Genomic DNA, 144179 nt, shown 5'->3' with positions numbered 1-144179 from the left:
GGCAGCCTCTCCAGGACACCTCCTGAAGTGAGGATGGGAGGAAGAACCTGGCTTCTCCCCTTCCCTCCCATGCTCAAGTTTTCTGCCTGTGCCTCCCATTGGCCAACCCTACACAGAAGCCAGACGGAAAAGGGGCCCCAGACATGTGGCTCCTTGCAATGTCGAGTAGGGAAGGGCAGAGGAGAACAAGAGCCGACAGGCAGGTACTGATGCTCCACTACAGTACAGCGCACACTTTTGTTCGTTCCAAGTGACTTACATGCTTACCACAACAGTAGTGTTTTGTCCATTTTCTCTGCTATTATACAGAATAAACTAGTTTGGAGACATAGACATCTCTTTAGATTAAAATAGAAGTAATCAAGCCTATGCCAGGTCCCAGTTAATGCAATCAAATTTTTACATATAGCATGTGTTGTTTCTTCAGCTCAGTTTCTCGTTCTCAAACTGTGGAAAAGACCAAACTTGAAAGCAACACTCCTCTTCATGCCCATTCCCAACCCCAAATTAGATCTAGGCAAAAGGGATAAGAGTTGGAAGATTTTGAAGATAGCATCAAGAACTGAGTTCCATTCTATTCATAATTTTGGCACAGGCTGACTTGCCAGGATGCTCCTTTTGCTTCAATTTCCATTTTCTCCTTTATATATCTGGGCAACTAAAACTTACTGTTTGATATAACTTGATATTTTCAAAATGTTAGCCATCCCTTTAAATGTTTCACCAGGCACTAAGTAATAATTAAGCATTAACCATTGGTCCAAATTTAGATGGCACATTTACATGTGTCTTTAATTATTTGTCATTTTGTGTCAGTACTTGAGACTACTCAAGAGACAGTGTAGACAAAGGCCATCCCAAAGGGCTTAACAAAGTGATTACAGGCTTATTAGAAAACACAGAAAGACAAGCCTCCCAGGTGTTGTCTCCCACTTGCAAATCATGCAGCAGAGAAAAAAAAACAAACAGGTTTGCTATGAGTGAAACAATTTCCCAAGTACATATACCTCAGACAGACACATACTCCTGTTTTCGTTTGGTAAAGTGATAAAAATAGTAGATTTCCATAAATGTTCTCAACTCCATATTGCTTTAAAACAACCTGGAAGGTCTTTACGTTATAACACTCTACCAAACCCATAGTGCATTCTGGTAAATGGTAAAAGCTTATGCAAGAAATAGTATTTTTTTTTTTTTTGGTAGGCATATTAGCCCACATTTGCCAAAACTTTATTTGTGCTAAAGATGATGACTTAATACCTCTGTTAAGTGTTGCATTTAAAAAAATAGTTTCTGGGAGCGGGGGAGGAGCAAGATGGCCAAATAGAAAGCTCCAGTGCTCATCCCTCCGTAAGAACACCTAATTCAACAACTATCCACGTGAGCAAGCACTTTCAGAAGAACCAAACATCAGGTGAGCGATCATACTACTGGGTTTTAACATTATATCAAAGAAAGAGGAACTGAGGAGGGCAGAAAAGACAACCTTGCCTTGCCTATGACACCCTCCCACCCCCTGCCAGCAGTGCTGCGCCAGCACGCTGAGTGGAGAGAGAATCTGTGTGCCTCGGAGAGGGACAGTGACGTGACAGTGGGGCTTTGCATTGAAACTCAGGGCTGCCCTCGCACAGGGGAACCCAACGCAGGGCAGGCGCTGCCCACAGAGGGAGCATATTGACCAGCCCAGCCAGAAGGAAATCCTCCACCCTGAAGCCCAAGTTCTTGCTAGCTCCACCACCAGCAGAAAAAGAGCAGCCTGGGGCCTGGACTAAATTTGTAAAGCAGTTGAGCCAGAATGACTACAGTGCTTGGGCAATTCCTGCAGCTGTGCTAGCTCAGATCCAGTGGACTTGGGTGCACATGACCCAGGGAGGCACCAGCAGCTGCGGCCAAACCAGTTCCTGTGTCACCCCTCCCCCAACTAGGAGCAGCACAGGTCAGGGAGAGTCTTCTTCCACTTGAGGAAAGGAAAGGGAAAAGCTCAGAGATTTGTTTTGTAACTTGGGTACCCGCTCAGCCACAGTAAAATAAAGTACCAAGCAGAGTCCTGTAGCCCCCCAGTCTAGGCCTTAGTTCCTGGATGGCATTTCTGGGCCTACCCCAAGTCAGAAGGAAACATGCTGCCTTGAAGGGAAAGACCAAGTCCTGGCATGATTCACCACCTGCTGACTAAAGAGCCCTTGGGCTTTGAAAAACACCACAGGTAGCCAGGCAGCAGCCAACATTGGCTTTGAGTGAGATTGGGCTGGCTTAAGGTGTGACCTGACACCGGTGGCCATGGCCACGAGGGAGTGCCCACATCACTCCTCCCCCAACTCCAGCAGCCCAGCACAGAGAATGACAGAAGAGAGTGAGAGACTTAGCCTGGTAATACAGGGAATTCTCTTATATCTCACCCAAACTCACCAAGACAGTGCCACCAGGAGTCAGTAAGAATAACAGCATTACTGCTCTTGGGGCGCTCCAGTGGTGATACAGCTGCAGTGAACAGAGACTTAGATCACAACACTTGAGTATCTGGAAAGCCTTCTCAAGAAGGACAGGTTCAAACAAGCCTAGACTGTGAAAATTAAAATAAATACTTAACTCTTCAATGCCCAGACATCAATGAACATCCATAAGCATCAACATCCAGAAAAACATCACCTCATGAAACGAACTAAAAAAGGTACCAGTGACCAATCCCACAGTGTTGGAGATAGGTGACCTTCCAGACAAATATACAAAATAGCTATCCTGAAGAAGCTCGATGAGTTTCAAGACAACACACAGAAGGAATTCGGAAGCCTATTGGAGTAATTTAACAGAGATTGAAAAAATAATTTAAAAAATCAAGCAGTAATTCTAGACCTTAAGAATTCAATTCACAAACTAAGAATTGCATTAGAGTCTCTCAATAGCAGAACTGACCAAACAGAAGAGAAAATGAGTGAACACAAAGATAAGCTATTTGAAAATACAGATTCAGAAGACAAAAAAGAAAAAAGAATAAGAATGAAGCACACCTACAAGATCCAGAAAATAGCCTCAAAAGAGCAAATCTAAGAGTTATGGGCCTTGAAGGGAAGGTACAGAGAGAGAGATTGGGGTAGAAACTTTATTCAAAGAAATAATAAAAGAGAACTTCCCAAACATATAGAAAGCTATCAATATTCAGGTACAAGATCACAGAACACCAGATTTAACCCAAACAAGGCCACCTTAAGGCATTTGATAATCAAGCTTCCAAAGGTCACTGATAAATAAAAGGTCCTAACAGAAGAAAAAAGAAAAAAATAATAACACATAGAAGAGCTCCAATACATCTGGGAGCAGACTTCTCAATGGAAACCTTATAGGCCAAGAAAGAGTGGCATGACATATTCAAAGGGCTGAAGGAAAAAACCTTAACCCTAGAATATTATATCCTGCAAAAATATCCTTCAAACATGAAGGAGAAATAAAGACTTTCCCAGACAAACAAAGGCTAAGGGAGTTCATCAACACCAGACCTGTCTTAACAAGAAATGTTAAAAAGGAGTTCTTCAATCTGAAGGAAAAGGACATCAGTGAAGAATAAGAAATCTTCTGAAGGTATACAACTCACTGGTAGTAGTAAGGACACAAATAGAGAATGCTCTATTGCTATAATTATGGTATATAAACCACTTATATCTGGAGTAGGAAGACTAAAAGACAAACCTATCAAAAATAACCTTTTGAAATATACATAGTATAAAAAGATATGGATGGAAACAACAAAAAGTTAAAAAAGGGAGGTCAATGAGATTAAAGGTAGAATTTCTGTTAGATTTCTTGTTTATTTGTTTGATTATAAACACAGTTGTCATATATTTAACACATTAACTGCCATGGGAGTTGTATTTAACTCATGCTAATTTTGGGCCCAGGGCCTGGCAAAGCATATGTAACTCACACATCTCTTCACCTTGGGAACTGCAAGAACTGTTTTTCAAGTTGCATATAACTCGTGCACAGAAAACAATAAAAAAATAAATTTTTCATTAAATTAGAAATGATTGTTTTGTTTTCAACGTTTTTATTCTATTTTTGTAATAAACGCCGTGGCCCCAAGGAAAAAAAAATTTTCTAGTGTGGTAATCAATGTGCTAAAATAATTGGTTACAAAATGTTTTTCGCAAGCCTCATAGTTATCCTGAATCAAAAAGCCTACAACAGGTACACAAAAAATGAAAAACAAGAAATTAAAACACACTACCAGAGAAAATCACTTAACAAAGGAAGACAAGAAGGAAGAAAGACAGAGGACCACAAAAAAACAGAAATCAAGTAACAACATGGCAGTAATAAGTCCTTGCCTATCAATAATAACATTGAATGTGAATGGACTAAACTCTCCAATCAAAAGACAGAGAGGCTGAATGGATTAAAAAACTGAGAGCCAACCATATGTTGTCTGTAAGAAATACACTTCACCTATAAAGACACGCATAGACTGAAAATAAAGTGATGGAAAAAGCATGCAAATGGAAACCAAAAAAGAGCAGGAGTAACTATACTTCTATCAGATAAAAGAGATTTCAAGATAAAAACTGTAAAAAGAGCTAAAGTTACCATGTAATGATAAAGGGGTCAATTCAGCACGAGGATATAACAATTCTAAATATATATGCACCCAACACTGGAGCACCCAGATATGTAAAACAAATTTTATCAGAGCTAAAGAGAGACACCCCAATACAATAATTACTGTGGACCTCAACACTCCATTTCCGGCATTGGGCAGATTATTCAGACAGAAAACCAACCAAGAAACATTGGACTTACTCTGTGCTATAGACCAAGCAGTCCTCCCACCTTCGCCTCCCAAAGTGCTAGGATTACAGGCATGAGCCACTGCACCCAGCCCCAAATTCAAATTTTAAATAGTCTCTTGAACTTTCAGATCAGCCTTGAGACATACCCAAAGTTCATCCAGTTCTATATTTGCTGAGATGAGAAATCAAATCCATGATCATAAAAGAAAATTCATTCTCACTGCCAATTTAGATGCGGGATGCAGTTCATTCTTAGTGATTAATGACTTTTGAGAATCAGAATTCAGACCATTATACTATAAAAATTTCTCTTGACAATCCAAATGAATTACTGACTTGACAAGAAATTTCAAAAAAATTAACAATTAAGCCAGTTGATTTTTTCCAACAAGTTAGAGGGGAACAATATGTCATTAGCTTCAACAGAATATGATTGATGACAATAACACAAGTGTATTAACAGACACTTTTTTTTTTTTTTTTTTTTGTTGAGACAGAGTCTCACTTTGTTGCCCAGGCTAGAGTGAGTGCCGTGGCGTCAGCTTAGCTCACAGCAACCTCAGACTCCTCGGCTTAAGCGATCCTACTGCCTCAGCCTCCCGAGTAGCTGGGACTACAGGCATGCGCCACTATGCCCGGCTAATTTTTTCTATATAGATTTTTAGTTGTCCATATAATGTCGTTCTATTTTTAGTAGAGACGGGGTCTCGCTCAGGCTGGTCTCGAACTCCTGACCTTGAGCAATCCACCCGCCTCGGCCTCCCAGAGTGCTAGGATTACAGGCGTGAGCCACCGCGCCCGGCCTTAACAGACACTTTTGATGAATTTTGGATTCTTCAGGTACTTTTCTCCCCTGCAGGCAATTTGTAAAATATATAACTGCTTTTCCTATAAATATCAAAATTGGGGATAAAATAAATATTTATTAATTTATCCTAGAATTTCTCAAGAAAAATATATTTTCTCTGATCTAGGTAATATGAGTGGTATGAGAAAACAAATTGGGGGAGTTATAGAGAGGGGAAAGAAAGTGCTAATTTAAAAAAAAAGGGGGGGGTATGTCCAAAGGACACAAAGATCAACCTCAAAGAGTCTCTAATGGTCAAAGCTGGAAGTTTTAAGCAGCAAAATAAATTATAATATTGAATTATAACCCAAAGCATTTTAAAATCCTGTGTTCATACAGGCATAAATAGATGAATAATTTGCCTTAACAAATAATTCCAAAGTGCGTATATATAAATATATACACACACATATACATACACACATACCACCCTACTCCAGGACAGAGAGCTTAATTCCCCTCCCCTTGAGTGTGGGCTGGACTTAGTCACTCAGTCCTAACAACTAGAGCAAGGAAAATTAATAACTTTACAATGGAAAATGTTACATTTACAATGGCAGACCAAGTGATCAAGGTTAACGCTTTCAGTGATATGTCATCGTGTGTACCCCACACACAATGAGAAGGGCACTAAGTGGTATTCTGTCACAAAACCCACAACCCCAGTCAAATCATGAGAAAAACATAAGACAGAGCCAAAGCGAGAGAAAGTTTACAAATTACCCAACAATTATACCTGAAAACTGTCAAGATTATAAAATGCAAGGAAAGATGAAGAAACTTGCAGTTTAGAGAAGACTAAGAAGACTGAACCACTAAATGTGTGTGGTATTCTGGATTGGATCCTAAAACAGAAAATAGAAATTACTGGGAAAACTGATGAAATTCAAATAAAATCAGTAGTTTAGTTAATGGTATTGTACCATTGCTAATTTCTTAAGTTTTGACAAATGAACCATGTATTAAAGATGTTAACATAGGGGAAGCTGGGCAAAAGTAAACAGGAACTCTGTAATATTCTTGCAACTTTTCCATAACTCTAAAATTATTCTAAAACTAAAAAAGGTTTACTACTCAGAGCTAAATGAAAAAACACAACACATAAAAACAGGTGGAATGCAGTAAAAGCAATCTTGATGGAAATTTAGTCACAAATACTTATATTGAAAAGGAGTAAAGGTTGAACGTATTAAGTATAAAACCTAAGAAGTTAGAAATAGCAAGATAGCAGGAAAATATAGTGGAAACAAAATGGAAAATATTTATACAGATACATTGGAAACAGTTAAAGTCAAAAATTGACAAGACTAAAAACTTGACAATAGACAAACTTTTGACAAAATTAAATGAGAAAAACAATTATGATGAAAAAGATGACATAACTAGAGATAAAGCAGAGATTTGAAAAGATAATATTATCAGCAACATTCTGCCAATGAATTTGAAAACAGTTTCTAGGAATCTTTCCTTAACTGACACACACACAAGATAGAAAGCTTAAAGAGTCTTATTAAAGAACCGGATACTAAAGAACCGAACTTAAAACCTTCACCCTCATGCGCACACAGGCAGAGAGACCACACTCAAGAGACCCAGATGGTTTTCCAGGCAAAGTGCATCAAACTTCAAGGACAATATAACTTAAAACTAGGCAAAAACAGTATAAGGACAAAAGGTAATCAACCTATTTCACTCAGGAAAATGGGTATAAAAATCTAGACAAAATGTGGTAAACCAAATCTAACAATGGCAAAACTGATAATATATCATGGCAGTGCTAATCATTCCTCCAAAAAGCAGACACCAAGATGGGATAAGATGTGCAAAAGATTTTAGTGAGGGAAATTCCCGAGAAGGATAAAGGGGAGGAAACAGAAGCCAGCAGAACTTTCCACCTGTGATGTTAAAGGAGAGTGGAAGGTGGAAATAGAGTGAGACTGCTACAGTTCTGAAAGAGTCTGGCAAGATCACTGAGGAGCCCTCGCATCAAAGTCACCCATTAGAGGAATCTCTCCTTAGCATCGCCACTGTGCTGACCACAGATGGGCTGAATAATCGGTTGAGCGTCAGCTGAGACCAGTTGCAGCCATGACACAAAGGCAGGGATGCGCCCAGAGGGCAGCACCCAGGGCTGTCAGTCACCCAAAGCCCTGCAGCAGGATATCTGAGCACCACAGTTACATGGCTGCCACAGTGACCAAGCTGGGTTTTCTCCAGGAATCCAAATGTTTGGTATCAGAAAGATTGATAAATGTGATTTATCACGTGTTGGACTCAAATCTTGTGCACCTGTTCAGATTCCCTTGCCTCAGATGCTTCCCTGACCTGTCATTGTGAGGACCTGATGACTCATTTGCCCTGAGAGTTCTATGCCTTCCTCCTCCGCCACCACTTCAGAGCTGAGCCACCCAGCCACATACCTGGAGTGTCTGGAACCAAGCGAAGCGCTGTACTGCAAGGCATGGGGCTTCGCATCCTAAGTTGCCATCAGAGGGACCATGATGACATTTGGATATATGAGACAGTTTACTTACTGTGGAGTAAATTTTAACGAATAGGAACCAGTAAATCTGGGCAGATGAATCCCTCACTCCTCCTTCCTTCCTCCTGTGGATGGCTTTGAGACACAGGTCTCTCTATAGCCCATTCAGAATAGTCCCTCATGCTGAGTGCATACAACTACCAAGAGAATTGCTGGGTCTCTTCTGAGCTACTCATGAGGCAGTAGCCAGCCTGGTAAGCCATCCTTTCACAAAGCTTCCTGTCTTTCCTTGCCTCACTCCCATTTCCCTTCTCTCTCACTGCCCTGGGTTCTTACCTCCCAAATAAAGCATCAGCATTTTAATTTTTGCTTCAGGTTCTGTTTTTTAGAAAACCCAGGCTAACAATATATTAAGCAGATTAGAGCTGAAAAACTGATCATTTGAATATATGCAGAAAAAATTAATATACAAAATAATTGTTTAAAAACCACGTTAAATGAGTAAAAGACTTTTAATATGAAAGAATATATTTGTAAAACCTACAACAAACATAGTTTTAAAGGGGGGAACATTAGAAATATTCCCCTTACAATCAATTATATGGCAAGGATGCACAATCAGCCAGGAAAGCCAGCTGGGCAGCAAATATAACAACCTATCGGGGTAATCAAGAATAGTTTACAAAGCTATAGGCAGGGTTAAGGGAAACTAACAAGAATGATGCTGTACCTTCAAGGCTGGCAACAGGAACAAACACCCTGTTACCCTGGACTGAAGGAGGAATTTACAGATCTAGAGAGACCAGGGGTCTGCAAGACAGGCCTATAGTAGACAGGTATAGCCAACCCTCAGACCAGGTAGATTTGTGTTGTGTTGACAAAACCTTGAAAGTTCTAATATATTTTCAAGGGGTTAACTAGTTCCCCCCCCCAAATTCCTGTCTACCTAGAACCTCAGAATGTGTCCTTATTTGAAAATAGGGTCTTTGTAGATGTAATTAAGGTAAAGATTGAGATAAGATCCTACTAGATTAGGTTGGGCCCGAAGTTCAATGAGAGACAGGAAAGGACACACAGACTTAGGGAAAAGTTGAGCCAGAGACTGGAGTGATGCTGCCACAGGCAAGGAACGCCAGGGGTCACCAGAAGCTAAAAGAAGCAAGGAAGGATCCTCCTCTAGAGGCTCAGGGAGGAGGGGGCCTCTGCTGACACCTTTATTTTGGACTTCAATCTTTCAGAACTGAAGGAATAGGTTTTTGTTGTTTTAAGCCAATATATTTGTGGTAGTTGGCTATAGGGACCCTAGGAAACTGATGTAACACCTAGATTAGGAGAGAAAATTTTTCTCTTTTCTTTCTTGATAAAGTAGTAGGGAAGAAATGGAAACAAACAATAGAGTTGACTCTACAGTGTAAGCAGAGATTACACAACTGTATCTTAAACTGGGAGAAATCATCCAAATCTCTGATGTATTCTCCCTTAGAAAACTACACCCCCCCCCCCAACTAAATGGTGTAAACACTGGAATGTGATATTTAGTAGATCCAAAACAAGAGTTCAGTCTAGTTATGTAACAAAAAGTGCATATGGCTTAATGTCCATCCCTGGCCGATGACTCAGGCTAAGAAAATAAGGATAGAACACAAAATACCTAGCCCCCTGTGAGTCCCTTGATGTGAGGTGGTGGCAGTGGTGGTTGGGATAATGGGTTATAGGTCTCAGTAAGGAAAAAAAAAAAAAAAAAAAATCAAGAGCCCATAACATACCTACCATGTCAGAGCAATTTGACTGAGCAAAATAAAGAAATGACACACTAAATATGCAATACATACTATAGCCCAAAAGGGGTGGGGTACAAGGATAGCATGCCAAAGACCAGAACATAAAATAAAGCAAAGCCCAGCTGGAATAAAATAGTTCAACGAACAGAAAGAAAACCTTCACTTATATTAGGTCTATACCCTCTAGAAAGTAATACCCAGAACATGTATGCAATAAAGCAAGTACTCAAAAACAAGCTAAACAAAATAATAAGGTGAAAAAGGGATTGTAGATCTAAGGAAACAAAACACAGACTAGAGTTCCTAGACAGAACTAACAACAATATAGAGCTAGCAAAGCACAGAGGAAATACCACCAAGAGACTACTACCTTAGTAGAGGAAGATTTGAGGTATCCTGATGAATTCAGATGAAAGAAGAGATGAAGGCACTTAGATGAGGTTAAGCTATAGAACACAAATGGAGTACAATTAGATGAGGTCAAACTACAGAATATAAATGATGCAATATAAGGATAATTGGTATTGGCCCCCGAAGTCAAGGATGCATCAAGTCAAGTTTATACATAAATAGAAGAAAATTTCCCTGAATTGAAGGCAAAATTGAATCCATGGATCAAAAAAAAAAAAATCCACATTTCAGGAAAAGTTAATACAAAATACTCAGGATCAAGACATATCCTGATTAAGCAGCTAAATCTCAAAAGGGGAAGAAGATATTTTCCTTTTTTGCCTAAACAAAGAGGTGGTGCAGGAATGGAGAAGAAAAAGGACCTTTGACTTCTAGAAAGGGCCTTTGACTTCTCCACAAAAGACAGAGTATGCTGGTTCCATGAGTTTCACTTTCCAGTTAGGGTGTGCTGTTTTCAGGAAGAAACCATCCAAGAATAGAAAGCAGCACTAGAAAAAAGTATTTCTATTAAATGCCCCCAAAGAATTCCTTTTCTCCTCTTCCTTCCTACCTCCTCTCGCTTGACTTCAGGACCCTGTTGCATAATCTCTGCTGTGAGTTAGACCTCCAAAAACATGTTAGGAAAAAACACTGCCCTAAAGAGCATCCATTTTTAGTCTTAGCAAAATCCCTTGTGGCAAGGAAATACTAAAGGAGTGGCTGCAACTTGAAATTGAATTGGGGGAAAAATAAAACCCTGAAAAACTAATTCAAAAAAAGCACTACTTTTTTGTACAGACCTGAACCGAACTGAAAGTCTTGGAATGTCAAAATCAAGGAATCCTCACCCGTAACCTGAACAAATCAAAGTACAATTAGCAGGGGAAAAAAGTTAGGAGAGATGTTAAATAGTCAATAACATAATGTCTGTCTCGACACACTTTCAGTAGAATAAAAGGGAAGTGAGTTGAACCTTGGGTAGTAAAATATTGACAGGTTTCTATTTATCCCGATACTTACCATTAAATATTTCAGACCTATTGACTAATTAACCCTCCTTATACAGAAAATGAAATGAGGGAGTCTCTCTTTCAAACTCATTTATATACCAAAGGTCAGACTGTTAAATCTTCATGTTAATATTCATTTCCCAAAGAGGAAAATCAGATTTATGTAATTAGTGAGAGTACATTCTTGTATGAATTAGATAGGGAATGTAAATAGCAACATAGAAATCAAATCTCATATTCTTACTTTCCTTATTTCCTAAACCTATAACACATCTCAATTTTCTTCTATTAGGTCATTAAATAGGAAATGTCCAATTTTGAATAAAAAGTTTAGCTTATTATATTTCAAACAAGAAGCAGTACAATCAATCAAAGTACGCACCTAAACTATCAACACACTTTTGCCAATAGCGAAGAAGCCTGGAGAGCGAGTGGCCATGAAATTGCAAAAGGCGTTTTCCACAGCTTGTTGAGAATGGAATATTTTTTCTTGCAAAAAGTGGTCCAAAGCCAAGAAGTGGTAGTCCACTGATGCAAGGTCTGGTGAAAATGGTGGATGACACAGAGTTTCTAAGTCCAGTCTCTGTTGAGCAGCATTATCTGTGCAACGTGTGGTTGAGTGTTGTCTTGCAAGAGGATTGGCCTGTCTCTGTTGACCAATCTTGGCTGCTTAATCACAAGCATCCTCATCATTTCATCCAACTGATTGCAATAGACATCCCCTGTAATTGACTGACCAGGTTTCATGAAGCTAGAGGTTAGCACCAGCACTGGATCACCAAATAGACACCATTAGCTTTTTTCAATGAATATTCGGTTTTGGACTGTGTTTCGGCACTTCATCTTTATCTAACCATTGTGCCAAATGCTTGTGATTGTCAAAAAGAATCCATTTTTCCTCACATGTAACAATACGATGTAGAAATGGTTTGCCTTTGTCATGACAGCAAAGAAAGACAAGCTTTGACATGATTTCTCTCCTGATGTTCATTTAATTCATGTGGTACCCATCTATCCAGCTTCTTTACCTTGCTGATTTGTTTCAAATGGCCCCATATTGTTGGAATAGTAATGTCAAACCTTGCTGCTAATTCGCACATAGGTTGAGATGGATTCGCTTCCACTATAGCTTTCAGCTCATCATTATCCACCTTGATTTCAGGTCACCCCTGTGGCTCATTTTCAAGATTAAAATCACCAGAGTGGAACTTCTCAAACTATCGACATACTGTGTGTTTATTAGCCACATCCTTCCCCAAAACTTTGTTGATATTTCAAGCTGTCTGAGCTACACTGGTTCCACGATGGAACTCATGTTCGAAAATAACATGAATTTTTGATTTATCCATGGTTACACAAAAATTGCCATAGAAAGAATTTGAAAGATAATCACAGCCAAACCACGTGTTTGAAAGAATGAGGATGTATCTTCACAATAAAAATAAAACAAGAAGTGTCAAAGTGAAATGTCAGAGACATCAACTGTCAAACTTAGTGCTTAAGGAAATGGGACATTTCGTACTTAATAACTGTTAGGCAAGTAGCCTTTGCCAGACACCTAGGGAGTTAAAGGAATGGAATGAAAAGGGAAGCTTGCATTCCTTTTCCCCCTGGTAGAGAGGAAGTTTATCCCTCCCTCTCTGTACTGATAAGGACGAGGTCAGAGCTGAAAGATGGATGTGACTGGGGCAGGGGTCTTAGGAGCTGGTTGTTTGAAAAATAATTTCTTACAAGCAGCTGTTCTGGCCCACTTACCTACTCCCCCGGAAAAACCCTCTATAAAACCCACCGCTCTCCCTTTCTTGGGGTGGACACTTTTTTTCAGCCTCCACCCACCAGATGCTCAAAATAAACAGCTACACATGAGGCTTCGTGTCTCTCTCAGCTCCGTACCTTACAATAACCTAATAAAATAAAAATACCAACACAATACTTGAGCTCAGTTGTGTGGCCTAAATTAGCTTTATCTTTCATAATGTACAAACAACACAGGCTACTGAGTTCATAGCAGACGCTCAGTAAAAGAGAATCACTCAGATTTAAAACAACTCGGTAGCACAAGAGAGACCACAGAAAGGATATAAGGTAGGAAGAAAGGAGAAGTGGGGATAAAGTGTACTGCTTGCTCCCGCGACGAGAGGCGGCAAGACGACCATGAGGCTGCTTGAGTTGAGATAGACATAGAACCCTTATGAGAAAAGATTATAAGAATTTGCCGAACAGATTAACTACTGTGGACCACCTTTAAAATTCCAAAAAGGGAAACAATGTAGTCTCTCAAATTAGCCTAAGGAAGAAAATTAGCCTAAGGATATAAGAGACAAGGACACCTGAAGTGATTGGGGGCAGGGTAAGGAAATACAGCCTATTTCAGGTTGTGGTGGGGGGAAAATATGGGGAAAGAACTTTGAGTTGAATAGGAGGCACCTTAATAAGAAAGACTGCAAGACGACAACTCTAGAAGAAAGCAAACGCCTTGAAAACAACAGACGTGTTTGGAATTCTCAGAAAAGAAAATGAACAAAAGTGGGAAAATAGAACCTAAGCATACTTGGTATTCAGTCATCTATTTCTGCCGTCACATCTCTGGAATTCACAGGCAAGACAAAAGGACAATAAAAAGAAGAGGTAAAAAGCTTTTCAAAGACAGCTTGCAGAACTGTGTCAGAGCATGCAACACCACGAGAATTAAAAATGTAATCTACAAAGCACACTTAGGATATACCATTGTTTTGCATATAAAATAAAAAGCTAAAATCAATGAGGAAAACTGGTTTGGAGGGCGTAGTTCTCTTCACATTTCATACTCAAATTTTAAAAAGACTACCCCCCCTAAGATCAGAAGACATAAGTTAGAAGTGATATTTGTGGACGTATAATCCTTTTCTTCCTTTCTCATGTGAAAGGAAATTCTCTTCTTTCATTTAATTGTAATGCTATGAAATATTTCAGCTGTGTTCGAAGAGAAACCTAAATATTTGATGTCATTAGTCATTTTTGATTACTCTCAATCTCAAGATTAAAGCACATTTAGATAAATATGATAGGATTATCAAAATAAAATGCTTGAGAACTTAGCATTCTGTTGCAAGCAATAATACCACCACCACCAAAGCAGCACTGGCTTAGACAACAAAGTAAATTTTCTAAGAAACATAACTTCTGTGAGCTGCAGGCCAGCTCGTTCCAGGACTCACGTCACCAGGTCCCTTGTCTGTCCTCTGCCTCCTGTGGGTTTGCTCCACATACAGTCTGGCTTTGCTTGTGGTAGTGAACGGGCTGCAGTTGTTTCAGGCCTATTCTGTACACCACAAAACCCAGAGGAAAAGGACAGGAGATTCACCAACACCTCTTGCTAAGAAGAGAAGCTTGTTTCCCAGAAATGCCAGCGAATCGCTCTTTGCAGGTCCTTGGTTCACCTGGGCTATATTTCTACCACACCCAACCCTCTGGCTTTTCCCCCGCCCTAGTCCTCTAACTGATTTCTTCCGAAAGCACTATTTCAATAAATCACTTGCACCTGAATTTTTCACTCATCAGCTGCTTGCAATGGAATCTACCATGTGACACAAAGGCAAGCATTGAAACCACATGGCAGGTTACTCTTGAACCCCTGGGCAGTTTCTTCCCACCCACCCTGCCTCCTGTGTCTGCGAAGCCTGGCACGTCCCACCGTGAACAGGATGGCTTCTTACACGTCTTCTCACACATGCTTTTTGCTGCTTCTCTCCAACACACCCAGACTCCCACTCCTGTTGCGCCTCTCAAACCTCTTCACTGCATCCTCTGAAAACATCGCTCCACAAAAACTGCCCTTTACCCACAACCTGCTGAGATTCCTGCTGCCTTCCAGCCTCCAATGGAACCTGATTCTTTCCCCAAAGCACTCTTTCCCCATTTCCTTTTTCTTCAAAAGAGTTGCTCATTTTCCCATCTTCCCTCCACACTGGAATCTGGAAATAAAGCTGGCAATCTCCACGTACAGCCGTGCTCTTTCCCTGCTTCTGTGTCTTTAGGGCTTCTATACCTCACCATGGGAATCTGACTTCTACCCAGGACTGTACCCAGTGAGTGTCAATTTAAGTATGTAAGCTGGATGGGCATATATGGATGGGTTAGAGTATTCTTCTTACCTTCATAGGTGTGAAGTATTTAAGAAATACCTGTGGCCTGGTCATCTCTCTGGGCTTTTCTATGCCTCTCCTTCCCCTGTTATCTATTAAGTCCTGATTAGCAAATATGAAACTCTGTGAGGAAAAAACCAAGAACTCCAAAACTAGTCACTTCTGCTCCACTCAGCTAGCATTTCCATAGATGAATTCCTGCCCTTATTGTCCGAAACTTTCGGTTCCACCCCTGAACTCTCAAACTCAGAACATCCTATCCCTATGGAACCTCTTATCATCCTAATAATTCCTCTCCTTTCCCTCCTTCCACCTCATGAACAGTCTTAACATTTCCCAATTCTGGCTCCATCAATCAGCCCCATTTTCACTTATGCTATTATATATATTAATAACATATTATTTCCCAGGTCTCTTACAAAAACAATTTAACTTTTTGAGCTATTTAAAAAAAAAAAAAAAAGACTAAACAGGTTTCTTTTCCTGGTTGTCAAGTTGATCTTGATAACTACAGAGGTGCTAGGTTAGCGTGCATGTAATCCAATTGGTAATATGATTTGTTAATTTGTAAATCTCTAAAAGGAATGTTTAGCAATTAATGTGATTACTTTATTAGAACTGATGTTTAGACCTTAGTATCGCATAGATAGAAATATCACCAAAGTCAGTCTTAGTAACATTGATTTTCTTATAGCTGACAGGACAGTGTAGTGATTACAGTTAAGGCAAACAGAAGATGGAACAGAAAGAGAAAGCAAAAGGTTTTTCTCTTCACAAGGTGTTCTCTGTGATGACACTAATCTAGGTTAAATTAGATAGAAAAGACCTCATTTCTCAAAGATGATGTCTAGGACAGAACCTGAGTGGCCTTGGAGAAGACATCTCACCTGAAACACAAGTATTAAAGTAAGAAAGCTGTGAGTGTACATTAGCCTAGCTCCAGTTTGTATCTTAATATCTTATTGCTTGGGGACCAGTAGTTTGAACTCTAAATGGCTGATAAGGAGTGATGTACGATTACAGACTGTAAGATTCCAAGATCAAGAGCTAGGGAAGCACAAGCTGTCCCCCCAACCCCCGCGTACTCATAATTTAAAAGTGAGCCTTTGAAGGGACATTTAACAGTTTTTAAAGAGAAAAATTCTGAAACTGAAGCTATTATAAGAAGCTGCATCTGCTAGCCACATCTTAGTCCCCAAAAGAGAGCGGTGCAACAGAGTACATTATCACAGAGACCTGCCAGAAATGAACACCCAGAGAAAAGAAAGCCTCCAAGGGTAAAGTCTATGCTCAAGAGAGAGAAATAAGCATGTTTTTGAAGATGGTGGGGGTAAAAGAGGCCCTAAAATATATACTGAAAACTTTGTGGGCTGAATTACAGGGAGTTTGAACACATAAACACCACAACTGAATACCAATGAGAGGTTAGAAAGATCATAATCTATTAGAAAGGAGAATGCGGAGTTTACAAAACCAGAATAGCAGGATTTTTAGAGTGCCTATGTTTATAGCCTGTTAAGTGGAATGGACTTGGACCCTTGCTTTCTTTTCTGTCAAAGTCAAGTCAGAGCCCTAGAATGTGAACATTTAATGGCCGTCTCAACTGCAGGAGGCTAAGGAGGATGGGTTTTTCCTGAGTTTGGTCTTCCCAGGACTTAAAGGAAGTGAGGAAGTAACTGGGCTCTTTGGTAGCCCCTGGGCTGCTACTATGTAGACTCTTAGAGAAGGGATACTCATTCCTACTAAGCAAGGGAAAGTTTTGCCTGTCTGAAGTAGAAAATCAATTACACAGATTCATTCAAAACCTCAAAGAAGAGGGTGCTGTTATGTAACAGTTCAGAACAAAATCTCCACTCCTAGGCAAGTTTCTGGGAATGTATTTGACAGCCTCAAGACACCTTTTTTAATGCCTTACTGTAATATGACATATACCTGGTTATGACCAGAGCAAGGAGGAACTGCCCAGCTTCCCTGGATAATGATCAAGCTGTGATCTCTTCTAAGTGACTGGAGGAGAACTAAATCCAGGAATTGGTGCCTTCCCCAGCTCAGGCCAATGGGTAGTGCATGCTGGTGGGCCACATGCTGACCGTGGGCACAGCCTTCATTCACAAACTTTACTTACTTCAAGAACCATCACATTTTAGGCCACTTAACATCAAGATACAGAAAAATATTTGTCTTTTACATATTTTATATTTTGAGATAATATTTATTAGACACTTCCTATGTACTAGGCACCTTGCTAAGCACTTTAAAACATTTCACTTAATCGCCACAGCAAACCTAGGAGCTCCTGTTACCCCATTTTACAAATTAGGAAACTATGGCTCAGAAAAAAGTACACAGTTGGTTAATGGTGGAGCAGGAATTCACACCAAGGACTATTTCGTTCTGAAGACTACGATCTTGACCACTACACTTTATTATGTCTTTTAATTAAAATAGGCTTACAAATGTGGGATATGGCACCAGTTTACTGTTCTGGACAGATGGTTTCCTCCAAGTTTGTAGGAAATGCGGAAACTCATGTTTGCATTGTCAGGTACCAGTAACACACAAAAAGTTTATGTTTTAGCATTTTTTTTTTTTCTATTGTCCGAAGTCCCAAACAGTAGAAGCCTAATGAGGATTAAATCTTAACTTTTTAAATACTTTTTTAGGCATTAAAAATTAGATAAACTTAATGATTCTCCCTTAGGCAATGGAAATATCTAGGAAACTTTTAAGTTTCTTGTTTTAGAATTCAAAGATTGCTTGATTCTTCTTTTAAAAAACCACTACTACAGTCCTTTGTGTTCTTTTCTACCACAGAGTGGGGCAAAGTGCATCTTTGGGGCAGCTAACAAACCTTTGTAGCATAATTAGATAAACAATTATTAGTAAGAATATACCCTCACAGATAAAAAGTCCCAGAATACTTTTCAAAACAAACATTTTTCATCCATTCTTCATGATCTTATCAGAATATTAGGACTTTTTCTCATTTTTTGCTAAGTTATTTTATTTAAAATATGTCAGCATGATCCTTCAAGACAACCTTTTACTAAGCATTTGTTTTGCACATATGCACTTTACCTAATTCGTGCACTAAATCAAGTTAAAAGAGCAGTCACAATTTTTTCCTAACAGAAAAATAAAATGTCAAGTAAAAACCATACATATTTGATTTATTCATGCCCACTTTTAAGTTCTAGGTATAAAAAATTTAGAAATCCTTACCTTATAAATCCATACCTTCTAGTCAAATGCTAAGGAGGCCATAGAGAAAACACTGAATTCAGACGTGAGAAGGAAGAATGATGACTATAGTGTGAGTTTCTCAGAGAGTAAAGTCTAAAGTATGTTTGATTATTTACCTATAACAGACCAAGGAAACACATGGTATCATCCTTCAAACTAAGCCCCACCCAGATCTGAGTCAGATTTTTAAAGTCCACAAATCAGAAGGTGCAGTTCCAGATAACACAATGGACCAGCGGAGCATTGACCTAAGCGGGTGGCGCACTTTGGTTTCCATGCTGTGGGTCATCCTTCACCGTCAGTGTGACACAGGTAACTTCCTTGGGTGGGACTGTCTGACCTTCATGTCCCCAGCAAACCTGTTTAGTTTGCTGCAGAGTGGTAAAGAAAATTGTGCAGCTGGTTGCAGTAGGTGCTGACAGTTCTTCAAGAAAGAAACATAACCCTACACAAAGTCATAGTTCATCCTCACCTGCAATTCTCATTGCAGTTCTGGTTGCTAGAACACCAAGCTTAACAAACTCAGCTTCCGAGAAAAGCCTTGTTTGTAAAGACTTCCCTGAACTCCACCGGAAGAGCTTAGCAGTCCCCCACCTTTATGCTGTCATATAGCTTAATCTCTCTCCCCCGCCCCCTGTGTCACATCCAGGCCAGCACACGCAGTAGTATTGCAGCTAAGGGAAAAGCCTTTATCCCCAACAACTAGCATTGTGACTACCACATACTAGCGCATAGTAGATGGTCCATATTTGCTTGTGGAATGCATGGGAATGAAAGTTACCAAGGGAACAAAAAAGTACTTTATGAGGACAATGAACAGGATTCTTCTGTCTGGATTGAAGGATGCCATCCACAAATCCCTTGATCATATGACCAGAGGGCCCTGTCTAGAGTTCAAGCTTTCATGCATTACTCACCACACGTACTTTAACCTCCTGCCACACCTAGGCACTCAGGGGAAACGGCAAAGTGCTTTGGGGAAATTCCTCCTCCCTTCTTCCCCATCTCTTCCTTGACATCCTCCTTCTGCTCAGGAGTGACCTGGATTGAGCCTTCTACTGCAAACTGGAGACCAACTCAGAAACCTCAGGGCCCCTCCAAGAATCCCCTAAGTCACCCATGCCATGCCAACCTTTATAATTATTTAATAAGATCTGTTGTGAAATAAGATCCAACTGGGACTTCCTTAAAAGATGCAGGCAATCCCAGCTTTTACCTCTGCATCCCCAGGGCCATGTGGTTTCTGGTACATCGTGGCCACTCTAAGGTGAGTTGAGGAAAGTATCAAAGATCCTAAAGCACACACATGTGGAGGACAGACTCTCATGGAATCTCAAAAGAGAAGAACAAGATATTTGAAGATATTTGAAGTTTTAGGATGAAATATCATGACATACAAAGATATATGTAGAGATTGTTCAAGCTGAAGGTAAAAATAGAACTAAGGTTTCTAGAACTATCAATGGCTGAGAGATAAGGGTTGTTCTGAGATTCATGTCGCAGCAAAAGTTACCATAAAATTGAGGCCACCATTAAAGACTAGATCAATGAGTTTTGAGTTATGTATCCCTCCCTTGCAATGTATTTGGCACTCCCACTCCAGGAAGGGGTACCTGAACGGAAGCAGGATGAACCATGAGGACCCCATGTTAGGAAAGCCTATAGGGTCACTGCTGCAGAGGTTCATTTGTTAGGCTTTGAGATCTGTTACTATTAATACTTCAATACTAGCTTGGCTTCTCCTCTGCAAACTTCCTCCATAATGTCTTCAAGTGGCTGGGAAGAGAGATGGTGTATGGTATATCATTAACCCTGATTATATCCATCATGTATACAGATCTACACTAAGGCTCACAGGAGAATTTAAAGTAATGTTGGCATTTAACACTTAATAAATTTGCAAAAGTTCTGCTGAAATTAAAGTATTAATATAACCATCATGTAAGTTGAGGATGGGAAAGAAGCTACTGGCTGAATCCTAAGAGATAAAATAGGGCTGAAATTAATAATCCAATTTGAGTCTTTGAATTGTCAAACCACTGTAGAAGAAAGTGAATTTGAATTCTAAAGCTGAAAGGTGGACGGACGGGACTGAAATGTAGAAGACCTTAAAGTGGTCTGAGAGGCAGACTGGCCATTATCATATATTAGGCATTGCTGAATCAGTTTAGTCAATATTTATTTCTAGCAAGAAACAGTCTCCTAGTATTCCAGCTAGTAGAACACTTGAGGTGTTAAATCCACATATTTATTTCCCAAGATGCTAAATGTGGTGCTTGTCATCATTTGTGCATGTCCTCCTTTCCTGGCCCATTGTTGCTGTGAAAGAAAATGAAGTAATTGAGGCCATGGCTTTAAAGTGGAGTTAGGCGATTGTGAGAGGATTGCACTCACACCTTCCTTCTAAAGGTCAAGCCAAAGCCTGCTCCAATAAACTTGGATAACAACTGAAGTCAGTATCCACTGGCCTTCAACATCTCTAACCTGGGAGTACCCTAATTAACTAACCGATCAGAGTGGGTTTGCAATTTAGGATTTCTGCCCAGCTAATGAGTTGCCTCCAAAAACAACTTTCTGTGGAAATCCCCTATAAAAAATATCTCCTGCCTTTGCCTTACAAAACACTATTCTGGGGCTGCCCTGACTTAGTGTATCTGAATTGCAATTCTTTATTTCTCAAATGAATACTATTTTCTTTGACCTCTGTGTCAATTTATTTTTATTTTTTTGGTTATCGTAGCTACAGAGTTGCCGTATCAGTGCAGGGGCTTCCTATGGCCTTCTACATGCATTGTGTGACCTATTCTTGGTTCTTTATTTTCCTGGTATCTCTACGTGTCTCAGGTCTAAAATAGCCTCAGCAACTGTAAGTTTTGCAGTGAGTTATCTTTTAAATTGCTTCAAAGTGCTTTTACAACTCTCTTAATGATCACTCTGGGGAAAAGGTAGGGTTGGTGATCCTCCTGCCTCTTTTAGGATGAGGAAACAGATGATGCTAAGAGTGAACGATGATGTACCCAGTGAATAATTGTCAAAGCTGGGCATGACACCAGACACCTGCCATGCCCCTCTCACACGCCCTCAGCCACAGTTTTGCCCTGCCATTGTTGAGTCAACCAGCTCTACACAGGTACCCTTCACAGCACCTCATCCCAGCTCCACTGTGTGTCTGTCTTGCTTGTTGTCCCAAGGATTCTCTGTTTCCTAGTGAGACTCCCAAAACAGAGAACATTAACACCCTCCAATGTTCATTTTAGCCTGTGGAGATTGAATGGCTCCTCTATTCTGTGTCTCCGTCCACAATGCTGAAGGGTCTTCTACAAGGTTCCTTAAAGTGTCCCCACCAGGACCAAGCCCCAGCTGCCCATAAGGACAGCCAGCTGAACAACACACCCTTGGACCAGCTCTCCCTCCTTTCTGTTTCACTGGTCTCAGGGCCCCCTCTTCTGTTCCCTGAGGTCACTTCCCAGAATAAAGTATTTGCACAAAAGACTTATCTCAGGCTCGACTTCTTGGGGGAAGCTCAGTTAAAACAGGCAGCAAACATATTTTTTCGATTTTCTGGTTCATTCTTCTTATTATCCCATTAATCACCAGACCTAAAATTCAATACTCATCTTTTTTCATTTCTAATCATAGATAAACAAAGGCTATAAAGGCTTTAAGATTTAATATTTGAATACAAAGTATAATCTCTTTATGGTCTGTATGTCTTGCATACATTAGGTGCTTAATAATAAGAAACTGTGGTTACGTTTAAGGTAGTGATTGTTTAAGAAGGATGTATATGTAAATGTGAAGAGAAACATACAAGTTGTCATTGTACAGATGGGAGAGCTTGAAGTAGCTATCTTTACACAATAATATTTCTAGGGTCTGTAAATCTTCCATGTCTATAAACCTTCCTGGCTGGCATCTCTTTACACTATGTTTTCTAATAACAAGTAAGATTTTTTATTCTTGCGGCTTCTTATTTTAGATATACTGATGGCTTATTTTAAGTAGCCTCACTAAGGGGAGAAAACAGAATGATGTCTTTAGAGCTTTGAGGTTTAAAATCACAATAATATCAATATTTGCCAGCTGTGATTATATATACATATTAATGGAAGTTTGCCCTCCAAGAATTTAATAAAGATGGAGCATGGCCATTCATATTTGTTTCTGGTACAATAAGGATATGGAGAAAAAAATAAATAAAACCTCTTAGATGAAGTGCCCTATTGCTATCAGCATACCAGTGTAAGATCAAGAAAAACCAACTGCTGAATATCAAACTATTCTTGATTTGGAAAGGACAAATCAAAATATAAATAATAGTCCAAAGGGGGCAATTCTATTCAGTTTGTGCAGACTATAAGATCAGGTGACCACACTGCAGGTGACCCAACAAATATCATTCTATAATAGTTGACAGACACCAGAAAAATAAATATTGCCATGAGTGTTTGTCACTAAAGATTGAAATGTAGTGTGTTTATACAAATATAAATAAATATGAGGAAAAGAAACAAAGACCCAGCTTCTGGATCTTAGCTATACTAACTGAAACGTTTAACACTGTAAAGCAACTGATTGAGTTTATTTCATGACTTTCCTAAAGAACGTATATACAATCTATACAGGGGAGCCAAGGAGTCCATTTCCCTCAAAGCATAAATTAGAGATACCTGTTTCAGCTACTATTCTATAACCTGACCACCAGAATTATCCATGATTAACTTGATGAAATTATTAAAGAACACTTTATATAACTGTCGTTTGTTTAAGCATATTTCAGTTGAAAAAATTATAAAGTGAAAGCTTTTTCCATAATTGCTTTTAATTAGGAAAAAATGTTTTAATTCCTCTCGAAGCTCTGTATAATTTATGCTTTAGTCACAAAGTGAAATACCTTTGTTTCTGTAAGCTTGTTTCTTGACTGCGTATTTCACTAGGACGTAAATTCTCACAGGCATATTATCTTGGCTTTCCTTAGTCTCCAATATTATCAAAATTTGATTGCTATTTACATGACCATCTTGGTAAAGACAAAATTATGAAAGTACTCTAATCAATTTGCTTAAAATCCTGTATGCTGACCAGGCAATAACCACTAGCAGTATATATTCAGAAAAGAGCCAGGAGTTCTTGGGAGACAGAAAAAACATGTCTGAAAAATAGTAGACACTACAAATGGCCATGGCTATTGGTCACATTTTAATGGTGCAGACAACCAACAGGATCCAACAGGACTAACAGCAGAAAAATCTCTCTTTGAAGCTCACGATAAGGCTAAGGCATCAACTAGTGGCAGACAAGGTGGACTTTATTGGATATGCATTATGAAGTCTTCATTTTGCAGGAAATTACATACTTGCTCTGGAAACAGGGCAATTATGTGAAATGTTAATGAATACTTTCAGACAAAAGAAGTGTCAAAATAGCAAAGTGGGATTGGATTTCATGAGGAGGTTAATTTCTAAAGTCAGCATATAAAGTAAAACACTCACAAAGTCAGAATTACCTCTGAAAATGCCTTATGAAAATCTCTGACCACATAAGAAATAGAACCATCTCAAGTCTAACAGAGTTTTTATTTTGTTTTGTTTTTTAAGCGTGGGAAAAATTACTGTTTCTTTAGTTCAGATTACTATTTTTTTCAATTGAAGATTCAATGTAGGTGGCTTGCATTTAAGGGCTATGTGGTACCAATGATGTTTATTGAAAAGCAGTATGTTCCTAATAGCTATAAAATGCTTGCACTCAGAATTATGCAGTATGACTTTTGGAAAGTCACAGAACACCATGCGGCATCAATTGCCTTTGAGACTGCTGAGGCCTTTTTACTTATAAATGAAAGCAATAGCACTTGAGGTCACTCCTTGCTCTAAGCTCTGGGTCTCCGAGATTGGGTCATTTCTATGTGCAAGAAAGCAGTCAAGAAGTGATGAACTTCAATAAAGAAAATCAGCAAACTCCATGGAATGCTACATTTTGACCTATCACTACTAAGACTCTAGGTCAGCCCATCAAACTCCTGAGTCTGAATTCATCATCTGGATTATTGTTAGCCTCAGAACTGAAGGTCCTCTGACACAGGACCAAGTGAAAAGTGTGGGTCAGTTTTGATCATCAGTTTTAGCAACAGACAGACTTGCATTTGAACCTCAAAATAACAGTTATAAGAAATAATACAAAGAGATCCCATGTACACAGTACTTACTTTCCCAGGAAGGTAACATCTTGAAAAACTATAGCACAATATTACAACGGGCATATAAGTTTGCTAGGGGTGCCGTAACAAAGTACCACATGGTGGATACAACAGAAACTTATTTCCTCACAATTCTGGAGGCTGTTAGTCCAAGATCAAGATGTCAGCAAGGTTGATTTCTTCTGAAGTGTCTCTCTTTGGTGCATAGATGGCTGTCTTCTCTGTGTGTCTTCACGGGGTCATCCCTCCGTACCTACCTGTCTGTGTCCAAATCATCTCTTTTTATAGGGAAAAAAGCAGTCATATGTGTTAGGGGTCCCCTCTAATTGACCTCATTTCAACTTAATTACCTCTTTAAAGACCCTATCTCCAAATATGGCTACTTTCTGAGATACTAGGAGTTAGGATTTCAACATACAAATTTTGAGGGGACACAATTTAGCCCATAACAACTAGGATGTTGACATTGATTTGATTAAGATAGAGAACATTCCCATCACCACAGGGATTCCTCATACTGACCTTTTTTTGCCACATCCACCTCTCTTCCCTCACTCCACTTAAACCCTGGCAATCACTAATCTGTTCTCCATCTTTATAATTTTATCATTTCAATAATGTCTTATAAATTGTATCATATAGCATATTACCTTTTGGGATTGGCTTTTTCAACTCAGCATAATTCTCTAGAGATTTACCCAAGTTGTTGCACGTATCAATAGTTCATTCCTTTGTTTTTTTGTTTAACCATTCACCCATTGAAGGACATCTGGGCTGTCTTCAGTTTTTGACTATTATAAATAAAGCTGCCATAAACATCCATGTACAGGATTCTGAGTGAGCATAAGTTTTCATTTCTGTGGGAGAAATGCCCAGGAGTGCAATTTCTGGGATGTTTAGTTTTTTAAGAAACTGCCAAACTGTTTCTCAGAATGTCTATACTATTTATATTCCCACCAGCAATATGAGTGATCTATTAGCAATACGAGTGATCCAGTTTCTCTAAGTGCTTACCTGCATCTGGTGTTGTCACTACTTATTTTAGCCATTTTGATAGCTGTGTAGTGATATCTCATTGTGGTTTTAATTTGCATTTCCCTGATGTCTCATAATGTCAAACATCTTCTCATGTGCTTATTTGCCATCTGTATATACACGTGGGTGAAATGTCTATGTCTTTTGCCCATTTTCTAATTGGATTCTCTTTTTAATGTTGAGTTTTGAGAGCACTTTATATATTCTAGATACTAGTCCTTTGTCAGATAGATGGTTTGCAAATATCTTCTCTGTAGTTCATCTTTTCATCCTCTTAACAGAGACTTTTGCAGAGGGAAAGTTTTACATTTATGAGATACCGGATCTTATTTTTACGTTGCATTTTGGCTGGCTTTCTTTTAACACAGCTCCAGCAGCGGAAGCAGGGATACCATTTCCTTACTACAGGGTGGAGGTGGAAGTCCAGGCGTTCCATATAGCCTCCGTTGATACCCTGTAGAGGGCAGGGTGCTTGTCACTGCCAGCGAGGAGGATGAAAGTCCAGGTTCCCTACTCAGCCAGCAGGAGGTCGTGGCACTTCCTCCACAGCCTCCCCGAGGTGGGGGTCAAAGCTCTCCACCACAGTTTTCCTGGGATGTTTGGCCGGAGTAGACAGGTTGCTGTGTAAAAGTTTTCTGTCTTGCTAGGTTTCCCCTGTCCTGGTCTTTTTGGTAGAGAGAAAGTTTTTGTTAGGGTCTTTTTCACTATGCCCAGTGGCATTTCCAGGTTGCCAGCCTCTTCCATTCCAACTTTGGGATACATGAGGCTAAAACAAAGCCCAGGGAATGTTCCATGCTGACACTCTTGGGTCTTAGGGTCCCTAGCCTGTTGGCCTTCTATGTTTCAGAGCCTTATGTTTGGTTTATACATAATGTCCAGGTTTTTTGTTGTATTAAATGGAAGGAAAGGGGATAGGTACTTCAACTTGATCTTCTTGGAAGTAGAAGTCCTTCTTTGTCACTTTATTGATTTTGGTGAGTTATCTAACCTTATACCACAGTTTCTTTGTCTGTGAGACAAGAAAAACATCTATCTCACAGGGTGGTACAGAAGATTAAACAAGAGCCTATGTAAGGTATTTACATAGGTGACTCAGGGTAGACACTGAAATATTGGATTGCTTCTCTTTGAAATGAAACTATGCTCCCGTTCTTCTGACCTTTCAAGTGTGTATTACAAAAGACTTCTGAATCTTCTAGTTCCAGGGAGACTCAATATCTGCCAGACCCTCATAACTTCTCAATACGATTAGGAATATTCCTGGCTTTCCCTTCTGAATTGGCGATTTTGCTCTGTAGAGGCAAATGTGATTTCCTTAGCAAAGCCTAGAACACAGTAGACATTCAAATGCCAGTTCCTACTATGCTACGGTGATTTTACAGTGAGTCTTTTTAGCTCAATCCTCAGCAACAAGGCCATTTCCTCAATAACAAAATGGGAATGACATCTGACACCTATCTCATAGGAATAAAGTGGCTACACATGCAAATGCTCACTTCTGAAAAATACCCTCACCTTTTACAAAATAAAAAAGAAGACACATGACTGCAATAACATCTATCATAACCACGGGGTCTTGCCCTGTCTTTATTCCCAGTTCCCCATTGTTCCACAGTAGGGTGGAGTAGAATTACAGTGAATTAGAGCTGGGGAGAGTTGCCAGCAGAGCCAGGACTATCTCGTATGGGAGTTACATCCACGGCAAGAGGAAACTCAGGACTCCATTGTCGTAGTCACAGATCAGGCTTTCCTTTACTATTAAAATAGCAACATAGGTACATTGCTAGCATAATGTAGACATATGGCGTTTTACTTCTATGTTAAGTTATTGGATGAGCGCTATGCATAAGCAAATCTAAACTACAGTATTTCAAAAGCATATCATTTATTGGGGGAAGAACACTACCTTTTAATTAATTTTAGTCCCCTGTAACAGTGGAGTACACAGTGATATGTTCTTTAAGTTACTGAATAATTTTTAGTCATTAATAATTATTAAATAGTTCAAAGCTTTAGAGTTGGAGACCATTGCAAGGTATACAACCATACCCCTGAGGTTAATTGGTTCAGCTTCTGGATTCAAGCAAGTCAAAGTAGTATTAAGGCATAGATTCTCTCAAGCATTTTGAGGAGCCCCACATATGGTGATCTGATTGCCTCACTGGTAGTTTTCCATAAACACAGTAAATAATTCTAGTCTGTTTAAAATATTTAGTTCCCTATAAACACAGTAAATGATTCTATCTAATTTTCACATACCCATTTTTCTTTATTTTTCTGAAAGTTCATATTTGTCAGAATCTCCTTATCTACTTTGGAAGGGAGTTGAATGATCAAGTTACTTAAGACCAGCCTATTTTACATGAATATCTTCCTCTGTGGGAATATATTTTGTTTCTGCGTGTTGTAGAAGGAACTCACATGCTCAGATATACAGGCTTGTCATCTCCAAATGAGTCATATACACCTTCATATTCTTTTCTCCTATTAATATTCATCTGCAGAGGCCAGGTTTACCCAAACTTTAGGTTATATTTCTTCAGCTACCAGGGAAGGTGAAGAATGTCTCAAGTCACATGGAAACTGTTTACTTCCCTGTATAACATATTTAAAAGGTCTCTTTGAGGACAGGGGTCATATTAATTCACCTTAGCTTCTATCTTAGTTCATTGCCTGGAAACTAATAAGCATTTAATGAACGAAAGGAATGTGAAAGGATTTTTTCTAAAAACACACACTCAAAAGGAGTTTCCTCAAACATTTATTTAAAGTGTTGCAACATGATGAGAGCTCGAGCTGAGTGTTCTGGAGGGAGCAAGACACTGAAGATCGGGGCCACAGTTTAGCAACCATTGCTGGGACAACTGGTAAGTGGAGGGGATAGCTGGGGCTAAGGTCTTGCAAGGGTAAGTGGAAAATTTTTCATCCTTCACCATCTTTCACAGAGAGAATAATGTAAATGGGGACCTTAGAAACACATGTTTCTACTTTCCCGTGAATGTATTGAATGCTGCATTCAAAATAGAGCCTGGAATTTTGACTCTAGGAGGGACCGAAAGGAACAGGAGATAGATGAATAGAAAGAAACAGGGAGGCTCTAGAAGTAGAACAGAGTATAAGTAAACCAGAAAGAGACGAACATTTTGTTAACATCAAGATTACATTTGGCTGGGCGCAGTGGCTCACGCCTGTAATCCTAGCACTCTGGGAGGCCGAGGAGGGAGGATCATTTGAGCTCAGGAGTTCGAGACCAGCCTGAGCAAGAGCGAGACTCCCTCTCTACTAAAAATAGAAAGAAATTATTTGTCCAACTAAAAATATATATAGAAAAAATTAACCGGCCATGGTGGCACATGCCTGTAGTCCCAGGTACTTGGGAGGCTGAGGCAGAAGGATTGCTTAAGCCCAGGAGTTTGAGGTTGCTGTGAGCTAGGCTGACGCCACGACACTCTAGCCCAGGCAACAGAGCGAGACTCTGCCTCAAAAAAAAAAAAAAAAGATTACATTAGACAGCAAAGGTAAACCTCAAGTTGGCTTGGCTCTGGGGGAATAAATCCAACAACAACAACAAAAATAAACCCCTTTGTGACAAACAGATTATTCTTCTGTCTTGGACCATGTTAACTTTTTTCTTTCTCCTCAACAGGAAACTTTTCTCACAAGAATATTTTTGAGTAAATTAGATTTTTATTGAAAATTGGCGTTATTTAAAGTACCCAGCTGCCAGAATACGCAATCTTACTTTCCAGTAAAAAACATTTGGAAAAAATTGAGGCTGCATGAAAAACATAACAGATAAAGAGTTATCAGTTATATTTCTAGGAATAGTGTAGATTAAAAATCCTAAGGAACCCCTCCCAACTGAATTTAAGAGAATGAATAGAAATATTAAAAACGTCTTTTCAAAAGTGTTAATAGACTGGTATAAACTTAAGGCATATGAAAAATTCCTCAAATTATTTAAAACCATGAATTCTGGGGTATAAGTAGGCCCCAAATCAGTCTCTCGACCTGTCTGTTTCTGCTGAACTCTGAAGATTTTTGAGGGGTGTGTGTGTATGTGTGTGTGTGTGTGTGAGCTAATATGAAGAAGAACAACTAAGTCCTATGGCCCATCTAGTTGGGGAACCTGATGGGAGATCCTGCATAAAATTTTGACTCTTTCAGAATATAAGAAAAAAAAATATGAACTCAGGGAAACATACCTTCTCAAACTTAGTTGTAGGTGAAGGGAAAAGAAAATAATTCTTTTCTGTGAATACATAATCATAAGCTAGTCTTCATACTTGCTGTCTAAAGTCAAGTAACCTGTGTGATCCAAGGAAATCCCAAACACAGATTTTAATTTGGAGTTGTCCTGGATTAGTCCTACTCCTGGCTACTGCAAAAAGAAAATATGAATCTTCTCTGAGGAACTTAACAGGTCCTGTGGGATACCCACAGATAAATCTCCATAGAAATTTGGCATCTCCACATACATACCAAATGAAAACATACTGTGAGTAGGAACCAGAAGTAGACACACAAAGATTTCAGATATCAGAATTATCAGTCAGAATAAAAAGCAAATATATTTAAAGAAATGACATTCTTGAAAACATGCTGGCAACAAGAGATTTTAAAGCGCAAGAACCAAGAGATTTAAAACACAATCAAATAGAATATGTAGAAAAGAACAATACATTCCATCAAATGTAAAATTCAGAGTATGTATTAAGCTGATTAATTTTATTTCTGTCCTGTCTAGACTGGAAGTTTAGTTTGAGGAAACTTCTAAAACACACAGAAGGATTTATACATAAATATAAACGAGAAGGCAAGAGACATAGAGAATGGAATTAAAAGCCTAACATAGGCCTACCTGGAGTTCCAAAAGGACTTGAGAGCCTAAGGAAGAGATAGTGCCTGATAATTATTTACAATTATTAAAATCCAAAACTCCTAAGAAGTCCAGGGCAATACAAATAAAATCACATATTAACACATCATAAATGTTGCAGAAAAATAGATTATAAAGGTAGTCAGAGAAGAAATGAAAGATAATCTGTAAAATAAAGGCAATTAGAATGATGACTGAACCCCTCAGAGAAGTATGGAAGGCAAAAAACAGTTAATGATGTATTTAAAGTAGGGAGAAAAGACAGCTTAGCAATCTATACCTAGAGATGTTCTCAAGAAAAATAGCATTAAAAACTGTTTTTACAACTGGAAGAACTTCACTATGTAAATTCTAATGCATGTTATTCAAATAGATGGGAAATGATTCTAGATAAAGGGGCTGAATCGTAAAAAGTAATGCCTAGCCTTAGTCGGTAGCCCATACCTCATTTGGTAGCATAATGGTTCAAAAGTGCATTGTTCAGATCGCCCTTTAACAGAGAACTCCTGTAATGAGGAGTGTAGTCTGTTGATAGCTTCTAACCATAGCACCTTTAGGATCTGCTGTGTTTGAGCCAAGGACAGCCCTTCCCAGACAGCTCCCAGCCAATGACTGAGAACAGCAGGAACCCTAAAGTATGGTTATTTCTGGCCAGTGCAAGTCTCCTATAGTAGGCAATCTTTGCTCGGGAGCTCTCTGTCAGGATAAAAGAGACTCTCAAAGCTGTACCTCAGTCTCATGCTCTTTGTATCCACTCTGCCTTCCTTCCCTGCAGTCTTTCCCGGGTGTCAGATCTGCATCATAGCCTGAAGGCCTTCCTATTCCTGCTTACTTTCCGCTTATGTTCCACAGGCTTTACCAACAATGAAACTCATGCATTTCTATCTCTGTCTTTGTGACTGCTTCCTGGAAGGCACAACCTAACACAATTGGTACCTGGATGGTCTGAGAAGACAGGTAGTGAGATGGGGTTTGGGAACTGGCTCATACACCAGCTGGTTGGTAAGAAGAACCCCATCCTAAGTGGTATGTGGGGCAAGCTTACTCCCTGGCACAAGATGGAGGCCCAACTGCTAAAAATTTCACTAGTTAGGACAAGAAAAATATCCCAATACCCTTGCCAGTGGGACAACTTAGACATTTAAAAGATAATAAGAGTAACAATACATATAAGGAAAGTAGAATTGTCTGGTTATTGCTAAGTTGCACTGATGAAATAAATAGAGAAGGGAAATAAGACACTATAGGATAGTTTAAAAGTTGAAAACTAACTGTGAGAACCAGAAAGTCTGTTTAGTAGCTTATAAAGAGGCCCTTAGGTTCTTCAGAGAAGGAGAACAGGCACAACTGAGGAACAAACTCCAAATTTCATTGTTAACGTTGGGCAGTTTCAAAGACTATTGAAAGCTCAGCCAAGACAGTGTCTGCACACCAAGGGCAAGGCCCTGTTTGGGGAAACATGACAGAAGGATGTCTGTATGGGTGTCCTTAAAGACTGTGGCTCTGTGGACACCCTGAACCAGAGCCTACAATAGTTGGCCCAGCGCTCGCTATTAAGGGCTAACTTTGACCTCATGTAAGAAGACACTTTAAAGAGCTCTTCATAAGGCATCAGGCAGCTACCTCAGGAAATGCCCCAATTTTGTCTCCTGGGTGGTAGGCTGATAACTGGGGTTAAATCACAGCATAAACCAGCCAAGGGTATGCCAGACTTAGTAAGAGAGGGTAGAAATTAAATCCCAAATCAACTACAAGAATTTTCTAGTTTGTCCTAGCAGGAACAAGGTATCCTGGTACTAGATTTTGAGGGGATTTGCTCAAGGTTGCTGGACTAGATAAACATGAGTTGTTTGACTTGACAGCACTTAATGGAACATGGCAAGGACCCTTGGGTTGGAGTGAACATGCTGAAAGGATGGTTCTTGGAAAGCTGGGTAAGTGCTGTACAAAGTAAAAGCACCTGAGTTGTTGAGACAGTGGAGAAAAGAATTAAAGATTCAGGGAAGTGGGCTTGCTGGAATAGATACATTATACGGGGCAGAATATCCACCACAGGATTATGTTCCACATGAGGATCCAGAAAATGCACCATTCAACACAGCAAGTGGGAACGTGCTGGAGAGAGGTGTACTGGAATCACTCAAAGTTCAGTGGTTGCTCTCCTCGTCAGGCCAGTGCTGAGAGTGGGAACGGTAGTCTCAGAGATTGCCTCATTCATAGAAATGGGGCTAATGAGAGATAAGAGGGACCATGTGGTGGTGCCACAATGCCAGAAACTAGAAAGCCAAAATTACCTAACAAGCAGCAAGGTTAGAGGGGCAGCCAAGGGGGCTTAGCCTGCAGGGAGTTGCAGTGTCTCTAGAGACAGAATAGACTAGCAGTTAATGAGGGTGCTGCTTAATACAATAAATAAAAACAAAAGAAGGCAAAAATGGAAAAGCAGGAGGCTAAAGGTAGTCATCTCATTTAAAAGTCACATGATTTTGCTTAGTTCCTGAACTGAGCTGTTTTAAGATCTAGAACTCATTGTTTAAAGAGGTGGAGGAAGGACTTTGCAAAAACAAGATAAATGTCCACTGTGGTGATTCTACCACTCCTTTCCCAAGAAGATCTATGGCCATTTACTTGAATATAGGGGAAAACGGAATATCCAGACATTTCAAGGACTTTTAGATATAGGTTCTTAGTTGACACTGATACCCACAGAACAAAATAGTTTCCACTGTTAGAATTGGGCATGCAAAGATCAGGTAATAAACAGATTCCACCCACTTACAGTATATCTATTTGGTCTAGATTGGTTCATTAACAGAAGTGGGGTTAATTGTGATAATAGAGACAAGGTGGTGGTACCTAAATGCCGGAAACTAGGGTGCAGTCACCACCCTCATTAATGCAAGTTAATGAGACCAGCAGCCATCCTTTCCTTAGTCCTCAAATGTGTAATTAGGATTGACATACTGGCAGTTGGCAAACTCTCATATAGGGTCTTAGTCCTATTGGTAGGAGCTATCACAGTGGGGAAAGGCTGAGTGGAAGTCTCTGAAATATCCCCAATATGAAGTGAAAATAAAACAATATCGCATTTCAGAAGGAATGGCAGAGAAGAGTACCATCCCTAAAGATCTAAAGCATACAAGTGTGGTGGTCCCTGTCATATCTCCATTTAATTTACTACTCTGGCCCTGGAGAAATTGAGTGACTCCTGGAGAATAACTACAGACCACTGCAAGCTCAACCAGCGAGCAGCCCCATCAGAGCCACTGTGCTGGATGTGGTAGCATTGCTAGAGCAGAGTAATAAGGCCTCGGGTATATGGTCTGCAACCATGGATTTCACAAATGTTTGCTTTTCTCTCCTTATAAAGAATGAGAATCAGAAACACTTGCATTCACATGGAACAGAGAAAATTCCTTTACTTTGCCTCAGAGACACATTAGCTCTCTGATCCTTTGTCATAATATAGTCCAAAGAGGTCTGGGCTGCCAACTAGTACTTATACCAGTTACAGCCCCACGACCAACTGCAATGACAGAGCTATACTTAGTGCCACCAACCTCCCACTTCTAAGTCCCCACTCAGGAAAAGAGGCCCATGGGAACCCTGAAGAAACTATTCCCTGAACTTGTATGGAGAAACAGGTCTGCATCATGCAATTGTGTCCTGTGGCAGCAATGTAGGTGTTACATTAGGGTCTCTCATAAAGAGAAAACCTGCCACAAGGAGTGCAGTCAGCCGACAACTTCCGAGGTCTGTGCTTTGGGAGATCTGCCACAATGTTACAGTCAAGAACACAATCTCCTTAGCCAGATTGTGCTCAGTCATTCTGAGGCTCAGTTGTTAGACCCTGGCCATTTGTCCCAACGTGGTGCCTCCTTAAACGGTGAATTTTACTTGGGGGCTCCCAGTTGGGTTGATCACATGGCTTTCTCTGAGAGGTAGCTCAGTTTGACATAAGAATTATGTCCTTAATTCTCTTTCCTTCTCTTCTTTTACAAGTGTCAGATTGCATCACAGTCCAAAGACTGCCCGACTTCTCCTCTCTCCCTCTCACTTTTATATTTCACGTGCATTGATTCCAATAAAGCTCTTGCACTTCTAACTTCTTCTTGACATATGTTTTCCCAGAGAACCTGAGCTGACATGTTTATCTACAAAGATGATGGTATTATATGTAGTACAATCAATCCCTCTTACTAACTGAAAGCATCCAACATTTTCTGTGGAGGCTAAACTAATTATGAAATATTATTTTCTCCTTGTCATATTCCTATCTACTGATCTAACATTCTTAATCCACCAACTTGATTACTTTTACCTACTAAAGGAGAATCTCATGGTTATTTTCCTATACCTTGAGAAGTGTACATTCCTGAACAGATCTTCTGGACAAGCCCATACCAAATTCTGACTTTTTTGTTTTTGATGAGTTTTATCTTTAAAATGAAAAGGAACAATACCAAGATGGACATACAATAACTACTCCAGACTCTTGTAGAACTCTATCCCTTACTGAAAGCAAGATCAGCTCGAGTGACTGACTTATGGTCCTATCAAAAGCATGTTAAATTGCTAATAAATGTAACAGTAAATATATTTTAATATATAGAAACTCATGTGTATATGGGTATACATACACACACTGATCACTGATATGCTTTTGGAACACTGTAGTTCATGACTTTGAAATGCTATAGAAACACAAAGACAAAGGTTTTCTATACAAGAAATTTGCTGTCATCAATATAGAGGCCAACAGTAAAAGAGATACTAATAGCACCATGCTAAACAGTCTGGTTTGACTAAAGTTCTAATGCTAAGACCCCTTATAGAACAGAAAGAAAAATCCACAGAGAAATTAAAAAATTCTACAAAAGAAGCATAAAATTAGACCCCCCAGTTCTAGAAAAAAATTAGAATCATCAGATTTTAAAATTTATGAAGAGAAGATCTGCCAAATCCCTGAAGGATGCTTGATGTCACCAGAGAACTTCAAATGGGTCTTGATAAAATCTTCCATGAAACAATGTATTACAATTGGGAAAAATTGGCTCTGATAGTCAACATTGATGTAGAAATTTTCTAGAATAAGAGAGGATATGCCCTTTCATGCCTCATTTGTAACTAACATAATTCTAAAAATACTGTACAGGTAATACAGAAACTATAAACAACAGGATTGGTTGGGCACCTCCAAATAAATTTTATAAAATTGTCTGCCACCAATAGGTTAAAGCCATAGCAATAACAGTGAGAAAGGGTGGAGGGAGGAGAGGAGGGAGAGAGAGAGAGAGAGAGAAAAGACATTTTACCAGGGCAATTATTCATGGTTTATGAAAGGCTTTGTCCTTTATTCAGAAACTTCACTGTCCTTATTAACCCCAAGTCCTCTGGGAAAATGAAAAGATTCTTAACAAAATTGGAAAGTTACAACCATTAGAGGCCTTAATGGTTGTGCAACTATTAAAGACATTCCCTAGAAAACCTGCAGGTCAACTGCCAACTCAAGATCTTGCTGAAGTCTATTAACTGACAGGTTAGCTGCTGACTTCAAGCAAACAACTAACTTCATGAAGTTCACTTCTGCCCAAAATCTGAACAAGATGTCCATAAATATTAATTGCCACACTCTCTATTACCCAAGGATTGGGCAAACAAGGGATAACTGGATAGTCTGGGGACCCACCAGGACAGAATGGTTCCCAGATGCAAATCCAATAGAACCCTTGAAAGAATTCCTGTATATTCCATGAAGAGAGATCATCTTAAGACAGCAACTCACCTCTGAGAAATGGTCTTTTTGAAGACTCCTAAGTCATCCCAAGAATATAATTTTGCTGGACATTAGACCAAGAGATAAAATTCAGGTGCTTTAAATCTAATTTTTACATGCTAAATAGTCAGGATAGAAATGGACAAGGGGACCTGGACTATCTCGGAATTAAAGGCAGCAAAAACCAGATTTGAGGGCAATCTGGCCGTGACATCTATCATTCCACTGATCACAAGGATTGATTCAGCTGATCTAGTGGCTAGGCAGGTATTCCCTTCCTCCCTCACTGCTCCATGTGTGTCCCTGCTGAAGCTGCAAGCTCAGTCGAAGAGGACGACCTTCCCCAATAGAGAAGGACTGTTCTTTCGTCAAGGGTATATGAGTAGCTGCACTCCCCTGCTAGAACCTCCAAACAAGCTCTCAAAGGCAGCAGAAACCATCATAAAGTTGGTATATACACTCTTGATAGCCATGCTCCATCTTTGGGGTTCCCATCTGTCCTGGCCCTGGGGATTCCATGAGGTCAAACCTGGTTTGACCTAACTCAAACAGCCTAACTCAAACCCTGTACAACTCTGCTCTGACATGTGTCTATCAGTAGAATGAAAAGCTACCAGGTAAAAACTTCAAAAAACCTTCAAAAGAAGAGGTGTGAAGACCAAAGGCACATGGAGTAGGACTTCTTAAAATCATAAGAAGCTTTTTCCCAGTGTTAGTATGCAAGAGCTGTAATTAAAAGAGTTTGACCACCGCAAAGGTCAGCATGATTGCTGGTATTAGTACTTCTTAAGCCAAAAAACTACAAGGTATTAAAAGAACCAAATAGCCCTTTATAGATATTAGCTCAAGATTTGAGGGCAACTTTGTCCTATAGATCCTTATATTAAGAATCACAAACAGCAAGTATAGGGGTTACTTTGAAATGTATTTTTATAATTGAACTTTTGACATGTTTTAAAAACTCGAATATTTCCAATAATCAGAATTAATTTTCCTGATTTTTTTCTCATAGCCTAGACAGTGTTAATTTTTTTTGCTAATCAAATGCACTTTGATAGTATCTTTCCATGGGTTTGGTGCTGTCAGGATTGGTTTGAAAAGTACCCCATTTTCAATGTCTAGAAAAGTAACTCAAAGAAATAAACTATTTTAAAAATGCATCTTGCCTCTCTTGTACAAAGTGATTAAAAGTAAGTGGGGATTCCGATATCACTTTATCTCTTATCAGAGGTTTGGATATTGAATGGGCAGTGTGCAAACTTACACTCAGAGTGACGACGGCAGAAAGATGTCGGTTTATAACCCCTAATATTCACTGGTGGTTGTTCAAATATCTTCATAAACCAGGTATAGATTTGAAAGTCAAATTGGAAAGAACACAATGAAAACTCTTTCTATAACTAATTTCATCTTAGCTCTGGGGTCTCACTCCTGCTCAGTAGCAGAAAAAGTGGTCCAAACCCATAATTATTTTCAGCCGAGTTCAAAATCATTTAATTGCATTCTTGTTTAAAAATCCTTTTTCAGGCTTCTTTCTCATCGTTTCTCTGGTTGCTAAGAAATGATGTCCACTCAGCTGTGGAGAGAAAGGGCACATCCGCATCTTTTCTAAGTGTCTCTGCATAGCTGCTGGTGCCTAGGGATTTGGTCTTTTAGCACAGACATTGGCCAAGAAGGACTCTATCACATGGCATGAGATTTTCCTGCAAATGCCCCTCACTTTCCTTGTGGTTTCCATCATCCATGGTCCTTTGAAGATTTGGTCAAATTCCATAATACCAGGGATTGGCAAACTATGACCCATAGCCAAAAACAGCCTAATTTTGTATGACCCAAGAACTAAGAAGGTTTTTACATTTTCCAAGGGCTGTAAAGAAGGGAAAGGAGAAGAGACAGAGACCACATGTAGCCTGAAAAGCCTCAAGTATTTACAATCTGATCCTTTAGAGGAAATGTTTGCCAACCCCTGCTCTACACACAGATCCCATGAGCTGGCCCACACATCCCTTTGATGCTGTCACTTCTTTCCATTTGCCAGTTCTATGGGGTTGGTATTATTGTACCCAATAGTCAAGTGTTCACCACCTGGGTTCACAGGGTACTTGAGTCTTCTTCATGCCAAGCTCATTGCTGTGGTTAATTAGGGATTGTTTTGGCCCTCTCTAGCCTATTCAGACTTCTTTACCATCCCCACTCACCTCCTGTGCCCTGGCATTGCTATGTGGGTTTGCGTCCTGTCACCTAACAAACTCCAAACATGAAACTGGCTCCAATCCTCTCAAGCCTTATGGAAATCTATTTCCCACCCCAATCCCCAGGTACAGGAGCATCATTCATTTCTCTTATTTTCTAAAATAGGTACTCAAATATATTAATGTCTAAAATTACTCAAGGATCCCTTGAAAGGACAAATCCATGAAGCTGGACCCTGAGCTGCCTTAATGCAATTTCTTGAAAATTTCTGATCATGCAAGTACATTTTTTTTTTTTATTTCATCTTGTTATGGGGGATACAGAATTGCAGGTTACATACGTTGCTCCTGTACCGCCTTTCCCCCCAAGTCAGAGATCCAGGCGTGTCTGTTCCCCAGGTCGTGCGCATTGCACCCATCATGTAGGTATATATCCCTCCCTTCCCCACCCCCCCTTCCCGAGTCAGCACCTTCAAGCGTTACCACTCCCCAAACGGTGCACAATGCACTCATTGTGTAGGCATACCCCCATCCCCTCCCCCACCCCCCACCTCAGTCTGATGTCCAATTGGTTTCGTTCCCAGATTTGTATTTAGGTGATGATCAGGGAAACCAATTTTCTGGTGAGTACATGTGATGCTTGTTTTTCCATTCTTGGGATACTTCACTTAATATAATGGGTTCCAACTCTCTCCAGGAGAACCATAGAGATGTCGTATCTTCATCATTCCTTATAGCTGAGTAATATTCCATGGTATACATATACCACAGCTTACTAATCCAATCATGTATTGATGGACATTTGGGTTGTTTCCACATCTTTGCTATTGTGAATTGTGCTGCTATAAACATTCGGGTACATGTGTCTTTGTTAAAGAATGACCTTTTTTCCTTTGGGTATATGCCCAGTAATGGGATTGCTGGATCAAATGGCAGGTCTACTTGAATCCGTTTAAGATACCTCCATAATGCTTTCCACAGGGGTTGCACTAGTTTGCAGGCCCACCAGCAGTGTATGAGTGTTCCTGTCTCTCCACATCCACGCCAACATGTGTTGTTTTGGGTTTTTTTGATAAAGGCCATTCTCACTGGGGTTAAGTGATATCTCATTGTGGTTTTGATTTGCATTTCTCTGATGATTAGGGATGTTGAGCATTTTTTCATATGTTTGTTAGCCATTCTTATATCTTCTTTCGAGAAGTTTCTATTCATGTCATTTGCCCACTTTTTGATAGGGTTGCTTGATTTTTTCTTGCTGATTTTCCTGAGTTCTAAATAGATTCTTGTTATCAGTCCTTTATCTGATGTGTAGTATGCAAAAATTTTTTCCCCTTCTGTAGGTGGTCTGTTTATTCTCTGGACTGTTTCTTTGGCTGTGCAGAAGCTTTTTAATTTAATCATGTCCCATTCATTTATTTTTGTTGCTGCTGTGATTGCCTTGGGGGTCTTCTTCATAAATTCTTTGCCTAGGCCAATGTCTGTAAGAGTCTTTCCTACATTTTCTTCTAGAATTCTGATTGTATCACGCCTACGGTTTAAGTCTGTTATCCACCGTGATTTGATTTTTGTGAGAGGTGAAAGCTGTGGGTCCTGTTTCAGTCTTCTACAAGTGGCTAACCAATTCTCCCAGCACCACTTATTGAATAGGGATTCTTGTCCCCAGAGTATATTCTTTCCTGCTTTGTCAAAAATTAGGTGACTATATGAGGATGGTTCTATATTTGGATTTTCTGTTGTGTTCCACTGGTCTGTGTCCCTGTACTTGTGCCAGTACCAGGCTGTTTTAAGAACCACGGCCTTGTAGTATAGTTTGAGGTCTGGCAAATTAATACCTCCCATTTTGTTTTTGTTGCTTAAAATTGCTTTTGCTATACGGGGTCTTCTCTGGTTCCATACAAAGTGTATAATTATTTTCTCTACATCTGTGAAAAATGATGTTGGTAATTTAATAGGGATTGCATTGAATCTGTAGATCACTTTGGGTAGTATAGACATTTTAACAATGTTGATTCTTCCGATCCACGAGCATGGTATATTTTTCCATCTATTTGCAAGTTCTGCTATTTCTTTTCTCAGTGTTTCATACTTTTCCTTATAGAGGTCCTTTACCTCTTTAGTTAGGTATATACCTAGATATTTTATTTTCTTTGTTGCTATTTTGAAGGGTATTGAGTCTTTAATTTGGTTTTCTGATTGACTGTTATTGGCATATATAAATGCCTCTGATTTGTGTATATTAATTTTATAGCCAGAGACTTTGCTATATTCGTTAATCAATTCTAGGAGTCTCATGGTTGAATCCTGGGGGTTTTCCAGATATAACATCATATCATCAGCAAAAAGTGAGAGTTTGATCTCTTCCTTCCCTATTTGGATTCCCTTGATTTTGCTCTCTTGCCTGATAGCTCTCGCAAGGACTTCCAATACTATGCTGAAAAGTAATGGGGACAGTGGGCAGCCCTGTCTGGTTCCAGTTCTAAGTGGGAGTGCTTTCAATTTTTCCCCATTCAGAATAATGTTGGCTGTGGGTCTGTCATATATGGCTCGTATCATTTTTAGGTAGGTTCTATCTACGCCTATTTTGTTAAGCGTTTTTATCATAAAAGAGTGTTGAATTTTGTCAAATGCTTTTTCTGCATCTAATGAGAGTATCATATGGTTTTTGTTTTTGCTTCTATTTATGTGGTGAATTACATTTATAGATTTACGTATGTTGAACCACCCCTGCATCTCTGGGATGAAGCCCACTTGGTCGTGGTGGGTTATTTTTTTGATAAGTACTTGGATTTGATTTGCTAGTATTTTATTGAAAATTTTTGCATCTATATTCATGAGAGAAATTGGTCTGTAGTTCTCTATTTTTGTTGCGTCCTTTCCTGGTTTTGGTATCAATGTTATATTGGCTTGGCAGAACGTGTTGGGGAGAATTCCATCCTTCTCAATATTGGAGAATAGTTTATGTAGGATGGGCACCAGTTCTTCTTTGTATGTATGGTAAAATTCAGGTGTGAACCCATCTGGACCAGGGCTTTTCTTTTTGGGAAGGTTTTTTATTGCTGTTTCAATTTCGGTTCTTGATATTGGTCTGTTCAGGTACTCTATTTCTTCCTGGTTGAGCCTGGGAAGACTACATGTTTCTAAAAATTTGTCCATTTCCTCCGCATTCTCCAGTTTGTGTGCATAAAGATTTTTGTAGAATTCATAGATGATATCTTGTATCTCTGTAGCATCGGTTGTGATTTCTCCTTTCATGTTCCTAATGGAGGTTATTAGAGATTTTACTTTTGTGCTCTTGGTTAGTCTAGCCAGAGGTGTGTCTATTTTGTTTATCTTTTCAAAGAACCAACTTTTTGTTTTATTAATTTCCCTTATAGTTTCTTTGTTGTCCTTTTCATTTAATTCTGATTTGATCTTAGTAATTTCTCGCCTTCTGCTGGGTTTGGGATCATTCTGTTCTTCTTTCTCCAGCTCTTTAAGTCTATTCGTTAGGTTGTCTATTTGCATGTTTTCTGTCTTTTGGATATAGGCATTTATGGATATGAATTTCCCTCTCAGGACTGCTTTAGCTGCGTCCCATAGATTTTGATAAGTTGTATCTACATTGTCATTTAATTCAAAGAAACTTTTGATTTCCATCTTGATTTCTTCCTTTATAGAATAATTATTCAGGAGAAAATTATTTAGCTTCCATGACTTTGAGTAAGAGTGAGGGTTTCTGTTTGTGATCATTGTTACTTTTATTCCGCTGTGATCTGAGAAGATGCATGGTATAATTTCTATTTTTTTGAATTTTTTAAGACATGCTTTATGTCCTAGGACATGGTCAATCTTAGAGAATGTCCCATGAGCTGATGAGAAAAATGTATATTCTGTGGACTTTGGGTGGAATGTCCTATAGATGTCAGCCATGCCCATTTGTTCTAGCATTCTATTTGGGTCCATTATGTCTTTGTTTATTTTCTGTTTAGATGATCTGTCCTGTACTGTCAGTGGGGTGTTAAGGTCTCCAGCTATTACAGTATTATTATCTATCATTTGGTTCAGATCTAGTACGTTTTGCTTTATGAATCTAGGTGCACCTAGGTTGGGTGCATATATATTGAGTATAGTCATGGCTTCTTGTTGAATTGTGCCCTTGACCAGTATGTAGTAGCCATCTTTGTCTTTTATTATTTTTGTTGGTTTGAAAGCTAAGTTATTGGAAATTAAGTTTGCCACACCAGCTTTCTTTTGGTTACCATTTGCTTGAAATACCGATTTCCATCCTTTTACTTTCAGTCTAAATGCATCTTTGCTCGTTAGGTGGGTTTCTTGAAGACAGCAGATACTTGGCTTGTGTTTGTTTATCCATTGGGACAGTCTATGTTTCTTGAGCGGGGAATTCAAGCCATTCACATTTATTGAGAAAACTGATAAGTGAGATGGTTTTTTGTTCAGCTTGTTGGGTAGAACTTCATTGTGATGTTTTCTCTACTGAGCCATTGTGGAATCTGGAATTTCATCTTTAGCTCTTGAGTAGTTTTACATTCGTGGATCTTTCTTGTGCTGATCCGTGTGTAATTCTCTTTTGAGTACTTCTTGGAGGGCTGGTCTTGTCTTGGTGAATTCCCTCAACCTTTGTTTATCTGAGAATGTCTTGATTTCTCCTTCGTATAGAAAACTTAGCTTAGCTGGGTACAAGATTCTAGGCTGGGCATTATTCTGTTTCAGAAGCGTGAAAATGGGGCCACAACCTCTTCTTGCTTGTAAGGTTTCAGCTGAGAAATCTGGCGTAATTCTGATGGGTTTTCCTTTGTAAGTTACTTGTTTCTTTCTCCTTACAGCTCGGAGAAGTGACTCTTTAGTGGATATTTTGGTCAGCCTGATGACTATGTGGCGTGGTGTTTTCCTATTTGCTATGAATCTCCCAGGGGTCCTTTGAGCTTCTTGAATCTGTATTTCTAGAGTATTGGCAAGGCATAGAAAATTTTCCTCGATTATGTCTTCAAATAGCTTGTCCAACCCTTGCTTATTATCTTCTTCACCCTCAGGAATGCCAATAACTCTCAAGTTAGGTTTCTTCACATAATCCCACATTTCTTGAAGACTCAGATCATTTCTCTTACTTTTTTGATCTATCTCTGTGATTGACTTATTTAGTTGGAAGGAGTTATCTTCAATTTCTGAGATTCTTTCCTCTGTTTGATCTACCCTGCTTTTGAGACTTTCCACAGTGTTTTGTAGCTCTCTGAGTGAATTCTTCATTTCTAGGAGTTCAGTTTGGTTTTTCTTCAATATTTCAATTTCTTTAGTGAATTTTTCCTCCAAATCCTGTATTTTTTTTTTGTGTTTTCCTTGTGGTGTTTATCCATTGATTCTTGTATATTATTCAGCTTGTTTAAGATCCATAATTGGAATTCTTCCTGTGACATGCTGGTGTTTTGAGTCTGGTTTGTGTCAAATGGTTGAGAGCTGGTATTTCTCTTTGGGGGTGAGCTTTCTGTTTGATTCTTTGTGCTTCCTGTGTTTTTTCGCTGGGCCCTCCCCATCTAGATTAATCGTTGGATCTTTTCTTATAGATTTAGTCTGGTTAACAGCACTCTTTGTGCTCTATTCTTAGGCTGTGGAGCAGTCTAGGTATATTGCTTCCTTTGGCAAGAGGGGAAGACTGTTGTGAATTGTTTAGAGATTTTTCTATTTCACTTGGGGGACTGCTTCTGATGGGTCCAATCCTAGAGGATTGGAGTGATCCAAGACTGCTTTGGTGAGTTAGGACACTGTGTTGTGGTCTTTCAGAAGGCAGGCAGGGTCCACACTAGTAGTAGACCGAAATTCTCTTTGTTTGTTTGTTTCCCTTTGGTTCTTCCTCTATAGGGGTGGTTTCTGTCTCTATCTGCAGGAAAGATACTAGCTATGGGGAGTGGACGGTGCCCTCGCTCGCTCAGCGCCCCAGTTGCTGCAGCTCCCATGGGCAAAAGTCTGCCTTGGCCCAATGTCCCCAGGGACCAGGCTCCACACTCTCACTTCTGGAGACGTAGTCAATGTTTAGACATGGGCGGGGTCCCTATATAAGGTCTGTGGACCAGGGGAGGGGGCCGTCCAGGGAGCCTCTTGGCACCCTATTGCTCCGCAGTGACTTGGCTGTGGGCCCCAAGATGGCGATTGTGCGCCCACAGATCGCCGGCATTGGGGGTGACTACTCAGGTTCCGGTATGTACCAGAGCCAGGGGCCTGGCCCGTTCCGAAGCTCACCGTGGCTTCCCAGTTAGAAGGCAAAAAGAGAGAAGAAATAAAGAAAAAGAAAAAAGAAAAGAAAAAAAAAGGAAGAGAAAAAAAAGAAAAGGAGAAGAAAAAGAAAGAGAAAAGAAAAGGAGAAGAGAAGAGGAAAAAAAAGGAAAAAGAGAAAAGAAAAAACAAAACCAAAAACAAAACAAAACAAAACCAAAAAAAAAAAAAACAAACAAACAAATAACACAAAAAGACCTAACCCAAAAACACCAAAAACACAAACACAAAAGAACAAAAACAGAGCTACACAGCACCACAGCACATCGCTAAAGGAAGGGATACACAAATCTGAAGTATATAGTTCAGCGGCTCAATGATTGTGTTTTTGCGCCTTAGCGCAGCTCCGCCCCTTCACGCCCGCTCCGTTGGGTCCCGAGCGGCGACTCAATGTTTTTTTTACGTCTTAGCGCAGCTCCGCCCCTTCACGCCGAGTGCAGCCCCGGCGGAGATGGTGCGGGCCCGGAGACCAGCGGAGGGCGCCGAGGAGAGAGAGCCGCTCGGCACCTTATGGATCCCGAGCGGTTCCGCCTTTGCTTTCAAGATGGCGCCCACAGCGCTCCGGGGTGGGAGGGGGACCGGCTCCCCGGCAGGCAGAGACCAGAGACCACCGCTGCCGCGTGGGTTGGCGGGCAAAGCCGCTGGGGGCCACCGGCTGAAGAACCACCAACAAAAGTAGCGCAGAGGTACAGCGCAATTCGCTGATCGAGGATCCTTCGTGCCCCTCCCCCCGACGCAGGTCCGTCCCTTCTCTCCAAGGGCTGTCTCAGCCGAGACTTCCCAGGTTCCAAGCTATTCTCCCGAAAAAACCTCCTGTCTGCAATGCCTCACGTCTCCCTCGGTGATTCTGCTCTGGCTTGCGGGGGGGGGGGTCTCCAAGCAATTGGGGGTGAAGGTCAGTGAGGAGCATAAGCCGCTTTCCCAAAAGACTGCCCCCGCCCCACCTGGGGGCGGGCGCAGCCGGCCCAGGCTCCGCTGGCTACTGTCTGTTCCGCGCCTTCCGCAGAGTTCCACGATCTTAATTTTCATTCACCTCAGACCTCACTTGCTCTGTTTGTCCCACGCTGATTCTCCGTGGATTCACACCGCTGTTCCTGTGTGGGAGCGGTCTTCTAGCGTTGTGGCAGGTCCAGATCCACAGCTTCCTCGCCGGAGCGCAGATCCAAGCAGTCACCACCACTCCGCCATCTTCTCGCAAGTACATTTTTGACAAAAGAAAGGTATTACCAAGTTACCCATTTATTCTTTATACCAATATGAAAGGGTCTAGCAAGAAGTCCAATCATATGAAGACTTTCCTCAGGATTGCTACAGTTGTAGCAAGGGGGAAGAGAGATATTCACTATATTAGTTTACTGATGATTTAGATTTTGATATTTATTCTGTATTTCAATATGTTTTATTTGGGCAACTGACTTAGAAATATTAGGCCTTTAGAGAAAATAAACCAGTTAATTGTCTTCTTCTAACTCAGTGGCACAGGGAAAGATAGTACAATAAACAGCAGGACCTCACAGTTACCTGCTACATTCATCACCCATCCCGGAGAGAAAAATGCCTGGATCATGCTACAAATAAGTACTTGGAACTGGGGTGTTCCCATAGCTAAAATCTCAAATTTTTTGCCATTGGCCTAGGTGTTATATGGCAAGAAAATAAATTGGAGGCTTGAAGAATAATAATCTATATTATAGAGTGATGAAACATTTGGTAAAACTGTCACTTGTGACACCTTAGAAGATAGATAATCTATATGTTTGCTACACTTGCATCTGTGAAGGAAAAGTTTGGAGTAGAGAACGTTAGTTACCATTGGCTATACTTTTTAACACACAAGAAATCAATTAACTCAGGAAAGAGGTGGCTGGTTTGCAAGCAAGAATGAAAGGGAACAGAGAGGTTGACTTGTCAGGTTTGGAGAGATACTACTTCTCATCCCCAGCTGTTAAAAGATAAAAATGAGAAAGCTTTTGAGCAACAAAGGCTATTAGAATTTAGTTTTACAGCAAGAACCAAATCAAAGGCATGACCAGATCCAGTTAAGGTTCTAGCACCCACTCTGTCCTTTCCGGAGGACAATATGGGTCAGTGAAAAGAGACAAAAGCTATGATTCTCCCACCAAAACCTTGTCAGCTTAAGATGGGAACTTCATTAATAGCCCAATGTTGAAAATAATTACATACGCGTCTATTGGCACATGCTGCTGCTTAGAATCAAACTGATGAGAACCCAATTACATTTGTAGTTGTAGTCCAAAGAACCACAAAACTAGACTGAAATTTGATGTCTATTTGAAACTTAAAATGATCCTTGAACCCTAAAGCACAGGCTGAGAAAGCTTCTCAACCCCTAAAGCGGACATATTCTCAACACTCTCCTCAGATATAGCCTAGGAAGATAATGAAGAGGAAAAAAACTCCCCAAGGATGAAGTTAAAAACACTGGGAAATAAAGGGTATGGGAAGTTCCATCCAGGAAGTAGAATTGAGCCCTAATTAGAAACATCCCCCAACCTTAGCATAAAAAGTCCCTCACAACATGTTCCCAGGGCAATTTTTGAATCGCTACATCCCGTAGACCTCAAGTGTCCCATTCTTTCCCATCTGAACAAGATTATTTATTGTAGTTATTTTTTCCTTATTCCACCAACGTACATTGGGTGTTTAAGAAACTAATAACTTGTCACCTTAGTCTATAGGTTTCCAGATAATGAAGAATCAGCCCTGGACCTGATGTAAAGAATTCTATTTATCACTCACAGATCCTGGGATTTGAATTGCCATGGTGACGGGAAGTGACTTTTGGGTTTTATCTTTTGAGAAAGGGTGAATCTGTAGGGAAAAAAAGTGACCTGCCTATTTGGTGGCCAGAAGGGCAGACATAAGTGCTTTTCGTTGACTATTTGTATCTCTCTGTTTGTTTAGAAAATGGCAAGATTGTACTTCCTGGCCCTTTTGGAAATGCATAAGGCCTCATGACCACTCCTGGCCAGTGAGTTGTGGGCAACATGGGTCACATCCAGGCCAACCATTTAATTGCTGGTGTTAAACCCTCCAGAATTCTCTCTTTTCCCTTTGCCTTAGCAACCAGCAATGCTTAACATGATGGCTGATATGTCAGTCCCTGAGTGACTGTGACAAGCAGAACCTCTCTGTTGATCCACAGTTGACATGTTCATTTCTCACTCTGGCTTGCAGCCTGTTTTAAGCCACAGAGATCTGGGGGATGTTTGGTACTGCAATATAATGCAATCAGTCTTGACTTGACACAGTAGAGGGACAGGACTTGGGCCTCACTTCTGACCAAGGGAGACAGCAAGGGGCAACATGATCTTATGAGTAATGTTTTTCAGAGCCACTGGAGCAAGGTACTGACACAGGCCGATAAGGCTGCAAAAGAACCAGAACTATGTGGATCCAGCTGCCTCCAAGCCAGAAAAGACCCCCATACTGAACTTATCCTGACTTTTCCTTCATTATAATCTCTTTTTAATGCTATAAATGACACCCAGGGATGGAAATTTAACATGCTAATGGGACATGCCACGCATGAAGAAGCCTGTAATAGAACTATGCAGGTGCAAGAAAATCTCCATGTATACATGCTTACACATCATCCTTTTCCTGCCCAAGCCTCTCTAAAGCTCTCCCCGAACAACCCTCAGGGAGCCAGCCTGAGGACTTTTTCCTTTGTGCTGTCTCCCTTATGTTCGAACATGAGCCCCAATAAAGCCTTGCTTGTGACTCCCGTTTGGCGTCTTGGTAATTTCTAATGCAGACTGTTAAAAGAATCAATGGGAGGGACAAAGAAAGGTAATAGGGACAGTTTTCTTCTTGTTACACTCCCTTCAAAAAATATATAATTATGGGCTTCTAATTTCAGAGATTAGGTATCAAAGGTACTTAAATTTGCTCCTCCAACGATATTTGCAAGATGTGAAATTGATGAGACATTAATATTTAAAATGCACAATGAAGAGACAGGAACTTCACGGAAGAAAATTCTGCAAAGTATATATCCACAGGCTATTTATGGAAAAGAAAACCCAAATGGCTAGCAAGAATATAACAAGATGCTCAAACTCATTAGTAATCAGAGAAATGTAAATCAAGAAAAGATATCACTTTACCCCTCTTAGCCTAGAAATAGAAAGCTAGATAATTGTTGAGTGCTGGCAAGAATGTTGGAGATATGGGAATCCTCAAGGATGGCTGATGGGAAAGTCTTTCCGGTGGGTAATTGATCACTTACGTAGTCAAATGAAGAATCCTTAAAACTAGTTCTAGGTGTAAAAGGTGTGAAATAAAACAAAACAGAATGAGAAAAACCATTTCTGTAAGTTCATAGATATATGCAGAACACATTTTACAAGACCATATATACAAAAGGATAGATGTTAAATTGATTAGAATGTTTGCCAATGACACCAGAGGGCAATGGCAGGAAAGAATGAAGATAAATGGAAATAATAAAAGCCTTAATGATAATGAGCCACAAACCGATTAACACTACCATCTGCACTAGAGATCTCCCCCAAAATAAGTAACTTTGTTACTTTCCTCACCCCAACAGAAAGCAAAGAAGCAAATACTTTTTCAGTAGTTGTCATATGGCCAAAGATTTTAAGCCACAGAAAGAAACCCTGAGAAATCTAAGATCTCTTGACCACAAGTTAATGCCAATGACCATAGTAGAATGATTTTATAAACTTTAAACACTAGTATGGTAATAAAGGTTGAACAATTGGTTCTGAGTGGGAGGAGGAGAGGCTTGATTTGTAGGGTTTGCTTATTTCTGTGATGTAAATATTCCCATCATGGCTGATTTTAAACGATCAAGAGTTTAACACATGGCAAAACTCCTGGAAATTTAACAATTGACCTTGACCAGCTGGCAGTAGCATGCTCCAGCACACCGCATTTGAGACTCCAGAATTAAGGCACAATACCCACTGATTTAAATGTAGATCTTGCCACAGGTGGCACATAAAGCAAATACTTAAAAGTTTTCTGACCATAATCTCCCAGAGCATAATGTATTTCATTTGCATCGGATCTTTAGTCTGAGCAAAGGGGAACTTCTTTGATTATTCACATTGAAAATTTTAATTTTTGTACAAATTTAGACACCATTATTTAATGAATCAAAAAGCCTAAACCCTGAGTGGTATATTTTGTTCCCATCTCTAAGGAACAAAGTAGAACAGTTGTATATTCTTACAACGTGGACAAAAGACCTTAGATTAGGTACAAAGTGCCTGCCTACCATTTCACAAATGCTTCCTATTTCCCCTCAGATACATTGATGTCTCTCACTGAATGGGCCTGCTTGCTTATTCAACAGCATGAGTAATTTCTAATATGTTCCATTTCCAACATCCAAATTTCTCCTTTTTCCTCTTTTTGGCCAGTTCTGTTTTTCAATAGAGGTAGGAAAATTTACATAATTTCTCACAATACCAGTTTCCTCTACTATTAAGTGAGGATTAACTGAGGACAGGACAACCTCTTCAAAGAGCTTTCATGAAGATTAGATTTGGAAGCATCAACAGAGCCATTGGCACATGGTACAAGCTTACATATCAGTTTCTTTTTCTTCTTGGTTTCCTCACCCTGACCCAGCTTTGAGGACTAAAACAGTAAGAACAAAACACAAGTAAAATTAGTTTCTGACCTAGCTTTCCTGCTACCTTCTTTGCTAATAGCTGGTTTACTCTTCAAGGACATTTTTCTGTACTCACCTTTAAAAAAACATGACACTTATGTAAACTCAGCTCTAAAACTCCATTTCATCAAATGTATTATATTATGATCTCTCTGCCACCAGAAAATCATTACAAAACCTCTTTATCCAAACAGCACTCCATAAATTCAAACAGCTGAAACACATAACACTCCTCATGAAAGGGCAAAATCTATAGATTTAGATTGAGTGGTTCTCAGCAAGTCAGGCACTGAAGGCTAGGGGACATCTTGAAAACATGGGATCATTTTTGGTTGTCTGATGACTGGGGACAAGGATGTGGAGCTCAGGCTTTCAGCATGTAGGAGCTGGGGATGCTAGATATTATAAAACACACAGAACAATTCCATACAGGAAGTATCCTCTTGCACAACTTTTTAATATCTCATTGTGCCAAACACTACAAGTAAAATCAATGATACTTTAGTAAATGAAATACTGAAAAAAATTTACATATATTTATGAAAGAAGGCAATGTAATTTAGAAAAGGATGTTATACAGAGAAAAGCTTAAATGGGATTAAGACATTGTTTTGAAACTACTGAATAATTTACATACTCTCTGCTTTCTATCTACTCAGTGTAGTATAGCTTTCCAATTGCATATTAGTTAAACAGGGTTTCAGTACAAAAGTGAAATTACTGCAAGAATGACAAGGCAGATTGCAAATATATAATAGATGTGAGACTTCTTTTTAGTGACTTGATGTCAAATATTATTAAATTAGCAGAACACATTAGGATTTCACATTTCACTATACAAATGTTTTTAAAATTTCACATTCTTACCATCTTACATTATTTTTTGTAGTTCAAGGATAAAAACTTACGTTGTGAAAATAGCATTGAAAGTATGTTGGTATTGCCTGTTTGCCGCTCTTACCTCAAAATACTATCCCTAATGGTTTGCTACATAATTTCTCTATAGGCACTTACTTTACTGTTTCCTTCTAATCCATTCTGCAGTTCCTATTGCCTGTCGAAAAGTAGAGCCTTCCATGCCTTTGTAGATGAGACTGAGCATATGCCCCAACATGTAATGGGATTTCAGAATAGGAGGAGATGAGATGGTTTGTTGCTATTATATCCTGTATCATGATATAGGGAAATTTTAACACCCGACTTGTAATGCTGAGCTCCTTTGCAAGTGTCATATATTCTTGTTGTTTCCACTACAACAGTCTATAACTTACCTTGGCATTTTATTCTTACTTCAACTGGAGTTGTTTCCTCTCATTGTATACAAATAAGTCCTCTTTCTTATACACAAGAGTAACACTAGATTTTATTCTAGTGTCCACCCATACCTCTTGCAATGGACTTGTGTCCTTCCCCCCCATCCCCAATTCACATACTGAAATCCAGTTCCCTAATGTGATGGTATTAGGAGGTGCAGGCTCCTAAGTCACTGAGTCATGAGGGTGGAGCTTCATGAATGGGATTAGTGCTCTTATAAAAGAGACCCCAAGGATCTCTCTAGCCTTCTTTCAGTCAAGTAAGAATACAGTAAAAAGTCAGCAATCTTCAACCTGGAAGAGAGCCCTCACCAGAATCTGACCATGCTGGCACCTTGATCTGGGACTTCGGCCTCCAGAGCTGTGAGAAATAAATGTTTCTTAAAGCCACCAAGTCTGTGATATTTTGGGTACAGCAGCCAGAATGGACTAAAACACACTGCTTCAATTTCTCTGTTTGTCATGTGTAGAATGACTTTTGATCTTCTCCCTACTTATTCAAGAAGGTACTGATATCTGACTACTTCATTGTCTCTTTTTTTTTGAGACAGAGTCTCACTCTGTTGCCCGGGTGAATGCCATGGTGTCAGCCTAGCTCACAGCAATCTCAAACTCCTGGGCTCAAGCATTCCTGCCTCAGTCTCCCAAGTAGCACTACAGGAATGTAGGAAGTAGGACTACAGGAATGCACCACTATGCTCGGCTAATTTTTCCTATTTTTAGTAGAGATGGGGTCTCACGCTTGCTCAGGCTGGTCTCAAACTCCTGAGCTCAAGTGATCCTCCCGCCTTGGCCTTTCATTGTCTTTTAATGTGAATATGACTGAACAATTTATGCACTGGAATATATAATTTATTTTAAATTTTTAAAATTTCTCCCTTATGTAATAAGACACTGTATTGATTTTTTTAATTGTATAGTTAGGTTTTATATTGATAAATTTCATTTTTGCATAGCAAAGAGGGCAAAAGATTTTTTGTAAGAGGGTATATATATTAAGTCTGACAGGACTGAGAATTACAGATTTAAGGGAATGTTTACAAACTGGGGCTCTCCTTCGTTTTAAAGCAAATTCTTTAGCAGTGAGGTCAATCCTCATTCTGTAAGGAGTAGGCCAAATGGTTATCAGTATTTGAATAGTATATTTGCCTTTAATTCTCCTGCATTGCCAAAAAAAGAGAAAACCACCAAACCTGCCTTTAGTAGATATTTAAGAATATAAATATAACTGACTACTACACATCAATTACAATGGCTAAAAAGAATTTTTTGTTTTTGAGATAGGGTCTGCACTGTCACCAGGCTAGAGTACAGTAGCACAATCATAGCTCACTGCAGCCTTGAACTCCTGGGCTCAAGTGATCCTCCTGCCTCAGCCTCCTGAGTAGCTAGGACTACAGTCATGTGCTATCAACACCCACCTAATTTTTTAACTTTTTTTTTGGTAGAGACAGGGTCTTAATGTATTGCCCAGGGTGGCCTCGAACTCCTAGCCTCAGGTAATCCTACTGCCTCAGCCTCCTATGCTGGGATTACAGGCATGATCCACTGCACCTGGCCAGCTAAAATTAAAAACAAAAAACACTCCCCCCAATCCATGCCCCCCCCCAAAAGAAAAACCCTGACAATATCAATTGCTGGCAAGGATAGGGAGCAATAGAAACTCTCCTTCATTGCTGGTAAGAATGGAAAAAGATAGTCACTTTGGAAGACAGTTTGGCAGTTTCTTACAAAGTTAAACATAGTTTTACCATAAATCCAGCAATCATGCTCATAGATGTTTACCCAACTGATTTGAAAATGTACAATCACACAAAAATCTATACATGAATGTCTATAGCAGCATTACTCATAGTTACAAAAAAACTGAAAGCAACCAAGATGTTCCTCAATAACTTGTCGAGAAAATAAGCTACAGTATGTCCATACAATGGAATGGTAATCAGCGATTTAAAAAAAAGAAATGAGCTATCAGACCGCCTAAAGACATAGATGAATATTAAATGTGTATTACAAGGTGAAAAAAGCCAATCTGAAAGGGCTACATACTGTATAATTCCAATTATATGACATTCTGGTCTTGAACTCCTGAGCTCAAGTGATCCTCCCACCTCAGCCTCCCAGAGTGTTAGGATTACAGGCATGAGCCACCATGCCTGGCCTATATGACATTCTGGAAAGGAAAAAACTAAGCAGAGACCACAAAAAGAACAGTGGTTGCCAGGGGCAAAGGGAAAGGTTGAATAGATGAAGCACAGGGGATTTTTTAGGGCATGTATTCTGTATGATAATGTCATTGTGGATACATGACATTACACATTTGTCAAAACCCATACATAGAACTTTGTAGCACAGAGTAAACCTTAATATATGCAAATTTTAAAAAAGCACTTAGAAGGTCAGAAAATCCCAGGATAGAATGCACAATGTGACAAAACAATCTAATTGTATTACAAATGTACAGAACAACCTCACTGAAGATGGTGAGGAAATAGGTGCTGACCTAAGTAATTTTGGAAATGAGTAGAATCTCTGACACTAAAGCAAAAGAAACTGTATATAAGCACTGTACTCTAGTTGATAAAGTTATTTTCCACCAGGCTACAGCTTATCAATTCTGATAATCACTATCCATGTATACTGGAATTGAATAATTAAGTAAATACACAGTGGATAATAAGAGCCAGTTTTCTCACTACTGGGAATTTACAAGTAAGCAAAGGAAGGAGGCCCGAATGATCCAAGTGGTAATAGAATAGACCTGGAGACATTAGTATAAACTCATATTTAGCTTAATATAGATATAGATGTTTACATATAAAATATTAATAGGTATGCATATGCAAACTTTATTACACGGGTTAGTATAACACCCATATATTTTCTTGCTCTGTCGACTAATAAAACCTAGAGACAATGACACCTCAGTAACAATGAACATGCCTAGAACCCAGATCTTGGTTTCTAATACCATTCTCCAATAAAGGCAACCAGGCCTCCTTGGAGAAATGGCTGATTCTAGCACTGGGGCAGGAAATAGTCAAGATAGGCCTGGCATTAAATATAAAATGTAAAACTGTAAGACTTTTAGAGACAAAATAGCAGAAAATCTTTAGGAATTAGAGCTGGGCACTAAATTTAATGCTAAAAGCATGATTCATACAAGAAAAAAAATTATAAATTGGGCTTCAGCAAAATTTAAAACTTTTACCCTGTGAAAGACTCCATTAAGATAATAAAAAGACAATCTATAGATGGAGAGAAAATATCTGTAAGCCACATATCTGGCAAAGGACTAGTATCTTGAGTATATAAAACATTCTCGAAACACAACAGTAAAAATGCAAAGATTCTAACAAGACAGAGGGCAAAAGACATGAAGAGACACTGCATCCAAGAGGATTTACAGAGAGCAAATAAGCCCAGGAAAAGATGTTTAACATTATTGGACATTGGGGAAATGCAAATTAAAGCCACAGTGAGATATCACTACACACCTATCAGAATGGCTAAAATAAAGAATAATGGCAACATCGAACACTGGTGAGCATGCTGAGAAACTGAATCACTGGTACATTGCTGATGAGAATGTAATACAATACAACCACTCCTAAAAACTTTTTGGCAGTTTCTTTGAAAACAGAACATGTAACTACCACGCAACTTAGCAACTGTGCCCCTGAACATTTATCCCAGAGAAATGATAACTTATAGTCACACAAAAACTTACATGGTGGTGGTCATAGCATCCTTATTTGTAATAGCCCCAAATTGGAAATAACCCAGATATCCTGCAATGGATGAATGGCCAAATAAACTGTGGTACGTCCTTCCATACCATACAATATTACTCATCAATAAAAAGGAACCAACTATTGCTACATACAACAACCTGTATGAATCTCCTGAGAATTAGGTTGAGTTTAAAAAGCCAATCACAAAAAGCTACATGCTGTATGATTCTATCTATATAGCATTCTTTAAACGACAAATTATGCAGATAGAGAATGACTTGGTAGTTGCCAAGCATTAAGTGGAATGGGGAGAAAGGTGAATGTGGGGGGGTCCTTGTGGTGATGGAAATGTTCTGTATTTTGACTTTATCAATGTCAATATCCTAGTGGTGATATTGTGCCATAGTTTTGCTAGATGTTTTCAGTGGGGTACACTGGGTGAAGGGTACATCTATCGCTCTGTATTATTTATTTCTTACAACTGCATGTGAATCTACAATCATCTCAAAATAAAAAGTTTAATTCAATAAAAAAAAATCTCATTGAAGAGCTGGGGGATGAAGAAGTTTTATTGTATATACAAATAATTCCGTTAGGGGCTGTTACATTATCCAAGTACTAGGGTGTGGAAGAAGTATGGTAATGTCCTAGTAGAAAGATTCTGGCTCTGTCATTAGAGACCTTATGTCAAATATATCTCACTACATATCAGCTGTGTGACCTTTAGCAATCTGAGCTTCAGTGTCCTCCTCTACAAAACACAAGATTTCTTTTAAGGCTTATTAAGCAAGATAGTATCTAAATTAGATATATAAAACATGTGTACTTTGAGCCTTGGCACTGTACCAGCACATAAGTACTCCAATACTATCATAAAGGGGAATTAGAACAATTACTTGCCATGCAACTGTTTCCTCTGTCCTCTGTATTATGCTTGATAAGTGATTATTAAACAGATTCTAGAACAAAGTATAAAAACAATGAATCCAACCGGGAAGATATCCATTGACAGGTGTATAGATAAAAAGGATCTAATAAATTTTCCTTATTTTTATAGTATATGATTATAGACACTTTGGAAAATTAAAAAAGAAATATAATAATCATAATAGAACAACTTTTTAACATGACTATTAATCTGATTTTTTGTATACATATATTTTTAGAGCACTAACATTATGTTATTTACATGATTTTCAGACCTACTTTTTGTGTATTTTTCCATGTCATTAAATATCTTAAAACATCTTCTTCAATGTTGCCTAAATTAGCACTCATATATACAATGGACTATTAACTATGTACCACTGGACATGCTAGTTGATTCCAATTTTTTCTATTGTAGAAACTAATAAAATATACTATTTACATAAAACCTTGTCTGAGTTGACTATTGATATAGAGATGCTTCTTGCTATAGAGAGAATATACATATATATATTTAAAAAGCATACACTCTAAAATTCTTCATTTGCCTAACAAATGCATCCAGAAAGGATGAAACAGGATTTTCAAGATGCTGCTTTTTTGGAAGAAAGTATTTTTTCCCCTTAAATTGATTTCATTCTGACCAACATAAATTAATGCCTTTTGAAGTAGAAGTAATGGAAACTTTAGGAAAAAGTAAAATCACCTCAGAATCTATAACCAAGAAAAGAATGTCAAGCACATTGTGGAAAATGTGTCAGATATAAGAAAGGTTTATTTCAAAACATTCAGAACATTCAAATGCCAGATAGTCTATTACTGTGAAAGAAGGTTCAGAACTGATGGGAAGCTAGAACTAAACTCTGGCACAGGAGTCACTTGGGAGGTAACAGAGGAAAGAAAAAAGAGAAACATGTAGATAAATTCAATTTTCAGATTATAATTTCAGAGAACAGGATCCAATCACAAATAATAAATGATTGCATCAGGAAGTTGAAACTAGGTTTGCAGAAGAAGACAGCAATAAAGACAGAGTAGACTCCACTGCTTGAAGAATATGATTTCTTAAAAAATCAAGTGAAAGAAAGCAGAACTGCTTAATTTTGGTTTTATTTCATCTTCATAGAGGAGAAAATGCTAAAGTAGAACAGCATTAATAGGAAGATGAAGCCCAAGATAGATGGAGTGAAGTGATAACTAAGGGAGGAATATTCACATTGTGAAATAATCACAGGGCAATGTAGTTAATCTGACAAGCAGTAGTCGGTGAAAAAGAAAGAAGGTAGTTCTGAATTCTTATCCATAGCAACAAGATGCAAGATAGAAGCAGTAACTTTCCTTGGAGGATGATAAAACTCCTAGCTACATTTCAGATTTTAAACATACAGATGTACAGGCTCCATCCAAACACCTAAGTCCCACCTTGTTAGTAGGAGATGGGAGTCTTACAGCAGCTGCACAATTGTTGTTTGGTGAACCAGTTTTCAATAGATCTGGATCATTTACACCACATGATTAAGAAGACTCCCATCAAATGTTAATTTTGGTACCTAAAAGGATTAATCCTCAGTTAATTACACGGACTTTATAGCTAGAAACTACTGATAACAAACAGGTATTATAAAATACATGTATTTCTGAATACATGTTGAATAATTATGTTCCCTTAAGACTTAGGTAAATTCAATGAATTTCTCAGACTAAAAGAATCTTCTCTTTACTTTTGTAGCCTTAACTGATGTCAGACATAGCTGTCTGCTTCCCCTCTCCCCATAACTCTTAGAGTTGGTCTCTAATCAAGATATAGATACCCCACCAGACTTTCTGGATTCATAGTGCTTTTCACTATTATTTTAAGCTTTCAACCCAGTAGAGCTTATGCTAAAGCAAAGTCAAAGACCTATCTCTCATCTCCACATATATTATATATTCTCTCTTTGATCAGTCCTGCTGGACGTGAAGTAGGGAGATCATGGAAAAGGCAGGCCACTTTGCTCTGTTGTAGTCTGACTACAAAAACAAGGGTAATACAAGAAAGATAAAGGTATAATCCTACCAATCTTCAAGAATCACAGGCCTAAGCCCAATAATTAGATTCTGTACAACTCAAGGCAAACTTATTGCTTTATTAAATCAACTATAAAAAGCATGGATTAGTAGAAAAGCTGTTATTTTTTTTCGTAATTTCAATAGATCTCTTATTTCTGTTTAAAATTCTGTAAATTTCTTAAATTACCAAGTTATGCAAATTGTCACAGGCAAAATCAAAATGATAAAAAAAATGATATCTATTGCTGCACAAAACTAAATGAGAATTTTATATTTACTGATAGGTCCAAAGCTAAGTTTCCCATAAGGATTTCATTTGTGATACAGCTTTGTCCTGAGTTTTATTTAGTCCCCGAGCCAATTTATTTTAAATGGTAGATATTCTTATCTTCCCAACTCATTTTAGTTTGGAAAAACTGGCTTCACTCTGATACCTCTGAGTTCTCTAAACAATATCACAAATTAGCTAGCTCTTCATGTATAAATCACATGGAGATTAAACAAACTCAAGGGCAATTTGACACACAGCCATAAGATATATTTTGGTTTAGTCTTATTCATTTCCCTTTGCTTCTTCTATTACTTTGAATTTTAACCACTGTGCAGATAGAAATTAAATATACTTTAATCCACTTTATATCAATATTCATTTACATTTTGGTAAGGTTTTTAAAGGGAGAAATGACTAAAGTAAAATGGCTAAAGAATTGTCCTGAATGTCCTTCAGGACAATGTACCATCATTCTCCCCAACTCTCTTACAATTCTCTTACAGCACGTGGTTCTTGATTACACTGAGATGCCCTCACGAAGCCATTAGTTACCTATTAAAGGCTGTTTAATTGCTTTTGGGTAAGAACTCAGCTCCCTCATTCTCAGTTCAGAAAGGCCATTTTGAGAGGTAAATCTGGGTCATATTATTTGTAATTATATGTCAGTCTATAGTTGAAATGTTTCTCAACCACCTCAGAAAAAGAATGAATCCCAGAACAGCTTCCTATAATTTGTTATTGGTATAGTTCCTGATTTTCATCAACCTGGATTTAATTTAGTTGAGAGTTCAAAGAAGACCTAGCTCTTATGGGATAATTAGAACCACATGAACTTTTAATTTTATTATTCTACATTGTACACTATTATATGTGTTAGTTTTTTACCCAAAGTAGATTTAGTGGAAGAACAGTTAATTAAATGCCTATTAAGCTCCTGTGTACCAGGTGCTGGGGAACAAGGAAGACTGAAACAGAAGTAAATAGGTAGTACAATGTAACACTTGTATCTTCAATAGGAGTTGAAGAGCCTTATGATGAGTATAAAGCTAGCAATGGTAGCAGAGCTTAGAATCAACAGATTAAGCTTCAGGTTTTCTACAACCTTCCTTACAGGAAGCCTGTTGGCTGGTTGTGGTCACTTTAAAAGAATTTCCACAAAATTACCTGGTACTTTGCCCATCAAAAGGTGGGTATTTTTTTTCCCTCCTCCAAGAGACGGGGTGGGCTTGTGACTGTTTTGACAATACAATACAGCAGAGGCTACCATAAAAGATACTCCTTGCTCACTGTAATGCTTACGCCTGGAGCCCCACGCCGCCTTTTAAGAAGTCTGACAACCCTGAGGTGGTCTGGAGACACTTTAATGCTCAGGTCAGTTGCATAAAGGCCAGAGTCCTGGTGGAGCAAACCTGAAACCCTGAAGAAAACATAGGGATATCTGACTGGATGTCCTGAGGATGTTGACTCAGGACCCTGTGGTTTTGCAGAAATAGCTCATCCCTCCCCAATACAAACTGGCACTTCTGCGGCATTTCCCAGCACAGCAGAAATCTCATCCCACAAAGCAACAGATGACACCCTCAAAGGCGACCCTTACTATCTCTCCTAGCTGCCAGGCCAATAACTACGGCTAAATCCCAGGTTAACCCAGCAGGGGATGTGCTGAGCCTTATAAGGGAGGAAAGAGACTCTACACCTAGAAGAATTACAAGAACAAGCCTGCATATATGAGTGGGGGTCAGGGAATTACTCCTGGGAGTGGATTTTGAAAGTGTTTGATCAAAGGGGCCAGAAAATACAATCGAATAAGCAAGAATTCATTGACTTGGGGGCCCTTTCTCAAGACCCAGGATTTTACACCTAGCAAGGACCCCAGGGGATGGGTAAACAAGCAGCTAGAGTAGCTCCTAGAAGCCTGCATAATTCTCAGTAAAGTGGAAATGTCCAAGGTGTCCTAGCAGAAGGTGGATGAAGGAATTAAGAGGACGAGAAAAGTGGGCATGTGATTATATGATATAAGGCCAGAAAACCCACCAGAAGATTATGTTCCTCAGAGTAGCCTAGAGAGCACACTATTTGCTAAGGTCATCAAAATGCTCTGGTGATAGGTGCACTGGCACCACCAAGGAATTCTGTGATAGCTTCCTCTACAGTCAGGGATGATGATACTAGAAGCAGTCACGTAACTGGGCTGATAAATGTCCATGAAGATTATGGGCCTTTGAAGTAATAGAGGCCAGATGCCAGTACTTATCATCAAGAGCCAGGAGGCTGTAATTACCATCATGACTGACAAGGCTAGCAGACAGCAGAGGTTCCCTGACCCACAGGGAATCGTAGAGATGGTTAATAGAGCATCATGTCCCTAGGGCAAAACAGATGAGCAGTTAACAAGGGTGCTGCTTAACACTACAACCAAATAAAGACAGAAATGGAGGGGCAGGATGCTGAGGGTGGTTGCCCAACAAAGTCACAATTACTCGCCCAGTTCCCAAAACACACAAATTTTCACATCTGTAACCCATTGACTAAAGAATGAGCTGGGACTCAAGAAAGGACTTTGCCATGCTGTAGCAACATGTTCCATGGCAATACAGTCCCTGCATGCATGACTCAAATCTATACATTTGGCATGGGGAGTATTCCACCTCCCCCTGTCCCCCATGTCGCTGGCCTGTGGAGTAAGATGTTATAGTGGGAACAGCCAAATGGAAACCTCTGAAACTGCCACCCCAAGAAGTAAATCAAAAACAACATATTATCCTCTGGAGGAGCATGGCAAAGATGTGTGACAGCATTAAGGATCCAAAGAACGCATGAATGGTGGTTCCTAATTCCATTTAATTTGCTACTCTGACCCTTCAAAACCCAGATGACTCCTGGAGAATGACCATAGGCTATCACAGAGTCAACCAAGAAGTATCCTAGATTATAGCTGCTGGGCCTGGCATGGTGTGGTTGACAGAGAAAAGTAATATGTCCTCAGATACACAATATGCATCCACTGATACAGTGAATGCATTCTATTTACTCCCAATCAGAAAAGAGAATCAGAAAGAGTTTGCATTTCCATGGATGGATAATATCCATTTAAAGTTTTCCCTCAAAGCTATGTTAACTGTCCTGTCATAAGAGTCCAAAGAGACATGGACCTCCAAGATATCCCATGGAGTATCACACTGTCCCATTATATTCACAACACGATGTTGACTGAGTGGAAGGAAGAGGTGATTTTCAGTGTGCGGGAGGCCTCAGTAAGACGCACTCTAGAGGATGAAAGATCAGTCCAACAAAGATTCAGGTGCCAGTCACTTCAGTGGAGTTTTGGGGAATCAGTGATCAGAGACATGCCACAACAATCCCTCCAAAATAAAAGAGAAACTGCTATATCTTGCATCCCCTACACAAAGAAGGAAGTGCAGCATTTGGAAGGCCTTTTTGGCTGCTGAGGCTAATATATGCCAAACCTAGGAATATTGATTCTGCCCATATACAGGATGATGTAGAAGGCTTCCAGTTTCAAGTGGGGCCCTTAAACTGCATAGCAACACAGAGCAAGCACTTCCACCCAATTTTCCTTCTCTTTACTCTTCACTTGGGGTCATTCTTGCATCAGGATCTGACCATGGTCCCAGCTTTTGCCTGTTCCCTTCCCGTTCTCTATCCCAGGCACACAGCCTAATAAAAAAATAAAACTTACGCATGTCTAATCCCATTTCAGCCTCTGCTTCTTGAAGGACTCAGCCTAACATAAATACTTAGAGAAAAGTCAAAAGAAATAAAGAATCATTGCTCATTTTTAAAAAGATGCTCTAGAGGAAATAAAAGAGAGGAGCAACATTTACAGTATGAAGACAGGATGATTATAAAGGGAAGGAACAAATGATCACAGAATATGTGTAGCAGATCCTATCACTGAATCCTCTAGTCTCAACTGGGGAGAAATCAGAGCCCTTGTCTGGTGTGAGGAAGTTAATCATAGGTGCCATTAGCGTGACTTTAGCGGTGTTGACTCCAGAGCCAAACAAAGGTAGAAGAGATACAGAATCCAATCAGCCACCATTAAAATATCACTAAGAATTGTGGCTCAGCTAGATAGGAAGATAGTTAAATAAACATTTCAACCAGATAGTAAAGGATTAATGAAGGAAATTAGTTGCTTCCTGGGTAGAGGGTTGTAATCTCAAGTCACAGGGAAGTAATCTAACTAATTTTATTTAATTAAGTAATTTAAGGGACAAACTTGAAGCTATTTGAAAACAATCTAGTCTGAAAACTACGGGCTTAATATTCTCCTTATCATGGTGACTACAAGAAAGGCTCAGCATGTCTGAATCATCCTGGCATCCTGGCCATATGTAGCCACTTAGGTCTTGGGTTCTAGTTAGAGGTCTCCGGGCACTACGCAACTTCAGCTTACTTTATCTTAGTTATTATTTATTGATTTGGTAACCTCAACTCACTGGAGATGATAAAATAATTCCCTTAGCAGAGGCAGATATGCTAGGAGATTAGTGCAATTTATGCTTCAAAGTGGTTCAATTGCATAGCCCCATCTAAGGTACTGTAGCTGATTTTCAATTCAAAATTTTGTATTTCTTCTTATTAAAAAAGGATAGCCTCCACCAACTGGTTAAGCTTCAAGCCCCACAAAGCCTGAATGTCCCTAGAGGCTTATACAGCAAGCTAAGAAATTTGGATATTGTCCAGAATAGGGGAACCATGTAAGGATGTCGGGTAGGACAGTGGCATGTCCATATTTGCATTTTAGAAAGATTACTTGGGGAACAATGCAGACAAAAGACTGAAAGAGGACCAGATCTGGAGGGAAAACTATAAGGAGACCATCATTGTATTCCAAGCGAGAATAAAGATCTTTTGCTTTTAATTTCATAAAAGGAGTTGGTGTTTCCTTTGAAAGAGCAAGATCCTCTGAGGCATTTCTAATTTTACTTATAAAAGCTCTCTCCTCCCTATTTCAGAAGTATTATTCTTCCTCCAAGCAGCTGAGATTAAAATCTTTCACAGTGTAATAGTCTATTCTTGCCTTCAGAAAGTAAAATATGAAGTTTTCATACTCAACAGTGCTAACTTACTAGCATAAGGAAAATAGCAAGTATTTCTGTTTTACAATAAACTGTCAGTTTAAAAATAGAAAATAGGAGAGTTTTTCAGTGTTTTTTTTTCTTTAACCCAATAAAACATTCGAATACTGTATGTTGTATCTCTGGATGATAAACTCAATATTATAAAAAAAGCTTAGAGTATACATTTTGACATTAGATAAATTGAGAGTTTACCTGGAAGAATAAATATATGATAATCAAGAAGACTGAGAGAAATGAAGAGGTAGATTGTTCTACCGGAGAGTAAATTTTACTTTAAAGCCACAAAAATGAAAACATTTTTACAAAGACTCAGAATAAGCAAAGAGACCCACTGAAGTCTGTTTGAAGTCTAGAAATGGGCCAAATAAATTGTCTTAGTCCATTTTGTGCTAGTATAACAGAATACCGGAGACTGGGTAATTTCTAATAAACAAAATTTATTGACTCACAGTTCCAGAGGCTGGGAAGTCCAACATCAAGGTGCTGGCATCTGCTGGGGGGTCTTCTTGCTGTGTCCTAACATGGTAGAAGGCAAGAGGGAGAGAGAGGGTAAAGGGGGACTGAACTTGCCCTTCTCTAACAGCACCAATCCCACCCATAAGCATGGAGCCCTCACGGCCTAATCACCACTTAAAGGTCCCATCTATTAATTCTGTTATAATGGCAATTAAATTTCAAAATGACTTTTTGAGAGGGCAAACATTCAAACCATAGCACAAGTGTAAACATTTCACATTAACAGAGAAAGAATTGGCCAATAGATGGCCAGCCATTTTTTTCACAACTCTATGGGGTAAAAGGGGAATTATCATCAATTCTACTTTATGGGTAAACTAGGGGGAAGACCTCCCCTTCTTCCTGGGGGCTCAACCATACAGTCTACATACAATTAATTGTTTACTCTTCCTCAGAAAGTTACTATTATAAATCCATACTCTACCTTGGGGTACTAGGGAGAAGGAAGAAAAGTCTTTTATGGAGCTTATGAGTATTCCTGTGAAGTCCGTAGCTACCATTAAAAAAAAATGTATACTGGGCATGTAGATCAAACAAAAGATCTAGCGAAAATTGTAAGTTGTTAGAAAGTCATTAAAAAATGGTTTTAGGTTTTATTTTATGCTCCCAATGTAGGGCCATTTTGTGGCAATTTCTTTGGAATGAATGAACTTAAATACATTCAGATTAGATTTTTTAGTGGATGGATATGTTGTTTCCAGATTCTGGAAATATCTGACCATGTATGTAGACCCCATACTGAAGTTCCTAGGCAGAGTCAACCTATGCCCTTACACACCTAAGCTAAAGGTGAAAGGTTATTAGCCCTCACATTACACACAAAAGAGAAGAGCTATCACCTTTACTCTAAAGTCTGCCTCTCCAGCCAAGAGATCTACCTCAAATATATTGCTTCTCCTGCTAATCTCCCCAGCCTAATTCTTCCAGATCCTTCAGAGCCTAGGAGAAAAATGGGACTCCAGAGAGAGGAAGTATCCTCCTCTGTGGGTACGAAGAAGGAACAATCAACTGTTTTGTGGAGGGGTGAAACAAAAGAAGTCTGGAAAGCATTGTTTCAAAACACACTCTACTTATCTATCATACTATGTTTCAGTTGCCAAGTATGTATGTCTCTGCATTAGAGCATGAGCTATTTGGGCACAGATACCAGGCCCATGAATCTGTGTCATCATGCCCAAGCCTAGTGCCTCACACATTATATGTACTCAAGTGTTTCTTGTGCAAAAAAATCTTCAAAAAATACTCTTTGTGGCTGTCAAAAAGCAAAACTCTAATCCCCAGATCTATTAGTTTGGGCTTTCACACTCTCACCTTCAGAAGGAAGGAAAAAAAAAAAAAGATATTCTCTCAATAAAATTTCACTAGATGCCAAGGCAGAATGGATTACTTTTTCTATTCATGAAGCAAAATATAGAGGTGTGATGTAGGAATTCATCTCCACTAAAGAGCTACGAATAAAAGTAAGGCATTCAGATTTAACATTTTATTACCATGTAATGGGTTGGGCAACAGTTTCCAAACCCTCAAAATAAGGTGCCAATAACCATTTGTGAAACAGGCTATCAGAAAGTCTGGCATACTGTGCATTGAGAAGCAGAGTTGTACCATGAAGGTATGAGAATTACACAGGAGGTAGCAGCTAGCAGACTTTGCTTTTATTAAGCTCTAGGGAGCCCCATTAAGAGAGCTTTCTCCTATGACATTAATTGTTTACTCTCCATCCTAAATTTAATTTTTCCTTAGGAGAAAAATGCTGTCCCAGACTGTAAAATGAATTGACTCTTTTTAATCTAGCCCTTGAAGAATAAATCAATTTTTATTTAACCTTAAAAATTCTCACAGATCAGATCCTTCTTGTTAGTACCCATATGTATCAAATCAAAGTGTTACTAACATATATGATGGAATAGAACTCTTATTGCAAAACTAGGCTGAACGTTTCAATATTTGCAGAGAGTTACTTATATGCTATTCTTCTCTCTGACAGTTTATATGGTTTATACCTTTAGCAGCCACTTCTTTTTTTTTTTTTGTTTTTGAAAATCTAAGCTTTACTACTTCAGTATACATCCTATGTAAAGAAATTGAGAAGAGCTGCATTTTAATGTCAACTATTACAGCAAAAGCTGCTGGTGCCTGCCCAGATTCCTCTTTTACCAGGCTTATGTACCCCTCCCCCAGTTGCTATGCGTATTGACTGTTCAGCATTCACAGCTGCATCTTTTTCTAGAAAATTACCCTTGGCCAACAGGAGACACCTCAGCCACATATGTCTGGGGAAGCTCATAGCTTCCAGTGAGACAGGGGTGCAAAAGCCACCTTTCTTGCCCCAAAGTGGGGCAACTTCACAGTGGCATTCATGCCTCAGAGAACACCTCATGGTGCCAGTCACTAAGTTCTGTTGAATCTACTTCCTAAAATCTATTAACTGTCATGCTTTCACCATTCTAATGGCCACCCATCCCAGTTTAGGACCATCTCTCACCTAACTATTCAAATTGTCTTCTCAATCAATTTTCACCTTCCTGTAGTCCCTTCTCTACATTATTGCCAGAACACTAAGATGCAAATTTGAACATCATTCACTGCCCACCCCCAACACCTACTTGAAACTCTTAAATAATCATCTTCATCATCTACACAGGGCAGTAATCAAAAGTCACTTCACACATATACTTTGTTTCTTTCCCAAGAAAATGAAACCATGGAGCCAAGTAAAACCTTGAAATATGTACAATGTAACTGGATGGCATCAATCTACCTTGAAAGTCAAAGTTAGCTGAAGCAGTTTACCATAATCTTAACAGGGTTAGATTTCCATTAGCAGAAAAGAAGCGGAGAATGAAGTAAACCCAGGGGATTGCATTACAAAACCACTTCCCTTTCTAAGTTAGGGAGTTCGTTATAGCAAGTTAGGACTTAGTGATTTCCACTGGTGTTTTGGACAAGAATCTCTTCTACATTTGGCCCAAGAATCTCTTAGTACATTGGATGGGAAACTTCATAGTCTCAGTTTGGTATGATGATTGTTTCCTGGGCTGCCTGTATCTTAATTCTGAAAAGTGGTGACATTAAGTACAGTAATAATGAAAGTCAAACCCATAGAAGTAATAATTATGTTGGAGAATAATTTGTGTGTATTTGCTATTTAAGCATCTAACAGTTGAAAAGTTGGCCTATTAGAGAAATAGACTGACTTGTGATTCCAGTTTATAGTGTATAATTGAGTAATTTAAGACTTTGGGTTTTACATTGAAATCTATATTTACAAACAGTACTAGAATACTTAACAGAACTTAATTACCTCTCTTCCTTTCATTTTTTTTACTTTTGGGTTTAGGAGTTTTATCAGTAACTGAAATGGTTTTTCAGACAATATTAAAACAAATGTAACAAGTTTATGAACAATTTAAAACCTCCATAGGAATTTAAATTGTAAACCTCCCCTTAAGCTGGACCATCAAAATTTTACTACATTGATAAATTGAATAAGATTTCAATATCAAACTAAAAAGTCCAGAAAAAGGCTCTCCAATTTTAAACTTTAAGGCAATAAGTCAAATATCTTTAAAAACTTACATGGCCCCTGAAATATTTTCTGTGCAGAAGAGTCACCCTCAAGAGCATCAGGATCTCACAATAACATACAAACCCAGGTTCAAATCATTGCAAAAATCAGAACACATGGGAAATTCAGGCTGCATCACTGCCTGACAAAAATGCCACCTCTCTGAGTTGGTGTGTGAGTTTTCTAGTTACCCATAGTTCCCTCACACACGTGTCACTCATTTACCGATACATGCCTGGTCCTTATAAAGGCATTTGCAATTTCAACCCATGCATTTAGAGCAATGGTTCTCAACTAGGGTGATTTGGTCCCCACTGGCCTTTTGGCAAAGTCTGAAGACATTTTTGATTGTTGCCACTAGGGCTGGGTACCACTGATATCTACTGAGTAGAGGCCAGGGATGCTATTAAACATCTTATAATGCACAGAATAGCCCCCTGCCACCACAACTAAGTATTATCCAGCCTAAAATATCAATAATACCCAGACCAAGAAACCCTGACCTAGAAGAACACACCTAAAATCCTCTAGATGACACAGGGTCTTTGCAATGATCCATTTGTGTACCCTGGAGACTAATCCATTGCCATTATATGGGTAGCAAATATCTTCCTTCTTCACTGTTTGTAGAATTCTATTTTGTATCTAGGTTCTTAAATTTTGATGAGTTTCTCTTTTAAAATTTGTTCTTTATTTCCTTTAAGAAATCCTTTCCTACACTAGAGGTTTTGTTTTCTTCTAAAAACATTACAGATATTTCATATTTATGTGATGGAAATCAGGGATATAATTTTATTTCCACATGGATAACCCACAGTTTCAATAGAATTTTGTGAAGTTTGTTTTCCACTAGCTAGTATTAATAATACCAACTCTGTTGTGTACTGAGTTTTCATATATTAATAAAAGCTCGTCTGCTTCAGGCTATTTTATATTTATTCTTGTGATATCATTAAGTTATAGTTTTATTAGGAGTCTTGCTATTTGATATTGTGATTTCTTCCTCATACCCTTTAAAATTTACTCTTACATATGAATTTCAGGCTCAACTCTCTTGGAATTTTCTTTGAAACTACACTGAGTTTACAGACTGGGCAAAGACACTGATTTTTCTCATTCATGAACATTGTATTCATATTTGGAGTTTTCCAAAACTTTTAGTGAAACTTAACAATTTCTCCATTCATATAATGACAGGTTTATTCCTAGGTGCTACATATTGTTTATTACTGAGATTTTTGTTTGACTATTTCCAGTAACTTTTCTTTAGTTTGGATCTCATATATGCCAAACTTGCTGAGCTGTCTGAATAGCTTGCCTATAGATTCTCTTTAATTTTTTACTTAATCATATCACCTGCAATCGTTTTTTCTTCTGAAATACTCCTATTTTTTGTCTCAGTGCACTGGCTTTGATCACTAGTACAGTTTTGAAAAATGATGTCTTCACCGTGCTTTCTAAGACACCAACTGTAATGCTTCACATACGAATATGACCTTTTCTTTCTAGACTTTTGGCAGACACTTTTTATTAGGTTGAATGGGGTTTAGAACATGCCATCCCAAAATATGCCACTGTTGTATATTGATGATTTTGAGGTGAAGGCACTTGAGATACAGCAGATGCACGAAGGGCTCTCTGACCTTCCCCTTTCTACCTAAAAGCAAGTTATAAAATTTCCAATGAGAAAGATGCCATTCCTGTACCAAGAAAAGAATAAAATTTTTATGATTGGAGACTGGGAATGGATGCTGAAATGGGTCTGCACAAACCAAACTATTAAAATTATCCTTATCTGTTACTTTTACCCATATATTTTCTAGCCAATTTTCCACAATTTACCACCCCTAGAAGCTTAAACCGTTTTTCCTTTGTCTTGACACTTCTCTACCAATGTATTGTTATTTGTTAAAAAAATAAAATAAAATAAAAAGCAAATAAGCTCTCAGTCCTAACTGCTTCTTTGGCTTTCATTTTTCCTATGAAGGCTCCTGTGTGCATATAAAAATACTAAATAAAATCTGTGTGCTTTTTCCCTGTTAATCTATTTTATGCCAGTTTAATTCTCAGGCCCAGCCACAAAACCAAAGAGTAGCATTAAAGTTTTCCCTCTCCTGTAATTTCAATAAAGTTTTGCTCCATTAGTGGTTTTCTAAGTTTGTAACACCCTAAATGAGTGGCACTAAGCCATTTATGACACAACACAGCTTTGTTCTTTAAGCCTGCCCAGTCTTTTTGGAGGACTTGCTCCTAGATTTAGAGATACAGCTAGAAAGCCTTCCTCCATCTTTGAACCTGCTTCCTTTTCACCCCCAGCACCAAGGAAATCAATTTAATTTACATCACTTTTGACTAGAATGCTATTTAGTTTTCAGAGATTCACAGAAAGACCTTAAGGGTCTTAAAAATTCCCCCCAATCACTTTACAGATAGTTTGTAAGAAATAAAAGTCAAACTCAGAAGCCCTGCTATTAATAGTGGTCAGTACAGTAAAACCAAGGATAAACTTCTCTTAAGATCCTATACAGGAAGTATGAACATGCCTCAATGTTCCCTTCTCTTCAGGTTCTAACTCCTTAGTCAATGAATGAGCTAGTCCTGCAAAAAACTAATACAAATACACTCTGCAAATCTTCCAACTGGCTGAGACAGCTAGAAGAGGATTTGAGAGCGCATTCTCAAACACAAGAAGAAAACTCCTATCAAGGAAAAGACCTTTTGATGTGTTACCAACTATTATGGGTAAACAAGGATTCAGCAAAAATAATCCATGGGCCTTATAAAACTAAATGACCTTTCAGTGTTCTCATTTTTTTTTTTTCTTGTGGGAAAACATTCAGTATTGAACAGTTTGGCTTTTCCTTCATTCTTTTTGTGCCACAGTTACTGGCTACATCTTATATTTTAATCTCTATTGTTCTTCTCCACAATTAAGGGGAAGAATAATTCTTCATACTGATTTCAAGCCAGGCTGGGTCAGTATCGTACCTGGGAAGGAAACGCAACGTTTGACTATTTCATACTATGTGTTAATATAACTTCCTGAAAATGTCAGAACATTCTATGCAGGCAGCAAAACCAGCATGAACATCTATCTCTCTGGGTGTAACCACTTTACTTCTAAAGCCTGAGAGCTTTTTGACAGTCATTTTAAAAGCCACAGGTTGCTTGCTGGTTAACCAACTACCTCAAAACATATATTTGAGCTTTCTTTTTTTTTTTTTAATCCTAAAAAGGCATACATCTATTTACTACCACTCTGAATGTTATACACATGTACCACAACACCCCCAGCCCACACATGTGGTGATTGAGGTGTGGATGTAAAGGGGAAAACCACTGTTCTAAAAAGGCAAAGAAAGAGAAAGACCAATTCAACTGTGGGGTAGCGTCAAACCCAATTTTTAAACTCTTTTTAATTAAAAGCAGCTGGTTAATGAATTGTAGTAGCAATCAATGTTTGCTTTTTATTTAAAAAGCAATTCTCGGTGGGCTTCCCTTTTAGGTTATTTTCTACATAAATCAGTAATTTTATGTATTTCTTTGAACAGAAAACAGTATTTGCCTTTCTGATTTTTCACTTTGATACCTTTATTAGTATCAGTAACAAGTTAGCTGTGGACTGATCAAAATGAAAAGTGCTCTCTTCTCATTTTTCTAACAAACACACAAAGATATTATAGGTACATCTCAAATTGCAGTTATGTCAAAAAATGTGATTCTTCTGTATTCTTTAGTGGCAGATACAAGAGATCAGAGATCCCTTAAAAGTCACACTATGAACACAAACATTTGTTCAAACTCTTGCATTAAATTATCTTCTTCAAGGAAACTGCCAGGCATCTACCACTTACCTCATTTTTTATAGCTGTTGCCTGATACACAAGCCTTTTAAAAACTGTAAAGCTGGGGTGTATCTGTGGTCAGTTATGTCCTCTTTCTTGCATTTTCTAGGTCAATAGCTGCAGAATACGGTAACACCCTGTCCACCCTGTCTTTAGCCACACTTAGGGCAGGGAAATTTCTTTCAAGATCTTTATTTTGTTGAATTTAACGAGGTACCCCAACACTTTATACTACATGTAATGGGTTTGAAACATTAAGCAGCAGGATATGAGCTTAGTATTCTTGTTTTTGCAGTAGAACAAATCCTTCCCAATTCCTGGTTTTGCTTACCCTGTCTTCTTGCCCGCCCCCTCCCAACCACTTTCCTAGCACTGGAGTAATAGAGGGGTATTGTAATGCAGTACCTCAAGCCTTATAATATACTGTTAAGTGCAGCATTGCCTAATGAGAGAAGGAGTAAGCTTTAAAAAAAAAAAAAAATCCCTTGTTGGAAAGTTACTGAGATAAAGTGAAACCTATGACATAGATTACAACTATAAAAACTTTGAAAAAAGGTATCGCTGAGCTAGTGTAGCCTTATATCCTGAGCGTCTTCATTTCCCTTTAATGTTTTCACTGCTACCATCTGACCCCGATGCCCACTCATTTGCTTTTGTAACCACCAAGTCCAAGACGCCTCATGCCAGCTAAGAGTCACCAGGCGAGCAGAGCAGAAACGCAAGCCGCCCCTCCTTCATCTGTAACAGGCAGCAAGCAGGCAGAGAGGGAGCTCGAGTGCAGGACGCCACGCCTCCAAAAGGGGCGGGAACGTCACCTGGCCACACCCGGCAAGAGGCGAGGGAAGGAAGGGGCGGACCTAATGACGTCATCGAGGAAACCCGTCCTGGTTGGAGGGAATTCGGAAGAAACATGGAGGGCGGGAAGGAGGCGGAGTCTAGTTTCCCTGGTGACGGGTTGTCTGGCGGTCGCCTGGTAACGGGTCGCGGAGGTCCTGGCTGCTGCAGCGCAGACGGCCTAGGCCGCAGAGGTCTGTGGGCCCGACCCCAGCTGGGCTGTTTCTGTCTGTCCTGCTATGGCTGCCGCCGCGGCTGTGGTCACGCCGTCGGGTTTGGAGGATGGGGTGCCTAGGTCCCGTGGCGAAGGGGCCGGAGAGGTGATCGTGGAGCGGGGGCCTGGCGCGGCCTACCACATGTTCGTGGTGATGGAGGACTTGGTGGAGAAGCTGAAGCTGCTCCGCTACGAGGAGGAACTCCTCCGGAAGAACAACCTGAAACCCCCGTCCAGGTGGGTGCTCTCGTCGCCGAGCGCCTGGGTGCTGGCTGGGCTTTGGGGAGATGCCTTCTTTGGTCCTGCTGGGAACGCCGAGCGCGGATTAGCAAGTCCTGGCTTCTGTCTTCCTAGCCAGAGAAGGACACTTCACCCCAAACTTGGCGACAGAGAGCCGTGGAGCTCACAGAGTTCAGACTGGGTATGTTTGTAAACAGAGTAAGCAAGTTTTGGAACGGCAGAAAGGACTGGAAGACAGCTTGCTCATTTTTTAAAACACATGCACCTCTACAAAACACAAACTATGTATTTTCTGATTGTAACAGTAATAAAAATACTCATTGTAGAGAACTCAGGAAAACACAAGAAAATGTGTAGAAAAATACTAAAATTGCCCGTAATCTCATCTCCAGAGATGAATGCCATTATTTAAATCTGTTTCTAGTTTGTGGTTTTCTTTTTGAGATCTCATCCCTACAACTGGCACCGTGGGTACCCGGGACCTTGCTGAGGAGCACTTTATATGCAGTTAGTAAACTTGTGGACTACTTGCTATGATTTAAAAGACTTTTGCCTTTGCAGTAACAGTACTCTCTGGAGCTGGGAAGTGGAAAAGACAAATGAAATGACAATTATTGGAAACGTCCCCTGTCATAGAAACTAAAGTTATGCCCTTGTGGTGGTGGGGAAAAGTCCAAAATATCCTGAAGTCATTGCCATTATTTGTTGAGAGGGTAATCGACAGCTAGCACTTCCTCCTCTAATTCTTGTAGCTTAGCTATAGCCAGATAAATAAGTTTTGTAGCTTTTTCTTCACTTTAATATGTACATTTATTTATTTTCTTCCATACTAGGCAATTAATATTAGAATCTATAGTACTTTTTCTTATTGTCCACAGCCAAGCTCAAGTAACTTCCCTTGACAGTTTTGATCTCATTCATCTGCTCTCTTCCAGTAACTTGAAAGATATGTAGGCTTTCTGTAAACTGCCCATGATACTAAATTAGTCCGTAAAAGGAGAAAAGATAGAGGAAAAAGTAGTGTTGCTTGATCCATGATAGAAGTGGTAGGACTGGGATTATTACTTAAAATGAATTTATCAGGATAATATAGTCAACATTTCCTATGTTAGTAAAAATGCAATTTTTTTTCCAAGTATATTTTTCAAACCAAAAGAAAGTGACCTTGAGCTTCTGTTGATATCGTATGTGTACTATTTCCTCAGGAGTTCAGCAAGAAACTTGTGTGGAGATATACTAGTACAGTGTTTCTCAAAGTATGATATGCATCAACAGCATCAGCATCACCTGGGAACTTACTAGAAATGAAATTCCTCAGACCCCTTCCCAGGTGTAATTTTTCAGAAATTCTAGGGGTGGGGCCTGGCAGTCTGAGTTTTAACAAGTCTTCCAGGTTTGCAGTCGTCAAACCCTGGGCTGCAGACTGGTACTAATGTGTGGCCTGTTAGGAACTGGGCTGCACAACAGGAGGTGAGCAGCCAGCTCTGTATTTACAGCTCCACTGCCTGAACTCCACCTCCTGTCACCTCCCCCTCAGCTGTGGCATTAGATTCTGCATTATGGGTGACTTGTATAATTGTTTCACTATATATTACAATGTAATAATAATAGAAATAAAATGCACAATAAATGTAATGCACTTAAATCATCCTGAAACCATCCCCTCCACACCTGCCACCCCATCCTGTGGAAAAATTGTCTTCTATGAAACCAGTCCCTGGTGCCAAAAAGGTTGGGGACCACTGTTCCAGGTGATTCTGATGCATGCTAGTATTTGAGAACCACTGTCCTAGGTCTACAGTAGCTATCAGTATTCATTCCTCTGTCCTCTAGGAGTTATCAGCTTATAAGGAAAAGATGAGTTTTGGGTGGATGGGTACTTTGAAGGGGTTGTGAGCAAAACCTGGAAGGACTTCATGGCCTTTTTTTCTTCCCATCTTTCTGTTTTCTTCCAGAACGTTTACACATATCCTGTAGGAAAAAGTTTGGGAAACATGAAGTAGACCACTGATTCTTATGACTGTAGTTATAACAGCTGTAAATACATTGTAAATATAATAGTAAGAGCTGTACATTAAAAAGCAAAATAAGATCTTTGATCGAACTGGCTTGAATGTTTTTGCTAGAAAATTTTATTCCTATCATGTTTAGGTATAAATCATACTGATCCTCAAGGACTGTTCTAATTTAATCCATTGATGAGGGAAGAAGCAATGTTTGGTCAAGTAGCAGTATATTTATGAGCCCCTAAGGTGATTTGAATATGCAGCCAAGATGAAAACAGCTGTTTAGCATAGCTGATATGTTAGTAAAAGTAAATCTGTAGTGAATGATTATTCTTTTTTTAACTCTGAAATTCTCTTAATTCAAATAACCATTTTTGTTAGTAAGATATTGATTAATTATACCCAACACTTATATGATTTTAGCAAAAATTCCACATTGTTTTTCTAACATGCACTACTTTTCCTGGGTGTAAGGTCTTTGATCTAATATTCCGTGTTCAATAGTAACTGCCCTAATGCTGCTGATTAAAAACTTTAATGTGAGTGCTATGGATTACTGGAAACTTCAAAGGGTGAATTATCAAAGTCTTTTGATTTGAAGGCCATTTGGAGGGGGGAAAGTTTCTTCAGCAATTTTGAATTTGGCCCCATTAGTTGGTATAGACTTTTACATTATTTCACATTCCCCTATTCCTCCTTGTTTTAAAACAGACACTATTTTGCATTGCCTACTAACCCTGGTGAACAGTTCTACATGTTTTGTACTCTTGCTGCTTGGTTGATTAACAAAGCAGGACGTCCCTTTGAGCAGCCTCAAGAATATGATGACCCTAATGCAACAATATCTAACGTTTTATCTGAGCTTCGGTCATTTGTAAGTGTAAACAACTCTCTTCTTTCTGCATGTTCTCAAGTTATGAATTTTATAATAATATTAGTAATTTAATGACAAATGATAGCCTTTTAGATGACTCCTCTGTGAAAATATACAAAAGTATATCTGAATCTATTTTCAGGTAAAACCTTCTCAGAATGGTTGATATTATAACATTAATGTCACTTCTGAAAATGTTCAATGCATACTCTTTATAGCCCAAAGTAATATTTTTCTTAATCTTGGTATGTCTCAGAGGTAAATTTATAGGTGGTTAGTTCTCCTTCTAAAAAATGATAAAACTATGAATTCAAAACACTTTGTATGTTGAAAAGGAACTTTGATTTAATGGACCATGATGGTAGTTGTACTTTTCATTTCTGACTTTTCCTGGGGACAGGCAATAAGACATTTTTGGCACATGTTATTAATTTTTGACAGGTGAATCACTCTGTCCTTCCCATAGTCATTTAACCAAACTAGTAGTTTTACTGATTTTTTTTTTCATCTTAACAAGATCAATAGTTTGTCCTGCTGCTATTATGTTATTGCCTTTTAATTTGGTAACTTTAATAATGAAAATTATTTTCTTTTAGTTTTTTTTATGTATCAATTGATTAAAAAGAGATGAATTTTTTAAGTAGTAGTATAATTACAGTTATTTTAAATCATTTGAAAGAAAAGTGATACATCTACTCAGCGGTTCTTTGCTTATAATATTTTGACATTTGGAAAATAACTAACAAATAATATCCTGTTTATCTTTTTGTTTTTTAGGGGAGAACTGCAGATTTTCCTCCTTCAAAATTAAAGTCAGGTTATGGAGAGCATGTATGCTATGTTCTTGATTGTTTAGCTGAAGAAGCATTGAAATATATTGGTTTCACCTGGAAAAGGTAAAAATTTCCCAACTGGTAATTGTAATAAATAGCATTTTCCTCTGAAGGTGCAGAGCTGTCTAATTAAACTATAAGAGTTATTTTCTCTCGACTGCTCTACACTGAAAATACTACAAGTAACTAAGAAAATCTAGTTTAGACAAAATTGGAAAGTCTGTCTACAAAACCAGTTCTCAAGTAATGTGTTATATATTACTATGCCATTTCCCTGTTCAAATATGTAATTATTAAAGGTTTAACTGTGACTGTATATCTCTGTCAACTTAGGAAAATTTTTTAGTCTGCTTGTGCATATATTTATACACACAAGCATAGTATATACATGGAGGTAACTGATAGTTACAGATGTAATGAAAAAATGGAAATTAATATGGTACTTTAAATGGAATTTTCTCCTTTGCTGGTAGTGACTGGGCAAGAGTAATACTGAAGAAGCTGCTTGACACTCTGCTAGAGATTGTTCATTGCTTCTGTCTCTGACCTGACAGTGCTTTGTTTATATTTCTATTATATTTTATTTATCCTATGGTATTAAAATTCTTTATTTACAGGTTCTGGCTTTCTTGCAAGAAATTATGAAATTTTCATATGTATTCTATGGCAGTTAGCATAGCACTTGGTATATCATAGATGCTCAATAAATATTGAGCATATAGATGAAGAAATAAAATATTCAGAAACTTTCAATTTATATTGGTTATAATTAGAAAAAATAAATTTAGTCTTTGAAGATTGGGATTATTTAGAATGTGGAAGGCACTATTCATGTATAAAACATGAGCAAACAGTGATTTTTTGGGGAGGATTAGAACTAACTTTTATAGAAAGGTATATATATTACTCCCTGTTAATATTTGTTTCTAGGCACATCTTATTACTGGCCCATGTATAATGACTTGGGTAATTTTTTTTTAAGTTTCATCTTATTTTTAATTGATACATAATAATTACACATGTAATTGATGTGGTGCCGCATGATGTTTTGATACATGCATATGATGTATACTGATCAAATTAGGGTAATTAGCATATCCATCACCTCATACATTTGTCATTTCTTTGTGGTGAAAACAGTCAAAATCCTTTCTTATAGCTATTTTGAAATATACAATATATTATTGTTAGCTATAGTTACCATCCTGTGCAACAGAACACTAGAATTTATTCCTCTTATCTAACTGTAACTATACATCCATTGACCAACCTCTTCCCAAACCCCCTCCTTCCCAGCCTCTGGTAACAACTATAGTAACCACTATTCTACTCTCTACTTCTATGAGATCAACTTTTTGAGATTCCACATATGAGTGAGATCATGCAATACTTGTCTTTCTGTGCCTGGCTTATTTCATTTGACACAATGTCCTCCAGGTTCATCCATGTTGACACAAATGACAGGATTTTCTTTTTTAATGGCTGAAATAGTATTCCATTGTGTATATATACACCAAATTTTTTTAATCCATTCATCTGTTGATGAACACTTAGATTGATTCCGTATTTTGGCGATTGTGAATAGTGCTGCAGTAAATGAGAGTGCAGATATCTCTTCAACATGGTTTCATCCCCTTTGTTTATCTACCCAGTAGTGGGATTGCTGGATCATATGGTAGATCTGTTTTTAGTTTTTTTGAGGAACCTCCATACTGTTTTCTGTAGTGGCTCTACTAATTTATATTCCCACCGACAGTGTATAAAAGTCCCCCTTTCTCCACATCTGTGCCAGCATTTGTTATTTTTTGTCTTTTTGGTATTAGCCACTCTAATTGGAGTGAGATGAAATCTCATCGTGGATTTGCATTTCCCTGATGACTAGTGATGTTGAGCATGTTTTCATATACTTGTTGGCCATTTGTATGTCTTTTTTGAGAAATGTCTATTCAGATCTTTCGTTCATTTTTAATTAGATTATTTGGTTTCTTTGCTGTTGAGCTGTTTGAGTTCTTTATATATTCTGGATATTAACCTCTTGTCAGATGCATAGTTTGCAAATACTTTCTCCCATTCTGTAGGTTGTGTCTTTTTTCTGTTTCTTTTGCTGTGCAGAAGCTTTTTAGTTTGATGTAATCCCATTTATCTATTTTTGCTTTTGTTGCCTATGCTTTTGAAGTCTTATCCAAAAAGTCCTTGCCCAGACCTATGTCATGAAGCATTTCCTCTATGTTTTCCTCCAATAGTTTCATAGTTTCAGGCAATATATTTAAGTATTTAATCCATTGTGAGTTGATTTTTATAAGTGGTGAGAAATCGGAGTCTAGTTTCATTCTCTTGCATGTGGATATCCAGTTTTCCCAGCACCATTTATTAAAAGAGATTGTGACTTGGATAATTTATAAGGAGTATATATAAATGGAAAATAAAGGGGGGTATTGAAAAGTAATAAACATTAGAGAATATTATCAGCTATGTAATATGTAAATTACATAGAAGGTACATATTTATTGACAATTACTTTATATATCTAAATAGTCCAGAATGAATCCTAGAAGAACATTGCTTTTGAGATATAATTTAATTCTAAATAATGAAAGATTAGGAAATTTATTCTTTAAGATGATTGATTTGGTTCACAGTACTTTCCATAATATTCAATGTTGATTTTTTTTTTGATATTTTGTTAACATGTCTGAGGTTTGGGAATTTAAAATAAGCTTTCATAAATAAACCCGAATATACTTGGTTTTTTTTTAATATGGGAAATACATGTTAATCTTGATGGAGAAATGATTATTCAGTACTTAGGAACACTAATTAGACTATGGAAATAAGAAAGCTGGACTTCTCCTTATTACCTTTATCAAAATAAACTTCAGATTGATCAAAGATGTAAATGTGAAAATAAAACTACAGAAGTACTAAAAGACCAGAGGAGTGTAGAGGGTGTGATATGAGAGAATGCTTTATATATATGACATTAAAGCTAGGGTCTGTGCAAGAAAAGGTTACCAAGTCTGTTTAATAAGAACTGTAACAATTTTGAATAGCCAAGATTATAAATAATAAACTAGGGAAATATTTTTATTACAGGTTAGTAAAAGCATTAATATTCTTAATATACAAAAAGCCAAAGGACAAAGGACATATATAGCATTTCTCTGGAAAAGAAGCACAAATCACCAATTAAAACATGAAAAGATGTTCAGTCACTCTCATGCCAAAGAAATGCAATCAAAACAAGAATGATATTTTTTTCACATGGTTGATTGGCAAAGATTAAAGGTATATATCACATTGGTGAATGTATGAAAATGGAGTCACTGTCCTTCACTATTGTTGGGAGTGTAAATTAGGGTCACATTTTAGAAGCCAGTTTTGGCACTAACTAGCAAAACAGTAACATTTACAAAGTTGTCTACCTAGCCATTTTACCTGAACAAATTTATTCTAAATAATATATGTAGTGATAAATGTACAAGGATGATCTTTGCAATATTGACTGACAAAAAGCAAGGAACCTTAATGTTCAGTCATAGGCTGCCAGTTACGTTAATTATGGTATTGCTATTAAATAGGATATAGTGCAAGAAAAAGAAATGTATTTAAATGTGGAAATTGGTAAGTGAGGAGAGTAAGTTGGATAACAACATGCATAGTATCATTTCATTTTTGTAAATTTATTCTTTAAATTTAGAGATTAACACTCTGGCTTTTTTACATAGAAAATTATAGGAAGAATACATGAAACATTTAACAGTGATTATGGAAGAGGGGTGAAAAAGGACAAAATCTGGTGTAGAGGAGATCCTTGATATTTGCATTATACCTTTTTGTCTCACTAAAATATTTTTTAAAACTCTCATCTCATATTAAGCCTTACTATTTTAGGCCAGTATACCCAGTGGAAGAATTAGAAGAAGAAATTGTTCCAGAAGATGATGCAGAAGTAACATTAAATAAAGTAGACGAAGAATTTGTGGTATGTGTGTAGCTAACCGTGTTATTCGTTTTCACCTTTGTGTTCCTTTCCCATCTGTTAATTCCCCCAGACTTCCATTTTCTGGAATATTTTATTTCATGGTTTCTAGAGAAAAAAAGCTTTTAAATGCAGTGCCAAGTATCAGTCGTTTAGACCTTAGTTAAGTTAATGTTTGTGTTCTCTAATTATTGAGGTCTGAATTTTAGCAAAGTTTCTTAAACTATACAAGGAAGTATATACTGCTAGTTATATGAGTAATTATTTTATTAACAACCATTCATGATCTTAAATAGGCCATGACTCAGAAAGAATTTAGAACAAAGCAATAGAATTTAGGATTAATGTTATACATTCTGCTTCATAAGAATACCATTCATTTCTAAGGAATTCCTTTACATATTTCAAATTAGGATGAGTACTACCCTACAGGAGTTTTTAAAAAATGCTTTTAAATAACCATCATTATGTAAGTTGTTTGGCAGCCTCTGCACCTTTTTCCATGCTTAACATCCTATCCATAGTGTGAAACTAAATGGTGAAGTCTCTGCAAATGTATTAGACTAGTAAGATGATAGAGACAAAAGAGCTTTTTCTCAAGTTAATTTTTTTCTCAGCATTAGAAATGGATTGACCCTGATATTTTAGAAAGTGTAAACATTATCTGAAACAGAGATGGTGTAAAAAACAACTTCATGATGTAGAGTTGACCCTTGAACAATGTGATGGTTAGAGGTGCTGGCCCCCCCCACAGTCAAAGATCCATGTATAACATTGGACTGCCCCAAAACATAACTACTAATACCTGACTGTTGACCAAAAACCTTGCTGATAATATAAACAGTTGATTAATTGTTTTGTATTTTGTATATTATATATATTATTAATATGTACTGTATTCTCATGATAAAGAAAGCTAGAGGAACAGACACGCCTGGAGCTCTGACTTGGGGGGAAAGGCGGTACAGGAGCAACGTATGTAACCTGCAATTCTGTATCCCCCATAACGAGATGAAATAAAAAAATAAAAAAAAAAGATGGATCTGATGAAGGGCAATTATACAAAATATATAAAGAACTCTTAAAACTCAAAAATAAGAAAAGAACCAGATAGGTATATAAAAGGATGTTCAGCATCATATGCCATTAGGGAATTGCAAATTAAAACAACAGTGAGATATACCTATTAGAATGGTAAAAATCCAGACCACTGACAACACTAAATGCCTGTGAGAATGTGGAGCAGCAGAAACTTACATTCATTGCTGGTGGGAATGCAAATGGTGCAGCTACTTTGGAAGACAATTAGGCAGTTTCTTATAAAACTAAACATACTTTTACAACATGATGAAGCTATTGTGGTCCTTGGTACTTATTTAAACAAAATGAATTTATTCTCATACAAAAACTTCAGCCTGGCCATTTTTAGCACCTTTATTCATTATTTTCAAAACTTGGGAACAATCAAGATATCCTTTAGTAGGTGAATGGATAAATAAACTGTGGTATATTCAGACAATGAAATATTATTTAGCACTGAGAAATGAACTATCAAGTTACAAAAAGACATGGAAGAAACTTAAATGCATATTACTGAGTTAAAGAAATTAATCTGAAAAAGCTACATAATGTATGATTCCATCTACATGCCATTCTGGAAAAGGCAAAGCTATGGAGACAGTAAAAAGATTATGGATTGCCAGGGGTTGGGGGATGGTGGGATGAACAGGTAGGGCACAGAGGATTTTTAGAACAGTGAAAATACTCAATGTGACACTATGTTGGATACAGGTTATTATACATTTGTCCAAACCCATAGAATGCACAACACCAAGAATAGACCGTAATGTTAATTATGGGCCTTGTGTGATAATAATGCAGGTTCATCAACTTTAACAAATGTACCAGTCTAGAGGGGGGTGTTGATTGTGTTGTTTCCTGTATTTGGAAGCTTTATTATAACTTGCATATGTTTTTTTTAAAAAAAAAAAAAAGAAAGCTAGAGAAGAGAAAAAAGAAGATCATCAGGAAGAGAATTATATTTACTATTTATTGAATGAAAGTAGATTATCATAAAGGTCTTCATCCTTGTCTTCATGTAGACTAGGCTGAGGAGGAGAAAGAACAGCAAGAGATAACAAGAGGATTGTGGGTCTTGCTGTCTTAGATGGCAGAAGCGAAAGAAAATATGTATACAAGTGGACCAATGCAGTTCAAACCCACGTTCTTCAACGGTCAACTGTATTTTACTGTCATAAACCAATTAAACTTTTTAGGTGATTTTTAAAAAAAATCAATGGATAATAGTTTTTAGTTGAAATTAATTTAAGTTACTTAAGTAATTTAGGTTTATTATTTAAAGTAGTATATGCTACAGAGGTGTTCATCACCACATTATTTTAATAACAAATCTTTAAAAATATGCAGTAATTAAATTAGACTATATTCAAATAGAATGTTATAAAGCCATTAGAAATCGTTTACAAAGAAATATTAGTGACATGGGAATGATGACTTATACTGTACTTTATGCTATAAAATTATTTGAGAAAAGGATTTCAAATTTTGTCATCATGACCTCAACTATATAAAAATGTTAAAAAAAATCAATGTATTAACATTAGTTATATATGGGTAGAAGGATTATGGGCAATTCTTTTCTATGCTCTTTTGTGTTTTCAAAGTCTTTAACATGTATTTTACCAGCAGTATAAACATGTTTAACCACATATTTAAAAAGGATGACTGTTATTTACAGAAGGAAAAAAGATCATTGTAAAACTAATCAATTTAAAAGATATCTTTTTTTAATGTCATAAATTTAAAAAGTCAAAGCAAGAATATACTCATTTATTCTATATTGTGTTGGACATTTTAAACAGTTTAGACTTTATTCTTTGTGCAATAGATGTTTCCATTCAAGCTCAGAAATCAAGTCCTCACCTATTCCCAATTGTTTACCTCATTTATTCTACTCAGTTATTTACCTCATCTTGTCTTCTTAATAACTATTTAATAGTAATTAATAGTTTGATAGATACTTGGTCCTATTAATAGTATATCAACATTTAATTTCAAAGACATATAACTCAAAACTCTAGTCAGGGGAAAAAAGAAAAACCTACTAGTTAGGAGAAAAAAAATCTGAGAGTAAAAACCATGCCTAATTTTGCTCGGTGTTCTATCTCCAGCTTATTGTGCAGGGCCTGGTGCATAGTAGGTGTTCATTAAATATTTGACTTATAAAATCCATCTGTCAGGACATTGTTGTGTAACTTTTAGAAATTATAGCTAATTTTTTTCTAGAAACCCTTTAAAGTTCAAAGCAGCATTATTGGGAGTATAAATTTAGAGAAATATACTAGAAAGCAGCCTCTTCACATATTTCTTCCCAACCATGAGGTTGGGAAGACCAACCTCTATCCTTCTATCATAAGACCAAACTAAAGGCCTTCCTCAAAGGGGTTTCCTCTGAGGCTGTTCATTCTCTTTCATCATGTCTTTTGAATTTTTTTTCTTTCCTTTCTTCCTTATTATCATCATATGGGGCCCTCTCTTACTTCTCCTATTCTTCTTGCTAAGGAGAACTGGTTCACTGCCAAGAAGCCTTTTGATGGTGAGCTATTACTTGATTCTGTTGCCTGAGTTTGTGGGGTTGCTGAAGGATGGTGAAGATCATTTTTGACAGAGTTCTGCTATAGTCGTCTAGAAACTAGATGGTTATATCAAGATAGCACATGTTGATAATTGTGAAAAAGAGTATAGGTTGTGACACAGAAAATTCTCACCTGCTATGTATAACCATATCCTTAGTAATTAGAAATAAGAGAATTAAGAAGGTACATATCAGGCAAAGAAATGGCAGGAAATTGTTGAGTGCCTTTTGAATTATTAGATTAGAATCTTAATTTATCCTAATAGTTTAAAATAAACTAAACTATTTTAAGCCTATTTACATTTGAATTCCTTTTGAATGCTCTTAATAATATTTAGTAACTGAAATCCTTTTTCTATGTAATGGTTTGGGTTCTCCAGAGAAACAAAACCAATAGGAAATATGCACACACACACAAACACACATATATTTATATAGAGAGAGACTTATTGTAAGAAATTGGCTTACATGGTTATGGGGCTGAGAAGTCCCAAGATCCACAGTTGGTAAGCTGGAGACCCAGAAGAGTTGATGGTAGAATTCCAGTTTGAGTCTGAAGTCCTGACAACCAGAGGAACTGAGCTGATCATGTAAGTTTCAGTCCATATCTGAAGGCAAAAGAAGACCACTGTCCCAGTTTGAAGACAGGCAGAGAGTAAATTCTCTCTTACTCAGACTTTTTGTTCTATTCAGGCCTTTAACAGATTAAATGAGGCCCATCCTCACTGGGGAGGGCAATCTGCTTTACTTGGTCTACCAATTCAATTATTTATGTTATCCAGAAATACCCTCATAGACACACTCTGAATAATGTTTAACCAAATATCTCATGGCCCAGTCAAATTGACACATAAAATTAACCATCACAAGTCCACTCCTTGTCAATTTGACATTCATACATGTCATCTTAAACCATAATCTCCAAATAAAGACAATAGCAAGATCATAATTCTGCCTAACATGATATAACTATTCCATATACAACAGATAACACACTAACCCCTTCCCTGGAAGAGGAAGTAAAGTCCTTGAGTGATGTTTACTCTTTGCCTCAATATCCTATAACTTAAATACAATCATGTAAAAATAACAGTACTTAAATACTATGACATAAAGTTAGTACATCTTAAGTTACATAAGGAAATATGGGAGGGAAGAAAACAAAACAAAAATCTCTGCATACAAATACATTCATAACAAAATAAAGATTAAATACTCATGACAATGATCCTCATTTCTGTAAATGATCACATGCTTGTAGCTGGCATTTATTTATTTCAAAATATTAAGGGGTGCAAATGTTTTTGTTACATGGATAGCTTTTGTAATGCTTGAGTCAGGTCTATAAGTGCGCCCATCACTCAAATAGTGTTCATTGTACCTATTAGGTATGATTTTTATCCCTCCCTTCCTCCCTGTAGCTGGTGTTTATAACTACTTTCTTACACTAAGCACCACAGCTGGTTGTAGTTCTTTACCTGGTGGAGTAACCCAAACCTTTATTCCTGAAGGGTGTGGGCCATTAGTAGTACTGCCTGGATTGGGTTGTTGTAGTTTTCTGTTAACTTGAATCACAGGGCATGGTAATACTAAGAGATGCCTTAAAGGATCTTTTGTATTCCAGACATACTCTTCCTACGTCCATCGTGGAGTAGCAATCCAGTCAGGATCTAGCTAGCCAGTACATTAACTCCTTTCTTTGCCTGTTGATTCAGAAGTATGAGGAGCACAAAGTGGCTAAGTGGCAGCCTTAACTTCCAATTCAATGGGATCATTGTATCTCTTGGTGGACGCATTCTTCCTTTTGGAACTAAGACCTTTAGGCCAGCAAATCATAAGGTCATGGGAACAGGAAGCAAAAATTTTGCTAATGGGCTACTAGGAATGATAGCAAGTGGTGCCACTCCTATTTCTACCCCTTGATTCCTGAACCTGTGAATCCTGGCTATGGGAAGATATTGGACTCTGATTGATTTTAGTAGCTACTATTAAAGCTTTTTACCTAGTAGTGTTCAGTCCAATATAATTCGCCAAGTATTTATTGATTGCCCATATAAACAGTGCTGATCAGGTTATTGTGAAAGCATTATAAACTGATCTCTTCTCCTATGGGCATTGAGTCATTGGCATTTCAGTCATTTACTTTGACTGTGAAGTCGACCGTTATTAGTGCAAACACACAATAAGTCATTTTTCAAAAGTGTAAATCTATGCTTCAGATTTAAGATACAAACAATCAGTTTCCTTTGTACTTCTGTGCCCCACTACCCCCTCCCTAAAAAAAAAGTAAATGTCACTTGAGTGTGTAGACTCTACATTTATATTGTTTTTTATTTTACTAAAATCTTTCCAGTTCTTCAAAGTTTAGCATAGGTCTCATATCGTACTTTAATGGCCCCCACCCCGAGAATGTCTGAGTAGATCTGGAATAGAGCCTTAGAATTGCATTATGAGTTCCCAGGTGATACAGATGGTGCTGGTCTCAGAACCACACCTTGAGAACCAGTGGTAAATATGTTTCTAAATTCTTGAAGGTAAGGATTATCTTTGAAATCTACAACTGCAACTTTATGCAATTCTACATATGGAAGTGTTCATCAGTGGACACTCACTTGTTGGTTTGTTTTTTTCTTTACTACATCATATAACTTGAGGACCAAGCTCTATTGGCTTTATTACCATGTCCTTAAGATCAAGATAGTCTTGTTAACTTTGTTTCATTTACTATGTCACTTGTCACCACAAAGACATTTGAAGAAAAAGGGAGTTCATATTTTGTCCTACATGTTCATAGAACCTGCTCAGACTCCATATTAACTGCATATTGGTGAGAGGGTTTCTTCTCAAAGGGCTGCTTCCTAACCCTAACCCCTACAACCAATTGGTCTGCAGATCAGGACTAGTTTGGAATCCACTTGAACTATCCTTTTAAATAGATTTAGGGCCATGGGCCAAGCAGTGCTGGTAACCATTACCTTATCAAGCTTGAGCATACAAGAGATGAGATGTATGGCCGGGCGCGGTGGCTCACGCCTGTAATCCTAGCACTCTGGAAGGCCGAGGCGGGTGGATCGCTCAAGATCAGGAGTTCGAGACCAGCCTGAGCAAGAGTGAGACCCCGTCTCTACTAAAAATAGAAAGAAATTATCTGGCCAACTAAAATATATATAGAAAAAAATTAGCTGGGCATGGTGGTGCATGCCTGTAGTCCCAGCTACCCGGGAGGCTGAGGCAGTAGGATCGCTTAAGCCCAGGAGTTTGAGGTTGCTGTGAGCTAGGCTGATACCACGGCACTCACTCTAGCCCGGGCAACAAAGCGAGACTCTGTCTCAAAAAAAAAAAAAGAGATGAGATGTCAAAACTATGCATCAGTGTGATTGGTCTTTAGAGCAAGTGAGAATATTCTGTGTCTATAACCTCTCATTTTTGTCCATTTCAATCATATTGCTCAAACTTCTATTTATTTCAGATAAACCACTTGGGTCTGTTTCCCTTTCCTGTTTTTGTGTTTATCTGCAACAGCTCCCTTCCTTCGCCTCCTTTTTTTTTTTTTCTTTCAGTGACTGCAAAAAATGTTCTATTTAAATGGTCCCATCAAAACCTCAAAAACCAGATGAGCTGTTAATAATATTATGCGTTACTTTATACTGGGTTTTTGAATACGCTTTCCTGCATGGGTCTTTATATCAAGCTTAGTATAGCTTAGTATATTATGTATGTGAAAGCTGGAAATATATTTTTAAATTATAATTTTTATAATTACTTTTAAATTCTTTTATTTTCCTAAGGAAGAGGAGACAGATAATGAAGAAAACTTTATTGATCTCAACGTTTTAAAGGCCCAGACATATCACTTGGTAAGTTTCATGGGATACACACAGGACCAACAAGCAATCAGTATACGTGTTCTGCTGGAAATTTAAATGAGTAGAAACCATGGTTAACCATTGTTTTGCATGCCATTTGGAAAGTCGCTCTCAAAATTACTTTCCTATATATAAAATGTTATAATTATAGCAAATATAAAAATCCAGAGAAGCAAGTGAGACATCTTCCTGTCTATACCATAGAAAATCAACACAGTGCTTCTCGTGCAAACTGAAAATAATTTGCCTGGTGGCATTTTTTATTATGGAAAGACATTAATTATTCTATTTCAAGCTATTTTCCATTATAATAGGCCAGGATTGAATGATCTTGATTATGGGAAAGTACTTAAATTGTAATTCTTTGAGACAAAATGGAGTATATTAAGACTGGTATGTGCATAGGTAATAAGATGTTGCTTTAAGTCAGTTTTTTGCTGTGTTTTAATTATGAAATAAATCCAATCTATAAAAGAGAATATACCCAATGAGATATTTCAAATGTACATATTTTGCATTTTTCTATATGTATATTATATTTCAATAAAGTATATACCGATTACACCCTCAAAAAGTATGTATGCAATATAATATTTTTATTTGTCCCCTATATAGTTTTTCTTGTCCTCAAAACAAGTTTGGATCTAGTTTTGGTTTCATATCATGAAGACTTCCTTGACCACCTCTCCCCAGGATGATCTCTTCATTTATCATTTACTGCCATAGTATTGTTAATTCTCATTAGTTATTATTAATGATGTGTGTGTTTTCTGCCCAACTTAAGATATAATATAACATGTGCCTAACTTCCCTGAGTGTGTAACTTGACTTTAATACTGTCTAGGATTCCAACTTGGGCAAGATTCCAAACTTCTTCCTGCTCATCTTCATCTGTAAAATAAAAATTTGACCTTTTACATAGGGTTTTTGGAGATTAAGAGAGTTACTACATGTAAGACTCTATAATGATATCTATCATATAGAAAGTACTCAGGAAGTATTGGCAAAAACCAAAACTCCTATTCCTTCACATTCCCCTTCTGAAATCTGATTTGTAAGCTCCTTGGTAACAGGGTTAGCTGTGTTTTTTTATATTCCCTGTAGTGTAACACGGAAGGTACTGAATAAATACTTCTTAAATGAAAGAAGATACTTTCATTGATCAATTAAATTTTATCAGAATAATATCTTAACACTTAAATCTAAACAAATAAACCCCAGCTATGACAACACCTTTGCTCATATTGTAGTTTTCAAAGTACTTTAAAACACATCTTTTTATTGACCTTGTGAGGAATTTGGATAGATGCTGTTTTTTTACAAATATAAACCATTTTACAAATTTTACCTTTTATAAATATAAGCCTTAAAATTTATAACCTTGGGACAGTTTCATCTTTTAAAAAGCTAATAAATTACAGTAACTGAATTTGAACGGTTTCTTCAAACTCCAAGTCTATTATTTTTTCCCCTTTACCTCGTAACAAGAGTTCAGCAAGGCATAGGTAGGGTTTGATTCCTGCCTTGAGCAAGTACACTGTGATGTTGGTGTTCATGTAACGCATGTGTTGAAGATGATTATGACAAAGTGCTCCTATGTATGAGTAGAAAAACAAAAAGAGATGTACACGGTTATTCTTAGAAAGAAACTGTCATTTGTGTTATTCATTCTTATGTTGATGGTGTAAATAGAGAACTGTGAAGGCCACTTGGGAGTCCTTCTAAACAAAGTAGTTTGAGTATTGGGAAGGAGCAAAGTAATTTAATTTGCCTCTACCATTACTCTAAGTCCCTATTGGTCCTGATTTCAATTTTTCACCTCAATTAAATTATATTTAACATGAGGAAGGGTTTTTCTCCTACCTGTGCCTTTATAAATTATCTAAGTATTAGATCTTTTGGACAAAGATGATATAACATATCCTTTAGAGCTAAGACTATGTATAGTTCCATTTTCACAAGAGGAGTAAGTGTGAACACCAGGTGTTTGTGGATGGTCAACCATGGAGTACTAATGAGGCAGAAAACTCTCTCATATTTAAAAAAAATCTGGCAAGCTTATGATATTGCCCACTAAAGCCATCTGCCTTAGACAGCTGTGTCTGACTACAGCTTATGATGGCTCAGGCTGCTCTTTCCCCAAGACAGAATTGCTATATAGGTTAGTAACATAGATTTAAGATTTTATGTTTCATGCAGCAGGTGGACTCACAATGTAGAAGAAATATTATGTTAGTAGAGCTTAGCATGATGAATTCTTCACTAGAACAAAATGATATGCACTATCGAGAAAATTGATTTACCAAATGTGTATGTGACTGTGCAAGCCTAGCAATGTGTGGGTCAGAGCAATCCCTCCCTACCGGTGGTTTTAAAACACTAGATGCTTCTCCAGTCATTCTCTATCCTCTCACCCTGCTTTATTCTTCTTCATAGACCCTGGTATGGTATTATATTAGTTACTGATTTGTTTATTGTCTGTCTCAACCATTAGAATGAAAACTCTTCAAGAGCAGGAGATTTTTCACTGCTTTCTTCACCTGTGCCTGGTGTATAGCAGTTGCTCAATAATCAGTAATATTGAATGAATGCTATTTTATAATTTTATAGGCAAGGTATACTTTAATCTTCCTAGAGAAAAAAAAAAAAACTTGATGATTGTGTCCTCTTCTATGTACCATGTGGGATAATGCAGGGAGAAATCTACCTATATTCATTCCTTTCATTGAATAAAGCGAAGGCTAGACCCTGAAAAACATGCTCTTAAATATCATGATAATTCCAAGAGTTGGATATACACAAGCATTTTCCTAAGACTTGTGGTAAAATGAAGCAAGAGAGAATACGAGTGAAAAAGATATGTCATAGTTTTATGTTCTCTGTCAGCAGACACTGAGACAGTTTGGAGTGAGTACAAGATGTTTATTAGAAATAGACATGAAGGATGGGGCAGAGGGGGAAGTCTTGCTGCAATGCAGGTCCAACAAAGAGTTGGACAACTGGTGAGGAGCTCTGGAGCAAGTGTTACCTGATTGGTTCAGTCCCTGGAGGAAGGCTATCCTGGAAGGACATACTGGCAGGTGAGGTGGCTCTGCAGGTGAGACAGACCTTGAGAGAGCTAACAGCAGGAGACTATCTGCTGGCCACACTTCTTGCAGCTGGGCAGCAAATCCTCTCTTGAAACAGGACCCAGTGACTCATCTTCCTGACTACCAAAACATAGTTGAAGCCTGTAACTGCTAATCTGAAGAATTTATAAAGAAATACTGTCTTCCCACTGACTAAATTTTAAATCTGGCTAAGCAGATCATGACACAACAATAGATTTCACGAACACTGAAAAAGACATGTTCCAAGAGAAGAGTTCCTCCTATTGATAATGAAGTTTACAGTGATGAAATTGGTTAGTTTTGGAAGCAGGTGCTTTTCAGAATATTTATTTGAGATTTTAAAAATATTTTAAAGCCATTCTTACTGTATGATTTCCCTCTCCACTTCCCTTACACCAATTGTGATTTTGCCAAACATAATACTTTTCAGGAAACCAACTACAACTAGTGAGGGATTGCTTTATCTTTCAAAATTTCATTTGTAAGTTAATTATTTTAATTTTGAGATAGCTTTTCTTAGAAGGAAAGCATCATGGATGAATATGAGGCTTCAAGGCTAGTCCACAAGCTCCAGATTCTCTAAATTGCTCTGATTCCTGAGCATTCTTTTTTTTTTTTTTTGCCTCATCTTCTTTTCTTTTCTTTTTTTTTTTTTTTATTTCATCTTATTGTTATGGGGGATACAGAATTGCAGGTTACATACGTTGCCCATGTACCGCCTTTCCCCCCAAGTCAGAGCTCCAGGCGTGTCTGTTCCCCAGATAGTGCGCGTGGCACCCATCATGTAGGTATATATCCCTCCCTTCCCCACCCCCCCTTCCCGAGTCAGCACCTTCAAGCGTTACCATTCCCCAAACGGTGCGCAATGCATTCATTGTGTAGGCATACACTCATCCCCTCCCCCACCCCCCACCTCAGTCTGATATCCGATTGGTGTCGTTCCCAGATATGTATTTAGGTGATGTTCAGGGAAACCAATTTTCTGGTGAGTACATGTGATGCTTGTTTTTCCATTCTTGGGATACTTCACTTAATATAATGGGTTCCAACTCTCTCCAGGAGAACCATAGAGATGTCGTATCTTCATTATTTCTTATAGCTGAGTAATATTCCATGGTATATATATACCACAGCTTACTAATCCAATCATGTATTGATGGGCATTTGGGTTGTTTCCACATCTTTGCGATTGTGAATTGTGCTGCTATAAACATGTGTCTTTGTTACAGAATGACCTTTTTTCCTTTGGGTATATGCCCAATAATGGGATTGCTGGATCAAATGGCAGGTCTACTTGAATCTGTTTAAGATACCTCCATAATGCTTTCCACAGGGGTTGCACTAGTTTGCAGGCCCACCAGCAGTGTATGAGTGTTCCTGTCTCTCCACATCCACGCCAACATGTGTTGTTTTGGGGTTTTTTGATAAAGGCCATTCTCACTGGGGTTAAATGATATCTCATTGTGGTTTTGATTTGCATTTCTCTGATGATTAGGGATGTTGAGCATTTTTTCATATGTTTGTTAGCCATTCTTATATCTTCTTTTGAGAAGTTTCTATTCATGTCATTTGCCCACTTTTTGATAGGGTTGTTTGATTTTTTCTTGCTGATTTTCCTGAGTTCTAAATAGAGTCTTGTTATCAGTCCTTTATCTGATGTGTAGTATGCAAATATTTTTTCCCATTCTGTAGGTGGTCTGTTTATTCTCGTGACTGTTTCTTTGGCTGTGCAGAAGCTTTTTAATTTAATCATGTCCAATTCATTAATTTTTGTTGCTGCTGTGATTGCCTTGGGGGTCTTCTTCATAAATTCTTTACCTAGGCCAATGTCTGTAAGAGTCTTTCCTACATTTTCTTCTAGAATTCTGATTGTATCACGCCTAACGTTTAAGTCTGTTATCCACCGTGATTTGATTTTTGTGAGAGGTGAAAGCTGTGGGTCCTGTTTCAGTCTTCTACAAGTGGCTAACCAATTCTCCCAGCACCATTTATTGAATAGGGATTCTTGTCCCCAGAGTATATTCTTTCCTGCTTTGTCAAAAATTAGGTGACTATATGAGAATGGTTCTATATTTGGATTTTCTGTTGTGTTCCACTGGTCTGTGTCCCTGTACTTGTACCAGTACCAGGCTGTTTTAAGAACCACGGCCTTGTAGTATAGTTTGAGGTCTGGCAAATTAATACCTCCCATTTTGTTTTTGTTGCTTAAAATTGCTTTTGCTATACGGGGTCTTCTCTGGTTCCATACAAAGTGTATAATTATTTTCTCTACGTCTGTGAAGAACGATGTTGGTAATTTAATAGGGATTGCATTGAATCTGTAGATCACTTTGGGTAGTATAGACATTTTAACAATGTTGATTCTTCCGATCCACGAGCATGGTATATTTTTCCATCTATTTGCAAGTTCTGCTATTTCTTTTCTCAGTGTTTCATACTTTTCCTTATAGAGGTCCTTTACCTCTTTAGTTAGGTATATACCTAGATATTTTATTTTCTTTGTTGCTATTTTGAAGGGTATTGAGTCTTTAATTTGGTTTTCCGATTGACTGTTATTGGCATATATAAATGCCTCTGATTTGTGTATATTAATTTTGTAGCCTGAGACTTTGCTATATTCGTTAATCAATTCCAGGAGTCTCATGGTTGAATCCTGGGGGTTTTCCAGATATAGCATCATATCATCAGCAAAAAGTGAGAGTTTGATCTCTTCCTTCCCTATTTGGACTCCCTTGATTTTGCTCTCTTGCCTGATAGCTCTCGCAAGGACTTCCATACTATGTTGAAAAGTAATGGGGACAGTGGGCAGCCCTGTCTGGTTCCAGTTCTAAGTGGGAGTGCTTTCAATTTTTCCCCATTCAGAATGATGTTGGCTGTGGGTTTGTCATATAAGGCTCGTATCATTTTTAGGTAGGTTCCATCTACGCCTATTTTGTTAAGCGTTTTTATCATAACAGGGTGTTGAATTTTGTCAAATGCTTTTTCTGCATCTAATGAGAGTATCATATGGTTTTTGTTTTTGCTTCTATTTATGTGGTGAATTACATTTATAGATTTACGTATGTTGAACCACCCCTGCATCTCTGGGATGGAGCCCACTTGGTCGTGGTGGATTATTTTTTTGATAAGTACTTGGATTTGATTTGCTAGTATTTTATTGAAAATTTTTGCATCTATATTCATGAGAGAAATTGGTCTGTAGTTCTCTATTTTTGTTGCATCCTTTCCTGGTTTTGGTATCAATGTTATATTGGCTTGGTAGAACGTGTTGGGGAGAATTCCATCCTTCTCAATATTGGAGAATAGTTTATGTAGGATGGGCACCAGTTCTTCTTTGTATGTATGGTAAAATTCAGGTGTGCCTGAGCATTCTTGAAATCTTAAATGTAGCCAGAGCTACCCTGAGAGTGGCTTTGGAAGAGGACACTAGTGTTGAATTAAAGCTCTGACAGTTGGGCAGGGCCTTTGATGATTACGAGTATTGTAGTATGTTCGGAGCTGGGGGTGGGTTGGGAGCAGGGAAAGAAGGCTCGCTAGCAAGGTGTGCTGGTCATTTCTATTTCTAAGTTGAGTATGTCAATTGGGAACGTGCTGCATGTTCATGGTGGTTACGCTATGATTATGAGTGGTTTTTGTAGCTCCCTTCTCCATTGTGGAACTCAACAAAATCACAGCGACAACGTTCTGGCAGCATAATGCAGATGTGTCATTCTGCTCCCCCATTGAAAAAAAGATGAGAGGGTGCTATGCAGTCTCTGAATTCTATTTTTAAATGCCCATCACTTCATTTCAAAACATTTTTTTCAAACATGCCATAGATACTATTCTTCTTTGAGATGCTAAATTTGAGGTTTTAGAAACCAAATCCTGAGTTATACAGCATAAAACCAAGTATCTCAAAAGGTTTAAACACAATTGGTTTTTAATTACTTAGCAAAAAAATTCATTGTACCAAGAATGAGAGACTTTTTTAGCTTAAAAAGCAAAAGCTGAAAGGAAGTAAAAAATACGGGCTTAGAATAAAAATGTCATTTCAGTTTTAGTTTAGGGTGTCATCTAGGCAATACATCTGCAGTATTGTAATCAAAGAGGGGAAGAAGAGGGATCTACTTTGGTTAATATCTTAAATACTTTACATTTTCTTAATTTGACATATGATTTACACTTTCCTTCTAGGCAAAACCTCCTTTCTGAGAAACACAAGGGGAAGAAACTTTCTACAAATAGTTTGTCCCATAGATTACCATTGATTTTGATTCCTGCTTGAGGAAAATGTTTTTCTTCTCCTTTCCTAAAACCATTTTTGTGTTGGGCCACTTATCTGTGTTATGAGAGAAGCCTATGGTTGGTATTTCACAGGAGAAATGATTAAAATGCCACATGTTTGAGAGTGATGGAATAATTATGACTGAGTAAATGCTTTTATTTCTCTGGTAACTAACCCTCACCACCCCCATCAATTTTACATCTGGAGGTGATTAGGAAATGTGGGCTAGAGAAAAAAGCTCTGCTTCTCACTGCTCAGCAGAAGCTCAAACAGCAGTGCTTGCTGGGTGTAAAAGACAGAATTTTGCTTGATCTTTAAGTGTAGCTTTTGAATCCACACTCGAAATATGAGAGATCCTTATTTTCATCCTGGTTTCACTGTGTGTCTAGCAAGGAGGAGGAAGCAAGGACCTTCCAAGGTCCCTTCCAGATCTAGGTTCATACCTTCAAGGTAGATTCTATGGCAGAAATGCAGCCTTAGATAAAATCCTGACTGTGTGTCACTAGCCACATGGCCATAGCTTGTTAATTAACCTCTGTGACTCTGCTTTCTTATCTGTAAACTGGGACACAAATAATTCTTCCCAGTCTTGTTTTGAAATTATTATAACTTAACTTGTGGACAGCACCTGATGTGGTGGTGGCATAGAGCCTGCACTTGATGTATTTCTTATTTTGTATAAGTTTTCACCTTTCCTAGAGACTGGAATTGCCAACATTCTGTGTGCCATAGGAGAATAGAAAAAGCCCCAATCCGTCAATACAAATAAGTCCCTAGATTGTCATGAGTATTTTTGAGTAAGAAGCTTACATAGGATGTAAGTTATCAAGAACCTTGCATTTCGATGTAAATTAGGAAGCCCTGGTGATGTCATGGATTTATTTTCGTAATCTGTCACATGGATTATTATTGAAGGCCCACTAGACTAAATTTGCTCTCACACAAGTTCTACCCTACAGAAATTACTAAGGGAAATCTGATGAAAGTAATATAATAATGATTTTTTCAGGTATTATTTGAGAGCTGTCATTCTATAAATGGATAGGTTATATTTCCTGCATCAATACTAATAGCAGATATTTTTTTACATAATTCAGTATATTAGCTAAGCACTTAGAATTTGTGCATTTTTCAGTCTTCTATAATATAGCCCTATATTCTTGAAACCCACCCACCATCCACCCCTGGCAGTGTTAGTGTTTTGAATATCTGACTGGTACTCTGTCATTTTCGTCCAGGATGTCTAGGTAGTCACTAAGATCTGTGGATGCTGCCTTTGAAATATCTCTCATCTCCACCCCTTCAGCTGTCTTTCAATGCCATGTCCTTTTCATCACCTGTCTGAATTATATAACAGTAATGTCCTAAGTGGTCCTTTCTCCTCATCCTTCAGTGTCACCCCCACCCTTATATAAAATATTTTTCACCCTGCTCTTCTATGTGACTTACCAAAACATGACTTGTCTCAGGTCATTCTGACTTCAATAACTTCTGATAGCTTTTCATTGCCTATAGGTCCATTTGTATAGATTGTAGAGCAATAACATTTTGGTCTGACTTTCAAGGCCCTTAGCAGTTTGACAACTGTCCACATAACAAATTTGTTTTCTTCCATAAACCCCTTATTCCAGTTACACTGTTCTCCTCATAGGTTTTCAAACACCTTGTAAGCATATCTGCTCCTATCCCATCCTCTTTTCTGTCCTCTCTTATCTAAAATACCTTCTCACCGTCTCTCTATCTGACTTAAACTCTCACAGTTTAGCTTAAATTCTGCCTCCTCGATAACACCTTCCCTTATCACCCTAGCCCCATTTAATCCTACAACCAACCCACAAATCTACAACCCATAAATCTTTATAAAACATAACTAGCATGATTTTTTTTGTGAGGATTTTTGTTGTTTTATTCACTCCCTGGACTGGAATAGTACATGCACATAGTAGGCACTAAATACATATTTGTTGGATAAATAAATTAAGTAATTGTACCTTGCTTATAACTCTTCTTTGCCTCTTCTTTGGCTTAGAGGACAAAAGTCACATTCCTTAGCCTAGATTTTAAGGTCTTTCACAATGTATTTACATCTTTTTTGCTCCTCAATATTCACCTTTTTTTAAGCCCCGAGTCTCTTCTTATTTTGATCTTCACAAGCCATATTCATTGGTGTTTTAGTATTTTGGCTTATGTTGTTTTCCTCACTGTAAACAGCTGGCTTGTCTCTTTTCTACCTAGTTATATCTTAAACATCCTTGTAAGGCTAAATTAAACCTCACCATTGTATTAAAATATACTTCTTTTTCATTCAAACTCATAAAGCATTTACCACCTATACTGGCTAGGTTTGGGAAGTTAATCAAACTGATATTTTTACCTGCTTATTTAAACAGCTTTATTCTTTTTAGAAGTAAAATATGTTCCTTGTGTTTAAAAAAAAATGAAATCACAAAAAAAAGTACAAGGAAAAAATGTGAAAATTTCCCCAAATCTCAGCATCCAGAAATAAATATTGTATCCCTTTATTCATAATCATCCTGAGGTTATATAAGATGCTAACAGAATCTGAATGAAGGGTATATGGGAATTCTTCCTGTGATATTGGTGCAATTTTTTAGAAGCCTGAAAAAAGTATGATGCTGACACTGAAATAGATTAATGAAGTAGTGCAGAATCCCTAAAATAATCCAAATATATGGTGATATTAGTATACATAGCAATGCAAATCAGTGGGGAAAACTGAACTATTCAATTAAATGGTGATGAGATAATAGACTATAAAGCTGGATTCCTCCCTCATATATTACGCCCAAGTAAACTCCACATGGATCAACAATTTTAAAAAAATTAGGCACAAAAGTAATAAAAAAAATGAGTGACAAGTGTTATACTCATGGGTTGAAGTGGGCATGACAAAGTATGACAAGAAAATCAGGAACATAAAATAAAAATCCTGATAAATCTGACTGCATAAAAATTAAAACTATATTATAGGAAGGTGGGGTGGGGAACATCATAAACTTAAAAGACAAGTGATAAACTAGAGAAAAATAGTTGTAAGCTATGTGACAGACAAAGGGTTGATAGACACACAGGGCAAAATGTTTTAGAGCTTGTGCCCTAGAGTAACACTGCCTGGACCTGCCGCTTACTGGATGTGGCATTGGAAAAGTTACCTCAGTTTCCTCATTTTAAAAAATGAGAATAAGACTCCCTGATTGATGGTGTTATATGTGAAAGCATCTAACATCATGTTTGGCATATAATAATGATAATAACTACTGAAATATATTGGGTATTAATATGTACCATGCACTGTGTGAGCCTTTTAAATATATCATCTTATTTAATGCTCACGAATACCCTTCCAATAAGGAAGGTACTGTTATTATTCTCATTTTACCAGATGGAGACCCTGAGATTTAGAGGGGTTAAGTAACTTGACCAACTGCTAGTAAATGATAGAGGTGGGATTTGGGCAGAGATGGGATTCTAGACCCATCCTCTTTACATTGACACCATACTGTTGTGACTCTTAAAGACAATTTATTAATAGTTTCCCATTCCTTGAGTTTTGGGACTATTTAATCTTGACAGTTAATTGAACTTTTATCTCAGTAGCTATATGAATTGAGCTCTTCAAATGAATTTGGGCGCTGATATATACATGAGTTTGCCATCTCAACCATATATATAAAAATATATATATTTATAGAACGTAGTCTTTCTTGAGATGCTTAACCACTCTATTAATATTACCTGGGAGAAGGAGAGATTACCTCTTGGAACAGGATTCTGAGCAGTCTATTAACATTTTGTGTTTGCTCCTTGAACTGACGTGAATGTTGTACCACACAATTTGAGCCCAGGGTTATTTTATGGGTTGGTTTAGACTATTATCTTCAGTTCTTCCTTTGGCAGTCTTAGGATCAGTTTTCATCTCATCAGATTCTCCTTTTACCAAAGACCAATTATTACTCCCATTAACTGGCCTCAAACTCTTCCTAATAGACTGTAAACTCTTTACAGGCAGGGATTAAACCTTTTCATATTTCCACACTGAGCACGGTGCCTGGATTCTTACCTTGAATGTTGTAGGAGCTTAACAAATGGTTTATTGGTTAAATTAATTAATTATAAATAAGACTTCTAGAAAACTTGTGTCTTATTCAGTTTCTAATTGTTTCTTCAGCAGCAGTGACTGGAAAATGCAATTTCCCAAAAGCTATGCTTTATCTTAGTTCTAACGTTTCAGAGAGGGACTTCATCATAATGATACAAAATTTTAAGCAAAAACAGCAGTTTATTTCTCTTTACAAATAGCCTCACATAAAATACCATTTGTTAAATGGACAAACAAAAGGTTTTCTCAAAGCAAACTAAGGCACAGTATGGAGTTTTAAAATGATTTATATGTCATATATGGGGCTTGCTCAGTTAATGTATCCAGTTATTAAGGCATTAAGAAATTTTGAGTGAGCAATAAGGTTATGAAATTGATGTGCAAACATGGAAGTAGAAAGAAACTGTAGTTGAATAAGTTAATGCTGGTCTGCCAAACCTAATGTTCTCTTTTTACCCTTTCTTCATTTAGTAACTAGGCCATTTCCCCCAGTATATTAATTATGGTCTGGGAGTGAGTAAAAATTTTTGAGCTCGTACATTAAATCATTTTAGGACATTGTGAGTAGGAGTTAGCAAATCATTGCTTAAAGGAACCAAATAATAAGCTAGTAAGGGTAAACGCAACTTATGAAAGGGCCCAGTATAAAGACGAATAGCTTATGCAATGGAATATCTAAATGCAGTGTTTGATCTTCATATACCTGCTAAGTCAGATTCTGGGTCTAATTCAGACAGGGCCACTGCAAAACCATTTGCCTTTGTGAAAATTAGAGAAACATGCCCTTCCTTGAGTAAAAAATTTAAGTACGTTATTCACAATTTGCACAACCCTACATTCAGACCTGAAGAAAGTGGGAATGTGGATGGGCGTCCTGTTGTGGCCTTGTTTGGTGATCCTGGACTTCACCCTCTTGTAAGGAGGAGCAGAAGAAGGAGTGGGAATGAGATCAGGTTGGAAAGCACTGGCTCTGGGATTTAATCAACAGCAGCCAGCTTCAATTTGCCCAAACAATGGCTCCATAAATCAAATTTATTTTTAAATCAATAACCAATGTATCTACATTCTATTAAGAATCATGCAAAACTGCTGCTGAAAGAAAATGCCCTCTTGGTTCAGCCTGACTCTGTGGGACTGAGATGTGGGGCCCATAACCCTGGCAGGAGCAAGCCTGTATGTATAGCCGTACACATGCTCCAAATGTCAGGGTTCACAAAGCACTAGCAGGACATACATCCTCCCTGGCCCCACTGGTCTACTTTGTTTGGTATAAAAAATTAACTAGTCAGAATCAGGCCTGCTAGAGCCGAGGACAGGTACCCAGATGTGCCAATGATTGCACACAGGCCGGGCTCTTCTAAGTGTAAGCACGTTATTGATGCCAGTGTGAATTTGCATGGCAGAGAACCTTCCCCATTGCTTTAGGTTTCAACACAGAGACTTGTTACCCCTTTTCTTGCCATCACATGTTCTCATATAACTTCATATGTCTACTTTGTGAATGCTGCACCCTCCTCCCCAACTCTGATATTCTTGCACTACACTGGATTCAATTTGTATAGAAGTATATATAGCATTCTATTAGGTACTCAAAATAATACAATGTTTCTATATTTAAATGAGAGCTTTAATGTCTAAAATAGAATCTTGAGCTTCTTTCACTTAGATTTTCCACATTTTATTTAATGCTTATACTTTCTTATACGTCTGTTTTTTTTAAATGGAATGTTTAACTAAATAAATCCAAACCACATGTTATAAAGTATAAAAGCATATATTAGTTATCCATACTCAAAATAGTGACATTAGAAATATATAGTCCCCTGAATTTCTGGACAAAAAATAAAACATGCTTTTTTAAGGCTCTGAGTCTATTCAGGACTTACTACTATGAGCTAAGAGGTAGGAGAGTCTTTGTTATATTAGCACTACCCCAGAGTCTCAGTTGAGAGTGAGTTCAAAGCCCCTAAAGGCCTCAAGCTCCCACAAATATACAAACCCAACATAAGGTTCATCTTCTACTTAGTCTTAGACTGAATTGGAAAGACAAATCAATGAGCTTTCATTTAAGAAATGTCTTTTAGTGACATAAATTCACATTAACAACGTGAACCTCACCATGAGGTTATTTACCCAGTCTTCTGTTTTTAAGTTTGTATTATAGAACATTTCAAACATATACAAAATTAGAAAAAAATAACCCTTACACAACATTACTCACTTTCAACAGTTAATATTTTGTCAATCATGTTTTATCTGAAGCCACCCCCTTTTGTTCTTTGCCTCATAGTGTTTTAAAGTAAATTCTATATCCTATCAATTTGCTTGTAAATATTTCAGCATTGCTTTCTAACTTACAAGGCCTTTTTAAACATAACCACCATGCTACATCATAGTTACAAAATTAATAATAATTTCTTAATATCACCTATGACTTCCTATGTTGAAATTATCCTGATTGTCTCAAAATATCTTTTTACAGATTATTCAAATTAGAATCCATATAAGGTTCATGCATTGTATTTGGCTGTTTATGTCTCTTTGGTCTCTTTTTTCCTATCTAAATATTTGTATTTTTTGCTTTAGATTTGCTTATAATTTATCAAGGGAGTTTAAAGAGAAAAATTGCTACCAAAATTAATGTCTTAGATTTTATCTTTAAATCATTAATTTGTACATTCTTTACATTTTCAAATCCAAATATACTTAATGCTGAAATGTGAAGGGCTGGGAAAAAATAAAAAGGATTTTGTGTGTGCGTATGAGATAAAAAACAGTCACAAATTGATTTTATTATTCAAGAGCAGATGATATTCAAGGGCAGAACTTTGGCCCCCACCCCATTCAAGTTCAAATATGTCTATATTAAATCACATTTTTGAGGACATTATAGTTTGACCTAACTAAATTACCACTTTAATTATGAATACAAAATTTGTAAATAATGAATTATTTGCTTCTTGGATTTTATATTATTTGTCTTTCAGATTTTGTGTTTGTATTTCAGTGTAATAATTTCAAACTAAAACAATTGTTTTTTTAACCAAAAATGAGTGAGTGATCATATGTCTTCTGCTGTTACCAATTAACATACATAAATGGCTTGTCCACTTGATAGTATTACCATTGAATTCAATATATCTCAAAAACTTTTGCTTTGTAAAAACAGTTGAATCATATATTCGCTTCTCTTTGTAATACTTATTTTGATTTTGCTATTCTACCAGGTTGGTGCATTATTTTCTTTCAACATTGGTAGGAGAACAGAAAAAAAATTTCTTCTTCCACTATAATTTTAACACTACCAATCCTTGATTTAAATTGTGCAATGCTGGTAAAATGCCTCAAAATTTTACCATTTCTTTTTATAAACTCTCAATCTTGTGAAATCTTTCCTTTCTTAGGATATGAACGAGTCTGCCAAACAAGAAGATATTTTGGAATCCACAACAGATGCTGCAGAATGGAGTCTAGAAGTAGAACGTGTACTACCACAACTGAAAGTCACGATTAGAACTGACAATAAGGTATTGAAGAGAGAACACATTTTCTTCAAGAATTTTTTTACAAGGCAATTTTAGGGTTAGGGGTACTCCCAATTATGCAAATGATTAAGGGCAGAAGGATTCAGTTTTCAGCATTTTGTCTTACTAGGACTTTAACAAATCATTGAATAAACAAATAATGTAATATGGCCCAAAAAGCAAAGAAAAGATTTTTAAAAGAGTAATTTCAAACATATCATGTTTCCCTGGGATTGAGAAGTATTTTCTGAATATATTTCAATGTATTTTCTTGGAAATCATATTTTGTTTAGGTAAATAGGAATTCCATGACTATACCAACTGATAAAGGTTAGAAGATGGTTCAGAACCCTGCTGGATGGCAAAACAGAGGGCAGCCTGGAAGTAGTCCTAGATAATCTATTCAATACACACGAGTAAAAGTTAAATATTAAGAAAATAATCAAGAAATCATATATAATAAGATGTAGGAATTATGCCAGACGAATTGGCCATCTGATAGTCAGTAGATACGTCCTTTTTATCTGCAATTTTAGAAGTACAGTTGACCCTTGAGCAACACAGGTTTGAATTGCACATGTACACTTACTTGTGGATTTTTTCAATAAAAGTTACATAGAATGTGCCTGCCTCTCCTGTCTCCCCTTCCGTGTCATCCACTTCTACCTCTGCTACCCAGGGACAGCAAGACAAACCCCTCTTTCCCTTCCTCCTCCTTCTCAGCCTACTCAATGTGAAGATGATGAGGATGAAGACATTTATGATTATTCATTTCTACTTAAATAATAGTAAATATATTTTCTCTTCTTTATGATTTTCTTAATAACATTTTCTTTTCTCTAGCTTACTTTATTATAAGAATATAGTATATAATACATATAACATACAAAATATGTGTTAATTGCCTGTTACCAATAAGGCTTCTGGTCAATAGTAGGCTATTAGTAGTTAAGTAGACTATTAATAGTTAAGTTTTTGAAGGAGTCAAAAGCCATACACATTTTTGATTGCACAGGGGGGTCAGCAACCCTAACCTCTGTGTTGTTCAAGGGTCAACTATAATGATCAGGACAAGCTTATAGGCAATCAGACAATACTGTTCTTCTTAGTAGTATAACAATCTGTACAAAAGGGGCTAAAGAGACATCTAGATGAAGAAACTGAAGGAGGATTTTTATCCTTGGAGGCTGGACATAAGCCCCTGCTATTAGGAAACAAGGTTCTAGGGAAGCTTATCACTCTGAAAATATGGTCCTGTGTCTGCTCCTGAAGTAGAAGCCCTGCAAAGATTGCTGTTTTCAGAGTGCCTTGGAAGCTAATTCATTTTTAGAATGTCTGGATTTGGGCTTCCACTTTGAAGAACTGTATCTCAAAGCAGGTAAGAAGTAACCTAGACTCTTAGAGTAGTCCCAGAATAGAATAAAGATGACAGAGGTCTTACTAACTGTAAATAGCGTTGGAACAAACTCTACACAGGGTAAGTGAGCAAATCCTGCAGTCTGTTTACCATATATTTACCCAGTCATTATGGAGGACAGCTATTATTTGACTGCATTGGAGGTGAATTCTTTGTTTGCATAACTCTTATATGTAAATATATATTAATAAGAATTTCCTCTTCACTGATTAGATCTCTGCTGGAACTCTTCATTAGCAAAAATGTGATTTTTTGCAGAAATGTAATTTCTGATTCTTTGGTTTTATCAGAATAAATTCTCTTCACAAAATTAAAAATCACTATTATTGTGATTCTAGTTAGAATGACATGTTAAAATAATTGTGTAGTTGGCAACTCTCAAGTATAGCTTAATCTCACGAGGAAGCAAGTTTAATTCACTTACTTTAAGCTAAGTAAACTCTTGAAGTCAAACATCTCATTTAGAACCTAATAAGTTTTTTTAAAGCAGTCATTGATTTCCACATAATAGAAGTAACTTTATAAAGAAAGAAAAAGAAAGAATATAATGTAACTGCTAGCACATATGTTTTTACAAAACTAGGTACAAGTCAAATTCTATAACAAATTCTATAATTCAATATTGCAGTCATCAAAATCCTGGGCTTTTGGAGAATCAGTGTTCTCCTGATTTGGGGAAGAATTAACTAGCTTAAAGTTAGACTCTTACTTTCATACCATACTATCAGCTTTAATCTTATGGGGACATACCCTGCCAAATTAATTATACAATTAAGTTTTATAAACAGCATTCCAAAGTATCAGATGACATTCTTTTGTTTTCCAGTTTTTAGAATATGTAGCTATCATTTTGAATTTAGATTTTTGTAGTAAAACCTACTGACCTAAAGTCATATTTGATTGCTGTTTTCAGAATTATTTAGATCATTGGCCTTTGTGTTTAGTATTTCACAAACTCTTCTTTCTTTTAAGTCTTTTAGGTATAGCAATTGGGAAATGCCGCTTTAGGGTCAATGTTTTATTTAGCTTATTTGAGAAAAATAAAATTAGACATCAGTTTGAGAAAATAAGGGGCTAATGAATAAAGGAATGTTTCTCATGTCTCAGAAATAAAAATAAACTAATCTAGTTACATATGAGGTTTCTTCTCACAGACTCATTATCATTCTTCAGAAAAGGTTGACTCCAGCATCATGATAGATCCCATTCTTTCTCAACTCCTTCCTCTACCAAAATCAAAACCTCTCCTTTACTTTTGGCCAAAATAATAACTTTTCACTCAACACAGGATATTTAGGACATCTAGAGATTCAACTTTGTGTTTGAGAAGGAAAAAAAAGAAATTTGTCATTTTGGTATCAATGTGTTTTACTGGTCACTGCTGGATTAATTTTTAAGTGGTTTAGAGATGTGGGAGATAAGTAATAAAGGGCCTCCATTATTTAAATCCATTATGAATTTCTTCAAAATGGCCTTGCATTTATAGTAAATAAATCCCATATTTATTTGGCACTGGATCAAGTATTTGTTTTGCTTTTTTCTCTCAGAAATTTAGTTTATTCCTCTTACACTTCCTTTCGGGGAATTACAAAAAAAGTCAATCTCTTTTTCTGTTCTTTTTGCATATTGTAATATGCTTTGATGAGATTCTATCATATACCAATATTTTATTTTGTAGCCTCTGCATACTATTGCAATCACATTTTTATTGCTAAACTAGCTTATCCCTATTGTCTGGCACCACTTGCTGCTGTTGCCAGTTCTCAAAGAATGCAAACTAATTTTAATATTAGCTTAAACAAAATACAATTAGGAAAATAAATGTTGCCAAAAATACAAATAATATGCTTCACAACTGAAGATAAAGGATTCTTGTTATTTGCTGATTTGAATGGACTGTATTAGTAGTTCCCTTTTTAGTGTTGATTATAGAGAATGCTCCTGGTAATTACAATTGACCCTTGAACAACACAGAGATTAGGGGTGCCAATCCCTGTGCAGTTGAAAATCCATGTAACTTTTGACTCCCCAAAAACTTAACTACTAATAGTCTACTGTTGACCAGAAGCCTTACCAATACAAAAACAATTGATTAACACATATTTTGTATGTTATATGTATTATATACTGTATTCTTACAATAAAGTGAGCTAGAGAAAAGAAAATGTTACTAAGAAAATCAGAAGGAAGAGAAAATATATTAACTATTCTTTAAGTGGAAGTGAATTATCATGAAGGTCTTCATCCTCATTATCTTCATGTTGAGTAGACCGAGGAGGAAGAGGAAGTAGAGGAAGGGGTTGGTCTTGCTATCTCAGGAGTGGCAAAGGTGGAAAAAGTGGAAGGGGAAGCGGGAGAGGCAGGCACATTTAGTGTAACTTTACAAAAATACATTGTAATTTTTGTCTGACTTTTTTGCCTTTTCATTTCTCTAAAAATGTTTCTATATGGTAACAATCCTTCCACTATTTGCTTTAGTTTCAGTACCTAAATCATAGTAGGGTCCAAAAGAAGTCAAAAGCAGTCTTGAATAATTGGAACCCTTCTGCCAGATTGTCTAAAGTTAATTTGTTTTCTGGCACTGCTTCTTCTACTTCTACTTGTTTCTCATCATCTGGCACTGGTTCAAAAGCACTCGTCTCCATCAAGTTGTCTTCTGTTAATTTTCCTGGTGTGGTGTCTATTAGCTCTTGAATTTCTTGCAGATCTATATCTTCAAACCCTTCACCCTCTCCCACAACCTTTTTTGCCATATCCATAATCTCTTTTATGATTTCTTTGATTGGCTCTGTCATAAATCCTGTGAAGTCATGCAGAATATCTGGACACAGTTTTCTCCAGCAGGCGTTTGTTGTTTTGGGCTTGATGACTTTCACGGCTTTTTCTATAACAATGATGGCAATTTCATTGCTGTAATCTTTCCAGACTTTCATGATGTTCTCTCTATCGGGGTTCTCTTCCACAGTGTTGACAATCCTTTTTGTAGAATACTGTGTTTGTTCTATTGGTTCTATTGGTGCTTTATCCCTAAAGTGAGGATGTACCTCATCAGTAAGGGACTGCCTTCCAAAATTCTTTTGATATTGGAAAATGCCCCTGGCCACCCAGAACCACATGAGTGCAACAGTGAAGGAGCCAAAGTGGTCTACTTGCTCCCAAACACAACATCTCTAATTCAGCCTCTAGATCAGGAAGTCATAGGGACCTTTAAGACTGGCACCTGGTGTTTATCTTTTCCTTTCAAGGCTCCAGGGTTAGCAGCTTTATAGATAAGGGCAGTCCTGAGCATAAACCTGACAAGAGAGTTAGCCTATCCCTTCCTGCCTTAAATCCTGGTACTCCCTTCTCTTCCATACTAATAAATATCCTTTGTGGTATTTTTTTTCCCCCAGAATAGGGCACTTTCATCTACATTAAAAACCTGTTCAGGCAGGTCTCCTTTCTCAATGAAATTTCTTAATGACATCTAGAAACTCGTCTGCTGCCTCTTAGTCAGCAGAAGCTGCTTCTGTTAATTTTGACTTTTTTTTTTTTTTAAGCCAAACCTCTTTCCAAAATTATCAAACCATCCTTTGCTGGCATTAAATTTTCCAGCTTTAGATCTTTCAGCTTCCTTTTCCTTTAAGTTGTTGTATAATGACTTCATTTTTTTCTCGAATCATGGCAGCTGTAGGTGTGTTTCTCTTATAGCAATCCAGTGCTCAGAAAAAAGCTGCATTTTTAATAAGAAATAAAAAAGTATTTTGCAATAAGTGCAAGGTTTTTGTGTCTGCTGGCATAGCTGCAGCAACCGCTTCATGAATGTGCTTCTCTTTTTTTTTTTATCATAGTCCTTACACTGGATTCATTTATCTTGAAATGGCTGGCACTGCAGCTGCAGACCTCAATCTATGATACCTATCGAGCAATTCAGTCTTTTCTTGTAATGTCATGACTTTTCTCTGTTTCTCTGAAGCACTTCCAGCATCTCTAGTGGCACTTTGTATGGGTCCCATGGTGTTATTCAAGGCTTACATTATAGCACTGAACATGACGAAAAATAACGTGAGAGCTGCAGGAGATCACATTTACGGAGATAGGAAATTTACTGGAGAGACAAACTGCTCACGCAGAGATAATTATCCTCGTGGCATTTTAATCAGGTACTTGCAACACTTGAGCTCACTGCAATAGCAGCAGGTGGTGGCTATGATATTATTACAGTAGTACAGTATACTGCAGTTAATTTTGTGAAGTTATGATTTAATACTGCATCTCTACATTTGTTTACATTTCTCTCAACTGTGAATGGCACCATGTATGGTCTGTGTATGCACAAAATTCTGATCAATTTTACCTTTTTATAATAGATTTGTGTGTGTTTTATGATAGTAAATGATACAATAGACTAGTATCTACATATATTTTATGCATTCATGACATACCTAACTTTTTCTTAATTTTTTCAATATTTCTAGGTTACAAGGTTCATCTGTTTTTTCAAATTGACATAAATCTCCAAAAAGTTTTCCAATATATTTATTGAAAAAAATATGAATATAGGTGGACCTGCTCCATACAAACCTGTGTTGTTCAAGTATCAGCTGTACTTCTAGGGTAGTTATATGCCCAGAGAATAGCTCAGATATGAATAATGTGTCTAAAGACACAGTCATAAGTTCTGCCAAGAGAGTCAAATTCAGCCATATCCTAGGTCATGCCACTTTACTAATGCCTTAGTTTTGACCAAATGAGTAAGTCTCAGGGGTCAATTTCTTAGAAAATTGCTCCCTGAGGATTCCTGAACTAGAGTAGACATTGCTGCCACCTGAAATCATTTAACAGTATTGTTGGTACACTGTGACTCTACATCTTATGTTTTGTCCTCCCATCCCTTTTTTCCCCTCTCTCTCTTACCCTTTTCTCTTCTGCTGAGTTTTTATCTGTCTCTTTTTTATTGTTCTTTATTAGACCCAAAAATGGGGCCCACAAGTGTTATACAACTGCTCCCATAGAATTTAAAGCCAAGTTAGAGCAAACATCTGTGATTATACTCAGACTAGACTTAGATCTATAACGAGTTAAGAATTATCCTAACCTCTGAGTCTTTCTAAGATAAAATTTTGTTTTTAATTATAAAAATAATGTGGAAGCACTCTTTCAAGGAGGAAGGGGGCAGGCAATGTGCTGTGAGTTAGAAACTGGAGATCACACATTTAGTTCTACTGTCAGTTCCTGATTTACTGAGCCAAGGTTTCAGAAACGTAGTGAAACTGTGGTAACCGTAAGGACCCAGAGAGGATGGATCTTATTTCACACACCTTCTCTTGGCCCCCAGAGTTCATATTTACACCACTTACTAACTGTGTGACCTGGGGCTTATAAACACCAGCCTTGTGTCTTTATATGAGGATATAATCAGGACATACAACTCTCACTTTGGTAAACTTTTCCAGTTTTTTCCATAGTAAATGTATATATAATATGATGATGTTGATAATAATAATCACTGACATTTACTAAGTCTTTTCTATGTGCCAAGCACTATTCTTACCCTTTCACCTGTTATTAACTCATTTAATCCTTTCCACCACCCTATGAGATACATGTACCTCTTACCACACATGAGGAGCCTAAAAACAGAGAAGTAACTCACCTTTTTAAGTGACAAATATGGTATTTGAACTGACAACCCAGGCTTTCACCTATTTGATTAATGACAATGCAGCATACTGGTTAAAAGCACAAATTCTGAACCCAAGTTTCTTAAGTGCAAATCCTGGCTCTGATGCTTATTAGCTTTTGGACCCTGTGGGCAATTTATTCAACCACTCTGTGCCTCAGTTTCCTCATCAGTAAAATGGAGTTTCTTATAATACCTCCCTCAAAGGGGATGAAATGAATTAACGTACTTAAAGCACTTAGAGCGGTGCCAGAAGAATCACTTACTATATGTTGGCTACTATTTCTGTGTGTGTTTATACAACTGAGATTATACCTCTTTTTAAAAATACAACCTTATATCATGAGCATTTCCATACATCATTAAAATTATAAACTATAACACTGATGGCTATCTATAGTGCTTGAAGGTTACCATCAATCTCCAGATGAATGCCAGGTAGCAGAGATGGCTTGACCAAGCTTAGCAGGTTGGGGTCAAATCAGGAGGTTTAGGATATGGGTGGGAAAATGGCAGGACAGAGTTATGCAAAAGCTGGCAGTGAGAATATGGACAAGAATAGGGACCATAACATCTGAGAGCACAGGTCAATAGCAAGAAATGGATTATGCCAATGAATAACTTAAGGTGGAAGTCCAGTTGAAAGGTAAGACATGGAAAGCAGGAAACAGAAATTATGATTAAATAGAAATCTAGATTTAGAAATCTATAATTACTCATTGCTGCAAGAATGTATAGTCAGACCAATCTGTAGGTTGTAGCTGCTGTTACCTTTTTTCAGCTTGTGTGAGAGGCATTCTTTCAGGGTACTTTAGGACAATTATTGAAAGATAATATTTTCCTATATGATTGAAAAATTTTAAGGTCTATAATAGTAATATATATATTTTTTGATCTTTAAGTGAATCAATTGACAGTTGCTGAGTTTAATATAACAGTAGTTGAAGCTGAGCTGCCAAAGAATTCTACATGTCACATATTTCTGGAGCATAGAAAATGTGGATGCATATTCATATGGATTTTCACTTTCTGTATTTTTGATTAATTTCAAATCTCCAAAGAAATATTTAATGCTGTTTCTTAAAGAAGAATATTCTATCTTCTTAAATTTTCCTTTTAGTATAAAAAGCAAACTTTTATTTGACTTTGTTGAAATAAAGGTAGACCACCCCCCAAGTGTGAACAAGCAAAGGCTATTTATTCAGAGCTGCTATATAGCAAGAGAGTAAGCCACCATCACTTGTGTTTGGCAGAGACTCAAGGCAGGTAGGAGAATTTAACAGATTTATAATGAAAAAAAAGAAAGGCTTCATATATGTTCAGATGTGGCTGGAAATCTGCAGGGTATGCTGTGTGATTAGTTGGTTAGGGAGGATAGTTGGCTTTGTCTGGTTGATCCTAAGTTGGAAGTAGGTGGTAGGCAAAAATGGGGAAGCTGGCAGTCATTGATTAAGTCCTGTTTGGGGCTGATTGCTGCAGAGGTTGTGGTTTTGCTTTCTGCACTGGTTGCTGTAGATTGTGGATCAGAGTTATGTTGTTGTGTTTGAGCTGGCCATTGTCTGTTTTCCATTTGTATATTTAGTCTCTCAACTTCATTGACCCAAAGGAAAGTGGCTTCTTAAAATCATCAGTCTTATTAGTCTTTATCAGGACAATGATCTTTTTTCAAATCAAGGTTTATTTTTGGGTTTTTTTGTTTGTTTGTTTTTTTACCACAATGGAAAACAAATAAACACTAATAATACTTATTCCTGTTTTTCAGAAATAAGGAAGAGCAGAAAGTGTGAAATCAGTTTTCAACTGGTTTAGTTACTTAGACCATTTTCTTTAATTATGCAGTACTTATTCCTAAAAGACTGTACATTATAATGATTTAATATTTGGTATTTAATGCTATGAAAAAATGTTCTAAGATGCTTTAATGCCCTGTGGATATTGTAATTAAAATTTTGATTAATGACTTAAATAGATTTTTTCCCAAATTATAATTAAATGTTTCCTGCTTTGTTGTTTTAAAAGATAGTTGGGTAGGTATCCCCTTCATTCCACTAAAATGTCTCTAAGTAATTATGTAAATCTTCAGGTTCATTACAAGGAATTTAGATAAAGAGATTATTTTTTAAAAGGCTTTGGAAGTATTACAGCATGTGTTTCTAATTTCTCGAAACTTTGCTTCACTGAACTGCCTATTTTTTTACATCCTTACCTGTTCTTTTAGTGTCTGACTTTCTCAGAATGCAGTTGTAAAAAGAACCTTAAATTTTAAATTTCAACTGCAAGCAACTGGATTTTGTTTTAATGTAAATAAACCGTAGAGATACTGCCTTGGGTAATTCATGGCAGGAAACCTTTTGGGAAGAGTCATCTTGCTAAGGATGGAATCATTGCAATAGTCTTGAGCCCTTAGGGCTCTCTAGTCACCGTGAGAGCTAAAACCTAAGAGGGAGGAGAGAGGCCTTCGTTAATCAGCAGGTGGAATTCTATTTAAATGAACCTGGAGGGACCACAGAATTGCTGTATTAGATCTAAGTCTCTTCCAATTGGAAGCCAAATCCTGCAGAAAGATACAAAGGTAGGATTTCTCTTTTTATTATTATAGACAAATCTGTATCTGGAAGCAATAGAGGGTATTTTTACTCATTCCAAAGTAGTAAAGAGAGTAACTGGCTTTGACTTTCTGCCATCACTGTTTGGATGCAGTATAAGAGGGTGTTAATAAAATTTAGCTTTTCTAAATATTTCTGACCTGCAGGGATTTAGAAATTGTTATAATTTAGGAATAAAGAGTCTTTCTTAAGACTTACACTCTGGTTGTTGGATAGGGTATATTGATAGGATTCTTGCATCCATGAGTGAAAAGGTATAATATATTTTGTGGCCTAGAGTATAGGAATATATTTTATGTGTATTATAGTCATTAAAGTGGGATTCTGCTTGTCATTTGAACAATGAAGTAACTACATTTATAATTCTTACAGATTTTCTGGTAGACAGACCTTCTGTTGAGAAATAGGGACATAATTTAAAGAAAAATAAGGTACCAAATAAAAAAATTAGCTTTTACAATTACCAGTAACAAATGTAAATACAGGTGGCAATAAGTTGGTCTCCATGAGGCTCCATGCAGGAGTAATAGCTCCAATTACTGTCACAAATGTTTGCAATTGTATCTATTGCTGCCAGACGATAAATGCTTTTTAATATAGTAAGGCCATAAATGTACATGCTGCTGTTGTTTAAACAAAATACAATTTTCAGCAAATTTATCCTTGAAACACCTGCTATAATCAAAAAGAGGTGAATGCTATCAAAATAAACTGCCTAAATTAACTAGACACACATACATTTTTAGAGCAGTCTGCATGATTACTCAACTGCCACGACATCTCAGAGAATGAAGGGAAATATTCACTGATGGACTTTTACCAGCAAACTCTCTTTAAAGGGGACTACACAAAACAGAACATTGTTTGGGGCTGCTGTGTTATTTTTAAACAAGGTGCTACTTTGGGGACTTAAAGTTGTATTTTCAAGGTCAACTGTTATTTTTTTTTTCTTTGTTGCATGTGAGTCATGGACAGATATCAGGTTTGTGGGAAAGAATAGTGCGCTTAAAATTATACATGTAAAAATACAGCAAAGGGGTGGAGAAAAAAACAGCGATTCTTAAGCAACTGGAAAAGATTTTTAGTTGCTTCTGTCACAGTCTCGTTGAACATTCAGGATAGTCTGTGTTTAAAGATAGTTGATCGTACCTTCCTTCCTATTTACCCTGAGTGTGATAAATGTTTCAACTGGATCAGGAAAAGGTTCTATTTATCACAAGCTGAAATAGGAGAACGGGTGTTTTTGCTCTAGAGATTACCATCAGCTGTAACTAAAGAGCATCAACAGTGGCAGCAGATTTTAAGGAAATAACCAATAAAGACAGCATGTTATATAAATATTGCAGGGAGAAGTTACTAATGCCTCACTGCTGATGTACCTCAAATAGACGTTTGTGATTGAGAGCAGTGAATTAATTCATATTGATTATAATTAAAATTCCAGACTGCCTAAATATTTCATTATTGCAAAGTATGATTTAATGTTTCCTTTAAATTACTTAATATAAAATGTGAATTGAAGCAGAAACCATTTGTCATGTGGACCTTCCTACAAAATGTACTTTTTATTGGCTTGACACAGTTTTTCCAATCAACCATATTAGAGTAGTTCTCATTATCACTGAGTTTTATTAATATTTGAACAAATATTACCCTCATGTTTTTTATCCCATGTTTTAGATTCTGTTTCCTTATATCAATTTATGTTTCTTGGTTCTTCAAATATGCAGGAGATGGCTATTGTTTTGAGGACTTTTGGAGGGAAAGGGTATCAGTACGAGAGCCAAGTTTTGATTAGTAGATTCCTAAAGTCGGGAGGGACCGTCAAGGCCATCATCTGGTCTGGCTCTCCGCTGTCGTTACTCAGCATCCTGTAAAATATTTAAATTCTAATTTGGCCTGTGAGTGTTCCTGCATTCTCAGAGGGGCCCCATTCACTCCCTCTCTGCCTTGCCAAATCTCTTTTCTGGGCTTGTAACTCCTTTTAAAGCCTGAAAACTCACTCAAAAGATCTGTGTGGCCATATAAAAGGGGTGTGAATGGAATAGACATGATTAATAGGTCTGAGTCAACATATGAAAACTCTTTAGTAACAGATGGAAGTCAGTAAAGATAATCTCTGAGTGTGCTAGAAATGTAATTATTTAGCTACAAAGGTATTATATTTAGAGATCATAGAGCTCCAGTTTGAGTTCAATTACAGTTAGGTATGAGAATACCAGTCATTGTTATGACAACCTTGCTTATCCACTGTGCACACTGTTTTATTTTTCTCTACAATAAGAGGAATATCTAGAAACTAGAAACTTCCCTGAGGAAACATACATTTCCAGCAATCATGAATTATTCCCACACCACCTGCAACAGATACACCACAACATATAGCGCACAATATATACTCAACTCTTCTTAAGTAGTATGTTTAGTTCTTTGAACATGTAAAAAGAAAATTATGCTTTCATACCACAAGGGTGTACCATAGAAGACTTTAAGCTGCTGGCAATGGAAGAAAAATGTCACATTTAAAAATTCAGGAAAGTCGCATTCTGTAATTATCCTGCAAGCATTTTTCATTACGAAAGTAATTCAGTCTCATAAAAAAGTTATTTAATTGAATGGACAATCTCACTCTTTTTCTCTTTCTCTCCTCACACACATACACTTGCACTAACACACACAAATACAAACACAAATGTGGGCAGTGATGAAGCTGAAAATTCTGATGATGAGAACAAAAAGAAGAGATTGCAAATCTGCTTGTGCAAAGTGACAAAAAGAGAATAGAGAAAGGAGTGTTCTCTGTGGAGGAGGGAAATAGGCTGCTCATATCCTTGCAGAAAGCATTATAAATTATAGATTTGTCCCAGAAATATTTGTTACATTGAACTTAGATATATGCAGCTCCCTCTATCAAGCTATTTTCCCTGCCCCTTTCCCTTAGGCTGATTGCCTGTTATCAGATTTGCAAAGAATTGTTGACCATGGGTGGGTATTTAAACATGTCACAGGAACATCAATATTATACACTGATATCTTGAGACTTGTCACTTTTGCACTGCAGCTCCCACTTGGCCCTACCCCTCTACCACGGTAGCTACAATTATAATTTTAATAACTCAGTCTTTCACCCTGTGGTTGAAACAGAGCTGTGCTGTCCAAATCCCCTTACAAGAAAGGACTTGCTGCCCAGCTGCAGAAAGTGGTCTGCAGACTGCCTCCAGCTATACACTTCTTCAGTGGCAGAAAGCTGCCTCACTCAAGGTCTCATCCTTCTCAGAGCAGCCTGCGTCTGGGCATATGTGAGCTGTTTCCAGTTCGAAACTATTATAAATAATGCTGCTATGAAAATTCTTCTGTGTGTCTTTTGGTAAATGTATGTACACATTTCTACTGGAATTTCTACTAGGAGTAGAATTGCTAGGTCATGATATATGTTTATGTTCAGCTTTAGTAGACCTTGCCAGATACTTTTTGAAAGTGGTTATAAAAATTTATACTCCCTCCAGCAGTGTATGAAAGTTCCAATTGGTTCACATCTTTATCAACATTCAGTATTATTTTGGTTTTTTTTGTTTTAATCATCATGGTAGGTATGTTGTGAAATCTCATTGTTATTTTAATTTGCATTTCCCTCTTGACTATTATGGTTGAGCCCCTTTTCTTTTTTTTTTTTGTTGAGACAGAGTCTCACTTTGTTGCCCAGGCTAGGGTGAGTGCCGTGGCATCAGCTTAGCTCACAGCAACCTCAGACTCCTCGGCTTAAGCGATCCTACTGCCTCAGCCTCCCGAGTAGCTGGGACTACAGGCATGCGCCACTATGCCCGGCTAATTTTTTCTATATAGATTTTTAGTTGTTCGTATAATGTCTTTCTATTTTTAGTAGAGACGGGGTCTCGCTCTTGCTCAGGCTGGTCTCGAACTCCTGACCTCGAGCGATCCACCCGCCTCGGCCTCCCAGAGTGCTAGGATTACAGGCGTGAGCCACCATGCCCGGCCGCCTTTTCATATATTTATTTGGCATTTGGATATCTTTTGTCTTTTGCTATTGGATTATCTGCATTTTCTTTCTATTTATAAAAGTTCTTTATATATTCAGGACAAGTCCCTTGTCAGACATATGTACTGCAAATATCTACTCTTTAACTTTCCTTTTCATTCCTTTGTGTATTATGATAAACAGTGACTTAATTTTAATATACTAAAAATGATCCTTTCAGGTAGTTGGGGTGCAGTGAGTATGGCTAATACATTTTAAGAAATCTTTGTTTATCTCAGTGTTATGAAGGTATTTGTCTGTCTTGTTTTGAAAAACTTCTGTTCATGTCTTTTGCTCACTTTTTAATGGGGTTGTTTGTTTTTTTTCTTGCTGATTTGCTTGAGTTCTTTGTAGATTCTGGATATTAGCCCTTTATAGAATGTATAGTTTGTGAATATTTTCTCCCATTCTGTAGATTGTCTGTTTACTCTGTTGATTATTTCCTTAGCTGTGCAGAAGCTTTTTAATTTAATTAAGTTCCATTTATTTTTCTGTTGTTGTTACCATAATTGCCTTTGGGATCTTAGTAATAAGTTCTTTGCCAAGGTCAATGTCTAGAAGAGTTTTTCCTATATTTTCTTCTACAATTTTTATGGTTTCATGCCTCATATATAATTCTTTTATCCATCTGGAATAAATTTTTATATATGGCAAGAGATAGTGTCAGGTTTTAGTCTGAAATGTTGGTTCTGAGTGTGCTCATGGCTAAAGAATGACCAGATGCACCAAAGTAAGGCAAGCATGAAAATGAGATTTACTGAGGAGAGAAAGATTGAATTATAGGGCGAGAGCAAGATACAGGTTTACAGAGCATGGTACATACGCCACAGATGATGACTGGACCTATTGTCGCAGCAAAGGGAGAGCCAAAGGAAGGGCAAAGAAAGAGAGATTGGCTATTACTGGTTATTAAATAAGATTGTGTCTTATTTTATAGTGCCCCAGTAGGGACCTCCCTCATGGTCCAGAGGTCACCATGGAACCATTCTGATTGTACAGTTGGGAGTGACATGACCTGAGCCTTAATTATGAATGTGGGTTCTAGGTCACTTTCTGGACTCTATGGTATCTATGCTGGTTGGCCCATGGGCTAGAGAGTCCTCTGCATTCTTTTGCAGCTGGGACTCCAAGTTCTGATTGGCAGATTCAAAGGGTATTCCTCCTCCTCCAGGTATGGGGAATTAGGGTGGGGCAGGACCAAGATAGGGGCAACAGCACCCGCTTTCATCCCTAGGAGACCCGGAATCCCTTGCTATCTACCTAACAATAGGGGTCCTGTTTCATTCGTCTGCATGTGGCTATCCATTTTCTCAGCACCATTTATTGAATAGGTGCTTGCTGTCCCCAGTGTCTGTCGTTGTCTGCTTTGTCAAAGATCAGTTGGTTGTAGGTAGATGGTTTTATAACTGGGTTCTCTATTCTGTTCCATTGGTCTTTGTCTCCACTTTACACCAGTACCATGCTGCTTTGGTTACCATAGCCTTGTATTTGATAGTATAATTTGAAGTCTGATAATGTGATGCCTCCAGATTTGTTCTTTTTGCTTAAGATTACTTTGGCTATTCGGGCTCTTTTTTGGTTCTGGGTTATTTCTTTCTTAAGTGTTTGGAAAGATTCACTGATGATGCCATCTGGTTCTGGATTTTCCTTTAGGAGAAAGTTTTTGATTACATATGTTTATCCTAAGAATGTTTGCAATTCATTTCCATTATACTGTTAATATATGAATGCATTCTTGTAAAAATTCAAATATTACAAATAACACTAAAGTCCTCCTTAACCATTATCGCCTTAAAATTTTTAGTTACACCTTACTGCATTTCATCGGGGAAATAATGGATTTTCCTGTCTGAGCTGGGCAGTCTACTTAAAAATAGCTGTCTCAATCTTAGTAAAGCTTTTAAGAGTATTATATTTGATGATATATTAATAATGCTTAGCATAGTACCTAACACATACTAAGCATTCTATGAATGTTAACATTGTAGTTATTGTTATCATATTTAAAAAGATGCCAGGCTAGATGTGACTGTTAAGGGACTACTCTATACCAAGGAAGGAGATAGGAAATATTTCTGAGTAGCCAAAATAAATATTACAAAGGAAAATATACTAATGCTCGTGCATTTTACTTGTAGGATAGTCCCATAAATCCTTCTTTGGAACTTATTTATCCTTGTAGTAGAGATAGTTCTAGCAAAGTTATTTTATCTAGATTGTCTGTCTGCAGCAGATTCAAAGCAACAAGCCTTCCTAGTGTCTACACTTTAGCAAAACAACCAAAATAATAAACATTTATTTAATGTGCAAACTTTGAGCTAAGAGTTTTCAGAATTTCTTGTGCTTCTTACTGAAATTGTGTGACAAAGTAAGAAAATGAAAGAGGCTGCTTGATGTAATGGGAAACCTATAAGTGAAAGAAAGGACATTTGATTTCCTATTCATTTCGTGATTGACAGTGTAAAAATCACACAACCTCAATTTGTTACCCAATCTGTGAAATGGAGATACAGGATTTCTCCCCTGAATATTAGTGTGATCTTGAAAATGTCTAGAGAAAGTGAATTCTGAGTTGAAACAACAATGGTGTAAAGAGAAAAATGGCATTAGATGTCTTAAATGGAGCTTATAAAAATTTTTATATTCACTAAAATAAAACTGCAAAACAGAGCAGTGAATTACAACTTCATTGGTTATTATTTATAATGGAATTGGGGGAGAGATAACGAGAATAGAAGAGAAAGGTATGGTCCACCACGGCACAGAAGTAACATTTTTGTGATACAAAGTGATTCAAGACACATCAGAGCCTTGGGGCTCTGCTCTTGCTTTCTGGGTAGAGAAGCAAGCGAGGGATACTAATAGACACCCCATAAACTGCTAGGGTCAGCTGTGCTCTGGCACAGATTTTTCCTGAGCCTAGAAAAAAACACTCCAGCACACAGGAAGATACTTTCCTTGGCTTTTTTTTTTTTCCAGGATATTATGGGGGTACAAACATTTTGGTTACATATTATGACTCTGTCTTACCCAAGCCAGGATTAGAGGTGCGCCCTTCCCCCATACAATGCTCACAGTATTAGTTTTGAGTTTACCCACCCCCATCCCCCCAAACCCCGATGAATATTACCACCATGTGAGCACTTTAGTGTTGATCAGCTAGTGCCAATTTGATGGTGAGTACATGTGGTGCTTATTCTTCCATTCTTGTGATAGCTCACTTCAGAGAATGGGCTCAAGCTCTATCCAGGAAAATATAAGAGATGCTAGATCACCATTGTTTTCTGTAATTGAGTAATATTCCATTGTGTGTGTGTATATATATATACATACCATATTTTATTAATCCACTCATAGATTGATGGGCACTTGGGCTGTTTCCACATCCTTGACTTTTTTGTTGCCCAGGCTAGAGTGAGTGCCGTGGCATCAGCCTAGCTCACAGCAACCTCAAACTCCTGGACTTAAGCGATCCTACTGCCTCAGCCTCCCGAGTAGCTGGGACTACAGGCATGCGCCACTATGTCCGGCTAATTTTTTCTATATATATTTTTAGTTGTCCATATAATTTCTTTCTATTTTTAGTAGAGACGGGGTCTCGCTCTTGCTCAGGCTGGTCTTGAACTCCTGACCTCGAGCGATCCACCCGCCTCGGCCTCCCAGAGTGCTAGGATTACAGGCGTGAGCCACTGCGACCGGCCTGCATCCTTGACTTTTTACTCCTGGAATTGATTAATGAATTCAGCAAAGTCTCAGGATACAAAATCAATACACACAAATCAGAGGCATTCATATACGCCAATAACAGTCAAACGGAGAACCAAATTAAGGACTCAATACCCTTCAAAATAGCAACAAAGAAAATAAAATATCTAGGAATATATCTAACTAAGGAAGTAAAGGACCTCTATAGGGAGAACTATGAAACTCTGAGGAAGGAAATCGCAGAACATGTAAATAGGTGGAAAACCATACCATGCTCATGGATCGGTAGAATCAACATTGTTAAAATGTCTATACTGCCCAAAGTTATCTACAGATTCAATGCAATCCCTATTAAATTACCAACATCTATTTTCACAGACATAGAAAAAATAATTTTACGCTTTGTATGGAATCAGAGAAGACCCCGTTTAGCAAAAGCAATATTAAACAATAAAAACAAAATGGGAGGTATTAATTTGCCAGACTTCAAACTTTACTACAAGGCTGTGGTTCTAAAAACAGCCTGGTACTGGCACAAGTGCCGAGACACAGACCAGTGGAACAGAACAGAAAATCCAAATATAAAACCATCCTCATATAGCCATCTAATCTTTGACAAAGCAGAAAAAAACATACTCTGGGGAAAAGATTCCTTATTTAATAAATGGTGCTGGGAAAACTGGATATCCACATGTAGAAGACTAAAACAGGACACACAGCTCTCACCCCTCACAAAAATCAAATCACGGTGGTTAACAGACTTAAACCTTAGGTCAGAAACTATTAGAATTCTAGAAGAAAACGTAGGTAAGACTCTTACAGACATTGGCCTAGGCAAAGAATTTATGAGGAAGACCCCTAAGGCAATCACAGCAGCAACAAAAATAAATAAATGGGACCTGATCAAATTAAAAAGCTTCTGCACAGCCAAAGAAACAGTCACAAGAGTAAATAGACAACCTACAGAATGGGAAAAAATTTTCGCATACTACACATCAGATAAAGGACTGATAACAAGAATCTATTTAGAACTCAGGAAAATCAGTAAGAAAAAATCGAACAACCCTATCAAAAAGTGGGCAAAGGACATGAATAGAAATTTTTCAAAAGAAGATATAAAAATGGCTAACAAACATATGAAAAAGTGTTCAACATCTCTAATCATCAGGGAAATGCAAATCAAAACCACAATGAGATATCACTTAACTCCAGTGAGAACGGCCTTTATCAAAAAGTCCCAAAACTATACATGTTGGCGTGGGTGTGGAGAGACAGGTACTCTCATACACTGCTGGTGGGACTGTAAACTAGTGCAGCCCCTGTGGAAAGCAATGTGGAGATACCTTAAACAGATTCAAGTAGACCTACCATTCGATCCAGCAATCCCATTACTGGGCATCTACCCAGAAGAACAAAAGTCATTCTATAAAAAAGACACCTGCACCCGAATGTTTATAGCAGCACAATTCACAATCGCAAAGATATGGAAACAACCCAAATGCCCATCGATTCATGAATGGATTAGCAAAATGTGGTATATGTATACCATGGAATATTACTCAGCTATTAGAAATGATGGCGATATGGCATCTCTTTGGTTCTCCTGGAGTGAGCTGGAACCCATTCTATTAAGTGAAGTATCCCAAGAATGGAAAAACAAGCACCACATGTACTCGCCAGCAAACTGGTTTCCCTGAGAGCACATTTGGGATTCACACCAATTGGGTATTGGACAGAGGTCGGGGCTGGGTGGAAGGGATGGGTGTATACCTACTTGATGAGTGCGATGCGCACTGCCTGGGGAATGGACACGTTTGAAGTTCTCTCTGGGGGGGATGGGGTGGGGGGAGGGGAGGAGTGCACACCTACATGATGAGAGTGATGTGCACTGTCTAGGAAATGGACACAACTAAAGCTCAGACTCGGAGGGATGGGGAGGCATGGGCAATGTATATAGCCTGATCTTTTGTACCCCCTTGATGAGCTGAAAAACAAACAAAAAATAAAAAATAAAAAAAAATAAAAAAAATAAAAAAAAAAAAAAGAATTCTTTAGCACTGTGCCTCTCCGCATATAAAGAAGCTCAAACTTGGTTTTAAAAAAAAAGAGCTTGACATTTTACAAGTAGCAAATTAATGAAACTTATACACAGATCTAAGTTCCATTTACCATTCCTAGCTCATGATTTAGTCTCTCCTGGTGGTTTCAGAGAGAAGCTTTAAGCATTGAGTTGCAGATCCAGACAAAGAAACAGTGTCTCTGCATATGCAAAGGAAATCTTTAGGTTGTTGTTCTGTAGAAACCCAGAGATCCATATAGTCTTTTCAGTTGCCTTAACAGCTGCAACTAGATCTCATACATTTTATTTATGGTATACTGTGAATCACCATCTGCAGATACTTTATCACAATTCTCCAGTTACTAAAAAGGGAGATATATAATATAATTTGGTGATAAAGAATTTGCAGTGGGGAGAGGGGGACTATGGTTACAATAATACCTTTGCTGTTTACCTCAGAAGTGATAGAATGATACATGATATTTTGTAGGAGAGGATTTTTAAAAATAGAAAGTCTAAAGAAATGATATACTATGTCATTATTAGTCTTCTCAATTCCATTGAGAGAGAAAGTTTGCAAGATTAGGTGAAGCACTCATCTTCAATAGAGAGAAGAAATGATGCCTAATTAACACTTAGAGCACTTTGGAATAGGTGAACAGTAGACTTCAGTGGCCCATGCAGACTCATTTGATACGTAACAAAAAGAATTCTTAGTTTGCTTTATAAACTTTTTGGTAGTTCATCTTATCACAAAGAAAATCATCATAAAATATGTAGAAAATGCACTGCTTTGGAATTGCTTTTCATTTTCCAGACATGAGACTTTGGAAAAGTCATTTAGCCTATCTGATTCTTAGTTTTTCTCACTATAAAGTATGTATATGTAGTTAATTTTTCCACATAACAAACAACCCCCAAAACACAGTCAATTACAATAACACATTTATTCTCACTCAAGATACACATCTGCTGATGTGTGGCTCAGCTGCAGCTCTGCTCCAGCTGGGTTCCACGTTGCTTACTCTCAGACCCAGGCTGAAAGGAGAGCCCTTATATGAGACATGCTCATGATCATGGCTGAAATAAAGGGCAAGAGAGCTGGTGGAGGATGCCTCTGACAGCTTCTGCACAGTCCCGGCATACACTGTGTCCACCATCATTCTACTGGAGAATCGCATAGCAAAGGTCAGCGTCAATGGAGCAAGGAAGTATACTCCTCCCACAACCAGCCGGCACATCTCCTAACCCTCTTACAGGGAAGGTAAAAGTGAATAAGAAAGGATAACAATATCTACTTCTCTCTCCAAACCTTTATAAGTGTCAAATAAGAAAAGTTATATAAAAGTGCATTATAACCTAATGAATTCTCTACCAATGTAAGAAGTGCTATCATCATTGAACAGTGCCTTTTAATGTTATTTATTTCAGGCATCCAGATACATTTCAAGTCCTTACATATCATTAAAACCCACCACTTCTCCATTCTTACCACAAACCTTTGTAAAGCTTTTAACTGTCTCAGTTGTAGTTTTTTAAAAGCTATTTACTTTGCCTTTTTGTATTCATGTTTTAAAAATGCTACAATTATAATCATTTATATTTATTTTCTACTATAACTATATTAAACCTCTTTTAAGAACTTCTTGGGCATCTAGAAGGTTATTATATTTTCTTCCCCTGACAATTAAAGTGACAAAATTCCCTTGTGTAGGAAATTAGAAAATTTTAGAAGGATAAAGAACAAATTTTAAAGCATCCATATTCAAATCGCTCTCTTAATACACACACACACATACATACACACATTCCAATATATGCAAGTACTAATTTTTACTAAATTGAACACCTAATGAATATACTCTTTTGAGAGTGTTTTCTATATGTGTGTACTATATGTTGTTGGCATGCATTTTTGTTAATAATTAAATATTTTTTGAGACCATGAATTTAATGTTTTAATATTTAATATTAATATATGTAATATGCAATACATATATACAGATGGTCCCCAACTTTTCATAGTTTGATAGGATTTTTCAACTTTACGGTGGTACTAAAGTGATATGCATTCAGCAGAAACTGTACCTCAAGGACTCATACAACCATTCTGTTTTTCACTTTCAGTACAATAGTCAATAACTTATAGAGATATTCAACACTTTGTTATAAAATAGGCTTTGCAGCCAGACGTGGTGGCTCATGCCTGTAATCCTAGGACTCTGGGAACCCGAGGCGGGAGGATCACTTGAACTTAGGCATTCAAGACCAGCCTGAACAAGAGGGAGACCCCGTCTCTACTAAAAATAGAAAAATTAGCTGGGCATGGTGGCGCACATTTTTAGTCCCAGCTACTCGGGAGGCTGAGGCAGGAGGATTGCTGGAGCCCAGGAGTTTGAGGTTGCAGTGAGCTATGATGATGTCACTGCACTCTAGCCGGGGCAACAGAGTGACACTTTGTCTCAAAAGAAAAAAAAATAGGCTTTCTGTCAGATGATTTTGCCCAACTATAAGCTGATATTAGTGTTCTGAGCATGTTTAATGTAGGCTAGGCTAGGCTATAAGCTATGATGTTTGGAAGGCTAAGTGTATTAAATGCATTTTCTAGTTAAGGTATTTTCAGCTTATGATGTGTGTATCAGGATGTAACCCCATCAAAAGTTGAGGAGCATCTGTAATTATGTAGCCCAATAATAAAACAAACCCACTCCTCAACTTGAATACTAAACCATTACAATACCCTTGAAGTTACCTGTGTATTGCCTGCTGCCACCCTATTCCACCCATGGTAATCACTGTCCTCAAGTTTGCATACTATCATTTGGCTTCTTTCCTTCTTTTTATTGTTAAATTTTTTTTGTAAACAGTTTTCAGAATTTTCTTTTTAGTGTTTTCATATGTGTTTCTCCAAACAATGTATTACTGAGTTTTGCTTGGCTTTGAGCTTTATATAAATGGTATCTTACTACGTTATTTTTAGTAGTAGAATGAACCTTACAAAATTTGTTTAAACTGTTCTCTACTGTTAGATATTTAGAAAGTTTTCTGCTGTTTTACAAAGAACTTGTACGTTAATCTTTGTATGTATTCCCAATTATTTCCTTAGGAATAATTTCTAGAGGTGAAATTGTTGGGTTAAAGGGTAAGAACACTTTTAAGGCTCTTTTTTTTTTTTGAACTGTACATCAGGAAATGCGTTCATCTAGATTTTAACAAAACAAATAGATTTGCCTGGCAGATAATTATAAATCATTACTAGCTTTCCACTTTAATGGTCTATAAGAATACACAAATGTTCCAGTGGCTTATCAAATTTAATAAGTCCAAACCCAAATTCCTCAGTATTTCTGACTTCCCTGAAAGCTATTCTGTTCTTGTTACACTGTGGCATTAATATCCCCTTATTTCCTCAGGCTAGAAACCTTAAAGACACCTTCTCTCCACTTCCACACCTCCATTTCAGTCACCCCATGCTCATATTTCCCCTTAGTCAGTCTTCGAGTTCTGCTAGTTCTACCTCTGCAATGTCCCTTGAATCCATCACTGCCCTTCCATTCTTATAAGCCCTGCTTTATTTCAAATCCTGCTAATCTATGCAATGTGAACCATTCCACAGCCTCCTAACTGGGCTTCTACCTGTCTTCAGTCTCTTGCCTTTCTAATCAGTCCGTCACTCTGTAACTTCCTCAAAACACAAACTTATCTTTAAAATGGAAACCAGAAATATCTACTAACTCCCCATAATTGGTGTGATTGGATTATGAAGTATGATAACATCCACACTTCTTAGTTGTAATAGGCAAAGACCTTGATCGGATTTAACCCTCCTCTTCCCCTTTATTTCCATATGATCCATCCTCCCCAGCCCACCCCAAGAACTCTGTGTTTTGTACTCTAGCCAGCCCAGGCTACTTGTTCTCTATATATTTTCTTTTTTCATGGTACTCCCTCAGCCTAGGATACCCTTCATCTCCCTTCCTTTCCAGCCTGTGGAAATGCTACTCATGCTTCCAGGTTCCACAGAAATACTAGCTCCTCCATGGAATTGTACATCAATGTAAGTTATCATAGTTATACATCAATGAATCCAGAATGGTTGCTTCTCTCAAAATGTTTTGAATGTTGTTACATACCAAAAATCTATTCATAAATAATGCTGGGTAGAAATAGCAAAACAAAAACTATTTTAAACACATCCATTACAATAGATAAAAAGCTATATATGTATAGATATATATGTGTGTATATGTATATGTGTGTGTGTGTGTCTTTCTACATACATGTATAGGGAGAGAAACAGAGGCAAAGACAGAAACAGAGGCTATTAGGAAGACTGGGAAGACATGTAAATACTTGAGCCCGGTATTTATTAAGCCCTCTGAAATTCTTTTTGGAACCAGACAGGATGAGTACTCTTTCAAAATTTTAATAATATTATGATACTGGTTAGGTTCATTTTCTTTCATAAAGATGCTTCCTTGGTCTTAAATAGGTTTCCATTTTGAGGCTGAACCATATTTGGTCCAGTTACAGGCGGCCAGCTACGTGCTTCTCCTTCCTGTTTCAGTGTTGGCTAGCTAAGTTAGAGGGGCCTTGTTCCCTTGCCAAATCTTTCTACTCATAGTCACAGGTGATGAACATTCCTTCAACTGTAAAATGAAAACATTGTACTAGATGATTGATAAATGGAGGAGTAGATGATCTCTAAGTTTCTTTCCAGCTCTCCCATTCTGAAATACTTTTTGCTCATGAGACAGAAAAATGCTTAAGGTTAAAGGAAAGTACTGATTTGCTTTCTGCTCTAGCACCCTCACTAGTGTCAAATAACCAGTTGCCCCTTTTCTTAACTCTGAACTGCCAGTATGTGTTGTGTGGGAACTAGTACATTTGGCTTCTGATGCAGGTACACTACTACCTCTGTGGCCTTGGGTGTACCCCCTTCTGTCACCCAGGCCTCTGCTTATCTGTAAAATTACAAGGGTGAGACTGGATGCTTTCTGAGGTTCTTTGTAGCTTTAGTATATTATTTAGGATTTTTCTTACCCTGTAGTCACTACCCCGTTTTAAAGTTAAGAAACAGGTAGAATGGGACTATTCACAAAATATTTTTCTCTTCACGAAATAGTGTAGATAGCAAAGTGAAGCATCAAGGTATACAAACAGATACGAGCAATTAAGAAATGTCCTAATTCCATCACTTCAACTTACCGTATTTTTCTCTTCTGATGGGTATTTCTCAAGTCTTTTAAAATTATTACTTTGTAGTAATGTAAACTGGAATATTTTGAATATATCTTGTAAAAAATTAAAATGTTGGTGTAGATTTCATATATGCATACGAATTCAAATCAGTCTAGTAGTAGTAGACAATGTTTCAAAATACATGAACTCCAATAATCATTATAGACTTACTTTATTAAGAAAGAGACTCAAAAGAAGAAGAAAAAGAGGGTCCCATTTTAATTTCTAAGGTACAAAACTAACCTTTGATATATGATATTTGAGTTCAGAGTTGCTTCTGGCAAACATAATTGTTACTGCTTAAACAAGTATTTCTTTTCTAGTAATTAGAATTTTTTCTCATTCTGATGGGTAGTCATAAATATTAACTACCGGCGGTGCAGGAATAATTTATATTCAAATTGTCAGACATAACTCTGTGAACACATAAAATAATTTACATTTATTTAGAACCTTTTATCCTAAAGTGCTCTACACATATTTCTTTATAATCTGATTGCAAGCTATACATAGGACTCTCCTCCCTGCAATAGGGCAACAACCCAAGTAATTAAGATAAAGGATACAACTTCACAAAAAGTAGACAACAGAAGGAAATGTAGTATTTTTTACTTTGTTCCTATATGCTCTTATGCCTGTAGGATTGGAGAATCCACGTTGACCAAATGCACCAGCACAAAAGTGGAATTGAATCTGCTTTAAAGGAGACCAAGGTATGTGAATTGCTTCAGATAAAACAATATATATTTACTCATCCATAGAATATGTATTATGGGAGAACACGAAATTTAAAAGATACAATTCTTGCCTTTTAGGAACTTACTAATTGAATGTACCATATCACATTTCAACAGCTCTAACACTTAAACCAACTAAAGAAAGCTACCTTATAAAAAAACTGTATCTATCTATCTATCAATATATTTATATGAGAAACATTTCATTATTCTTTTCCTCTCTGAATCTCAAGGGATGAGAGAACACCAGGCCAGCAATGCCCAGATGTACAGCTTCCCCAGGCTTGCTGCCCTGCCAGAAATAGGGAATTTTGGAGGATGCCACAAAGAAGGAAAGGAAGAAGGGAGAAGTTTTGGGTCCCAGGCTAGGGCTATAGGTTTAGGGATCTGCTTTCAACTGAGATATTCCAGTCATCTTTGAATTGTGCTATAAGAAATTTATGTTATTCCCTTATATGCTTTGTAAACTATATATAAAGCTAATTACAATCACATAAATTGTAGATACGCATAATGACAAATGAGTTGACTAATACTACCAGGTACATTTTTATTTTAATGTTCTATAAAGTGTGAATAAAATATTTCTTTTTTTTTTTTTTTTGACACAGAGCCTTGCTCTGTTGTCTGGGTTAGAGTGCCATGGCATCAGCCTAGTTCACAGCAACTTCAAACTCCAGGGCTCAAGCGATCCTCCTGCCTCAGCCTCCTGAGTAACTAGGAGTACAGGCATGCGCCACCATACCTGGCTAATTTTTGTATTTTTAGTAGAGATGGGGGTCTCACACTTGCTCAGGCTAGTCTTGAACTCCTGACCTCAAGCAATCCTCCTGCTTTGGCTGCCCAGAGGACTAAGATTACAGGCGTGAGCCACCATGCCTGGCCTTAAAATATTTCTCATCATAGACATTTTTTGCTATTGAAAATTTCAAACTATCTTCTTTTTCACATGTGGTTGATCATTTGTAGAATGGATTGAGAGAGAGTTAACCCATTTTTAACTGTTTTTGAGACATTTATTTGTGAGTTCTTTTATCTAGTAAAATCCTATGGAATTTTTAGGGATTTTTGGACAAACTCCATAATGAAATCAGCAGGACTCTGGAAAAGATTGGCAGCCGAGAAAAGTACATCAACAATCAGCTTGAGCACTTGGTTCAAGAATACCGTGCAGCTCAAGCCCAGCTGAGTGAGGTAATTCAAGAATGATTTTCATGGATTCTAATTAATGACCCTAAACCCTAAACTTGACACAACAATTTTCATTTGAGAATCATGAAATGCTTTTCATAAACAACACATCGATTCTCTGCCCACTTTAGGAAGCCAAGCGAGCCAAGTAAACTTATCTCCATTTTACATGTAATAGAAATTATTATCTCCTAGGAGTCTTTAAATACTCTTTTTCATTTGATTTAAGTAAGTGAAGGTATGTACTGTTGGCGAACATGGCTCAGAGTAGGAACAAAGTATCAGGACACCTGATTTTGTTTCTGGAACATGAAAGCAAGACACATTCAGAGACAAGCAGTTTAATTAATGAAATGAGTCAAATTTTTCATTCAAATAAAATAAAACCACTAGGCTTTGCAAGTACCAATTCTCTATCCCAGGGGTAGGGATCTAAAGGCTTTCCTTTGGGATTTTTGTTCCCTATTTCCTGATGTTAAAGACTAGTAAGGACACTTACAAACATCAGTTGAAGGCATATTTTTTTCTTCCAGCAGGCAAAGTTAGTAGGAGAAAAAAGTGGAAATAAATTTCAGATACTTCTGTACTTTCAGAAGAAAGTAATCTTTACTTTTTTATTATATTATTTGTTTATTGTTCCCTCATATACACATTTATTCATGAATATTTTTACTTTAAAAATGCTATAAAATTATCTGATTAAAACCACCATATATGTCTAACATTAATGTTAAATAATTGTTCGTTTTCAAGAACATATTCCAGTTGATTGTACTGTCATACCGCTTGTTAATCCTTATTAATTGCTGAGCCTGATGCTCTACTTTGATTGATTTTTCTTTTTTTAGAGCCGATTTTCTCTGCATGGCATGCAAATTAGATTGACCAAGAGCCACTCTCCTAAACTGTTTAGGAATGACTGAGGACAGTTTTTATTGTGAACCATGCCCATGCGAGTTACATAGTCAGTTATGAAGGTTAAGGTAGTTCATCATTCTGTAGTGCTTTAGTTAAATACATGGTGCCTAATAGGGACATAAAATAGCTGCAGTTAAATGTCACTTACACAAATGTATTCACAAACGAGGAGGGGGGTTGTCATAAAATGATATGCAAAAATTACAAACACAAAGAGGTCATATTTAAGTAATCTGCTTCTGTTTTGAGTTTGTCATTAAACAAAATGTTTTTCCCCTCAGGCAAAGGAACGATACCAGCAGGGAAACGGAGGAGTAACTGAAAGGACCAGACTCCTGTCCGAGGTGCACACCCTGCTCTCGCTGTGCTTCTCCCCTCAGCTGGGCCCTCGCCCTGTAGAGCTGGCAGATGGTCCATACTGCTTATCTCAGTTGCTTCCTGTGCCTTAAATCATTTGTTTTAGGAGAAAATCCCTAATTTTCTTATCAATGAATCAATTATTTATTCATACATTTCCTGTTTCCATAAGATGCCTGAAGTTGCTGTATTAAATTCAACATAAAACCTGCTTATAATATTCGCACACTTAAAACCTTCCTTAATCTTTATTTTTTTACATAATAATTATAATTAATATAGAGAATAGTAAGTAAAGTACTGGCTTAGGGAATCTATAACAAATTTTACTGTTAGTCTGCAAGATATAAGGTTTATTTTTAATGATTGTTGTTGGTGACTTGTGTGTGATACTGAGTATTTCTCTGTCCACAATTGGGAATGGCTTATAACCTCCTCCTTCTGAGAACTTGTAGAATATTTTCATATATTATTGCATTTATTTTCATGATCTTGCAAGAGAGGTAAGACCTGATATATATTCTGATTTTTCTCCGAAGGGCTGAGGGAGAAAAAAGCCTTGAAACAAGGTCAGTAGCAATTTGGGACTAAAATCTAAGATGATCTTTGGCTACGATCCAGTATAATTGTCACAAACTTTCCTGTTTTGACAGGAAAGAATTAAGCTTCTTTTATAGAGATTATTTGAGGAATAAATAGTTATTTTAAAATACTAAATATATAACATTAGAAATATTTAGACTCTAATACTGTGGTACTTCTAGGCAAATAAAACGGTATGTAGAAGTAAAGTGCTCACTTATGTTAGGTAAATTAACACTTGAAGGGAGTCCAGGGAACCATTTAGTTCTTTTGGAGTAGATAGTTATCCCCATTTGTAACGTTTCAGGTGCCTGAAAAAAATTAATTTGCTTTACTTGGATGAGCACTTTATTCCCAGGGAAGGTTTTACTCACCAGTATGATAAAAATAAAGCCTACTAAGTTACAATAATTATAGCTTAGTTCTAGATCACATAAAAAAATTTCAATTTTTTAAAGATGATATTTTCTACCTATATTAATGCTGGTTGTGAATTTTTGCTAATAATAGAGTCTATAGTAGTATAATCTTGACATGGAGTGTAGGTAAGTACCAGTATGACAACTGTATGTCTCTTGGACTTTGGAAAAGTTCATGGTTTGGATAAAGCAGTAGAACATTTTTATATGTAGCATGTGATATAAACTTTTTTTTCAGTGTTCTGTACAGGAAAAGGTGACATATAGTCTCTTACAGAACTATAATATAATATTAAGAAAGTACCTAGAAAACCTTTAGAAATCCAAAATCTCTTAGGATGTTTATACCATTTTAATTAATAACTAATCATTAGAGAATGGCACGGTGGATGCTATGAGATAATTGCAAGATTTGAGTGCCTTGGGCCTGAAACAATTTTGATTGTTTTTTATTCTATTATACCACAACCTGAGAAATCTGATGTGAAAGTAACTTGGTGAAGTTTAACATTAAGAGCATTCTCAGAAGATAAAAAGAGTTGTATATCTGCGTATTTTATCTTACTATTTGAATAATGTCCAGAATATTCCTAATATCTTTATTCCCCTTTATATATGTCTAATATCTAAATTAAATTTTCTCAATACATCATTCAAAAGTTTTGAAAGTTTATTAATATTCAGTGTTTATAAAAACTTGTTTCTTAATGGAAGGTGACAGAAGAATTAGAAAAGGTGAAACAAGAGATGGAAGAAAAGGGCAGCAGCATGACTGACGGTGGTGAGTACACGCTGGTTGTGAGGATGAAAACCGAGCAAGAGAAAAATAGCTCTTCAAGAAACCTATTCACACAAAATAGTACTAATAAATAGGGACTTTACATTTTAAAATGAATTATTTGTTACATGTTTGAAGAGAGATACATGGTACAAAAATGATGTGTGATAATCAGTATACTATTTTCCTTGTAAATCAGCTGAGAAGAATAATTTTTTTTACTATAATTTAGGGGTTTTTTTAAATTCAAACTGTATTGATTCAAAAATAGAATGGGGAAATATTTAAATATGTGCTTTGCTATGCCAATTTAAAAAAAATAATGCTTTATTCTGTTTTCATAAAATTAGCTTCATTTTTCCATTTTATGTATGAAAGGGCACTAAGTATGTGCCCAAATGACACTTAGGCAGGGATGTGGTGACCTTTGTTTTGTTTTCCCCCCTCCCCAGTAGACTTGACTGGGCAGGGGTCAAATAGAGAAGAATTAATAATCCTCTGTAATCATCCTCCATTGTGAGCTGGTTACTTTCACATGGGCCAGTGGTGACTGCCTAAGGCTTTTCTATGCCCCAGAAAGATTTTCTGGAGTTCTAATGATATATAATGAGTGATCTTACAAAAAGGGGATGCGTAGGGCTTTTTTGGCAATATGTTTTAAATAGGCCCATTCTATATTTCAAAGGTAATTCTCTCTTCCCCCTTTCCCCGTTTGTATCCACTTTTCCTACAGACACATGTACTGGCCCATAAAATCATCTTGAACACATCCTAAACACCTGTTTAGCAGCTCTTCCCCTATAAAAGGAAGAACTTTCAGCCTTAGTACATCAAATACTGCATCATTTTCCATCCTAAAAATCTCAGGTGCTTAAAATGCCACAGCCAAAACTATGTGAATGTCAGTAAGTTGTTGGCTGTGTTTTTAACCCTGTTTTTGGCTTAAGACAAAGTGAGGAAAATGTCATACAATTCTGTAATACACTGATACTCCAATGAACATTTTGATTCCATGTTATTTTCATTCTGTAGCTCCTTTGGTGAAGATTAAACAGAGCTTAACAAAACTGAAGCAAGAAATCATTCAGATGGACATTAGGACCGGTGTTGTGGAACACACATTACTCCAGTCAAAACTGAAGGAGAAGTCCAACATGACCAGGGACATGCATGCGACAGTTATTCCAGAATCAGCAATAGGCTCTTATTAAAACATACTGTTTTTCATGCTTCTGATTAGTTGGTTTTTTATATCAAATTCTATTTCATGTTGCAGAGATTTCAAAACACACACTACACTTCTTAAAGCATGTTCAATGGGTATTTTTTACATATATATGCATATATTGTATCATGGTGATTATGATGGTTAAAGCCTTTACACTGAATATAATGTTTAATAAAGTAATTAAAAACTCTGACTTTCAAAGAAGTTTCATTATTACCTGTGTCAAAGCTGCTGCCTAGCGGCTCATCTTTCCTAGTCGTCCTTGCATAAGCCAATGCACGTAAGCCATGCTTTCTGTAGATGCCGCTGCTGTCCGCATGTACTGTTGACACAGGCCTCCACTTTATTCCGCCTCTGCAGTGACCACAAGTGCTTTTGTGACCAGAGGTAGCTAAGGATAGGTGCCTCCCTAATTTATTGTGCTGCTTAAGGACAGAGCAAAATCTTTTTTATTTCCATATTCCTAACCAAATACCCAGTACATAGAAAGTGGCTAGTTAATTTTTTTAGTATGTAGATGAGTAGATTACTGGCACTATACAGTTCCATAATATCTTCTAGCTCCTATTCTATAACGTGGAGAATTTAATGACTTTGACCCTGTGTAGTTGGTATAGTTTCAAGATCATAATTAAAAATTATGGGTTTTTTTTTCCTATGGTATTAGATTGGAATTAGAAGCATCAGTATGAATTCATGGGTTTTTAAAATATGTATGAGTTAATATAAACATAGAAATATTTATAAATGTAGAAATAAACACACACACATACATATATTTCCTAGTTCTGTCTTCTGAGAGCCTAGAAGCAGTGACAGCCCAACAACTGTGTGCATTACCTGGCACTCAGATCTTGATGTCTAAATTCTCTATTCAAAAAAGATACAAATTTTTTAGAAAAATGGCCGATTCCTGCGCTGGGGCAGGGAAAGCACAAGGTGAGCCTAAATTATCTTGCTTTGCCAGGAAATAAGGAAGTACTCAAAGAAAGATGGGGAAATGGCCAAAGGACAAGCCTGATTGAGGGGTATCCCATCCGCCAAATCTGGGGCAATTTGAGCATCAAAGTGAATCATCACAATAATGAATTATAATCTATAGAATAAGAACCCATGAGCCCATACAGATATAAATGAATGAATGATTAAATAGGGGGATGATAAAGGTCTTCCTTATGATCGAATGACAGCTCATGTAAAAGCAATGCTGGATTTAGAAAATCCCCACCCGCACCTATCATAGTAGTATAGTAATTGTTTTAGGAAAGAATTATGAATGGATGCTAAAAATAGGTGAAAGCTTAATAAAAAACAGGATATTTATAATATATAATCTCAATGTATGTGAAATACTCCACAAAGGAAAAAATTATAACTTTACAGTAGAAAAACCTAGCAGACACCACTTTAAGTGATCAAAGTTACCATCACCAATAATGGGAAAAATAGACATCAAATGCCTTCTGAAAAGGGCACAAACTCTCCTAGTTCCTGCTGAAAATGAATAAGCTAAATCCAATCATGAAACATCAGATGAATCCAAATTGAAGGATTTGTACAAAATGGCCTATATTCTTCAAAAATGATAAGGTCATGAAAAATAACTACTAACGAACTGTTCCAGAGTAATGGAGACTAAAGAGGCATGACAACTAAATGCAACAAGTGATTCCAGATTGGACCCTGGGCCAGGCAAAAATAATAATAATGTTTATATAGTTATAAAGGACATTATTGACACAACAAGGAAAATTTATATACAGTCTATAGATTGGAAAATAGCATTAATGTTAATTTCTTGATTTTTATATTTGTGCTTTAGTTACATGAGAGAATATCCTTATTTTTTAACAGTACAAGTATTTGGTTCTAAAAGATATGTCAGCAGCTTACTCTCAAGTGTTTCAGGGAAAAAAATGTGTGTGTGTGTGTGCGTGTGTGTGTGTGTGTGTGTGTGTGTATTCACATATATAAAGAAAGAGGGAGAATGATAAAGAAAATGTGATAAATTATTAACATTTTGGTAATCTGGGAGAAGGCTATAATACTGAAATCCATTGTACTTTTTAAAATTTTTCTGTAAATATGAAATTATTTCAAAATAATAAAATTTAAAAATACAAAGATGATATGCTCTGTACAGAAATTAGCCTCTCTGGGAATCAAATAGCTAATCAACTTGTTGAAATAGTGTGACCTCCCCAACAAAATTCTGTGGCCCATTGAGCAAAATTTAAACTTATCATTTTACAATCATTGACTCACAGGCCAAGTTGCACAACTTTTTAAGGACTCTAAGGATATATTTTTCTACTTCCCTCTAATTTATCTAGGTCAGCATTTCCCATGAGTTTTACACAAAAACAAAAGGTTTTCTAATCAGAAGTTTGAGAAAGGTCCAGTTTCATCTTCTTCAGCATTTTCGGTCTACATTGTGAATCTGTAAGCAGCGAATGTAGTTCTCTTATTTTTTATAAACATATAGTCATCCCTGGTATCTGTGGAGGATTGATTCTAGGAAGCCCCCATCCCAAGGATACCAAAATCTGAGTATGCTCAAGTCCCTTATATAAAATTTCTCAGCCCCCTTCCCCTCAATTCTTATTTCATAGGCTTGGGTGGGACTAGGGGTGGGATCAGAAATTTTAAAAAGCTCCTTGGGTGACCTCGATGCAGCTAATCTAAAAACTACTTTAGGGAGCCAAAAACAATCTAGAAATTTTCCCTGGCTATGAGTATACAAGATCTGAAAAGGTCTTTGAAGAGGATCTAAATTAGTGTTTATAAAGTATGGTCTGTGGATTACCTTAATGTTAGTCCCACCTGGGGGGATTTTTAGTAAGTACCCTAGATGACTTGATACATACTGGAGTTTGAGACATAACAATATCAAAAACTCACTTAAAAAATCAGAAAACCAAAACCCACAAAGAGTAAGCAGCCTGCCCATTTATAAAGCAAGGTAACAAACTGCACAGATTCCCAAATGGTTTTCACTGTAGTTTGGAGCAGCCCCGTAAGAATTTCATATCCACAGCTCCTGTCACCCATGTTTTCCATCTGTATCCCAAAGCAAGATTGTACAGTCATGTTTCTGTTCATTTCCAAAGACTTTTTTCCCCTATCCCCTATGTAAAGGTTTGTGCATAGAATACTGCACCAAGAATCCAGATACCTTAATGCTAATCCCAAATTTTCTGGTAGAAGGAAGAACCAATTTTTACATTCACAATTCTGACACCACATGTGTGGAATTTTTTCACACCAAGAACCAATTCTCTAATTCTTCAGACACCAACTATGTGTACAACAATTCAATTCAATTCTGACACTAAATACCTAGAATTAGCACAGACCCCACAGGTGAGGGGCTCAGCCCCACAAGACACCCCCCCCCCACCCCGCTCCAGACATGGATCAGAAGTCTGCGCCTTCTACACTTCTGGACAACCGGCTGTAAATTGGAGATTCCCTTGACCTCCTCCTCAGGTTTGATCATTTGCTGTAACACCTCACAGAACTCAGAGGAACCCTTATGTTTACCATAAGAATACAGGTGAACAGTCAGATAAAAGGTATAATACATAGGGTGAGGCACTGGAAAGGGTGTGCGGCTCCCACACCCTCTTCAGGCAGGCCACTGTCCCTGTACCTTCATAGGTTCACCAACCTGGAAGCTGTTTCTATTCATGTCCAGTGACTTTTTCCCCCACTCCCTATGTAAAGGCTTGTGTATAGAATACTGTGCTAGATGTCCAGCCACCTTAATTCTAATCTTCATTTAGGGCTTTTATGGAGGTTCCATTACACAGCCATGATTGATTAAATCATTTGCCATTGATGATTGTACTCAAGCTCCAGCCCCTCTGCCCTCCCTGGAGGTCAGATGGTGAGGCTGAAATTCATTCTCTCTAATCACATGGTTGGTTCCTCTGGCAACCAGCCCCTACTCTCCAAGAGACTCAGGTATGATGAAAGGGGCTTATTGTGAGTGAGAACAGATACGTATCCTCTCATCCCTCACTCAGGAAATTACAAGGGTTTTAGGAGCTCTGGGCCAGGAACTGAAGACAAAGACCAAATATATATTTATTTTACCAGAATATCACAGTCACCTTCTGCATGACTTTTAGGATATCACTTATCCTCAGTTTAATCTTTTCTTTGGCAAGGTTAGGGGCAGGATGAGAATATTCTGACTACTTTCAGTCCTAAAATCTCATGATTTAAAATGTTTGGTGGGCTTTCTTCACTGTTTACGATAACTTACAACAGTGAGCTGCAGTCAGCTCTTACCATCTCCAAAGAGCAGGTTGTCAGACAGTCGGAAACTTGGAGAGCCATTTGTTAAACTGTTGGTATCTTCAAACCAGCCCGTGATGGGAGTACTGTCTTTACACCATGGAAATAGGAAAACACTACAGATCAGGACTTTAAAAAACAAAAACACAACAAAAGAGAGCCAGTTTACCAGCATACCACCGAAAACAAGTGTTAAATTGTTCCACAGACCAGAACCAAATACAGTAAATATATAACAGAATGTTCTACCATATTTTAAGGTAGATTATTACAGCACTAATTGAATTAGACCAGATTTGTAAATTGTTCTCAAAAATCATTAAGTCTACATAAAGCCACTCAGTGTGTCAAATGTACATCCCCTGCACAATTTTATTGATATTCCTTTACCGTCTTCCTATCACCGATTCCTTTTTACTGCTTCTCAAATCAATAGGCTAAAACAGCCCAAGCTTCTTCCTACACCATAGATTCAAATATCATGTTTGTACAACTGAAATAATGTAGAATGCACAACTAGTCCAATTATATGACCATAAAAAAACTAATTCAGCTCACTGCATCATTGATCCATTTAATTGTGTAGCAGCTTTCTATTGATAACAGGAAATATCCCTGACCTGACCATGCTGAAAATGAAACTGGCCAGTTTTCTACAACCATAAATTCAAATAAGGATTCTACATAATACACAGGGCCTAAAAATCATAGCCAGAGTTTATTAGGTTTTTCTTGGTTTTATTGACCTATTTGCCTTGCATATCATCTGATTTGCCTTATGCTTCCTGGACTTTGTTCATCATTAAATGATAGCCTATACTTGTAGTCATGACTGGCCATTTTATTTCAGATAGAGATTGTGATAAATTTTAGGCCATCTATTCATTCAGCCCTTGGAAAACATTCAGCAGCCCACAAACATTACAGCAGATGCTGCTGACCTAGCAGTGCCACTGCCAGTCGTATTTCTGGCCTCCTGGATTAGACAGGTGCTACTTAGCTGACCTACGTAGTGCAAATACAGCAAACATTTGATGGATAGCTATCACATTTTGAACACAGTAACAGGTGCTGAGGAAAACAAAAATGAAGAAGGCATAGTCCTTCCCTCCAAGAACCCATCGTCTAATGGGAAAGATTGTGTACATAATTAAAATGTTATAATGGTAAGTTGGAGACCTAAACAAAATATTGTTGAAGTTGGGGTGAAGAAGTAATTCTAACTGGGAGGAAACAAAAAAACTTACAGAGTTGGTGCTTGAAGGGTCAATTAGATTCCAATGGCAAAGAAAAATGGGAAGGGCCATTCCGGGCAGAGGCAAAGACAGAGTCCTGGGGGTGTGGAAGGGCCTCAAGGGATCAGGCAGTGGAGGGGAAGTATTAGAGGAAGACTGGGATGAAAAGAAAGTCAATGAAGGGTCGCAAATGCCAGGCTAGAAGGTCAAGCAGGAAAAGTGGGCAAAGCATATGGGCATAAGATGACAAAATATGATGATAGAGCTATGTGCAGTGGAACACAGTTTTTTGAGGAAATATGTTGAACTAGGTCTTTTAGAATTTTTCAAAACGGAACAGAGGAGCAGCATCAGGAAGAGGAACTTGCATGAGCAAAGGCACAAAGATAGCATCAATGATCTGAGTACCAGGCACTTGCTTATGTTTATCTATCTGATCACATTTTATTTTGCAACTGGAATTATTTCCATTTCCCAGACAGAAAAACTGAGATCCAGAGAAGCTAAGTAACATGCCCGAGGCCACACAAGAGTGGACTTAAATGTGAACCCGTCATGCCATAAAACCTTCAATTTGAGAAAGGTAATGAGACAGTGAAGGGAGTTTTCTTTTTGAAGCTTGATATGAGGACAAGAGTAAGTCGAGTTGGGAGTTATATAAAATGTTTCAAAATTATAATTACCCTTTATTGAGCAGTTACTATTTTGCAGGGAACTTTACATGTGCATTAAATCATCACAACAGCTTGAAGAAAAAATTTGACCAGAGTCATCTAATTAGTGTCAAAACTAGAAATTCTTCCCATACAAAAAGGACAGAGAGATGTGGGGAGGGGAAGGAGGGAGGATGCCAGTCACGACTTTCCAGAGAGGTATCATGGCAAAACAGCAAGCTATGGACGACTGCTACACTATTCGGTGTCTACTGACACTGACCCTTTTTACATAATGCTAACAGGAAGAGATCCAAATTCCAGGTAAGGAGGGAGACCCTACTGGATTTGAACCTTGTTGAATGTGAAGCATGCTAGAAACATCCATGTGGATACCCTCAAATAGTCAGCTGCAAATACCATCAGTCAAGAGTTGGTATGGGATATCTTGTAATGAGAGGTGGGGGGGCAACCCGATCAGAAACTAAAACAAAATGTGAGAAAATGGTCCAAGCTCCCGTTTCCTCAGAGGAGGCCAATAGGGCAAAAGCCAAGTCCATCCAGGGATGGCATGATGTGGTCCAGTTCAGAATCAGGAAGTGGCAGTTCTAGAGTTTCCATCCAGGGGCACAAGCCAGGGAGCAGAGCAGAGCTAGTGTAACACCAAATTGCAAACTTTAGGTAATGCCGGGCCATAGAGAATGAGAGTAATGTCTTCCCAGGGACTGGGGCTGGTAAGGAAATGGCAAGTAGGTAGGGATATTGGATAGGATTCCCCCCTTTTTGGAGAGAATCCAAAATGTCCAGGACACAAGAAAACTCTGTGTGGCTCTCAGAAACCATTCAGCATAAGGTGCTGCTGATCCAAAAGTGCCACCTTCAGTGTAAATCCTGACCTCGTGGTTTAAGCAGATGTTATTTGGTCCGACTCTCTCTGGGATTCTGGAAAGGCTGGAGTGACTGGCCCAGCGCATTCCAGTTGGCCATGAGCAGTCAAGCCCCCGTCACTATTGAGCTTGGTGGCTCTCTGGGAGGGGGCAAGGGCTGACACGTTCTGGAACTCAGAACAGACTCAGGGCTGAGATGGGAGTCGGCCTCCTGGAGGCTGTGCCCCCAGCCTGGAGTGGGTAAGACCAGTTGGAAACAGAGACTGAGAAAAGGACCAAGGATTGGAACTGCTTACCCTCAAGGACTGGTCAGAGGAAGGAAACTAAGGCAGATTTGTCAGATACGTTAAAGGCAAGTGAGGAGAATGTAGCTTCCAGTGTTCCCTTTCCCTTCTTTCCTCATTTCCTATGTATCCCAGTTAATTTTCATTTTGATTTCTAATTGGAACAAACCTTCAAAAAGAAAACTCCCTTCACTGTAAAATGGAGGCAATGGTGCCTCCCTCACGGGGAAGTTGTGGGGATTAAACGGGATGACACAGGCAGCTGCACCTATTCGGTGCTCAGTGTGTGTTAGTTCTCACCAGCCTCACTGCCAGCCTCCCCCTTCCCCGGGAGTCCAGGCCTTGGCTTACTAGTCCTTTGATCTTGTCATCAAAGCAGAGTCAGGGTTGATTAAGTGGGTGTGGTTGATTTCCACACACAGGTTTAACAGTGAGAAAACAGGAAAGAATCAAGCCTTTGGTTTCCAAATCAGCTTTCACAGTGTATTGAAAGGGTGTTTTTGGGTATACCCTTGTATGGGGGAGAAAATTGAAATAATCGGCTGACAAGAAGTGCCTTCTGCAAATTCGCAGCTGTAGTCTGTGCTCTGGCTGACACTTTCTTGCCTGTTGCTCAGCATTTCGTAAAGTCCAGGGAGTGGAAAGCAGCAAGACAATGAATCGTTTGGTACTGCTTATCCTTTCAATTCTGGAGCAAACCAGTTCCCCGAATAACCTTAGAAGAGTTCTGTTGCTTAGCTATTATGTTCATACTTCGGCCCTGCATTTTACAAGTGGGAAGGCTATAATCATTGGCCTGTTACCTTTCCCCCTTATTAGAAGGAGCAGGTGTTTATGATTGTAGGGCCACCATTAGTTCCACTTCATGGACCCACCTTTCCTGTAACGTGGCTCACGTGGCTTCCAAAGCGTAGTTCCATTATGCACGTTAACTCTCTTGTGGCCAGGGACACCCATGATATTTGACAAACCAAGTGGGGAATCTCAAACAGTTCTAAAGCAGTCCTCAACTGTCAGCCCTAGGAAGGTGACAAATTTTTATGACTTAGCCCCAGAAGCCTCTCTGCCTCCACCCTGGAGGTCGGGCTGAGCACCAGGAGAGCACCGGGGAGGCAGGAGCTCATGGTAGTGTTGCCGCAGTGCTAGGCTAAGAACACATCTTGCCCTCCTGGGCTGGTACCACCAGAAATCCAAAGGTCCCCAAAGAGACCACTCCAGTTTGTCTCATATAATGATCTGTAGTTGTAAAGGTATGAGTATGTGTATACACACATCAACATTCAGAAAAGGAGAATTTCACATAAACATCTAGATTGTAGACCTCATAAAAATCAAAAGATGCCACAACGCAAAGCCTGCATTCCCACCCATAACAATCAGATTAAGCAGAGTAATGCTCCCCATTGTACCTCAGTCCTCACCACTCCCTATTGTCTTCCTGAAACGAGGCCATCTTAAATGTAATGACACTGTATTATAAGAATTCTTATCTCCCTGCTATACTCTTCTGCATTATCTGCTTAGTCCAGTAGGCATTTCAGTGTAGTCTAGTGAATTCTCATTGTCTGCTAGACTAATCATCACCATAGCCACCAGTACCACCAGCCTCTGTTTAGCCATCTACCTTCAGAAGAAAAAAACAAATGATCACCAGGTGTTTTCATTTCATTGAGTCCCTAGAGTTCCTGGAATAAACTCTGTACCAGTTTCCTTAGGCCAACCAAAGACCACAGGACTGTTCCCAGGGGTGGAACACATGCTGTCCGAGCTCTGAGTTTGACATGGGGCCCCTTTGACATTTTCTGACTCTTCCAGGGGACAGAAAACCACTCCCCTCATAGGCCAGTTCAATGTGAGTGACTGAAAAGATTGTTGTTGTTGCTCTTATGGAAGTATTGATATCCCTCTATATTGTATCACATATGCATATTTTACATATATTCTTTATACATATTTCACACATAGAAAGGCCTGCATGAACTACAGGCCTCTGTAGTTCAGGTGAAGATGGGAAGCCCTGGCCTGGAGTATGCCGGCCCTTGTTTCTCAACATCTCAGTTTTCTTTACAACTTGAGAAAGTACCCCATGTAGACAATAAAAATAATTTTAATCTTTAATGGACTTTATTCTACTGAACAAGCTCGTACATCCATTCTCACTGAAATGTCCCATTCATCCACAGAGATGTGTGGGGCAGAAGCCGTTACCCTAATTTAATGAAAAGGAAACTGAGGCTCAAGTAAAGTGACCTGCTCCAGGCCTCTCCGGTGGTTGAGGTGGAGCCAGAGAGAAGGAGACCTTCTAGCTGGCAGCCCAGGGCTCTTCCTGAGACTGGTGCCTCCACTAGAATTGGGTCAACATTGAAAGTC

The 144179-nt window shown here is 37.7% G+C and overlaps 1 protein-coding gene across 1 annotated transcript; it reads left to right on the top strand.

The window, feature by feature from the left end:
• The first annotated feature begins 72958 nt into the window (after nt 1-72958).
• IFT57 (intraflagellar transport 57) lies at nt 72959-134849 on the top strand. The gene is made up of 11 exons (XM_069472577.1): nt 72959-73275; nt 75996-76158; nt 76936-77054; nt 80883-80973; nt 88414-88482; nt 103393-103515; nt 128880-128951; nt 130038-130169; nt 131366-131428; nt 133157-133223; nt 134253-134849. The coding sequence occupies exons 1-11, from the start codon at nt 73064-73066 to the stop codon at nt 134429-134431; spliced, it is 1290 nt and encodes a 429-aa protein (XP_069328678.1). The 5' UTR covers nt 72959-73063; the 3' UTR covers nt 134432-134849.
• The last annotated feature ends 9330 nt before the right edge of the window (nt 134850-144179 follow it).

This window comes from Eulemur rufifrons, chromosome 7, assembly GCF_041146395.1.
Source record: "Eulemur rufifrons isolate Redbay chromosome 7, OSU_ERuf_1, whole genome shotgun sequence".
Classification (NCBI taxonomy): domain Eukaryota; kingdom Metazoa; phylum Chordata; class Mammalia; order Primates; family Lemuridae; genus Eulemur; species Eulemur rufifrons.
This window is presented reverse-complemented; position numbering and strand designations above follow the sequence as displayed.

Coding starts and splice junctions, on each gene's coding strand:
- IFT57 (XM_069472577.1), top strand. CDS start 73,064: ATGGCTGCCGCCGCGGCTGTGGTCACGCCGTCGGGTTTGGAGGATGGG. Junction 77,055..80,882: donor ATTGGTTTCACCTGGAAAAG/GTAAAAATTTCC, acceptor TTACTATTTTAG/GCCAGTATACCCAGTGGAAG. Junction 130,170..131,365: donor CTCAAGCCCAGCTGAGTGAG/GTAATTCAAGAA, acceptor TTTTCCCCTCAG/GCAAAGGAACGATACCAGCA.